Raw genomic sequence first — 121,896 nt, 5'->3', positions numbered from 1 at the left:
AACGGACTTAGACTCTGCAGGCACCAGCCGGAGTGAATTATCCCGTACGTGCTGTAGTCACACTAGCAGCACACATACCCTGGTGCTCCGGCCTAGCGCTGAGCCAAGTCGGGCGGGTTGTATCACCGACTTGCTAGGCGCTCAGCAGGCACTATGTTTTCGAATTTTTTCAAACTGTTGCATCCTTGAGCCCCCGTTTCGCAATGTATGTCTAGCGATTAGAGAGATCAAGGATCACACTTTATTAATAATTATTGTACAAAGTAATATCTCCAGTTACAGTTACATTTTCAGCCATACTTCTGTTCATATCTAATTCAGTGATGAATACTGCAACTATCAGAAGCAGCTATAGGCACTTCTTTTTTTGTAATTCCAAGTTCTGGGTGTTTCAGCATGAGTCTTCGCACCACCTCTTGTTTTGGGACTGATCTTGGTCATGGTATACAAGGTCACACAACTCCAGCTTACCCTGTGGTTCATTTTCTTCTTCTCCCTCCATTCCTGTTGTCCACAGCTCCTGGTCTACTGGCTGGCATTGTTGCGTCTGGATCATGGGTCCCACATTTGATTCCCAGCTGGGTTGGGGATTTTCTCTGCCCGGGGATTGGGTGTTTATGCTGTCCTCATCATTTCATCATCATGACATTGGCTAGATTGGACTGTGGGAAGATTGTGACTTTGTAGGGGCACTGATGACTGCGCAGTTGAGTGCCCCACAAATCAAACCATCATCCATTCTTGTTAGTCTCCTCCTCCTGTTGTTACAACTTAGTTCCTTATTCTCATAAAATGCCCTAACATCCTCTGCAGACACACTCTTCCCTGGTTCTATGGGCAACTTTTTGACGATCTTCAGATTCAGGTCCAAATGTCCTACCATCCCCAAGTATTCCTGGAATTCAATTCCCACACATCTCATCACAGAAGACTCATTTCTAGCATTATCAGGTAGATATTATAAGAGACTGTCACAGTTAACAGGATACAGCCCACATTTCTGAAAACCTTTCACAAAATTTGTAGGCATTGTGTGTTCACCTACCTGCAATGTCTTCACCAGTAAGCCACTAAACATACCCTCTGGAAGAAACTGTTTCTTCTTTCCTTTTGGAGTCATCCTCCACTGAAAAATAATCTCTCTCCAGTTTTTCTTCAGAGAAGAAAAATATGCCATATCTATAGGCTGCAGGAGATGAATAGTGTATGGTGGTATGCAAATGAACTTTATGTTGTTTTTCTCACACGGCTCCAAAGTTGTTATTGAGATGTGAAAAAAGAGTTTATCTCCATTAATTACTCTTCTTCCTTCTTTCTTTAAAGGAAAGAGGAGCAACTGAGGTTGAAACCAACTGTCAGACACATTCTGTTCTAGCCACCCAAGGAAGTGAACGGTAGATCCAGTTAGTCCATTTTTGCCTACTTTTAAAAATAAAATATGGAGGAAGGAATTCTCCTGCTGCATTTCCACAAACATGACAGTGAAGCATAATGTTGAGGTGTTCTCAGCTTTCTCAGGATGTCGACATGTCTGACGAAAGAAGAGCTTTCCTTTCACTAGTATGTTATGAAACCCTGTTTGATCAAAAGTGATAACATTTTGAGCAGGAAAACCTTCAACCTCATCTTTCTATTTCTCAAAAAAGTGTTGATTACATCCTCTCTTACAGCAGCACACTTCCTTAAAATATTGACTCTAAATTGTGAGAAATTTCAGAACTATGTCTTTCTAAAAATGTCCCTCCCTAGTTGCATCCCAGCATATTACCAGCAAAGCAGTTTACTTTTATTTTATGGGTATCAAGATATGATTTAACAATGCACCTCAGGTCAAAGAATGGTCCTGAAGACCCATGTTACTGATGGTTTTGTAGAACACCTACAAAAGATATTTCTTCAGTCTCGCTAAAAATTGGGGGGCTTCCAACTTTGCAGTTGTGCTTGTTTCTCAATTTGTTCACTGTGGTTTATCTTGGAATGTCATATTTCCTTGCAGTTTCCCTCTGGTCAATTTGTCCAGAAGTAATTTATTCTTCTATCTTCTTCAGGGTTTTATTCTTTCTGCAATCCCTTGCTCTGTAGAAGGAAAACATAGCAAGCCTACTGTACTATTTGTCTTCATGGCTAAATGGAGGCTTGTTGTTGTTGTTGTTGTTGTTGTCTTCAGTCCTGAGACTGGTTTGGTGCAGCTCTTCATGCTACTCTATCCTGTGCAAGCTTCTTCATCTCCCAGTACCTACTGCAACCTACATCCTTCTGAATCTGCTTAGTGTATTCATCTCTTGGTCTCCCTCTTCAATTTTTACCCTTCACGCTGCCCTCCAATGCTAAATTTGTGATCCCTTGATGCCTCAAAACATGTCCTACCAACCGATCCCTTCTTCTAGTCAAGTTGTGCCACAAACTTCTCTTCTCCCCAATCCTATTCAATACCTCCTCATTAGTTACGTGATCTACCCATCTAATCTTCAGCATTCTTCTGTAGCACCACATTTCGAAAGCTTCTATTCTCTTCTTGTCCAAACTAGTTATCGTCCATGTTTCACTTCCATACATGGCTACACTCCAAACAAATACTTTCAGAAACGACTTCCTGATACATAAATCTATATTCGATGTTAACAAATTTCTCTTCTTCAGAAACGCTTTCCTTGCCATTGCCAGTCTACATTTTATATCCCCTCTACTTTGACCATCATCAGTTATTTTACTTCCTAAATAGCAAAACTCCTTTACTACTTTAAGTGTCTCATTTCCTAATCTAATTCCCTCAGCATCACCCGATTTAATTTGACTACATTCCATTATCCTCGTTTTGCTTTTGTTGATGTTCATCTTATATCCTCTTTTCAAGACACTGTCCATTCCGTTCAACTGCTCTTCCAAGTCCTTTGCCGTCTCTGACAGAATTACAATGTAATCGGCGAACCTCAAAGTTTTTACTTCTTCTCCATGAATTTTAATACCTACTCCAAATTTTTCTTTTGTTTCCTTTACTGCTTGCTCAATATACAGATTAAATAACATCGGGGAGAGGCTACAACCCTGTCTCACTCCTTTCCCAACCACTGCTTCCCTTTCATGCCCCTCGACTCTAATAACTGCCATCTGGTTTCTGTACAAATTGTAAATAGCCTTTCGCTCCCTGTATTTTACCCCTGCCAACTTTAGAATTGGAAAGAGAGTATTCCAGTCAACATTCTCAAAAGCTTTCTCTAAGTCTACAAATGCTAGAAACGTAGGTTTGCCTTTTCTTAATCTTTCTTCTAAGATAAGTCGTAAGGTCAGTATTGCCTCACGTGTTCCAACATTTCAACGGAATCCAAACTGATCCTCCCCGAGGTCCACATCTACCAGTTTTTCCATTCGTCTGTAAAGAATTCGCATTAGTATTTTGCAGCTGTGACTTATTAAACTGATAGTTCGGTAATTTTCACATCTGTCAGCACCTGCTTTCTTTGGGATTGGAATTATTATATTCTTCTTTAAGTCTGAGGGTGTTTCACCTGTCTCATACATCTTGCTCTCCAGCTGGAAGAGTTTTGTCATGACTGCTTCTCCCAAGGCCGTCAGTAGTTCTAATGGAATGTTGTCCGGGGCCTTGTTTTGACTCAGGTCTTTCAGTGCTCTGTCAAACTCTTCACGCAGTATCTTACCTCCCATTTCGTCTTCATCTACATCCTCTTCCATTTCCATAATATTGTCCTCCAGTACATCGCCCTTGTATAAACCTTCTGTATACTCCTTCCACCTTTCTGCCTTCCCTTCTTTGCTTAGAACTGGGTTGCCATCTGAGCTCTTGATATTCATACATGTGGTTCTCTTCTCTCCAAAGGTCTCTTTAATTTTCCTGTAGTCAGTATCTATCTTACCCCTAGTGAGATAAGCTTCTACATCCTTACATTTGTCCTCTAGCCATCCCTGCTTAGCCATTTTGCACTTCTTGTCGATCTCATTTTTGAGACGTTGGTATTCCTTTTTGCCTGCTTCATTTACTACATTTTTATATTTTCTCCTTTCATCAATTAAATTCAATATTTCTTCTGTTACCCAAGGATTTCTAGCAGCCCTCGTCTTTTTACCCACTTTATCCTCTGCTGCTTTCACTACTTCATCCCTCAGAGCTACCCATTCTTCTTCTACTGTGTTTCTTTCCCCCATTGCTGTCAATTGTTCCCTTATGCTCTCCTTGAAACTCTGTACAACCTCTGGTTCTTTCAGCTTATCCAGATCCCATGTCCTTAAATTCCCACCTTTTTGCAGTTTCTTCAGTTTTAATCTACAGTTCATAAACAATAGATTGTGGTCAGAGTCCACATCTGCCCCTGGAAATGTTTTGCAATTTAAAACCTGGTTCCTAAATCTCTGTCTTACCATTATATAAGCTATCTGAAATCTGTCAGTATCTCCAGGCTTCTTCCATGTATACAACCTTCTTTTATGATTCTTGAACGAAGTGTTAGCTATGATTAAGTTGTGCTCTGTGCAAAATTCTACCAGGCGGTTCCTCTTTCATTTCTTACCCCCAATCCATAATCACCTACTATGTTTCCTTCTCTCCTTTTTCCTACTGATGAATTGCAGTCACCCATGACTATTAAATTTTCATCTCCCTTCACTACCTGAATGATTTCTTTCATCTCATCATACATTTCATCAATTTCTTCATCATCTGCAGAGCTAGTTGGCATATAAACTTGTACTACTGTAGTAGGCATTGGCTTTGTGTCTATCTTGGCCACAATAATGCGTTCACTATACTGTTTGTAGTAGCTTACCCGCACTCCTATTTTTTTATTCATTATTAAACCTACTCCTGCATTACCCCTATTTGATTTTGTATTTATAACCCTGTAGTCACCTGACCAAAAGTCTTGTTCCTCCTGCCACCGAACTTCACTAATTCCCACTATATCTAACTTTTACCTATCCATTTCCCTTTTTAAATTTTCTAACCTACCTGCCTGATTAAGGGATCTGACATTCCACGCTCTGATCCGTAGAACGCCAGTTTTCTTTCTCCTGATAACGACGTCCTCCTGAGTAACCTTTTTAGTATCTCTGTAATTTCTAGTTCATATTTCAAATGGTTTTCCACCCTCCTACAAGTTCTTTGGCTTGTGGTTGTTCTTTGATTATGTTAACTATGAAGAGAGATTCTGACAGTAGTGATTTCAGTTTATCACTGTAGGTATGTGATGTTTCATTTTCAAACAGTTAAATAATTTATTGCAGGAGGCTTAAAATGAATATTTGTGAGCCACTGTTTGCTAGAAGCTTCTTTGATTATTAATATATGAATAATCAAATTTGTACTCCCATAAAAGGCTCAACCACCAAAATAAGGTAATTCATGCTATAGCAAATAATTTTCTCGATTTTTAATATTACAGTATCATGATTTACTATTCTAGTTTCAATTTAGTTAACATTGTACTATGACCCTGGTAACTTTGTACTGGTACAATGCTATCCTAAAATGAGCACGTATCTGTAACTATCTATAACATAGTAGTTATGTTGATACAGTAAAGAATAATTTCAGATCAAATTACATCACTATAAATGCAATGAATTATTTAACTGTTTGAAAATGAAACATCACATACCTACAGTGATAAACTGAAATCACTACTGTCAGAATCTCTCTTCATAGTTAACATAATCAAAGAACAACCACAAGCCAAAGAACTTGTAGGAGGGTGGAAAACCATTTGAAATATGAACTAGAAATTACAGAGATACTAAAAATGTTACTCTTAGTACATAATAATACCAGTAGGTGGAATGTCAACCATCTGAAACACAAGTATTAAGTGGTGCAAAGGTGCCCTGTCCAGTAAGCAGTGACCCTGACTGACTGTACAGCAACTGTGATTATAAAAGTTAACAAATCACTTACTAACTCTTGAAGAGTGTTTCTGCTAGCAAGAGCAGAGAAGCAGCTGTTAGGATCTCACACAGACAGAGAATTGACATCACTTAGTTCCAGTAAGACATACGTAGAGGAATTATGGACGAAGTTTGAACAGATTGTAAATAGTTGTCTGGAGAAGTGTGTGCCTACTATGTGGATTAAGTACAGAAGAGACCCACTGTGGCTTCACAATGAAATTTGGAAAATGCTGAGGCAGCAGAGGCTATTGTACTCTTCATTCAGAAGAGAATTCACAAATGGACAACAGGCAAAGACTGTTACCGATTCATGTGTCTGTCAAAAGATCGATGTGTGAAGCATACAAAAACTACAACTACAACTACCACTACTGTACCTTAGAAAAATATCTGGCTGGGAACCTGAGAAAATTCTGGTCCTATGTAAAATCACTAAGTGGGTATAAGGATTCCATCCATCCAGTCCTTGACTAGACTGGTTGAGACAGCAAAATGAAAACTTAAGTTTTAAATTTCATGATTAAGAAATTGCTCACGCAAAAAAATCATACAAACACACAATTATTTGACCATTAAACAGACTTCTGTGTGGACAATATAGTAATAAGAACCCCTGGCACAGAGAAACAACTCAAAGATTGAAAGCATGTCAGTCACCAGGTCTGGATGATATCCCAATTTCGTTTTACAAAGAGTACTCTACAGCATTTGCCCCTTATTTAGCTTACATTTATTGTGAGTCTCTCACTCAGTGGAAAGTCCCAAATAACTGGAAAAAAGTTTAGGTGCCTTCTGTATAAAAGAAAGTAAAAGAAAGGGCCCACAAAATGACACCGTAACATCAGTTAACTGCACAACCTTTGAAGAAACTCTCTGTTCAAATGTAATAAATAGAGAAGACTGAGAAGCTTATGTCCACCATCATTCATATGAAACTTAGCTTGCCCATCTCTCATACAATATACTGTGAACTATGGATGAAGGGCAACAGCCATATATCTATATTTCCAAAAAGCATTTGACATGGTGCCCCACAGCAGATTGTTAACAAAGGTACAAGCACATAGAATAGATTCCCAGATATGTGACTGGCTCAAAGCTGTCTTAAGTAATAGAAACCAGTAGTTTGTCCTCAACGCCGAGTGTTCATCAGAGACAAGGGTATCATCAGGTGTGCTCCAGGGACATGTGATAGGACTGCTACTATTTTCTATACACATAAATAACCTGGCAGACAGTGTGGACAGCAATCTGTAATGATGCTGTGGTCTACAGTAAATTGTTGAAGTTGAGTGACTGTAGGATGATACAAGATGACTTAGACAAAATTTCTTGTTGGTGTGATGAATGACAGCTAGCTCTGAATGTAGAAAAATGTGGATGCGTGGGAAAAAGAAATCTGTAAAGTTAGGATACAGCATTAACAGTCTGCTTGACGCAGTCACATCATTTAAATATCCGTGTATAACATTACAGAACAACATGAAATGTAACCTGAATGTGAGTATTGTAGTAGGAAAGGTGAATGGTCGACATCAGTTTATTGGGAAAATTTTCAGAAGGTGTGGTTCATATCTGACAGATGCTGCAAATAGGATGCTAGTGTAACATATTTTTGAATACTGCTTGAGTGTTTGGGGTCTTTACCAGGTTGGATCAAAGGAAGATATCAAGCAAATAAGAGGCAGGCTTCTAGATTTGTTACCAGCAGATTCAAACAACATGCAAGTATTACAAAGATGCTTCAGGAACTCAAATGGGCATGCCTGAAGGGAAGGCAACATTCTTTTTGAGGCACACTATTTAGAAAATGTAGAGAATTGGCATTTGAAGCTGACTGTAGTGCTTCTACTTATGCCAACATACTTTTCTTGTAAGGACCGCAAACATATGATACAAAAAATTAGTGCTCATGTGGAGGCTTTATACATAGTTGTTTTTCCCCTCAATGTATTTGCGAGTTGAACATGAAAGGAAATGAATAGTGGAACAAGGTACCCTCCACCACGCACTATACAATGTTTGCAAAATACATATGTAAGCTAGATGTAACAGGTAGGGATATTTCATCTTGCTACATGTCAACAGCACCTCTGATTTATTGCCAATGCAAACAAAATACAACTCATAGGAGCAACAAATGTATTTTTAGTAATCTGCAGCAAAAACAAACTTCAAGATTCAAAAACATTCTAACAATCAAAAAATTTGGAGCAAAAAAAATCAAACTTTATACATATGACAAATGAAAGATCAGATTTCTTTGGCGATATTAAGAATTCCCATTATAATACAAAATGCTTAGTTATCATGTAGAGTTGTCCAGTGGCTCAAACACACTACAGGATTGTTTGCGCAATCTCTGCACTACTAAGTTATGTTAGCACAGTTGCCTCATTCAGTGTACTTATCATCTCTCTTTCTTATGATTTGCTTTTTTTCTGTCAACTTGTTCATGCATTTGCACAAGTGTATTTTTTTGTTTCCCCCTGAGGACTCTTTCTCATGCCTCCTGAAATTTCCATAGTTGGAAGAATTCCCCTTATTGTCGTTGCCCAGTATTTCTGCAGCATCATTTGATTCACCAATGTTCACCGTACAGGTAATTCAAGTTTATGACTAGCATGCTACTTAATAGTTGTTTAAGTCAGTGGGTGATCTTCCATTCACATAAATAATATAAACATCTAACCCTGCCCGTCAGTCCTAGACAAATTTGAATATTTGATTGTTAACTGTGATTTAGATTGTTTGCTGGCACGAATTTGGCACTTGTGCCATTGTATTACGATGTTCTGAGGAAATGTAACTAACCTTTTGTCTATCCTTCCATTTTTCCATTATTACACCTAGTGAATACAAAGTAATTGTTTTTTCTTGTAACAGTATAGCAGCTGTTTGCTGGGTACAGTGATAAAAATTAGAAACAGAATGTCACACCATGTTGCAGAGATAATAACACTGAAAGAAATCAAGGCAGAGTTGCATCCCAAAGTAGTAAACAAAAAATTTAGAGGTATGAATCCACTTGCTGTGCAGACATTTAAAGCCAGTCTTGAAGGGTTAACTTTAAAAGTCTACAATAGTGATAATTTGAAGGACAATCATAATACAAACTTTTATCACTTTCTTTAACAGCTCTCTCTCATTAAAAAAGCACAGGCCCATGCATTACTATTAAGCAAATGATTTGAATAACTAACAGTTGTAGATATAATTTAGTAAGAAATACAGGGCGATTACAAATGATTGAAGCGATTTCATAAATTCACTGTAGCTCCATTCATTGACATATGGTCACGACACACTACAGATACGTAGAAAAACTCATAAAGTTTTGTTTGGCTGCAACTGCACTTCAGGTTTCTTCCACCAGAGCGCTTGAGAGCGCAGTGAGACAAAATGGCGACAGGAGCCAAGAAAGCGTATGTCGTGCTTGAAATGCACTCACATCAGTCAGTCATAACAGTGCAACGACACTTCAGGACGAAGTTGAACAAAGATCCACCAACTGCTAACTCCATTCCACAATGGTATGTGCAGTTTAAAGCTTCTGGATGCCTCTGTAAGGGGAAATCAACGGGTCGGCCTGCAGTGAGCAAAGAAACGGTTGAACGCGTGCAAGCAAGTTTCACGCGTAGCCCGCAGAAGCTGACGAATAAAGCAAGCAGGGAGCTAAACGTACCACAGCCGCCAGTTTGGAAAATCTTTCGGAAAAGGCTAAAGCAGAGGCCTTACCGTTTACAATTGCTACAAGCCCTGACACCCGATGACAAAGTCAAACGCTTTGAATTTTCAGCGCGGTTGCAACAGCTCATGGAAGAGGATGTGTTCAGTGCGAAACTTGTTTTCAGTGATGAAGCAACATTTTTTCTTAATGGTGAAGTCAACAGACACAATGTGCAAATCTGGGCGGTAGAGAATCCTCACGCATTCGTGCAGCAAATTCGCAGTGCACCAAAAGTTAACGTGTTTTGTGCAATCTCACAGTTTAAAGTTTATGGCCCCTTTTTCTTCTGCAAAAAAAATGTTACAGGACATGTGTATCTGGACATGCTGGAAAATTGACTCATGCCACAACTGGAGACTGACAGCGCCGACTTCATCTTTCAACAAGATGGTGCTCCACCACACTTCCATCATGATGTTCGGCATTTCTTAAACAGGATATTGGAAAACCAATGAATCGGTCGTGGTGGAGATCATGATCAGCAATTCATGTCATGGCCTCCACGCTCTCCCGACTTAACCCCATGCGATTTCTTTCTGTGGGGTTATGTGAAAGATTCAGTGTTTAAACCTCCTCTACCTAGAAACGTGTCAGTACTCCAAGCTCGCATCAACGATGCTTTCGAACTCATTGATGGGGACATGCTACGCTGAGTGTGGGAGGAACTTGATTATTGGCTTGATGTCTGCCGAATTACTAAAGGGGCACATATCGAACATTTTTGAATGCCTAATAAAACTTTTTGAGTTTTTGCATGTGTGTGCAAAGCATTGTGAAAATATCTCAAATAATAAAGTTATTGTAGAGCTGTGAAATCGCTTCAATCATTTGTAATAACCCTGTAAGATGTGTGTCATCATATGAAGAGAAGAGAGTAGAAATCTCTCAGAATAGAATTAAAGCTATATGGTCATTTGTGAAAAAGGTATGAGTGCAGAATATGGCTGCTCAACATGATACACCTCTCGTGTGAGAATGAAACTGTTAGTGACCCATTTAAGTTGTGCAAAATATTTAGTAATCACGCTTTGTTAATGGTCAGCATATTAAGTCAAAATTTTATCAGTACAGGTACATATGTTGTACCCTTGAAAGCTGGTGTTCTGAAATAACTACAGCAAACAAGTATACAAAATTAAATCAGTTATTATGTCACTGAAGAGTAAAAACTCCCGTGGACTTGATGAAATTTCAAGTAGGATTATGAAGACAAGTGCACCATACATTACCAGTAGTTTCATACTTAGTCATTTGTGCAGTGAGTCTTTCATGTGTGGTTAACTTCCTGAGAGTCTGGAATCATTAGTGAGACCACTTTATAAAAACAGTGAAAGAGAGAGAACACAATTATCAGCCATCTTCATTGCTACCAGTGTTTTCAAAAGTTTTTGAGAAAGTACGATACAGAAGACTAGTAGCACATCTCAATACTTACAATTTGCTATCAAACACTCAGTTAGGAATAGAATGTCCACAGATACTCTTTTGTGTATGAAGCACTAGCAGGGCTAGATGATAAGCTGAGGACAATATGTGTCTTCTTTGATTTAACGAAAGCACTTGGTTACCGGGACCATACAATACTTTTGCATAAGTTTGAACATTAGGGGATTAGGGATATAAGTTCAACAATGATTTCCTTCATACCTGGAAAGTGGGAGTGGAAGGCTGTCATCCAGTGCTCATAAACAAGGAAGAGGTTAGAATCTGACTCACGTACGAGGGGCGCTCAAGAAGTTTCTAGCCCGAGGTAGTTACTGTAATGTCTAGCGCAAACACCACCACCCACTTTTATGGTGACCCTCTGTGGGTATGCAAGTTAAATTTTGCGGCTCCAGCTTCGTTAGTTTTGCTGCTAGGAAATGTTCTGTACCATAGTGTAAATATAAAATGGCTAATATTGAGAGAATTGAGAACCATGGTGTGACTGAATATCTTCATTTGAAGGGAATGATGCCCAAGGAAATTACAGACAGCATGCAGACTACACTTAAGGAGCATGCTCCATCTTATGCAACAGTGGAAAACTGGGTGTCAGACTTCAAATGTGGAAGAACGAGTGTGGAAGAAGCGTCAAGGGGCAGAACTGATGAAACAGTGACTGCAATATATGATACGATTTTGCAGGATAGTCAGTCAATGTTGCAGCACATTGAAACCACATTTGGAATCTCCAATGGGTGTAATCATGACATTGTTGTGGATATTTTGAGAATGCAGAAAGTTTCATCTCAGTGGCTCCCGAAAGACTTGAATACAGATCAGATTGGAGCATGTGCAGTGTTGTGAAGAAATGTTTGCCAATTTGAAGTGGGTGAGGATGTCTTTCTTGCAAGGTATGTGATAATGGACGAAACATGGGTTCAACACGTTGATCCTGAGACAAAACAACAGTCACAACAATGGAACATCCTTCATCCCCTACCCCAAAAAAGTTCCGGATGCGAAAATCAACCAGAATGGGTGTAACTATCAATGCACCATATTATTGCACCCTCCTATGCTGTTTGAGAGAAGAGAGAAAGAAAAGTTGGCGTGCGGAGTTCTTTTGCATCAGGACAACACACTGGCATACAAATCCCTCACTACACTGGAAACTGCATGTTTGAATTGTTACGTCATCAGCCATATTCTCCATATTTGGCTCAATAAGACTTTTTTTTCCCCAAACCTTAAAAAGACCTCAAAAGGAAAACCTTTTATTTAAATGGTTTGCAGAAATTTTCTGAGCGTGCCTGTGAGTGTATAAGTGTGCATGGGTATTATATTGAAAAATAAATTGGTACTATGAAATATCTGTCATTCTTTATTTGTTAGGCTAGAAACTTTTTGAACTCCCCTCCCCCATAAAGTAGGAGAATGGCACAGGGTTCTATTGTGGGTCCAGCACTTTTTCTCTTTAACCCCAGTGACATTATGAATGCTGTGGAATGTAATACTGTATAAATAATTTAGCTAATGGGATAGTCAGCACATGGCTTTCAGATAACAGATTAATGTTTTACAGTAACAAAACGCAATGCTTACAGTTTCTGAGGTGAAACCTTTGAAAAAGGGAAATTTTAGCACACAATGATGGTCAACAGTCAGTGATGTAGATCATTTTAAATTATTATGACAGGGGATAGGCAGAAAGCCTTCTAGGAATTGTCACATTCTAGATCTTGTGCAGAAACTGGATGCTGCTATCTTCTTTATAAGAAAGACCTCCACTGTTTCTGACACTGAAACACAAAAGCTTGTCTACTTAGCTTATTTCCATTCTGTCATCTCGAATGGTGTTATATTTTGGGGCAACACTCTGCATTCATGAAGAATAATATTAGCTCAGAAACAAGTCAGACTGATATGCAGTGTCAGTTAGCAAACTTCATGTAGGCCACACTTCAGATGTGTCTGGATTCTCATTCTACAGTTCCTGTATATATATATTCAATCACGCAATATGTTGTTGACAATAATGGCTGTTTCAGAAGAAACTGCGACATTCATTTAGCACACATTACGCAAAAAATGATATGCACTTGGATAACACCTCCTTAAGCATTGTACACAAGAATGTGGTCTATTGAGTGTGTTTCATTTACAATAGCTTCCTAGCAGAACAGAAAAAAATTGAGCGATAAACCCCAAGTATTCCAATACAAGTTGATAGGTTTCCTCATGGCACATACCCTTTCTTCTGTACAGGAATTCCTTGCAGTAACTGGGAACTCTGTTCTGTAATGTGTTTTTCATGTTTTATTAAACATTTAATTCTTAGTTTATAAATTTTAGAATCAGCATTCTGTAAACTATGTACTGACTCATTCTGTGGCCAAGTTGCTTAGACTTGTAGGGTCCTAAAGAACTTAATAAATAAATTAAACATGAACATTTTGATGCCACGTTTATGCCTTTTGTTTTGCATATACTGTCTAAATCACAATCTGTTCCTCCAAAGGAACGTTGATTCATCTAAAGGTAGGTCTCCTTCTTGGGCCACATTAGTGTCTTTCCTGATGCTTGCACATATTAATAACTTACGCAAACTGCCAAGTTATTAAGTTAAGTGAATGACACATCCTTTGTCAGTTGGGGCAGTGATGTGAAAACTGCTGCCAACAGTAGTGAAATTAGTTGCAATATTCTGTCAACTTACCTTACTGCAAATAAGCTACTTGTAAATAAAGAGAAGATAGTGGCACTGAAATTCCTGCTGGACACTTTCCAGTAGGGCCACAGTGACTGCTGCAGACACCAGATATTTTAAATTTTTTTGACTTTGTTATGTAGCTCCTGCTTATAAAATGCAAGAAGGAAAGCAGATTTCCACCTATTTCAGAAATACTGTCATAAATTTCAAAACCATTATCATCAATTTTGGAACCAGATTCTTCAAGCAATCACAGAATTTCTTCCTCAGTCAAAGTGTCCCCATTTTATGACAAACTTCTGCAATCAAGACAAGAATGGAACTGCACTGCAAAGATGAATGTTTAGGAACTAATCATGCCTGTAATATGTTTTTCAAATCACATAGCACTTTGTGGAAAAAGGAAGATCTACTGAGCAACTCTACAAGTACTAAACGAGTGAACAAGTGAATTCAAGCCATCACTGCTTGGGAATTATGTATTGTGAAGTAACAGCCAGGAAAGCCGCACCCAGAGACACTTAAAAGAGTACTGACTGCTGGTGAAATTAAAACATGCCTGTAATCTCTGTGGACAGCAGCCGGAATGTGTTAACTATAATCCAAACAAAAAATGTTACTCCATTTACACCTCCTTTTGCACTCAAACAAACTCAAACTTTCGGGAAGAGTTGTGGACAAACACCTGTCCTGAGAAGAGCATTGATCTAATTTGTAAGAATGTCAGTATTTACTCTTTACATTTCAAGTCAGTATTTACTGGGGTTCAGCCTTCCTGAACTATGATACCTTATGGCAAATATATTTTAGTTTGATAAGTCCACAACTGTACAATGGTATCAAGATGTAGGGTGGGACACCAGTAGTCCATACAAACAGGATTTTCAAACTGCAAAAAAGGCAGTATGAGTGGTAGCTACATGAGAAATATAAAATACTTACCATCTCCTCTATGTGCTTCTGCAGACAATTATGTTTGTGAAATTAAATACACAGCATGATGTAAAAACAGTAATGTATGTAATAAATACACACAGGGAAGAGAAAGCTTTCACATAAGCACAAGTAATAAAAAGTCTACAGACTGCAGTCTACATATAATGGGGACAATTTTCTGCAATAAACTACCATCTGATTTTAAGGTAACCAATTTAAAAACCTGAAGCTCTTACTGAAAGGGAAATACCATTACTCAATAGAAGATTCCAAATTGTAATGCCCTTTTAAAACTGTTAGTGTACTGGTACACAGCCAGAAGCTTGTTTTTGTAACAGAAAACTGATAATTGTTGATCTTCACTAATACCTATATCAATGTATGCATGTATCTTTTACTGGTATGAAAAGCTGAATTAAGACATACACCTACATACATACATACTTCACAAGACACTGCATGGTGTTTGGTGAAAGGTACCTTGCACCACTACCAGTTATTTCCTTTCCTGCTCCTGTTGCGAGCTGAGAGAGGGAGAAACTACTGTCTGTACACCTCAATAAGAGCATTAATTTCTTTGTGGTCCTTATGCGAAATGTATGTTGGCTGTAGCCAAATTGTTCTGCAGTCAGCTTCCAATGCTGGTTTTCTAAATTTTCTCAACTGTTTTCCTCAAGAACAATGTGGCCTTCTCTCCAAAAATTCCCAATTGAGCTCCCAAAATATCTCTGTAATACTTACATGTTGTCTGAACCTGCTGGTAACAAATCTAGCAGCTTGCCTCTGAATTTCTTTGATGTTTTTTTTTACTCTGACCTGGTGGGAATCCCAAACACTTGAGAAGTACTCAAGATGGGTCACACCAGTGTTCTACATGTGATCGCCTTCACAGATAATCCACACTTTCCTAAAATTCTCCCAATAAACTGAAGTGGACCATTCACCTTTTTTATGACAGTCATTACAAGCTTGTTCCAGTTCACACTACTTTGCAACAAATAAACAAACACATTCTGTTGTTAAAATAATTTAATATAGGTTAGTTTGAATAATCAATAACATAGTTTTAGGTGTCCTGGCTGTGAATTTATAGCAAAATGTAATGGGTATAAGATGATCACCTACCTGCCAATGTTCATACTTAATGCTGTTCCTCTATTTTCAAAGAGGAGATCTTCCTTCCAGCAGCCTTGTAATCAAATGTATGCTGCGCATATGTAACGAACTTTCCATGGACACAAGCAGTTATTCTACTAAAGGTTTCTGGTTACAAACACTGGTTCTTCCCTTTGTGTTTCTGATCAGAAACTAAAGCACTTTACCTAAAGAAGAAGCCTGAAGAAACACCAGTGTATTCCTAATATAATAAATATGTAAATGTTTCATCTTCATATTCTGCTATGTCACGAAACGTATTTAAAAGTTTTGCTTCAGCTATGACTGTTATATCTAAGTTTCTCCGTTCTCAAGCTTCCAGCTCTCCTCCTCCAATTCATAATCTCTTGGCTCATAATCACTACATTTTAATATGTTCAGTAATTTACCATTGAGTAGCAGTCAATATAATTTTTCATTCTTCCTGCTCCCCCCACCCCCCTCCTTTTCAAATACAAGCTAAAAAGCAAATCATCTCTACAGCACCACATGCAAGAGCAGTGATATATTTAAACAAGTGTACAACACCTGGGGACAGTGGTAGTGACACAAGTTAACCCATATAGAATAGTCAGAAGGTTGAGCATCCGACTTATTTTCTGTTCATCTCCTGAGACCATTGCTTTGTTGTCAGTAAACTGTATCCCTCCAAATTGCTGTCTAATATGAACTCTCCCAATGAGTTATTCCTGTACTTCCCCTGCTGTCTCTTCTATACAAAATTACCATTGGTAACAATAAGCAACCCTATCTTATACCTTCCCTGATTTTAGCCTCTTATATCATTTTGTCAATGCTGAGTATTAGAGTCTGTCTCTCACAAAGACCATGGATTATCTTTTCTCTCTGTAGCTGAAACCACAGTGCTTCAGAATGGAGAACATTTTATTCCATTTCACATTATAACAAGCCCTCTAAGAATCAATTGAAGTGATGTATGTTACTTATTTTTTTATTTGTGAACTATTATTAACATCAGTGCTAAAAGTAGCATTGAGCAATCCTGCTTCTCCTAATACCAAACTGGTCCTCACCTTATCTGTTTTCAATTTTCCATTCCGTTCTTCACTAGCGTATTATGAGTATTTCTGATGCGTGTGGTACTATAGTGACTGAGCTGTAATTTTCAAATCTATCTGCTGTTGCTTTCTTAGGAAGTGCAATAATTATATTATTTTTGCAATCTGATGGAACTTTTCCAGTTCCATAAAATTTCACACACAAGCTTGCATAGTCACTACTTTGTCCCTTGACTTTATGCCCTGGAAATCCATTTCTTCCAGATTCATGCGAAGCTTTTTAAAATTCAGAAGAGAGTAGAGTAACTCCCCTGTCATCATCTGGTGCTGGTCTATTTCCAATTGGTCTAACTGCTCTTGGAAAACTATAAAATTTATTTTAGTATTTTTTCCATCTCTATTTTTTTCCGTTACACCTTTCTGTTCGAATCATTGAATGCCTTATTCTGTGTTCCCCCAAGAGAGTATTAGCCCTTGTACAGTATCCAAATCACTCTCCTTTAGATTTTCTAATTTCTGGATAATTTCATTTCAGAGTGAGCTTTGTTGTTGTTCACTTTCATCATTTTACGTTTTTGTTCTTTCTCTATTAATTCTAGTATCACTCAAGTGATCCATGTCTCTCTCTGCCTTTTCATTCCTAGTACTTTTTTAACTGCACTTACAACACCTTTTAAGTCTACGAGGGGATTAAAAAACCACACACAACCAGCCACTGGAATGACATTGCCGTGGGCAGAGCTAGTGTAGTATGTATGCATTTTTGCTGCTAGGCATGTATACTGCAACTCATTGCCAGTTCGGCACCACCTATGTTGTTAACCTGGCTTGTTCTGTTCATCTGCAGTGACTTTTTGCTAGTGCTGTTTTGCCTTTTTTTTAGGCTGCTGTGAAATTTTGTTTTCTACTCAATAAAAATGATGCTGAAAACAGCTTAATAAGGTGACACTATGGGAAAAACTCTAGCATATCAGTGGTTTGCTCAATTTAAAATTAGCAACATGTCTATTGATGACAAACCTCGTGGATGTCCATCAACTGCCTGAATCGACGAAAATATTGAAAAAATTTGAGAGCTTGTGCTCACAAAACATTGACAGCCACAACTGATCAACTGCCAGAGATTAGTGAGCTATCTTGGAGCTCTGTTCAGTGAATTTTGACCGAAGATTTGGGAACGAAAATGGTTGCTGCCAAGTTTGTTCTGTGGGTTCTGACTGACAATCACAAGGAATGTCAATTTGAAACATACTGTGCTTTGAAACAATAGCTACTACTCCAAATTTTCTGGCGATGAGTCAGCTGCTATGGTTACAGGGGTGGAACAATATTCAAGCCAATGGAAGATGTCACTGTCACCCATAAAAAAAAGTGCCAAGTCAAATCAGCATAGTTTTGATTTGCTTTTTTTATACAAAGGGCGCAGTTCGCTCAGAGTTTGTTCCCCCAGGTCAGACACTCAATCAAACATTTTATTTGGAAGTTTTAAGAGTGTGCTACAGTGTTCATATGACCTAGCTCCGTGTGACTTTCATATTTGAAAGGACACGGATTTGAAAACTTTGAAGAAGTCACGAAAAAAATTAGGGAGGAGCAGTCATGCATTCTAAAGACATCTACAAAAAATTCTTACGAATAGTGGAAGCACTTGTGGGACAAATGTATTAGCTGTAATGGAGAGCATTTTGAAGGGAACAAGATTGTTTTGTAAACTGAAAATATATAGCTTTTAAAAAATAATTCATTTTTTTAGGATACCCCCTCATATTCCATCAGTTCTCCACATCAGCAAATGTCTGAAGTGTGGTGCTATTTTTTTAAAATAAAATTCTCCTAAAGTAGTCTGAAATTGTGATTATTTCAGCTTCTGTGAGTTGTAACCTTTCAAATACTTTCTCTGTAATTTCAATGATTCAGTGGTATTTTGCATGAACACTTCCTTCTCCAGAATACTCTTAAAGTGTGTGTTCTTTGACTAACTTGACCCCAGCACATTATACTACTGATCTATCTACCATCTAATTTTGCTTACCAAGACCCAAATTCTAACTTTCTGTTTCCTACCTTCACCTGCATTCTGGACTTCCACTAAGATTAAATTATTATTTTCTTACACATATTCTTTGAATTAATTAACATAATTGCAGCTGTCATCTGCACCTACAGCTGGCATTTACACTTTTATAATTACAATGGCTGTTAAACATCCATCCAATTTGACCATTATAGTGTCCCCAGTGCTATATTTAAAAAACAGTATTTATAAAGAAGAGACATTTAAAAATTGAATAATATATTTTTATCATGTAGCCGTAAAATAATAATTTCTCTATGTAAGTTTCAATTGCAAAGAAATAATTTGACAAAATGATCTAAAGAGGTGACAAGATAAGCTCTCGTGTCAATTTTTTAGTCGTATTCACTTCTTCTCTTGTCTTGATTGTATATAGACGGACACCTTTCGAGTGCTGGCAAATGTAAGCATATGTGTGTGAGTTAAGCATATAAAATACTCATTTAATATTATTGTGCACTTTTAATTTGTAAGAGGTGATCCCGATTTCATGTCCAACTTCCTTGAATTAACCTGCATTCAAGTAATTTACAGTTCAACAATCGTAGCAGCCGATGCAGCCAGCGACGCCATTACGTGGTGACATTAACTAATGAAAAATTAGCGAAAGCGAAATACTCTCCCACTATTAACATAATATTAATTTTTCTCCACAGCCGCACGAAGTTGCAGAACTACGTAGCTTTAAGATTCTTATTTTCAGTACCATAGCCGACAGCCAGAGCCAGGACTCCGACAACATGGCAATTGTTAACGGAGGTAAGAGAAAGTACTCTCGCGCGTGGGAGGGGTGACTGAGGAGGAGGGGTGACTGAGGAGGAGGGGTGACTGAGGAGGAGGGGTGACTGAGGAGGAGGGGTGACTGAGGAGGAGGGGTGACTGAGGAGGAGGGGTGACTGAGGAGGAGGGGTGACTGAGGAGGAGGGGTGACTGAGGAGGAGGGGTGACGGCAGCGGAGGGGTGACTGAGGAGGAGGGGTGGCGGCAGCGGAGGGGTGGCGGCAGCGGAGGGGTTGACGGCAGCGGAGGGGTGGCGGCAGCGGAGGGGTTGACGGCAGCGGAGGGGTTGACGGCAGCGGAGGGGTTGACGGCAGCGGAGGGGTTGACGGCAGCGGAGGGGTTGACGGCAGCGGAGGGGTTGACGGCAGCGGAGGGGTTGACGGCAGCGGAGGGGTTGACGGCAGCGGAGGGGTTGACGGCAGCGGAGGGGTTGACGGCAGCGGAGGGGTTGACGGCAGCGGAGGGGTTGACGGCAGCGGAGGGGTTGACGGCAGCGGAGGGGTTGACGGCAGCGGAGGGGTTGACGGCAGCGGAGGGGTTGACGGCAGCGGAGGGGTTGACGGCAGCGGAGGGGTTGACGGCAGCGGAGGGGTTGACGGCAGCGGAGGGGTTGACGGCAGCGGAGGGGTTGACGGCAGCGGAGGGGTTGACGGCAGCGGAGGGGTTGACGGCAGCGGAGGGGTTGACGGCAGCGGAGGGGTTGACGGCAGCGGAGGGGTTGACGGCAGCGGAGGGGTTGACGGCAGCGGAGGGGTTGACGGCAGCGGAGGGGTTGACGGCAGCGGAGGGGTTGACGGCAGCGGAGGGGTTGACGGCAGCGGAGGGGTTGACGGCAGCGGAGGGGTTGACGGCAGCGGAGGGGTTGACGGCAGCGGAGGGGTTGACGGCAGCGGAGGGGTTGACGGCAGCGGAGGGGTTGACGGCAGCGGAGGGGTTGACGGCAGCGGAGGGGTTGACGGCAGCGGAGGGGGTGACGGCAGCGGAGGGGGTGACGGCAGCGGAGGGGGTGACGGCAGCGGAGGGGGTGACGGCAGCGGAGGGGGTGACGGCAGCGGAGGGGGTGACGGCAGCGGAGGGGGTGACGGCAGCGGAGGGGGTGACGGCAGCGGAGGGGGTGACGGCAGCGGAGGGGGTGACGGCAGCGGAGGGGGTGACGGCAGCGGAGGGGGTGACGGCAGCGGAGGGGGTGACGGCAGCGGAGGGGGTGACGGCAGCGGAGGGGGTGACGGCAGCGGAGGGGGTGACGGCAGCGGAGGGGGTGACGGCAGCGGAGGGGGTGACGGCAGCGGAGGGGGTGACGGCAGCGGAGGGGGTGACGGCAGCGGAGGGGGTGACGGCAGCGGAGGGGGTGACGGCAGCGGAGGGGGTGACGGCAGCGGAGGGGGTGACGGCAGCGGAGGGGGTGACGGCAGCGGAGGGGGTGACGGCAGCGGAGGGGGTGACGGCAGCGGAGGGGGTGACGGCAGCGGAGGGGGTGACGGCAGCGGAGGGGGTGACGGCAGCGGAGGGGGTGACGGCAGCGGAGGGGGGTGACGGCAGCGGAGGGGGGTGACGGCAGCGGAGGGGGTGACGGCAGCGGAGGGGGTGACGGCAGCGGAGGGGGTGACGGCAGCGGAGGGGGTGACGGCAGCGGAGGGGGTGACGGCAGCGGAGGGGGTGACGGCAGCGGAGGGGGTGACGGCAGCGGAGGGGGTGACGGCAGCGGAGGGGGTGACGGCAGCGGAGGGGGTGACGGCAGCGGAGGGGGTGACGGCAGCGGAGGGGGTGACGGCAGCGGAGGGGGTGACGGCAGCGGAGGGGGTGACGGCAGCGGAGGGGGTGACGGCAGCGGAGGGGGTGACGGCAGCGGAGGGGGTGACGGCAGCGGAGGGGGTGACGGCAGCGGAGGGGGTGACGGCAGCGGAGGGGGTGACGGCAGCGGAGGGGGTGACGGCAGCGGAGGGGGTGACGGCAGCGGAGGGGGTGACGGCAGCGGAGGGGGTGACGGCAGCGGAGGGGGTGACGGCAGCGGAGGGGGTGACGGCAGCGGAGGGGGTGACGGCAGCGGAGGGGGTGACGGCAGCGGAGGGGGTGACGGCAGCGGAGGGGGTGACGGCAGCGGAGGGGGTGACGGCAGCGGAGGGGGTGACGGCAGCGGAGGGGGTGACGGCAGCGGAGGGGGTGACGGCAGCGGAGGGGGTGACGGCAGCGGAGGGGGTGACGGCAGCGGAGGGGGTGACGGCAGCGGAGGGGGTGACGGCAGCGGAGGGGGTGACGGCAGCGGAGGGGGTGACGGCAGCGGAGGGGGTGACGGCAGCGGAGGGGGTGACGGCAGCGGAGGGGGTGACGGCAGCGGAGGGGGTGACGGCAGCGGAGGGGGTGACGGCAGCGGAGGGGGTGACGGCAGCGGAGGGGGTGACGGCAGCGGAGGGGGTGACGGCAGCGGAGGGGGTGACGGCAGCGGAGGGGGTGACGGCAGCGGAGGGGGTGACGGCAGCGGAGGGGGTGACGGCAGCGGAGGGGGTGACGGCAGCGGAGGGGGTGACGGCAGCGGAGGGGGTGACGGCAGCGGAGGGGGTGACGGCAGCGGAGGGGGTGACGGCAGCGGAGGGGTGACGGCAGCGGAGGGGGTGACGGCAGCGGAGGGGTGACGGCAGCGGAGGGGTGACGGCAGCGGAGGGGTGACGGCAGCGAGGGGTGACGGCAGCGAGGGGTGACGGCAGCGAGGGGTGACGGCGAGGGGTGACGGCAGCGAGGGGTGACGGCAGCGAGGGGTGACGGCAGCGAGGGGTGACGGCAGCGAGGGGTTACTGAGGGGGGGGTTACTGAGGGGGGGGTGACTGAGGGGGGGGTGACTGAGGGGGGGGTGACTGAGGGGGGGGTGACTGAGGGGGGGGTGACTGAGGGGGGGGGTGACTGAGGGGGGTGTGACTGAGGGGGGGGGGTGACTGAGGGGGGGGTGACTGAGGGGGGGGGTGACTGAGGGGGGGGTGACTGAGGGGGGGGGTGACTGAGGGGGGGGGGGTGGCTGAGGGGGGGGGTGACTGAGGGGGGGTGACTGAGGGGGGGTGACTGAGGGGGGGGGTGACTGAGGGGGGGGGGGGGGGGGTGACTGAGGGGGGGGGTGACTGAGAGGGGGGGTGACTGAGAGGGGGGGTGACTGAGGGGGGGGTGACTGAGGGGGGGGTGACTGAGGGGGGGGGGTGACTGAGGGGGGGGGGGTGACTGAGGGGGGGGGGTGACTGAGGGGGGGGGGTGACTGAGGGCGGGGTGACTGAGGGCGGGGTGACTGAGGGGGGGTGACTGAGGGGGGGGTGACTGAGGGGGGGGTGACTGAGGGGGGGGTGACTGAGGGGGGGGTGACTGAGGGGGGGGTGACTGAGGGGGGGGTGACTGAGGGGGGGGTGACTGAGGGGGTGTGACTGAGGGGGGGTGACTGAGGGGGGGGTGACTGAGGGGGGGGTGACTGAGGGGGGGGGTGACAGAGGGGGGGGTGACTGAGGGGGGGGTGACTGAGGGGGGGGGTGACTGAGGGGGGGGTGACTGGGGGGGTGACTGGGGGGGGGTGACGGGTGGGGTGACTGGGGTGGGGTGACTGGGGGGGGGTGACTGGGGGGGGTGACTGAGGGGGGGTGACTGAGGGGGGGCAGCGATGGGTGACTGAGGGGGGGGGCAGCGATGGGTGACTGAGGGGGGGGCAGCGATGGGTGACTGAGGGGGGGGCAGCGATTGGTGACTGAGGGGGGGCAGCGATGGGTGACTGAGGGGGGGGGCAGCGATGGGTGACTGAGGGGGGGGCAGCGATGGGTGACTGAGGGGGGGGCAGCGATGGGTGACTGAGGGGGGGCAGCGATGGGTGACTGAGGGGGGGGCAGCGATGGGTGACTGAGGGGGGGGCAGCGAGGGGTGACTGAGGGGGGGGCAGCGAGGGGTGACTGAGGGGGGGGCAGCGATGGGTGACTGAGGTGGGGGCAGCGAGGGGTGACTGAGGGGGGGGCAGCGAGGGGTGACTGAGGGGGGGCAGCGAGGGGTGACTGAGGGGGGGCAGCGAGGGGTGACTGAGGGGGGGCAGCGAGGGGTGACTGAGGGGGGGCAGCGAGGGGTGACTGAGGGGGGGCAGCGAGGGGTGACTGAGGGGGGGCAGCGAGGGGTGACTGAGGGGGGGCAGCGAGGGGTGACTGAGGGGGGGCAGCGAGGGGTGACTGAGGGGGGGCAGCGAGGGGTGACTGAGGGGGGGCAGCGAGGGGTGACTGAGGGGGGGCAGCGAGGGGTGACTGAGGGGGGGCAGCGAGGGGTGACTGAGGGGGGGCAGCGAGGGGTGACTGAGGGGGGGCAGCGAGGGGTGACTGAGGGGGGGCAGCGAGGGGTGACTGAGGGGGGGCAGCGAGGGGTGACTGAGGGGGGGCAGCGAGGGGTGACTGAGGGGGGGCAGCGAGGGGTGACTGAGGGGGGGCAGCGAGGGGTGACTGAGGGGGGGCAGCGAGGGGTGACTGAGGGGGGGCAGCGAGGGGTGACTGAGGGGGGGCAGCGAGGGGTGACTGAGGGGGGGCAGCGAGGGGTGACTGAGGGGGGGCAGCGAGGGGTGACTGAGGGGGGGCAGCGAGGGGTGACTGAGGGGGGGCAGCGAGGGGTGACTGAGGGGGGGCAGCGAGGGGTGACTGAGGGGGGGCAGCGAGGGGTGACTGAGGGGGGGCAGCGAGGGGTGACTGAGGGGGGGCAGCGAGGGGTGACTGAGGGGGGGCAGCGAGGGGTGACTGAGGGGGGGCAGCGAGGGGTGACTGAGGGGGGGCAGCGAGGGGTGACTGAGGGGGGGCAGCGAGGGGTGACTGAGGGGGGGCAGCGAGGGGTGACTGAGGGGGGGCAGCGAGGGGTGACTGAGGGGGGGCAGCGAGGGGTGACTGAGGGGGGGCAGCGAGGGGTGACTGAGGGGGGGCAGCGAGGGGTGACTGAGGGGGGGCAGCGAGGGGTGACTGAGGGGGGGCAGCGAGGGGTGACTGAGGGGGGGCAGCGAGGGGTGACTGAGGGGGGGCAGCGAGGGGTGACTGAGGGGGGGCAGCGAGGGGTGACTGAGGGGGGGCAGCGAGGGGTGACTGAGGGGGGGCAGCGAGGGGTGACTGAGGGGGGGCAGCGAGGGGTGACTGAGGGGGGGCAGCGAGGGGTGACTGAGGGGGGGCAGCGAGGGGTGACTGAGGGGGGGCAGCGAGGGGTGACTGAGGGGGGGCAGCGAGGGGTGACTGAGGGGGGGCAGCGAGGGGTGACTGAGGGGGGGCAGCGAGGGGTGACTGAGGGGGGGCAGCGAGGGGTGACTGAGGGGGGGCAGCGAGGGGTGACTGAGGGGGGGCAGCGAGGGGTGACTGAGGGGGGGCAGCGAGGGGTGACTGAGGGGGGGCAGCGAGGGGTGTCTGAGGGGGGGCAGCGAGGGGTGCAATTGTAATTAATAACTAAAGATCTTTTGCTTTAAAGTGAGCTGACTAGCCGAGGAAATTAATATGGAAAGTTCATTACATTATTCTGCTTATATACTTGTGTTTTAAGATTCAACAAGTCTAACATTCATTAATGTAACAAATAATTTGAGATTAATATTGTTCAAAAGGAGAACTTCAGGAAAGCATTTAATCGTAAATCAAAATTAAATGAAATATTTTTATTAAGGCCCACCACGTAAGGCGGCAACAATCAAAAAATATTTATAACAATAATAATATATTAAATTATGACGGCTGACAGACGCGAGACCATCAATGTGCTTCGTTTCTTGTAGGTTATCTTAATTCTACTGCCAATTTCCTTATTAATTATTATTCCTACTCCTGTTCTACCATTATCTCACCCTATATGAATAGTTCTATGATATGCACTATAAATATTCCTCTCATTCCGGTTATCTTACCTCTCCAGTTCATAAAATATTGGCCTGAATTTTTTCCATTTTACCACAATGTCTTAGTATTTTAACATTCAACATACCTACATAAATTAGCATTTATCTTTTTTATGAATTTTCTTTTTTGCAATTACAGCATCTTTCTGACATTAGCTGAATTCGGTATGAAGATATTACCTACTGGTGACACATGAAAATTCGTGCAGGCTTGGAACTCGAACCAGTACTTCTCACATGTTGTGAGTGAACACCTTAACCTCTTCAGCTTCCCGAAGTGGTTATTTTCATTGAAGAGAGAAGATGGAAAACTAAGTAATCTGTAGATTCGGCTCAACTAAGAACATAGCATGTATATGGTAGGGAAATGGTATGAAGTTGTACAGGCATTACACATTTTTCAGTATTTACTTTTCATTTTTGTTTATTAGTATAATTTACTGCTGGCAAAAATACAAATAATCCTTTCTTCAAACCTTAAGCATTAAAAACAATTAATCATCTTGAGTTTTGGATGATAGTAAAGCTTCCCATGCACCAGATGAAGGATTTGTTGGTAATACCCAACCAATTGGAATTGCAGAAGACATTGGAGCACTTGCAGGAGCCAAACATTTATCCCAGGACCACCTAAACAAAAAACACAATTATCAAAACAGACAAAATTGGCAACAGATATGCAGAAGATTGGGTAGGTAGGTTGGTAGGGAGGGAGAACTCCCAACATATTGCAAAAGTTTATCAGGGCAACGAAAGGCATAGCTGCACATCCTCTCTTATCAAAGAGTACCTGATAGCAAGGAAATCTTCAATGTTCCTCTCTGCTGCTGCATAAAAACTTTGACTGTCAGCTTGGTTGTGTCCAAACAGTAACCTTTTCCATTGGGCTAGAACTGTCCTGTCATATCTGATCTTACGTTCATCAACTGCTTCTGTTAACATCACTCTTAGCCCTTTCTCCTCCAGAGCATATTCTTCCATTTTCTCTTCCCAAAGACTCTTAAGATTATCTGAAATGCATACAAGCATACATTAACTCAAATACAGGTCTCAGATCTAACCCACAATGAGTTTACAAATCTGGTCACATGACAAAAGTTTCATTTAAAGCCTGCAAGGGCAACCAATGACCCATGGGATGGGGGGGAGAGGGGCTCACACTGTACTTCGCACAGCACACAATTTTTGGATATTTCCGCCGACACTCGGCTCACCTAGGGTTTGCAGCTCGTCACACACTTGTGTGTAAGTTCTGCTTACTCTGCACGTGCAGAACACCATTTTGCTGCCACTGGATTTGAACAACAAGAAATGTGTCTATTCTGAGTGCTTATTTTATTAAGTATTATATGAACAACCCATGTGATAAGTCATCAAATGTAAACAGGTGTCAATAGTACATAAACGTAAACAGGCGTCATAAGGAAAGGCTTCTTTCTGCTCCCGGGATTGGAATGACTCCTTACCCTCTCCCTTAAAACCCACATCCTTTCGTCTTTCCCTCTCCTTCCCTCTTTCCTGAAGAAGCAACCGTTGGTTGCGAAAGCTTGAATTTTATGTGTATGTTTGTGTATCTATCGAACTGCCAGCGCTTTTGTTTGGTAAGACGCATCAACTTTGTTTTTCAGTTGCTACAATGGAAAAAAAAGTTAAATTGCATAGGTCAGTAAAAAAAATAGTTATCAAACTAGTAATACACATATTATGCATTGAAATACTATAAGAACACTATAGAAAAGAGTTAATATTGTCAATCTAATTTATATAATCTTATGTATTTATATTTACAAGAGAAGTACTAGATAAATTTGATAATGAGAGACTGTGCTACAAGTCAATTCATCAACTGTGTACACATTTTGAACAAATTACACCTGTAGCTAAAAGTAATATACAACAGTGAATAGCTCTGAAAATGCATTTTTCTAATAACTAGTAAGGTTTTCATTCATATTTATGTCAGTGCCTCTAATATTCTGCAGATTACCTTCATTCAAACTGTATAATTCTGCCAGAAATTTCTATTAACAAAATTATATTTGAGTGTTTAGATTTGCAATTCTTAACACTATTCACATTACTTTGCTCACCTACAACAGGTGTATGTCTTGTTCTTTATTATCTACATTAATGTACTTTTCACTACTTCATCCCATACTTTCACTCTGAAACATTAGGATTTGTTGTTTATTTCAGAGTTAGTCTTTCCACCTTTTTGGCCTGATGTATAAGAAGTGCTCTATTTCCTATCCCTCAATATTAAAATTAACAATATTTCCACAAATGAAAATTTCAGATCACATTAAAATTAGGTTAAATATCAACCAACCAATAACACGAGAGAAACAAGCATCCAATTCTGATGACACTTTCTCTCCGCGTCCTAGGGCCATTTGAATCCGGAGTTTCCTCAGTCGAGCCAATGCTGAGAGTAGTGCCAATTGTCGACGGGCTTCTGCTTTCCTCTTTGTCACATCGGACAATATACTATCTGCCTCGAACTTCAGACTTTCTTCCTACACAGACACAACCAAATGAACAAAGTTATTTTCACAAATTTGTTAAACACTGATTGTAAGACATAAAAAGAGAAGGTCAAACATATGGCACATTAGCATTGAAAACAGGGGAGGGAGGGAGGGAGGGATATTCAACTTTCCATCAGTGAAAGGTGCAGAATGTTTCAAGCGGAGAAGTGGATAACTGTATTATGGGAGATAACTGTGGTGTTATAGCTGTCTTGCTGTGTGACTACAGGAATACACGAAGGGAAACCTAGCACCGGCACAAAACTACTGTACTTAACTGACAAGATAAGGTTTGTCATCCAGATTAGTCATTCAAAAAATACAGGGTCATCTTACATTCACAAATACAGTTTTGGTTACCGAGGTCAGTGAAGGAGCGACTTTCATTTACATATTAAGTATTGGTTATCGAATTGAAGCGCACATTTAATTTGATGATTTTGGAAGGGGTCGTATGGGGTGCAGTGGCAGAAATTTGGCCAAATGAGGGTAATGTAGTGGCAAGTGGGCACCAAATTTCATTGTGGTGCCCACCACGCAAAAAAAAAAAAAAAAAAAAAACAGCAGCAGCACCTATAACACTTAAATTTCAAGTCACCTGAATTTAAACGTAGTTTGATCTGAACTGACTAATAAATGGACAAATACTTTGCAGTAGTATACATTTCTACAGGAGACTAATTCCAATATAAATATTTTAACACTGAATACACACAACCTGTCTGTATAAATTAAATACGAGTTTCAACAAAGGTGCTCAAGTATCCACTGCTCAACAGCATTGTTGATTTTCTATGTTGTCAAAAAATGATGAAGTACGTGTTATCCTGAAGTGGCCAGATTTCTCCCGATTCAGCACCAGGGATCCAAGAGCATAAAATATTCTTGTTATGCAGTTTGATTAACACTACAAGAACAGTAAATTGAAGTGAAACACATTCATAACTGTTGAAAGACATGCATTTACAAGTCTGCATTTCACACTTTGCCCACACAAACAATATGACATCAATTTCAAGTTAATGGTGATTTATGAAGCAGAGACCACAAATGACTATGCGTCAGGAAGGGCATCTGATGTCACAGAAATGCGAATGTTCTCCGGTGGTATTAGATTATGAACAAATTACACACCATCAGTCCTATATTCCAAACTCACGGGTGACCAAATGAGAGAAAGCTTCATTAACTGGAGCAGCAAATTGTTCACTACGTGTAAATGAACTCAATTTAGATTTTATAATTACTTGAAAAATGTGAATGAAGGTGCAGGAGATAAAAGGAAATTTTCGAAATGCACAAGTCGCAAAATTCAAAGGAAGTAAGAGCTAATTTGTAACAATGACGAAGAGGGTAGGACTCACATTACAATATAGAGCACTGGCTCAATTACTTCATGTGGCACTGGATGCAAAACTACTTGTGCATTAATGCTATAAAATCCATCTAACTTCTTTCGGCAAATCTTATGACACTTTCTACGAATACAACAGTTTTTATATATTTTATTAATCAGAATGTTAAGAATTTCTTTGAAGGAGGTTCATAAAGTCGGATAAATATGGCAATTCCCCTGAAATAACACCTGGCAGGCAACGAACAGCTGTATGCTTTGTTTATTACTTAAAGATCAACAATATTAGGGGCAGGATAGACTGCTATTCACACCGTAGAAATGATCCTTTGAGTTGCAGACAGGCATAATGTGAGGATTGTTACACATTACAGCAAAATCCTTATTCAGCAAAAAGCACACACACACACACACACACACACACACACACACACACACACACACACACAAAAGCAAGAACACCTCATGCACCCATGACCCTTACAATAAGCAGCTCTGGCACGTCAGAAATCAACACTTTACGGCGAGTAGCAATATATCATTTTCCTAATATTGTTGATATTCCTACCTGGAGATTCCAAAAAGATCAACAATATTGTGTGTATCACTCCTGACCACATCAAAAAGGTTTGCACACTGTACACAATGTGGTGATCGGAAATTTTATATCATCTCTCTTCTCGTTACTTACAAACAAAAATTGGTAATGAAAATTCCTTTTCCTGTGAGGATCTCACCTAGCTACCACTGCACTGAGCCACAGAGATTTGGTGAATATGGGGCAGATACGGAAAGGCTGATTTGGTTTTCTGTCAACTAGTGTGGATTACTTATGAGATGACAAGTACGGCTGAACCTCGTTAGCTGTATATACAACATAAGTTAACTTGAAAAACAACATTACAGTGCTTAATAATCAGCCAGCCATCTGGATACAGGATGAAAATGGCTTATCACATTCATCTTATTGTAGCATAAAAATTGAGATGATTCGCTGATAAACCAATTATTTATCTCTAGCCAAGATTTAAAATACACTCCTGGAAATGGAAAAAAGAACACATTGACACCGGTGTGTCAGACCCACCATACTTGCTCCGGACACTGCGAGAGGGCTGTACAAGCAATGATCACACGCACAGCACAGCGGACACACCAGGAACCGCGGTGTTGGCCGTCGAATGGCGCTAGCTGCGCAGCATTTGTGCACCGCCGCCATCAGTGTCAGCCAGTTTGCCATGGCATACGGAGCTCCATCGCAGTCTTTAACATTGGTAGCATGCCGCGACAGCGTGGACGTGAACCGTATGTGCAGTTGACGGACTTTGAGCGAGGGCGTATAGTGGGCATGCGGGAGGCCGGGTGGACGTACCGCCGAATTGCTCAACACGTAGGGTGTGAGGTCTCCACAGTACATCGATGTTGTCGCCAGTGGTCGGCGGAAGGTGCATGTGCCCGTCGACCTGGGACCGGACCGCAGCGACGCACGGATGCACGCCAAGACCGTAGGATCCTACGCAGTGCCGTAGGGGACCGCACCGCCACTTCCCAACAAATTAGGGACACTGTTGCTCCTGGGGTATCGGCGAGGACCATTCGCAACCGTCTCCATGAAGCTGGGCTACGGTCCCGCACACCGTTAGGCCGTCTTCCGCTCACGCCCCAACATCGTGCAACCCGCCTCCAGTGGTGTCGCGACAGGCGTGAATGGAGGGACGAATGGAGACGTGTAGTCTTCAGCGATGAGAGTCGCTTCTGCCTTGGTGCCAATGATGGTCGTATGCGTGTTTGGCGCCGTGCAGGCGAGCGCCACAATCAGGACTGCATACGACCGAGGCACACAGGGCCAACACCCGGCATCATGGTGTGGGGAGCGATCTCCTACACTGGCCGTACACCTCTGGTGATCATCGAGGGGACAGTGAATAGTGCACGGTACATCCAAACCGTCATCGAACCCATTCCTAGACCGGCAAGGGAACTTGCTGTTCCAACAGGACAATGCACACCACCCAACGTGCTCTAGAAGGTGTAAGTCAACTACCCTGGCCAGCAAGATCTCCGGATCTGTCCCCCATTGAGCATGTTTGGGACTGGATGAAGCGTCGTCTCACGCGGTCTGCACGTCCAGCACGAACGCTGGTCCAACTGTGGCGCCAGGTGGAAATGGCATGGCAAGCCGTTCCACAGGACTACATCCAGCATCTCTACGATCGTCTCCATGGGAGAATAGCAGCCTGCATTGCTGCGAAAGGTGGATATACACTGTACTAGTGCCGACATTGTGCATGCTCTGTTGCCTGTGTCTATGTGCCTGTGGTTCTGTCAGGGTGATCGTGTGATGTATCTGACCCCAGGAATGTGTCAATAAAGTTTCCCCTTCCTGGGACAATGAATTCACGGTGTTCTTATTTCAATTTCCAGGAGTGTGTGTGTATATATATATATATGATGAGTCATAAATGAGGAAAAATATGTCGTGCAAATTATCACACACTGGTATACAAAAATAAATTCATTTTCCGCATGTTCCTATGTCAACAAACGACAATGGAATTGAATGATAAAAATCTGGAAATATGAAGTAGACTTTTGGGTGTTACTGTGCGCGGACATTGGCCAAGGGGACAGATCTGCAACAGGGCACAACATACGAGTGTTGCAGGTAGTTTAGCCGCTCACGAGAAGGCGAGGAGTCAAGAGACGTTCTGCGTGACACTGCGAGCAATGACAGCGCCCACATCTATCTCGTACCGGTTAGGCTGGCTGGTATTATGTATCGTGGCTAGTTGGCATAGGGAAAGGAACGTGAGGAGGGGCTGCACTACTGTACATACTCGACCACACGCTCTGCATAATAATAATCTTCCTTTGTCAAAGTAGCTTATCTCAATGGGTTTCTCCTTTTGCTGGGGTGATCCCCCACCTGGGTTTTCTCCGATTACATACTTTTGTTACAGCGTTACATGCTCGCAACGCCACAAGGAGGTATTCAATGTCGCTCTTGGCAGTGGTCATATTGTGTTAGCTTATCAGTGCACCTGTTTCCGTGTGTATTCAGAGGTGTCACTAATGGCAAGAAATCCAACAAGTTGGGCTAGCATAAAAGAAACCACGTACATGTTTAAAGGTTCATTGACGTTCTTAAGGCTCTGATTAACATAATTTGTAAGGTGTAAGGAATGAAATGTGGCAATGAGTCTTATAATGTTCCCTTTTCAGATTCTTCGTAAACCACAAGCAAGAATTAGACCTTGCAGTCTGAGAGCACGGCCGCTGTAGTTGCACATGGCATCTTAGCAACGGCGATATCGGAAGCAAACTTGGAAGATTAAGTTCAAATGTCCCGTTGACAAGGAGGTCGTTAGGAAACGGGGACTGGCGGAAATCATGGAAAACCTCAATCTGTCTGCTGGGAAAGAGGAACTGATTCGCCAACATCCCGGAAGCGAGTCTAGAGTCTTGCCAGTTGCTTTCAGAAAACCGCAGCATCGATTGATCATGCTTCAAACTGAAACTTCCTGGCAGATTAAAACTATGTGCCGGACCGAGACTCGAACTCGGGACCTTTGCCTTTCGCGCGCAAGTGCTCTACCAACTGAGCTACCCAAACACGACTGATGCCCCGTCCTCACAGCTTTACTTCTGCCAGTACCTCGTCTCCTACCTTCCAAACTTTACAGAAGCTCTCCTGCAAACATTGCAGAACTAGCACTCCTGAACATCCCCCAGGCTGTGGCTAAGCCATGTCTCCGCAGTATCCTTTCTGTAAAGTTTGGAAGGTAGGAGACGAGATACTGGCAGAAGTAAAGCTGTGAGGACGGGGCGTGAGTAATGCTTGGGTAGCTCTGATGGGTAACGCAGGCAGTCCTGGGGTTGCGAACCATTAGAAATTTGAACTGCCTTTCGAAATAACTGCCTAGCCGATTAACGCCGAACTACGTGAATATGGTTCGGTAGTAAGCAACGTTGCTGAGAAATAGTCAGGTCAACATATATTCCCAGTATTACACGGTGTGCGGCAAGTGAAAATCGAGTTGCTGATGCATATTCCATCTTAAGTCATTGTATGTGGATACAGGGCCATAGTAATTTATGATGGGCAACCACGGACACGCTCAGGATGTGGATCTACAGCACATGTCCGTGCACAGTGTATTCGAAGATCCACAACACCAGATTTATAAATGTTTATGCCCCTTCTGGAACGGGAAAAAAGCGCCAGAGATCGGACTTTTTTAAAGAGGAGATAGTGCCCCTTTTTACAACCCGCACAGGCCAAGTAATATTTGTAGATGATTTCAACTGTGTACTAAAACCAAAAGACCAAACGCCAAATTTTAACACTTCCATAGAACTTCTGGACATTGTTAGAGAATTAAACCTACTCGACACGTGGGAACTTGAACACACCCGGTTTTACCCACGTCACCAGCCAACCTGCCAGCAGAATTGACAGAATTTATGCAACTTCCAATTTACGGAACAATACTTTGCAAGCGGAGAGATGGCCACTTATATTCTCTGACCATGTAGCATATATATGTACCATAAACATGGAAGAACAGGGTACATGTAGAGCAAGAGGCCCGTGGAAACTGAATGTTACCCATTTATCACATCCAGGGTGCCACGCCGTCTTCCAAAACACATGGGTAGGTTGTGAAAGGAAATTTACACTGTACAATTCGGCTTTCTGGTGGTGGATAAAATGTGCAAAGACAGCTCTAATAAAAGCGATGAAATGTTATTCTCACAAGAAATGCGCCTTGTATATTAGTCAAACATACAAACAGTGGCACAGATCACCTAACACACTGACGGCTCAGATTTTAAATGAAATAGTGCCTCCCAATATGAACCCACCTGTAGATGTAAAACACATTCTGAATTTGTTCTGTCACTTAAAGTATTTCATCCTAGAACTAAAGAAGAATTCCAGAGGCAGACCGACACAAAGTCAAAGCAATTTACGCCAAAATGACGGAAAGTAAACCAAGCAATATTGTAGAGGAGAAATATAAAGGTTATAACTGGAAACAAGTCTGGGAGAACATTCACGACCCATCTACAGTGCGCTCAACTTGGTACATGACAGTCAATAGGAAACTCCCGACCACTTCGAGGGTACACAAGATTCACCTGGCTGAAACACCGAATTGTATCAGATGGCATGACAAGCCGTTCCACAGGACTACATCCAGCATCTCTACGATCGTCTCCATGGGAGAATAGCAGCCTGCATTGCTGCGAAAGGTGGATATACACTGTACTAGTGCCGACATTGTGCATGCTCTGTTGCCTGTGTCTATGTGCCTGTGGTTCTGTCAGTGTGATCATGTGATGTATCTGACCCCAGGAATGTGTCAAAGTTTCCCCTTCCTGGGACAATGAATTCACGGTGTTCTTATTTCAATTTCCAGGAGTGTACATTGTGTTAAAATCATTTTTGATTACAAAACAAATATTAGATTTTGCTTACTGTGTTTTTTTTGGATCTATTCAGAAGTAACCTGTGTTACACACACGTTTCATGTGTATGTGTGGCAAACTGAATCTCCTGGCACATCTGCTAATCATCAGTTCTCTGTGAACTAGAGACATCCACTGGGTGGCAAAACAACTACATGCAGTACAATGCCTAGCACAAAAAGGGACCAATAACAACAAAAAGAATAATAAACTGAACATCTTCATTTGACTACTAGTATCGTGTATAATTGTGGGGTTATAATTGTCAGTAACCTTTCAGTGGTGAAGAAAGCAGTCTTTATATCTAACAGAGGACCAGAGTTCATATTTTGCAATCAACATACTAATTTATGACGACTTGATGACACTTTCCATTCATGAGACTGTGTTGTTGCAAACAACAACAATATTACAGTAGCTACATTTCTGATGGGGTATGTAAGTCATACAGTAACTTATACCTGAAAAAGGGAACAGAATTTTTGTTTTAGATGACAAAGTAGTGGATACGCATAGATTTTGTTTTCAGTTCCTTTTCAAGAGACAAATAATTGGGGATTCAATTAAGGACTTAACTCATGAAAGCAAAAATTATTCTCTCTCATCTGTCAATAAAAGAAATAGTGACAACTGCACCTAATTTTTATCATACACTTAATGGGAAGATTGGTGTTTGGATTGAAAACTCTACATGCAGTACCAACTGAGTATGACAGCAGTACTGTTGCCAGCCCAAAGCACAGATGAAGGAGCAGAGTTGGTGTCAGGAAGGACTTTTGGCAGTAAAAAAGCTCTTTAGTACTAGGAATTTCCCAGAGGCAACACACAGGAAGACTCTGTTCTCTGGGGCAAATGAGCAAAGGCTACATAGTCAAGTGAGGGCATCGCTAAATAAGCTAGCACAAATCAGGATGGGCACATTAAACACCAATCAATGATAGGAAGAGGAAGAAAAAGTGACTATGTTGACAAAGGAGGAAGATCTGCGTACTGTGCATTTGTGTGACCCTTATTTGGCACTTTCTAAATTATTTTATAATTTTTCTTGGGATGTCGTCCAGTCTGATTCCACTACATGTAAAAATGGACTGCGTGAAATTTGGGCTTACAAAGAGAGCATATAGCATTTGGATGTTGGTAATTTTTTAAAAATATTTACAGTATGTGAAGTCCAGAACTCAAATATCAATCTCCAGAAGCAGTTTGCTGATACTCTAGAAATTCTGGAGAAAATCGACTTTGAAATCTTCGGAGCATCTTTAATTCACTAACTAGGTCTACTTTCCGGTCAGAAATGTGGCTCCCTGTAGAATATATCTTCCAGATTGCTGCTGCCTACTCATATGGTAGTTGCTGCCAGAGTTGGTGTTCCTGTGTGCATGCTTGGATGTATGTATGACTGGTGTGGGTTTCTCTTCTTCTCATTAGCTGATGAAAGCTGTGTCCGAAAGCTTTGTGTAGGTGTCTTAATTGTGCCTGTCTGCAACTTAACATGTCTTCTTTACAAAAACTGGCAATCTATCTTTTCTTACATTATTCTTAGTGCTGTAGTATGAATATACCAGAAATATAACCAATAATGGCAACAGAGATGCAACTGAAAGAGCAGCTGAAGAAATGTTGGGAAAAATGTCAGGGTTTGTAGAAAAAAAAAACCAAGTGCTACATGCTGTAAAAATGAAATGAAGTGCAAAGAAGAGGTAGGAGGAAACTGGATTAGCTACAGATGAATAACTTTATAAAACTGTCAACAAAGATGTAGAAATGTCTAAGACAACTGCTTGGAATGAAACCTATGGGTAAACTAGAGGCAAAAAGAGCAAACAGTTTTTTTTTAATAGCTAAGATCAGAGACAAGGTGACCAAATATGTCACCGTACTACACATGAAAAGAATGAAGCTGTGCTCATGCTCCATGATGTAAGGTTACTGAACAATGGAAAGACTACTTTGAGAGATCAGATTACTGTATTGAATACCAACTTTTTTCCCTACACATTTCTGCTGCACTATTCATTTACTCTTAGTAAGGCAAGTTATTTGAAGAGTGTTTCGAAGTTTTGCCATTACCACGTGTTCCAGCAAAGGTATCAAAAAATAAGAAAAATGTAACTTTCCTTGACCTGATGGATGCTGCAGGTCTGGTAGAACAGAAATTTGAATAAAATTTTTTAAAAAATAAGTAAGTTTTACTAGCTGCAAAGTAAAACCAATTCATTCTAAAACAAATTACTTTGAATCACCCACACAAGAACTGAGGAATGGTTTTGGTGATAAAAATAGAGGAAAAAACTATGTAATCAACTTTGAATAGTGTGCAATAACCATCAAACTTCATTTGTCATCTGGCCAAATTAACAAAGTAGAAGTATTCATTCCCAGTCACAGCCCTACCAAAACTTAACATCTATTTATTCAAAGAAATTTGTAAAATAAATTAATACATCCAAGAACAACAAGCAGTTGTTCAGCAATTCATTTACATATTGCAGTTGTAACTGAGATGTCATGATAAACCCGGAACAATGCTTAAATGATGACAAAGAAGATGAAGTACTCCTTTTCTCATAAAGTATACTGTGTCACATAAACTGTCGTATTACATATTTTGAATAAAAGGTGGTACCATTTTACACGTTGAATAATACTGATGAAAACAAATCTTGGAACAATGATAATCAGAAAATGCTAATTCTCTACTAGGTATATAACATACACTTTGCAAGCATAGCTGATAACCACAATTAGTATAGCGTAATTTAAAAAGAATGACTTTATTTTGGACAATAATAAATACAAAAAACGGGATGTGCTAATGAGTATTGTGTTGATGGAACATGTGTGGCCTGTAGTTTCAGAGAATCGCCATTAAATGTCACTCATTAGAGGTCTTCTCAGTTTGTTATCAGTCAGAAGTAAGATGGCATCCGCTCGACAGAAGTGTTTTGTGTGGTGCAATTTATAAAGTGTGTGTCAGTGATATCAGTCCAGAGCACTTTTCGTCGGCATTTTGGCAACAATCTGCCTGCACCAGGAATATTCATCATTGGTATCGCCAATATGAAGAGAGAGGATGCTTGTGCAAAGGTAAGAGACCCAGGCTGATCTCGCAGTTCTGATGACACGGTGGAAAGAGTTTGGCCAACAGTGGAGTCCACGCAAGTCTAGTCACTGCGCATGTAAAGAACTGTCAATGCCTCATACGACCACCTGGAAAGTGTTAAAGCATCATTTGGTCTACAACCCATACAGACTACAATTGGCGAAAGTCTTTCAGGATGGCTGATTTCAGCAACGCTCTGCTAGAGGAGATGGAAGGCAATATGTTTACTATAATTAATTTTCGGTGATGAAGCAATATTTCACATTAATGATAAAGTAAACAGACAAGTTGTTCATATGAAGATTCCAAAACATTCATGACATTATCGTGCTTTAAGAAACACACTGAAAGTGAATTTTTTTGTGCCATTTCTCATGAAAAAGAGTACAATCTCTTGTTTTTGAGCAAAACCCAGTGACTGGAATAAGCTATCTTTAAATGCTGCAGAACTGGCTTTTCCCACAACTTCAGGATGACTCCAATGACTTAATTTTCTGACAGCATGGAGCTCCATCAGACTTGCACAACATATGTTAGTTTCTTAATGACACACTGCTTCAATGCCGGGTGGGGCAGACAGGACTCTGAGATGGATGAAGGGAAATGTGTTCCTCTCTCCCTTTAACTTGTGATATATATGCAGATACATTGAGTAAAATTTATGACAAATTTAGCTATCATGTAGATTATGTTCGTGCTGCTGCTGGTAGGCACAGCACTTTTAACAGCATTGCTGAAACTCAGATTTTATATTTTGCAATTTATTCCACGTTCGTAATATGTTTTTATCAATAAATAAGGAGTTTTGAAATCAGGTCATTCTTTCTGAGACACCCTGTATTTCATTGTAGCTTTCTTTGATAATAGAAGCTAGTGACACAAAGTGTAACAGGTGTATGCTGGACAGCCAAAACTTCTATGCATTTAAAAATTTCAGATATTCAAAATTGTACTATAAATGTTCTTCAATTTAGGAGTAGGATATTTTTCAAGAACATTCTCTTGTCTGCTATTTACAATGAGTTTCAGTACTACTAAGCAAGGTATGTAAAGTTTCTGACACACAATAAGTGAAGCAGCCACCGCTTTCTGCATAAGCACCCATCCTATTAGAGCTTTTTCATTTGTTTGACCTGTAGAATATATTCTGCTCTCAGGAGAGGTTAGGGAAACAAGATAGGGCAATCTTACTCCCCATTACTTTCAGGTGAGTCACCCTGCCATGTGTTTACACGCACTGTGACAGAAGTCATGGGATACTTCCTAATATCTTGTCGGACCTTCTTTTGGCTGGCGTAGTGCAGCAACTTGACTTGGCATGGACTCAACAAGTTGTTGGCAGGCCCCTGCAGGAATACTGAGCAATGCTGCCCCTTTAGCCATCCATAATTGCATAAGGGTTACCAGTGCCGAATTTTGTGAACGAAATGACCTCTCGATTATGTCCCGTAGATGTTGGACAGGATTCATGCCGGCAATGGGGATGGCCAAATCATTCTCTCGAATCGCCCAGAATGTTCTTCAAACCAATTGCAAACAATTGTGGCATGGCGGATTGTCATCCGCAAAAATTCCATTGTTGTTTGGCTGCAAATGGTCTAAGTAGCTGAACTTAACCATTTCCAGTCAAAGATCGGTTTAGCTGGATCAAAGGACCCAGTCCATTCTATGTAAACAAAAGCTAACACCATCATGGAGCCACTACCAGCTTGCACACTGCCTTGTTGACAACTTGAGCCCACATCTTCGTCGTGTCTGTGCCACAGTTGCACCTATCATCAGCTCTTACCAACTGAAACTGGCATTCGTCTACCCTTGCCACAGTTTTCCAGTTGTCTAGGGTCCAACCAATATGGTCACGAGCCCTGGAGATACACCGCAGGTGATGACTTGCTGTTAGCAAAGGCTCTTGTGTGTGTCGTCTGTGCCCTATCCTAGTAATGCCAAATTTCGCCACACTGTCCGAACGGATATCTTCACTGTATGTCCCACATTCAATTTCGCAATTGTTTTACAGAGTGCTACTTGTTTATTAGCAGTGACAACTATAAGCAAATACTGCTGTTCTCCACTGTTTAGTAAGGTCGTCGGGCAATGAACTGATCGTGATGAAAGGTAGTAACTGAAATTTGGTATTCTCGGCACACTGTGATTCTTGTAATATTGATTTCCCTAATGATGTCTAAAATGGAATGTCCCATGCGTCTAGCTCCAACAACCCCACTTTCAGAATCTATTAATTCCCATCGTGTGGCCATAATCACATCGGAAAACATTTCACATGAATCAGCAAAGTACAAATAACAGCTGCACCTGCAATGCCCACTGCCCTTTTCCACCTCGGGTACATCATACTACTGCCATCTATATATGTGCATATCGCTATCACTAGACTTCTGTCACCTCGGCGTAATTTGTGGAAGGCCACTTATCATATTTATGCTGCTTCACGATACTAAGAATGAGGGCAGACTGTTATATACGTTTAATTAAACAAAGGAAGTAAATGAAATATTCTCCCACTGCAGCATATGGAGTCCCAGAGGAGGGCGGTGCATGTTGCATACTTACCATTTTTGCCTTTTCCACCGATTCCTGCATATTTTCTATCCATGTATCTATTTCTTTGTGAAGTTTCTGCCTCTCTGCCTGTTTTTCGGCCTTAATTAAATGCAAGTTTTCTCTCTGCCGTTTTTGATATTTTCTTTTTTTCTTGCGTTTCGCAAGTGACACCTGTAACATCTTCAGAATGGCTGGATCACTCAACTGTTTTAACTTTTCTTGCACATCAACCTACAACATATAAATCAATGCATTTCAATCCTGGCAAATTAAGTGGCATAAAAACAAGTACATTGTACAGTACGTATTCTATACTAAAAGCATGCTTCCAAACATGATAACTAATTATACATAATGAGTGATACTTGTATTCTACGTTGTAATGAAACATGACCCAAAGCAAAATGTTTGGATAAAGTAATAAATAAATAATAATTATAATTTTTATTGATTTACCACTTTCATTGTGCACACAGAAACATTGGTCGATAAATTTTAGTTATTGTCTTCCCCAAATTGCTTCATCCTGCCCTATGTATGACACCTTTCTTGATATCCATGCATTTTTGAGTCTCAGACTCTTCCCTGTTAATTGTTTTGACTTTTACTTGTGAGAACTTATCTGTATGTCTATATGTATGCAGGTAATGTCCATATAGTTGTCAATGGGTCTACAGTGACTTTGTCGATTTTCTTGGTGCCAGTCAACTACCATACTTTGGATTTTGGATCCTGTTTATAAGTATAGAAAATGTTTCTTGGTTCGTAGTGAGCCTCTCATTTGTGCTAAAAACAATGAACAGAACTGAATTGTTCCATCAGGAAACACAGTTGTTCTGACCTATCGTCCACTGGACATCTTTAATCTTGGGTCTTAACATTTTCCACAATATCTGTTCTATTTTTCTCAATGACACTGATGGTTAAAGTCTCAACTGCATGGAGTGAAAGCTACCTAAAAAATAAAAAAGTAAAAGAAAATGATGATGATGATGATTGTGAGAGTAATACATAAGGAATACGTGGCAGTTTGATAAAGTATTAGGTATTATATTGCAATGTGGAACTTTCCATGTTTGCAATATCAAACATCTTATAAGAGTTTAGGCCTTAATTTGTTTCTGAGGAAAAAAATACACACAAAAAGTTTTGCATCACCTTGGTTCCGAGAGTTCCAGAACCCATACAGAAAATTGGAAGAGAGATCAATATAAACATAATTTCCACCCTTTTTATTGCTCATGAAAACAACACATTGCATGTTTTACCACCACACAGCGAGACCTTCAGAGGCGGTGGTCCAGATTGCTGTACACTCCAATACCTCTAATACCCAGTAGCACGTCCTCTTGTGCTGATGCATGCCTGTATTCGTCGTAGCATACTACCACAAGTTCATCAAGACACTGTTGGTCCAGATTGTCCCACTCCTCAACGGCGATTCTGCTTAGATCCCTCAGAGTGGTTGGCGAGTCACGTCGTCCATAAACAGCCCTTTTCAATCTACCCCATAGGGTTCGTATCTGAAGAACATGCTGACCACTCTACTCAATCGATGTCGTTATCCTGAAGGAAGTCATTTACAATATGTGGACGATGGCGGTGCGAATTACCATCCATGAAGATGAATGCCTCGCCAATATGCTGCTGGGTTGCACCATCAGTCCGAGGATGGCATTCACGTGTCATACAGCCATTAGGGCACCTTCCATGACCACCTGTGGCATATGTCAGCCTCACATAATGCCACCCCAAAACAGCAGGGAACCTCCACCTTGCTGGATAGTGTGTCTAAGGTGTTTCAGCCTGACCGGGCTGCCTCCAAACATGTCTCCGACGATTGTCTGGTTGAAGGCATATGTGACACTCATTGGTGAATGGAATGTGATGCCAATACTGAGCGGTCCATTTGGCATGTTGTTGGGCCCATCTGTACCACACTGCATGGTGCAGTGGTTGCGAAGTGAACCTAGTCATGGATGTTGGAGTGAAGTTATGCATTGCGCAACCTACAGCGCAGAGTTTGAGTTGTAACATGGCGTCCTGTGAGTGCACAAAAAGCATTATTCAACATGGTGGCATTGCTGTCAGGGCTCCTCCGAGCCATAATCTGTAGGTAGCGGTCATCCACTGCAGTAGTAGCCATGGGTGGCGTGAGCAAGGAATGTCATCGACAGTTCCTGTCTTTCTGTATCTCCTCCATGTCCGAACAACATCGCTTTGGTTCACTCTGAGACGCGTGGACACTTCCCTTGCTGAAGATCCCTTCCTGCCACGAAGTAACAATGCAGACGCGATCGAACCATGGTATTGACCATCTAGGCATGATTGAACTAAATACAACAAGTGTTGTGTACCTACTTCCTGGTGGAATGACTGGAACTGATCGGCTGTTGGACCCCCTGTGTAATTGGCACTGCTCATGCATGGTTGTCTACACCTTTGGGCGGGTTTAGTGACATCTCTTAACAGGTGAAGGACTGTATCTGTGATACAATATCCACGGTCAACGTCTACCTCCAGGAGTTCTGAGAACTGGGGTGATGCAAAAGTTTTTTTGATGTGTGTATATAATAGGTGATTTTTCATTTAGCAGCAAAATATTGGACCAGTGGCACAAGTGAGGCCAATACAAAAGTTGACAGGACACGGCAGATAGTATTTTGTGTGTCAGATAATCTTTAAAATAATCAGTATCCTGTTGAATACTGTTATTCACATAGCACAATTAAAAATCTATCAACTTGCATATAGTTAACTTTAAAAATGGGGGTACAAATCAAAGTTTTTCCCCCGAATGAAGTGCTGGACCATGGCGGCTTCTGGAATTATAATATGGTATTATAATTCAGATTTTATTAAGCTGAATATTTCATATTTCTGAATTTTTGTTGCAAATCTGCGTGGCGAATTTAAATTATCAGAACTATAAGTTTAGTATATGATATTTTGGCTGAACAACACTCTGCTATACAATGTGTAAACCCAATAAATAATAGCAAAAAGAGCTTGTCTACTTCCAAAAATATACCAGTTTCTCATAATATGAGCTAACTTAGGAAGCAAAAAATCTGCTTAATTAAGAATTTTGCTCCCACACAGTAACTAAGCAGATAATATGTACAGAAAAATTTGCTCGTTTGTCACATCTAAAGAAAAAAAAGTCAAGATATAACAGTTTAGACAGCTTTCACTTTAAATAGTGCACGTACTACGAGATTTTAGAAAACTCGAATTTTACATTACACATTAGCAGAGCAATGTCTGTCAATGTCTTACTCTACACTACACACATGCCACTTGGCTTTTTCACTCACTCTCTTCTTACTGATGTCCTCGAATTCCATTTGCCACTCTGAACAATTTACTGTATCACGTTTTGAAGACAGTTTAGCATGCAAAAATTGGAGTTCCTCCAGAGTAGTTAAACACTGTTTTAGCATTTTCTTTGCTTCAAATATCTGTAAAAAAAAATTGAAGATACAGTACATCAATCTAATTCCACAGAGTAACTTTTCATCAATAGACTAATCTGAATGTACTTTCTATACTCTGAATCATTTGTCTATTCCATAAGGAATCAATAACTGATGTGCAGTTGATATAAAATTTGTGCCAGACTAGACTAACATGGATTTTACTGTGTACCATGAGCAGTACATTCATTACATTACATTATCGATTCTTTGATCAATTCACTGAAGTGGACTTAATTCTTATCAAATACATTTCTGATAGGGGTACTATCTAAGAAATTGTGGTACCACAGTATAGTTTAAACTGCATATCAGGACTAGGGTTGAAAACTAATCATTGTATATGATTTGTAATTATCACTGTGCCAGGAGTCAAATTCACAACACAATTATAAGAAGTTGTCCATCACTCCATGAGCGAGTTGCAGTTTTTAACCCATTTTTGTCTTGATTCACACTATTTTCCAAAGACACCCATTCCTGCATATAGTCTCCTATTTCATACACTGAACCACCAAAGAAACTGGTGTAAGCTTATGTACTCAAAATACAGACACACATAAACAGACATAGTATAGCACTGTTAACAGCAACACCTATACCAGGTGAGTCACATAACATTACCACTGGAAACACCTCCTTAACAGCAAAAAAACACTGAATAATCAATTCTGCGGACTGAAAGTGAGAGGTGTAACTGGTTAATACAAACTGTTGAGAAATGCATGGCAGTATGATTTTCAACACTTTTTTTGTTTAACAGAAACCTATTATTTTAAGCACAACTGAAAATAGAAAAAATACTTAATCAATGACATTTGCTACATTGTAAAATGTTATTTATATCCACAGTAACTTGTAACAAAGTTGACACTTAAGTAACTCCTCAGCAGTTCAATCATGTGTTTTGGAGAGAACCGAATTAATCAGGGATACAAAAAGAACAGTGATGTAAGGTAGCTACAGAAGAGACATGACCAGCTTGTTACGTCCACATGCTAACATTTTTAGTAGTCTTCTTGTCTGAAGAATACTGTACTGCACTGATTTGTCAGAAGAAAATGTACATGAACATGAGAATGTAGTTGAACTTACAAATTGTTTTTTGTTTTGTTTTTGATGACAGAATGCGAAAGTGTGTGTCTTGACATTTAAGGCTAATAAATGTTCAAAGTGGTGCCCATCATTTGCTGCACACATCTGTAATCTACCGTGTAATAAATGTCTTACACCACGCAGTACATCTGGTGTAATTTACCACAGGCTGCCTCAATAAAATGTTCATATCTTCTGGGGTTGTAGGCACATCATGGTACATGTTCTCCTTTACCGTACCCCACAGAAAAAAGTCTGAAAGTGTAAGATCAGGAGAACGGGTGCCCGATTTATGCGTCTGCCACATTCTACGGAACACCTGTCGAACATTCTGTCAGGGGTCAGCCTTGTGTTCATTGCAGAATGTGCAGCAGCACCATTATGTTGATACCACATACATCTACATGTTTCCAGCGGGACATTTTCTTACAATGTTGGCAGCTCATTTTGTAGAAACTATGTATTTTGCAGCTGTTTTGGTGCATTCAATGAAGTGAGGACCAAAGAGATGGTTACCAATTACTCCACACCATACGATTACATTTCACGGTCGCTGTTGCTCTACCTGTTGAAGCCAGTGAGGATTGTCCATGGACCAGTAATGCGTGTTTCGTAAATGCACTGCAGAGTGGTTTGTGAAACCTGCTTTTCACTGACAGAAATTTACTCGATTATTAAACTCATCTCCATGTAATTGCTGATGCAGCGACAAATGATACTGGTGAAGTTTGTGACAAAGTATGCGCATTACACTACTTTGACTCATTGCACCGCCACTAGCAATGTCATGTGAACTCATGTGGGCTCACGGCAACAGCAGCCAACACACCAACTACACCTGTTTCTCCTGTGATGGGTTTGTTAAGGACCCGTTTGCAAGTTATGCTCATACCTGTTGCATACAATTGTTTGTAGATGTTTCCTAACGTGCTACGCATTGGATGATCTCTGTCCGGGTACCTTTTTGCATACAACCAAGCTGCATTTTGTCTACACTTGCCATAAATGAGTATCATCTCTGCCTTTTCAGAGTTAGCATAAAGCATTTTCACAGTTCATACAACACTGTACACACTATTGTACTTGTGACCTTCTCACGTTCCTACTGTGTGTACTTCTGTTCTTACTTGTGTACAGTATACTATCACCTATGTCCGGTAACACCATGTACTACAGTTATTCTCAGTAAAAGGATTAATTTGGCAAGCGCTACATGCAGACACTGAGACAGCCGAACTCATAAATATTTTCTTAAGTATCTTCGTAAACATACCTCTACAGATTGTTTGTTACAATACGCGACTGAACATCCGAGGCTTCCAGTGTCAACTTTACGTTACAAATTACTCTGGATGTACTTAATATTTTACAATGTAACAAATAGCATTAAGTATTTGTTTCTTAAAAAAAGTGTGTGTTGAAAATCATACTTCCATGCATTTCTCAGTGGTTTGTATTAACCGATTCCATCAGCCCCACTCCTCCCCACGGTCTGTGGAATTGGTTATTCAGTATTTTTTTTGGTTTGTTTTGGTTTTAGGGCGCAAAACTGCTATGGTCATTAGCACCCAGTCTGTGACTTAGGAACAGGTAAAAAACCAAACTGGAAACCAGCAGCAATGAGTGCGAAACTCAAAAAAGTGGGGAAACTAAAACCAGAAGGAAAGCTTAAAAAACCACTATAGAAGGGAGGTTATTTGTCCCCAAAAGGAGCTTCAAATGACTGACGTCCTCTCACTGGCACTAATAAACTCGAGAACGCAATTGGCTGAGCGCGTGTCATCAGCTAAAATGGAAGATATATCAGGTGACAGCTGTAGACGGGCGCGTAACGGAGTAAAATAGGGGCACTCAAGTAAAAGGTGTTTCACTGTCCACAGTTGAGAGCAGTGGGGACAAATTGGGGGAGGATCGTCAGTTAAAAGATGTTGATGGCTAAAAAGACTGTGCCCTTTCCGGAGTCTAGTTAAAATTACCTCCTCCCGAGGATGAGTTCGGGAGGAAGAGGTCCAAGCGCAGGGAAGAGCTTTCACGTCCCACAATTTATTATTGGGAAGTGTTGACCAATGTGTGTGCCGTAAAAGAGCAACACAACGACATAAAACACTCCGTAGATCGGCAAAGGGAATCATGTGAATAGCAGTCTGAAGAAGAGAGACTGCAGCCTTGGCCGCTATATCAGCCGCCTCATTTCCATAGATACCAACATGTCCTGGGATCCACAGGAACGCTCCAGAGACGAGCCCCAAATGGAGCAAGTGGAGGCAGTCCAGAGGGTGGAAAAGGTAGAGAGCTTGGAGACTGAGAAGAGAGCTGAGTGAATCTGAGCAGATAACATACTGTATCCACTGATGGCGACAGATGTATTGGACAGCCTGGTGAACAGCTAAAGCTTCACAGTAAAAACTGAACACTGGTCAGGAAGCCGAAATCGATTAGGGGTGTCGCCAACAATACAGGCAATCCGAACACAAAACAATGTTTTTGTGCCATCACTGTAAATAAATGTGGCATCCTTCATTTGTGCGCATAGAGTAGCAAATGCCCGACGATAAACAAGAGAAGGGGTACCAGCCTTGGGAAACTGACAAAGGTCACGGAGCAGGCAGGTCTGGGGCCGGAGTCAAGGCGGTGCTGTACCCCAAGTTGTCAAGAAAGTTTTAGGAAAGTGGAAGGAAAGAGAATGTAGCAGTTGACGAAAGTGGACTCCCGGTGGTTGTAGAGAGGAAGGGCGGCCTGCATACCCTAAATCGAAGGAGGCGTCGAAAAAAATGTCATGGGCCGGATTAGCAGGCATAGAAGACAGATGGCTAGCATAACGACTCAGGACAGCTCGCCAATTGGACAGCGGAGGTTCAGCAGTCTCAGCATAAAGGCTTTCTAGGGCTGGTGTAAAAAGCTCCAAACGCTGAACGTAATCCACGTTGGCGGACAGAGTCGAGACGCTGAAGAATAGACAGCTGCGCAGAGGAGTAAACTATACTTCCAAGTCCAATTTCGAGCACACTAAGGCGCAATAGAGGTGGAGATGGACCACTCTGTCTGATTCCCAGGAGGTACGATTCAGAACACTGAGGGTGTTGAGGGATCGCAGACAGCGAGCCAAAAGATAGGAAATGTGGGAGGACCAGCACAGTTTTCTGTCAAACATAAGACCCAAGAATTTAGCGACGACTGCGAACAAAAGGTTGACCAGACCTAGATGTAAGGAAGGCGGAAGAAACTCCGTACAACGCCAAACGGTCTTCCTGGGAGAAAAGTCGAAGCCGGTTTCGATGCTCCAAGAGTGGAGGCCATCGAGACATCCTTGAAGAGGTCGTTCAAGAAGGCTGGTCCGTTGAGAGCTGTAGTAGATTGTAAAATCGTCCACAAAGAGGGAGCCCGAGACATCAGGAAGGAGACAATCCATAATTGGATTTATGGCAATGGCAAACAGTACAACACTTAGCACGGAGCCCTGGGGTACACAGTTTTCTTGGGAGAAAGTACGGGAGAAGGTAGTGTTTACCTGCACTTTAAATGTGCATTCTGCCATAAATTCACGAAGAAAAAGGGGCAGCCGACCTTGGAAGTCCCAAGAGAACAGTGTGCGGAGGATGCCGGTCCTCCAACAGGTATTGTATGCTCTCTTCAGATCAAATAATATTGCTACTGTTTGGCATTTCCTGAGAAAACTGTTCATGATATAAGTGGAGAGAGCAACAAGATGGTCAACTGCAGAACGACGCTTTCGGAAACCGCATTGGGCTGGTGTTAAAAAGACTTCAGACTCCAGCCACCAGACTGAACGGCAATTCATCATATGCTCCAAAACCTTACATACACTACTCGTGAGAGGAATGGGGCGACAGCTAGAGGGGAGATGTTCGTCCTTTCCTGGTTTCGGAACAGGAACGACGATAGCTTCCCGCCATCTTCTGGGAAAAGTACTTTCGGTCTAAATTCGATTATAAAGGCAAAGGAGGTAACGCAGACTATGATATGATAAATGCAGCAACATTTGGATGTGGATACCATCCGGTCCTGGGGCGGAAGAGCGAGAAGAAGAGAGTGCATGTTGGAGTTCCCGCATGGAGAAAATAGTATTATAGCTTTCACGATTTTGAGAGGAGAAAGCAAGAGGTCGCACCTCCGCTACACGTTTCTTTGGAAGAAAAGCTGGCGGGTAATTTGAAGAGCTTGAAATACCAGGAAAGTGTTGACCCAATGTCCACTAATGTATCATGCGCGACAGTGAGCCCAGAGACCGGGGAGAAACTAGGCGCACCAGATAATCGTCGAATCCTGCTCCAAACTTCGAGGAGGGAGTGAAGGTGTTAAATGAGCTAGTAAAAAAGTCCCAGCTTGCCTTCTTGCTATCACGGATGACGCAACGGCATCGCACAAGGAACTGCTTGTAGCGGATACAGTTGGCCAAGGTAGGATGGTACCGGAAAATGCGAAGAGCATGTTGCAGCTCATGTATTGCATTGTGGCATGCCTCGTTCCACCAAGGAATTGGGGGGCGCTTGGGCAAATCGGAGGTGCGAGGTATTGAACGTTCCGCAGCTGTAAGAATAACTTCTGTAATATGAGTGACCTCATCGTCAATGCTAGGAAAGTTACGGTCATCAAATGTTGCAAGAGACTAAAAAAGTGTCCAATCAGCTTGAGCAAACTTCCAGCGTCTCAGGCGCATATACGGCTGTTGTGGCTGCAATCTAAGGACACATGGAAAGTGGTCACTCGAGTGTGTATCAGCAAGAGCGAACCATTCGAAGTGCCGAGCTAGCGGAACAGTACCGACCAAAAGGTCCAAATGAGAGAAATTTGTCATGGAGGCACACAACAATGTAGAGTCCCCAGTGTTGATGCAAACAAGATCCGCTTGGTGGAAGACGTCTATCTGCAGTGAGCCGCACGGACAAGGACGCAAAGATCCCCAAAGCGGGTGGTGGTCATTGAAGTCCCCAACCAGCAAATAGGGGGGCGGAAGCTGACAAAGAAGATGAAGGAGATAAGCTCTTGCCATTTTTGTGGACGATTGAATGTATGCAGTACAAAGAGAGAAGGTGTATCCAGAAAGGGAAAGACGGACAGCGACAGATTGGACGGAACTGTTTAAGGGGATTGGGTGATAATGGAGAGTATCATGGAGAAGAATCATGAGTCCTCCATGTGCTCGAGTCCCTTCAACAGAGGAGAGATCAAAACGGACTGACTGAAAATAGGGGAAAACAAAGCGATCGTGGGGACACAGGTTTGTTTCCTGAAGACCGAAGATGACCGGCAAGTAGGATCTTAAGAGGATCGACAATTCATCCCGATTGGCTCGAATGCCGTGGATATTCCAATGGATAATGGACATAGGGTGGACAGAAAAAGGAAGAATGCAACCAAGGTTGCCCTCAACTCAACGACTGCTCAGAGCCGGCAGCCGACAGTGTGGAATGGCATTCAGCTGAAGGCAGAAGACCCTGATCCATAGGTTGTTCGGGAGCAGCTCCTGCGCCACCAGTGATCTGCCGGTTGATCGGCCGCCTGCAGTGCGCCTTGGCGACACAGAAGACGGCCGAGGGTGGTTACCACCAGGTTGTGCTGTAGATGAGACACGCCATGGTGGAAGAGAGGAACGGTGTTTCTTATTAGCCTTCTTGGCTAATGCTGTATTTACCTGCATGAGGCACAGTGGGCTTTCGACTGGCAAATAACTTTCGAGCAGCAAAGGTCGACACCTTTTCTTTAACTCCGATTTCCTGAATGAGCCATTCGTCTTTAAAAATGGGGCAACCTCTAGAGGAAGCAGCGTGGTCATCCGTACAGTGATGCAACATGGGGATGGAGGTGGACAAGCACCCTCATGGGCATCCTTGCCATGGGTAACGCATTTGGCCGGATTGGAACATGACTGGCTGGTATGACTGAACCGCCGACAACAATAGCAACACGTAGGGTTTGGGGCGTAATGGCAAATGGAAATTATCTCGAACTTCCTGGCAGATTAAAACTGTGTGCCCGACCGAGACTCGAACTCGGGACCTTTGCCTTTCGCGGGCAAGTGCTCTACCATCTGAGCTACCGAAGCACGACTCACGCCCGGTCCTCACAGCTTTACTTCTGCCAGTGAGGACCAGGCGTGAGTCGTGCTTCGGTAGCTCAGATGGTAGAGCACTTACCCGCGAAAGGCAAAGGTCCCGAGTTCGAGACTCGGTCGGGCACACAGTTTTAATCTGCCAGGAAGTTTCATATCAGCGCACACTCCGCGGCAGAGTGAAAATCTCATTCAGGAAATTATCTTTTAGCCCGCTTTTTTGTTCGATGGAAGTTGAACTCTGTCAAATGTCAAGAAGACAGTACGGGTTGGAACCAAGTCGTTGTCAACACTTTTCATGACTTGATGAACAGCCGTTACGCCCTGGTCAGACAGGTAATTTTGAATTTCCTCATCGGACAATCCGTCGAGGGAGCATGTATAGACAACCCCACGTGATGAATTTTAAGTATGGTGCGCTTCCACCCGGACAGGAAAGGTGTGTAGCAGTGAAGTACGCAGCAATTTTTGTGCATGGAGAGCAATGACTGTGTCTAACAACAAGGTGCAATTTCATAATCGGGAACTCACACCTCCCGAGAAAAGGACGGAGGGACCAATCAGCACTTTCAGAAGGTATCAGCTCGTGTAATCACCCCTCCCTTGGCCTGGCCGTTACCAGAGGGTACGTATGTGTCCTACCTGTCTACCCGGGGTGGGGAATTATGCGTTACCCTGTCACCAGCTATGCGTGGGAATGCATGGGTCAGCCTTCAGACACACACAGGGAGGAAAACAGAGAAAAGGAGGAACAAGGTAAAGGAAAGGAAATGCCACAGCGGAGAAAATGGTAAGGAGAAAAGGTAAGGAAAAGAGAAGGACAAAGACTTGCCAGCAGAGAAAGAGGAGAAGGAGAGAGACTGTTTTACAATTTCGAGCGTCCATCTCTGGACGTAAGCACTAAACATACTCCCAGAGGGGGAGAAAGGGAAGGGAAGAGGCGGAGGTGAGGGGTAAGATGGGGGGTTGGGGAAGGATGTTGGAAAGGAAGGTGGGCCACACTAGCTCGGGGTCCTGTGCTTGCTACGCACATATCCATAAAAGAGTTGTGGATCCCCCAGGGGGATGGGGGTGGGGGTGGTTATTTAGTGTTTGTTGTGGTTTGGGAGGGGTTTCCATTGGTAATGTTTGGTGACTCACCGTCTATAAGACAGCAAGAGGCAATCACAGTTGTTAGATTAGTTACTGCTGCTACAATAGCAGGTTATCAAGATTTAAGGCAGATTGAATGTGGTGTTATAGTTGGTGCATGAGTGATGGGACACACCATCTCCGAGGTAGCAATGCAGTGGGGATTTTTCCATACGACCATTTCATGAGTGTATCGTGAATATCAGTAATTCAGTAAAACATCGAATCTCAGATATTGCTGCGACCGGAAAAAGATCCAACAAGAATGGGACCAACAATGACTGAAGAGAATTGTTCAACATAAGAGAAGTGCAACTCTTCCGCAAATTGCTGCAGATTTCAATGACGGGCCATCAACAAGTGTCAGCATGCAAACCATTCGATGAAACTTCATTGATATGGGCCCTCAGAGCTGATGGCCCACTCACATACCCTCGATGACTGCAGACAAACTTAATGCCTTGCCTGGGCCCATCAACACTGACATTGGACTGTTTATGACGAACTGTGTTCCCAGGTCAGATGAGTCTCATTTCAAATCTTATTGAGCGGATGGATGTGTACAGGTACGGAGACAACCTCATGAATCCACGGACCCGGCATCTCAGCAGGGACTGTTCGAGCCGGTGGCAGCTCTTTAATGGTGCACTGTGTGCAGCTGGAGTGATATGGGACCCCTGATACTTCTAGATATGACTGACAGGTGACATGTACGTAATCATCCTGCCTGATCATCTGCATCCATTGGTGTCTATTGTGCATTCCAATGGACTTGGGCAATTCCAGCTGGACATTATGACACCTGATGGGTCTAGAACTGCTACAGAGTGACTCCAGGAACACTCTTCTGAGTTTAAACAGCTGTGGTGACCAACAAACTCCTCAGACATGAACATTAATGAGCATATCTGGGATGCCTTGCAATATGCTGTTCAGAAGAGATCTCCACCTTCTAATAATCTTACAGATTTATGGACAGCCCTACAGGATTCATGGTCTCAGTTCCCTCCAGAACTACTTCAGACATTAGTCAAGTCCATGCCACATTGTGTTGTGGCACTTCTGCATGCTTCTGGGGGCCCTACAAGATGTAGGATGGGTGTAACAGTTTCTTCGACTCATCTTTGACTCCTAATCCCAATTGTCCTCCTTCCAAGGCCATCAACAACTTTATCAATGCCGAACTAACTAAAAAAACAGTGCAAGGTTTTGCCTTAGCATATTCACAAGCAAATGTGTGAGCCCTTCAAGAAATTTTTTTAGTGACTGCAGTCCTGCAATAAATTATGTTAACCTAGGTTACCAGGATCAAATTACTGAGATCCACTTCTCCAGGTCAAATTCAAACAAGACACAGTGGCAGATTTACAAATAGGTCCACTAGGCATGGGCCTAGGGGCGGCAAGTTAAGGGGGGCGGCATTTTTTGATCTGTGCTCATTTTAACCATTTATGTTTTAAAGTAACTGTGCTTACAAACAACAAAAATTTTTAATATTGTTAAACAACTTGCTAGTTCAAGTAAGCCTTAAGAACGAAATTCGACAATACATGCTTGGAAATTATATATATTTTACTTGGTGACTAAATGGGAATTTAACACTGGGTTTCTGTCTGGTATCATTTTCATGGCAGTTAAAAATATTTTGAAGTAAGCTGTCGGGACAGCAATCTGCAACACAATGTTTCAAACATTATTCTGAGAACGTTGTGGGCACCTACTTAACCCTACCATATTTTCCCCATGAAAACACCGGGACCCCTCAAAAGCTGTGATAAACTAATCAGCAGTTTCTTAAAACATGTGCGGGCCTCACTATGTAAAACCCAACTCTACTTAAATTTCTTGTAGAAATTACAGGGAAGTATCAAGTCAACCCTCCATTACTGTAATTAATGTGAAAGCTCTGCGGTCTTCAATATCTGAGCTTTGATTTAGTGACACCTGTTTGACAAACCATGTTGTTACTGCGAAACATTTTTAAATATATGGTTATACGAAAAGAACATAAGCAGAATATCTAACAATGTGTGACATACACTTCGTAACAGTTTAAAACTTTTATTTATTTACTTACTTTCTTTTTTGGCAAAAAATGAAAAAGAAACAAACTTTCATTTTTCTCATTTATTGTGCTGCAGCCTGTGCGATATTAAAAGTCCCCCACTCTGTACAATTGAACAGAACGTGGCATTGCAAATTTTATACTAAACTTCTTAACTAAGCTTTTTTTCCTTCGAGGAAAGGATATTTTTATTTTATGTTGGAACAAAAGGTGCATTTCCATGCAAACATAACAGCAGTATTCACACGAACAACAACACATTATCAACTGCCAACAATACTACTTAAACTTTGTGGTCTGTCTTCTCTGCCCACAGAAACCACTAAAATGTTATAAGTTGGATAGGAGTCGATCCAAACTGCAAAAAATTGCTTTTTAAATTATAAAGACAGTGTCAAGAGTACGCAGAACATATTTGTGCCCCGGCTAAAATTCTGGTGACGTGGGAAACAGAAGCAAAAAGGGACTATCCCGTTTCCTGTACGAGACAAATTCCAGCTGGCAGGTGTGCTTCTACTGTTCACTGACAACAGAGGCCCAGGCGATAATGAAATTAAATTATTCTGCATTGTCGTTCTATCATAGCACAGTTACGCTGAGTAATTTGAGTTGGTCACTTCATCGCTCCGTGTTTAAACAAAAATTTTTGTGCATGTGTGCAGTGTAGTACGAACGGAAGTAGATACAGTCTTTCTTTCTTCCCTTTTACAAATTTTCTTCTTTTATTTTGACTGTTGGTTGACAATTTTGTAAGTGCCTTAACATTAATGACAGTGAGAAAAGCAAACTTATAAAAGTAAGTGGGGCAGCATTTCAGAAATTATCGAAGGAAAGGCGAGAATGAGAAGACAATGTTCTAAAAACGCTAGGCAGAGTAGATAAATTTTTTGCAAAGAATGTTGCTGGTTAGACTTCAGAAAGTACAGATTATATTTATGGCTCTGCACCTGTCGTAAAAGAAGTAAACACAGACAAAAAAAAAGTTAAAAATGAAGAAAAGCAAATTGTTCCTGATTTTGAGTTTCACGAAAAACTAAGTGTCGAGTCAGATATTACAAAAAGAAATAACTTCGTTAGTGATGCTACTTCAGAATGGTGTGTCAATGAATCAACAATCGACATTCTCTTACAACGTGGCGGTAATCAAAATTGTAATGGTGATTTTTCTAATCCATAAAGATCAACAGATGATAGAACCAGATATCTGAACAAAACTGTATTTTACCATAAACTATTAAATAAATGGTTCAGAGGTAAGGCCGCGATTGGTATTAATGGTATTGCACATTGGAAAAATATTTCTAATATTTTATCTCACCATGAGAATCCACTTGAACACAAAAATTCTGAGTTATCACTCTTAGCAAGAAAAAAAGTTACTGGAACAATAGGTAACAGTATCGAGTCATATTTTGAGACAGAAAAAAATGTACTGGCACAGTTTGTTGAAAAGGGTGTTTGCACTAGTGAAGAAGCCAACAAGTTGTGGACTTCCCTACGTGGACATGTTGAAAGAATCCATCCACTGCTTAATGATCAATTTATGACGTCTCTTGAACTTATAGCTGCATTTGATCCTTTTCTTGCAGAGCACATTGAACGATATGGGCAGGGACGCACAAGATATCTGTCTTCAACAATCTGTGATTAAATGATAGAGCTTCTGTTTTGAATAAATAAAAAGAATTATTATAAGTGAAATAAAACAGGCCAAATATTTCTCTATAATAGTAGATTCTACGGTGGACATTTCACATAGTGATCAATTACATTAAGATATGTGAATGAGAATGGTGAACCTGCTGAACGTTCTCTTCTGTTTTCACCAAACCCAGAACAAGTCTGAAAACTTAGCTCCTGTCTACAAATTCCACTGATATTACTGACTGTAGAGGCCTGTCATATGACAATGCAAGCAATGTCGGGAACCTACACTGGCTTGCAGACATGCATTAACGAACGATATCCGAAAGCACATTATGTGCCTTCCACAGCACATTCCTTGAATTTAGTCGGCTCTGGTGCTGCAAGCTGTTGTCTGAAAGCATGTTTATTTTTCAATGTAGTGCAAAGCCTTTATTTTTTCTCTGCTTCTACAAAACGCTGGGATAAACTTATTTCATGAAACCAGGAAGCAAAACAGTAAAAAGTTTATCAAAATCACATTGGTCAGCAAGAGGGGAAGTGTGTGTAAGTCTATATGAAAACTGGGAGAGTGTTATCAATGCCAACAATACGTTTGAAAAACCACTTGCGCAAAATGAGGCTTCAATTTTACTGAATCAAATCAGCAGACTAGAACAGTCTTCACGACTACAGTTTGGAAAGACATACTCCAGAGATTTTAATAGCGTAAATCTGAAATTGCAAAGTGTAAATATTGATACCATTTTAGTGCATGAGTAATATGAATCACTTGTACAATTTATTGCATCTATTCATGGTATGTTCGACTATTATGAAAATAAATCCATGGAGACTGACTGATATAGACTATGAATGTACCTATAAAGGATCACAAAAACACTAACTTCATGATGACGAAGAAGCAGACTCTGAAGAAGTTTTCCCGACTCGAACGGAGAAATTTAGTGTCGAAACATTTCTTCCAGCACTCGACAACTTGCACGCGAAATTAGTGACGAGGAAGGAAAGCTAGAGAACACTTTTGGACCCCTTCACAGTTTTCACTAATTATAAGAACAGTTCACCTGATGATATTGCTGAACGTGCAGCATAATTCCAGGCATCATATGACACAGATTTAGAGCCTTCCCTATCTATCAAGTGAATGTGTACATTTCGCAGTGTGTGAATGGATACATTTTTTGAGATTACTGATATACCAGCCGAAATGAGTAAATTTTTACAAAAAAGAGAGGTTACGGCCCTAGAATAGTTCTACGTACGGCACTTACAAATTTTTCAGTAAGACAATCGTTTACAGCTATTAAAAGACTGAAATCATACCTACCACGTGGTCTGGAGGAGAGATTGAGTGCCTTGTCCATTCTTCACATCGAAGCCGACCTCCTAACTGATAACTTCCTGAACTACGAAGTTATGATCAATGAGTTTTCTGCCGTCAAAGCCATATGCAAACTCTGCTAACTGGTAAGTTTGTTTATTTAGTCATATAAATTTTAAAAATTTAAGATTGTAATGTGGTTTATGACTTCAAGCACATTTATTGGATTTACAAACTACGTATTACCTGTTGATTTTACAATTGCCGATGGCAGAACTAAACCTCATTTACATGCAGACATGACCGAAGGTGCCCGACAATACTAAACAATACTCTAATGACCCAGGCCGCTCGGCGCTGTACAGTCGAGTCATACTGATATTGCAGTATATTAAAACTGATGCATATTCTTGGCATCTGCTGAAATATTTAGTTATCGCAGAAATATACGTTATTGGAGAGTAAACCCAGATGAAAAAATGTTAATCAGTAACGTAGTTCCGCGGCCCATGGAAGAGCGATGTAGTCTGCAGCCTGGGGTGGGGGGCGACTTTTCAATGCTTTTCTTTTAGAATATTCCTCATGAAAACCAAGAGGAAAAACTAATCTTGCATTGTTACACAACAGCACACACAAAATGTGCTTCGGCGTATTTCTGAATGGGCAATCTATTTACAATGAATAGTTTTTAGATGGCACCTATCATACCGTGTACCAAGCAAAAAGATCACTTGAATAAATTGGATGAAGTCAGTTATGAAAAACAGTTCTAGTATGTAATGGGGAGGGAGGGAGAGAAAATTACTGCCTAGTAACTTGACAATAATTTGGATGCTCTGGGATCAACTCTTGTTTTTTTAGGTATGAAACTCTATTCAGAGTACACCCAGTCTTGAGTGCACATGAGAATTTTTTTTTTTTTTAAGAAGTAACTATAACTGACATGCTGCTGAACTGACATCAATTTTACTGGCTTGTGCTATGAGGAGAGCTGTAATATTCACTTATTTTTACTGAGTGCAGAGCTTTCAGTGGATATTGTCAACTCACAAACGTCAGTCAAGTTCATCTGAAAATTTCACAAATGTCTCAGGAAATAAACTGCAATGTTGCAAACTGAATAATTTCTCTTGATGTTGCAGATGAGTTACAAATGCAAATGACAATTTTCATTGCTTTCATTAAAAGCTGCAGTTGTAAGGTGAACTACATACTGCTGATATTAATGTAAATAAAAACAAGATACACACAGGTTATTCAAAGAGAAGGGTGACACGAACTTTATTCAATCGGAGGTGTTTTACACGGCTTTTGTTTTGCAGTATCGTATGAATTAAGATTTCTTCTATTGCCTAATTTAAGCAGATGCTCTGCATTTATCAAACCAAATAAACAGAAACTGCAATTTTATGTATATAGACTGAAGTGACAAGCGAAAATTTGTACCAAGGCAAGAATTCAACCCTGGATCTCCTGCATACTAAGCAAGTGCGTCAGCTACTAGGCCACTTTGGCACAGCAGTTCAACTGCACAGATTACCCTGGCACACCTCCCTCCTCGATCCAAATTGTCACTGCTGCTCACACTTGGTGGCAAATGCGCCTGCTTAGTAATCAGGAGACTCAGGTTCAATTCCCAGCCTCAGTACAAATTTTCATTTGCTGCTTTAGTCTATGCACATAAATTCATATCTTTACGACACCAGTAAAATCTCAAATTGTGTAATTTCATTTTCAGAAAATGCAATGTTTACAGTGATGTTACTGGCATCCCTTGAGTGTTTGTTTTCAGTATGACTAGTTTGGTGTTGATTTCCACACACAATAAAAAAAGTGCAGCTCCATTCACTCACAATGGTTCTGGAGGTATTTCGACTATTTGTTGATGACTCACGTGCGAGAAATTAAAATTAGTACGCATGTCCGCGTTCCTCCATCCCAAGTTGTCATTTCTCTACTGCAGCCGTTATTATCCACCCAAAGCACCTCAGAATTTGTTTTTATCTTTCACAGCTCTTTTAAAAGCTGCTTCTGCTGTGTTAAGCACCTGACCAGAAGTGGGAAATATGATTGCATAATCAAGCATGTTCGTTCATCACTGAATTGTCAATAAATAGCAGTACAATTATCAGCAGTTTCTTAATATATTTTCCAAACACGAAGTTTGGATTCTTTTCTCGGTAGTTAAACAATTTGCCCACAATATAGTGACCAACTGTCACTTTTATGGAGGTAACACACAAACTTGCATTTGGATTCCAGAAGGACAGTGTTCCATGAAGAAATTACTGCTAGCCTATACTGATACAAAATCAGTTCATGTAATTCAAATTTCATTGAGGACTAAATTCTTAGTTAACCTTCAATAAACACATCACATCATTTACCAGTTTTGACAGATGGATCAAAATGTTGGACCTAGACAAAGAAGGACTCGAGTAAAATACAACAGAGAACTATTATCTATTAGAGGTTATGGATACAATTGGAAGGGACATGATAACCACCGAAACAATATGAAATTCATTTTACATCAAGGAACTATAGAGAGAAATAGTCTGAAATGGTGGGGCTGCATTAAAAGAATGAGAAAGAAAGTGATGTACCTTCACTCATGACACACGCCATTTCAGAGATTGGACATCCATACAATTAACAGGCCCACTTATAGATGCCTTCTGGGTCGACCCCCCGGTATGTCCCGGTGAGTCGCCAAAGAAACAGTATTATTTAAGCGACTACAAATGAATGCTCAGCCTATTCTGTAACCTGTTATTACTGTTGTCCAGCAATGTGTTTACTGCTATACACAACCCTTTACTTCATTGTATCTTACTTCTTGCTCTATAAAGTACATGTTCCATAAATAGTGTTTGTGCTTGCTATAGCAGAAAGACTACCAAAAAGAGCTACGTAATGGACAGAATCTGGGAGACCAATTCGAAGACCACGAACAACATCAAGAGGCTGAAGTGCATGATGACGTGAATCAAAGGACTGCAATGGGAGGAAATGCTGAACAAAAGACCTTGGGACAATAGAAAAGACTGAAAGAGGCTTTGAGAATGACCTGTGTAAGCAGAAATGTTTCAGGATGAAGAATAATTTAAAGCAGCTGCACTAGTACATGTATTGCCAGTATTAACTTTATTAGTCCTTCGCATTATTTACTCAAATGGCAGACACTCAAATCATTTATACCAATTTACTAAAACTTATTTCTTAGTTAACTACAATGTAAAAAATGTACTGTTGTGTGAAATCATGGTTTGATGTAAAAGAGGACCCAATGGCCCTAATCTGATCAGGTTACATAAATAAGTAAATAAATAAATAAATATTTCTGTTTACCAGCAAAGTGTCAAATGAAGGCATTGTGTAGAATGCCTAGAATTTTTTGGCATGGCGTTTAATACTTTTCCTGGGAAAAGTATTCCCCTCCATGAACCTTCAACCTTGCCATTGGTGGGGGAGGTGCAACCACAACGGAGGGGTATCTGTTGAGAGCCTAGACAAACGCGTGGTTCCTGAAGATGGGCAGCAGCCCTTTCAGTAGTTGCAGAGCAACAGTCTGGATGATTGACTGATATGGCCTTGTAACACTAACCAAAATGGCCTTGCTGTGCTGGTACTGCAAACAGCTGAAAGCAATGCTAAACTACAGCCATAATTTTTCCCAAGGGCATGCAGCTTTACTGTATGGTTACATGACGACAACGTCCCCTTGTGTAAAATATTTTGGAGGTAAATTAGTCCCCATTCGAATCTCTGGGCGGCGACTATTCAGGAGGACATCATTACCAGGAGAAAGAAAACTGGCATTACAGCAGGTAGATTAGAAAATTTAAAAAGAGAAATGGATAGGTTAAAGTTAGATTTAGTGGGAATTAGTGAAGTTCAGTAGCAGGATGAACAGGACTTCTGGTCAGGTGAATACAGGGTTATAAATACAAAATCAAATAGGAGTGCAGGTAAGCTACTACAAACAGCATAGTGAATGCATTATTGTGGCCAAGATAGACACCAAGACCACACTTATCACAGTAATACAAGTTCATATGCCAACTAGCTACACAGATGACAAAGAGATTGATGAAATGTACGATGAGATAAAAGAAATTATTCAGATAGTGAAGGGAGACGAAAATTTAAAAGACATGGGTGACTGGAATGCGACAGTAGGAAAAGCAATAGAAGGACACTTAGTAGATGAAATGGAATGGGGGTAAGGAATGAAAGAGGAAGTCTCCTGATAGAATTCTGCACACAGCATAACTTAAGCATAGCTAAAACTTAGATTAAGAACCATGAAAGAAGGTTGTGTACATGGGATAGTCCTGGAGATACTTGAAGGTTTCACAGATTATATAATGGTAAGACAGAGATTTATGAACCAGGTTTTAAATTGTAAGACATTTCCAGGGGCAGATGTGGACTCTGACCACAATCTATTGGTTATGAACTGTAGATTAAAACTGAAGAAACTGCAAAAAGGTGGGAATTTAAGGACATGGGATCTGGATAAGCTGAAAGAACCAGAGGTTGTGGAGAGTTTCAAGGAGAGCATTAGGGAATGATTGACAAGAATGGGGGAAAGAAATACAATCGGTGAAGAATGGGTAGCTTTGAGAGATGAAATCACAGAGGGCTAGTAGAAAACCTTCGGTAACTAAAGAAACTGACTAATTGATGAAAGGAGAAAACATAAAAATGCAGAAAATGAAGCAATCCAAAAGGACTACAATGCCTCAAAAATTGAGATCGACAGAAAGTGCAAAGTGGCTACGCAGGGATGGCTAGGGTACAAATATAAGGATGTAGAGGCATATATCCCTATGGGTAAGATAGATACTGCCTACAGGAAAATTAGAGAAATCTTTGGATAAAAGAGAACCACTTGCATGAATATCAAGAGCTCAGATGGAAACCCAGTTCTGAGCAAAGAAGGGAAATCAGAAAGGTGGGAGGAGTATATAGAGGGTCTACACAAGGGTGATGTACTTTAGGACAATATTATGGAAACTGAAGAGCATGTAGATGAAGATGAAATGGGAGACATGATACTGTGTGAAGAGTTTGATAGAGTACTGAAAGACGAAGCCGAAACAAGGCCCTGGACAACATTCCATTAGAACTACTGATAGCCTTGGGAGAACAAGCCCTGACAAAACCCTACCATCTGGTGAGCAAGATGTATGAGACAGGTGAAATACCCTCAGACTTCAAAAGGATATAATAATTCCAATCTCAAAGAAAGCAGGTGTTGACAGATGGGAAAATTAAGGAACTAACAGTTTAATGAGGCATGACTGCAAAATACTAACACTAATTCTTTACAAATGAATAGAAAAACTGGTGAAAGCCAACCTTGGGGAAGATCATTTTGGATTCCGTAGAAATGTTGGAACACGGGAGGCAATACTGACCCTACGACTTATCTTAGAAAATAGATTAAGGAAAGGCAAACCTAAGTTTCTAGCATTTGTAGACTAAGAGAAAGCTTTTGACAACGTTGACTGGAACACACTCTTTCAAATTCTGAAGCTGGCAGGGGTAAAGTACAGGGAGCGAAAGGCTATTTACATTTTGTACAGAAACCAGATGGCAGTTATAAGAGTCGAGGGGCATGAAAGGGAAACAGTGGTTGGGAAGGGAGTGAGACAGGGTTGTAGCCTATCCCCAATGTTATTCAATCTTTATGTTGAGCAAGCAGTAAAGGGGAAAAAATTCAGAGTAGTAATTAAAATCTATGGAGAAGAAATAAAAACTTTGAGGTTCGCTGATGACATTGTAATTCTGTCAGAGACAGCGAAGGACCTGGAAGAGCAGTTGAATGGAATGGGCAATGTCTTGAGAGGAGGATGTAAGATAACATCAACAAAAGCAAAATGAGGATAACGGAATGTAGTCTAATTAAGTCAGATGATGCCGAGGGGATTAGATTAGGAAATAAGACATTGAAAGTAGTAGACGAGTTTTGCTTTTTGGGGAGCAAAATAACTGATGGTCGAAGTAGAGAGGATATAAAATGTAGACTGGCAATGGCAAGGAAAGAGTTTCTGAAGAAGAGAAATTTGTTAACATCGAGTATAGATTTAAGTGTCAGGCAGTCATTTCTGAAAGTATGTGTGTGGAGTGTAGCCATGTAAGGAAGTGAAACAAGGACGATGAATAGTTTAGACAAGAAGAGAATAGAAGCTTTCGAAATGTGCTGCTACAGAAGAACGCTGAAGATTAGATGGGTAGACCACCTAACTAATGAGGAGGTACTGAATAGAATTACTTGTACTTGTGGTACAACTTTACTAGAAGAAGGGATTAGTTGGCAGGACATGTTCCGAGGCATCAAGGGATCACTAATTTAGTATTGGACGGCAGCGTGGATGTTAAAAATCATAGGGGAAGACCAAGAAATGGATACACTAAGCAGATACAGAAGGATGATGCAGGTTGCAGTAGGTACTGGGAGATGAAGAGGCTTGCGCAAGATAGAGTGGCTTGGAGAGCTGTATCAAACCAGTCTCTGGCCTGAAGACGACGACGATGCCTCTGCCATATAAAACATCCAAGCATTTTACAGATATGTCAAAGTTCAAGATAAAATTACAATGAAATAACATGTTCAAACTCTAAAGTTAAATATTTGATCATAGGTAAATTAAACCACGAAAACTGTAACAATTGTGAGTGTCTGAAAACTAGCATATCCTGAAATAGATGTGTTTTAATAGCTTTTTAAGAATTACTGTTATTACAATTGAAAAGTGATAAACAATAACTGACACTAAGCCTTCAGCTTTTTTATACTTCGAAGCTGTACTTTCATGCAATAAGTGGAACTAAAATGACATTTTGTATTGCAAATAACTTTTTCTTTTGCACACAATCATAGGTACTAGCATACATTTTTACACATGCACTTCACAAATCCTTGTCCAGTCTCGATAGATTGCCGAGTTGCAACTGACCTGGCAGCGACTTCTTTTGCCATCGAAAGATCTTTGGAATTTGGGAGAAATTTCTTGCATGCTGTGAACTCTGACCTTGTGTACAACTGCTTTTGAATATTTTCTCTGGTATCTGATTTATAAAAATCGGCTTTTGTCACATCAACCACAACAGCCAAAATGTTGCAACCATCAGCACATCCTTTATCGGTTTCAGCAACAGGAACTGTAGATCGACTAATGGGAGCATTTTGTCAGAGAGCACTTTTATTTTATTTGCCTGAGGCTCTAGATTTCTTTTTGTTATGTCTTACTGGCCAATAATGGCTTTTTATTATTTAGGCAAAGGGTGCATGTAATACGCACATCAAATTACTTCTTCACTCATTGGAGCTTAATTCCCTTAGATGACATTAATGTGGCATTCATGAACACTGACTGGTATGTTTCACTTGTAGGTTCTGTAGGGACACAGCAAATGAACCTTTGTATTTCAGATGCTTGAGTCAATGTTGAAGTCACAGCTGTAAAGAACTTAAGGTGGGCTTCTGCCAGATTTTCACAGACAACTTCATATTGGCCAGCTTTACTAATATTTCAGCAATCTCCTCCAATTCTTCATTTAAAATCTCTTGTAGCAGGGTTGATGTGTTAAGTCAAACCTTTATTTTGCAGCCAGAGCCTCATATGGAGACTACTGATATTGAAATAATATGCTCCACTTTTCCACTAACTGGAAGAACCTTAAATCCACACTCTAATGATTATTTTGTTCACTCTGCATACATGTTAACATATACGCCACATCCTGGTTTGATCTTTCAACAATTCCTTGATTTTGGCTTGACGAGGTTTTGTATGTAAAATTTTAAATTGGGACCAGTACTATTACGTACATTTGAAACAATTTTGTTGGCAAACTCCTTCACATTGTCTGTCTGGAGGATTTATGGAGCTCCATGAAGAGTAGAAGCGGTATGCTACTTCCTTTGCCATCTGTTTTGAGGGCTTTACTAACAACAAAACTAGTCAGGTTATATTTATGTACTAGAATGAACTGAATTCAGTATTGGGATGAATTTGAAAATCTCATTAGATCAACCTGGCATCACAATCTGACTTCAAGAGAAGTAAGTGGTTTTACTACTGTACCTTTTCTACAGCTCTTATTTCTACTGGAAGAGTTCACGTATTTGTATGAAAAGCTCTGTATATTCCACCATGGCCAATAGAAGAAATGGTCTCAAGGTCTGTTAAAACTCACCATGTGGTATGTAAAATTTGATTGCACCAGTGGTAGGAAGAGTTTTTATGTTTGCTGGATGTTCATTACACTGTACTTCCACATTAAGCAATAACAAGAAGGTTGCTTCTTTTCCATTGTCTTAGCTGTATTTATATCCCTTAGTATTTCCTTATAGCAATCATCTGCCAGAAAAACACTTTCTTGAAGAATTACTCCTGATTATCTGTAACACTATAAAATCTTTTTTTCGTTGCAACTACACAATCATCAACCACAACAATCTCACAATCATGGCAAGCAGCTTCTATTTTAGTTAATGACAAACTGACATCTGAACTTCAACCGAACTGGACTGAAACTGTTACAACCAGTATGTCTATGAATCACTGAACTATCAAAACATTTAAATTATATTTTTCACATACTTTGCTTTAAACATAATGGACATTCTATTAAATGCCCAGGCAAAACGTTATACATTTCATACCCTACTTAATAATTTTTTGAATTCTACGTACTATCCTTGCATTCTATAAAATTTCACAGTTTTCTGTCAACATATCAACTAATATTATTTATTCCAAAGTCTGTGTCATGTTTATACATGGATTTCACCGACACTGTGCTATGTCTATTGCTTTTAAAGCAAGGTAACAGGCAATGGAATGTTCTGATTTATTAACAAATTTGCTTGCAATCCAAATTGTAATGGAGGCAATTATGTAAACAAAAGTAAGATCTGTCAATGCATGGACCACATTGTCTTTAAGAGGTATTTGTTTGTAACCCTATTATACTGAATACTAATTCACAGTACTTTCAGAACCCTTTCCATTAATTAACTTTTGATATTGCACAACATTTAAAAAATGAGGCAAAACTAAGCATTTGATTTTTCAAAGAGCACCACTCCATTAGCAGTTGGTCCACACTTTTGTTGTTTCCTTGAAAAAACTCTGCACTTCCTTCAAACTGTGTTGGCACTAGCTTATATTGCTAGATAAAAATCACATCAGATGTTTTTCATGTACAGTTACAGATACTGCACAGCCTGAGTGCACTGTTCTCTTTTTTCCTGGATTCATCACCACCCATCACAAGATTATTAGCTTATACAGAAATTTGGGTCAACTGAACTTGCAAAAGCAGGATGGTGACTGCCTGGAGATGTAATAATGTGGCACATGATGTATGTAAACACAGAGAAAACTGAACTCTTGTTTTTAATTTAGGTTGTGGGGAAATACTTGTCTGTTGTGTAGCCTGCAATCCAGGAGAGATTGAACATGACAGTTGGCTTGCAAGTTCTCATGATAACCATTAATTCTTTTTGTGGCCTGTTTTTTATGTATATTGGATTCTGATGAATTTTATCTGCCTGCCATTTTGATGACAACGTAAGTCAAAGTAGCAGATGGTATCTGCAGTTTCATTATTTCCAAGAATCCTGTCTCAAAAACTCTGAAACAGTAATGGTGTAGTCAATAAAAAGGGGGGGGGGGGGGAGACAGTACACACTATTTTACAACAATGTGTTTAAATCACCTGACATATAGATGTAATGTTGTCATTCATTCGTCCATCCATCAGTCAATGGCAGTGAACAGAAACTCTTATTATGAACCAAACAAGTTACCAGCAAAACATTCATCAAATAGAATTGTGGTCAACATCTGCAAGCATTTTTATTATGTTTTAATTCTTAACACTATATCTATGATTCAAAAGAAAGGGGATCAAGAGGTTAAGAGAAAGAGAACCAGGTAGGAGGGGGGGGGAGGGAGAGAGAGAGAGAGAGAGAGAGAGAGAGAGAGAGAGAGAGAGAGAGAGAAGAGTGGGGTGGTGGGTGGTTTGAGGGTTGGGTGGGAGACAGACAGATCCTTCTGCATATAGCTGTGCCTGTAACTGTTTCTACAAGCAACACAGGAGTATGGGAAATGAGAAATATGGTTAATAGCGCTTACCATTCAGCATTATTGTACTTATGCCAAGAGACGAGAGGAGACTAAATCTCACTGGCTATTCACAGTTGGTTCAACTCGACATAAAGAACGATTCAAAACTATGCTGCTTTCCAACATTATTAGCTTACCAACTGCCCTTTGTTGGAAAGGTTAGTCCTTTAACTCCTGCCCCAAACCCTGTCCATTTCTGAAAATGGAAACACCCTGACTCAGGCTAGCTCACTTGAAATCTTTACCATATATTTCACAATGGCTTGGAGAGTATGTCTCTGGGTGTGGATATCTCTGAACAACCTTCATTTACACTTGATCAAACACTAATGAGCATCAGGAATCTAGCAGTTCAAACTTTGTGTGAATTCCTAAGGGACCAAAATGCTGAGGTCATCAGTCCCAAGACTTACGCACAACTTAAACTAACTTATGCTAAGAACAACACACACCCATGCCCGAGGCAGGACTCAAACCTCAGGCGGGAGGGGTCACGCAGAACAGAGCAATATTTCAGTGTAAACAGTTGGCAAGCATGAGCTTACAAGTCCGTTTGAGTTCAAAGGGAGTTCTTGCATTCACCATTTTGTGTGATAGAGTAGGAATGGAGGGCAAGGCAGGAAAAAAGTTATATACTGTGTCTCTGCAATGTAAAAACCAATATACTGAATTTGCTGGTAACACCTGTCTGCACTAACTCAATGTAATCAGAATAACTGACAGACCACTCATCAAATTCCAAGTGCACAATAACATGAATAACAAAACAGAATCCCACACCTCTCACCTGGTTCTAATTTAATGATGACTTTTGTGACCTGGACTACGTGTGAAAACACCGTATCCACATTCCTCAAAAATCTCGATACCTTCTTCCCGATTCGCTTCACCTCAAGGATGGCTACATCTGAACATCTGTCCACATAAAACTGACACCTGCCACCCATTACGTACAAAGAAGTCTTACATCATAGCCACCCCCCAATGGCCAACACATCTGTAGTGACAAGCAGACCCTCTCCAAATATGGCAAGGGTCTTACCAAGGCCTTCACTGACCAAAATTAACCTCCAAACCCGACCCAGAATCATTATTTCCCATGCTTTGTCTCTCCAGTTCGCCTACCACCTCCCACATACCCATTGTTGAGCCACAAAGGAATACCCCTCTCTGACTCTGTACACCCAGGACTGGGGCAACTGAATCACATTGTCCTCTCGGGTTTTGACTAACTCTTGCCATATATTGAAATGAGGAGTATATTCCCCATCCCTCCCACAGTGGTATTCCACCACCCATCAAACCTACACAATATACTTGTCAATCCCTAATCCACCACTGCTCCCAAACCCTTGCCTCATATCCTTGCAACAGACGTAGATGCATGACCTGTCCCATTATGTCCTCCCCTACAACCTACTCCAGTCCTGTCCACCGGCATCTCTGACCCATCAAGGGCATAGCTACCTGTGAAATAAGTCATGTGATCCACAAACTAAGCTGCAATAATAGTGTCAGTTTCTACGTGGGCATGACAATCTGTCCAAGTGAATGGCTACTGCCAAACTGTGGCCGAGAGACAGCTGGACTACCCAGTTGCTGAACAAGATGCTCAGTATGGTGTGCTTCACTTGGCCTTTGTCCCACCTGGTCTCTCCTTCACTAGCCCCTGCCCTCCACCTACCAATCCCCTTTCCTGCTCCCACTCCAGCACTACACACACTCCTCCTATTTGACCAATGCACCTACTATTCCTTCCTTCCCCTGCAGCACATCCTCCCATCTCCCCTCACCTTGCTATCCCTCCCCTCCCCAAATTGCCACCTCCCCCCCCCCCCCCCCCCCCCCCCCCACACACACACACACCAGCACACTGCTGTTCACATCAAATGCAGTCGGGACCCTGCACCCTGAGTGCATGTGTGTTTTTTTTTCTTTCAATTTTGGAAGAAGGGTTTTGTCCAAAAGCTTAATTATATCACTGTGGCTATCTGCGACTCGGCACCTCTCTGTGTGGTGATGAACAATCTACCTTTTCCATGGTTTTATGCCACCAAGTTTGATAACATTAACTATAGTTATTCTCATGATATTAAATTTTTGAACAACTCACAACCTATCTTCTCCCATCTTTACATAGAACTTCATCTCAACTACAAATCAAGCCATCACTACAAACTACACTCCTGGAAATGGAAAAAAGAACACATTGACACCGGTGTGTCAGACCCACCATACTTGCTCCGGACACTGCGAGAGGGCTGTACAAGCAATGATCACACGCACGGAACAGCGGACACACCAGGAACAGCGGTGTTGGCCGTCGAATGGCGCTAGCTGCGCAGCATTTGTGCACCGCCGCCGTCAGTGTCAGCCAGTTTGCCATGGCATACGGAGCTCCACCACAGTCTTTAACACTGGTAGCATGCCGTGACAGCGTGGACGTGAACCGTATGTGCAGTTGACGGACTTTGAGCGAGGGCGTATAGTGGGCATGCGGGAGGCCGGGTGGACATACCGCCGAATTGCTCAACACGTGGGGCGTGAGGTCTCCACAGTACATCGATGTGGTCGCCAGTGGTCGGCGGAAGGTGCATGTGCCCGTCGACTTGGGACCGGACCGCAGCGACGCACGGATGCACGCCAAGACCGTAGGATCCTACGAAGTGCCGTAGGGGACCGCACTGCCACTTCCCAGCAAATTAGGGACACTGTTGCTCCTGGGGTATCGGTGAGGACCATTCGCAACCGTCTCCATGAAGCTGGGCTACGGTCCCGCTCACCGTTAGGCCGTCTTCCGCTCACGCCCCAACATCGTGCAGCCCGCCTCCAGTGGTGTCGCGACAGGCGTGAATGGAGGGACGAATGGAGACGTGTCGTCTTCAGCGATGAGAGTCGCTTCTGCCTTGGTGCCAATGATGGTCGTATGCGTGTTTGGCGCCGTGCAGGTGAGCGCCACAATCAGGACTGCATACGACCGAGGCACACAGGGCCAACACCCGGCATCATGGTGTGGGGAGCGATCTCCTACACTGGCCGTACACCTCTGGTGATCGTCGAGGGGACACTGAATAGTGCACGGTACATCCAAACCGTCATCGAACCCATTCCTAGACCGGCAAGGGAACTTGCTGTTCCAACAGGACAATGCACGTCCGCATGTATCCCGTGCCACCCAATGTGCTCTAGAAGGTGTAAGTCAACTACCCTGGCCAGCAAGATCTCCGGATCTGTCCCCCATTGAGCATGTTTGGGACTGGATGAAGCGTCGTCTCACGCGGTCTGCACGTCCAGCACGAACGCTGGTCCAACTGAGGCGCCAGGTGGAAATGGCATGGCAAGCCGTTCCACAGGACTACATCCAGCATCTCTATGATAGTCTCCATGGGAGAATAGCAGCCTGCATTGCTGCGAAAGGTGGATATACACTGTACTAGTGCCGACATTGTGCATGCTCTGTTGCCTGTGTCTATGTGCCTGTGGTTCTGTCAGTGTGATCATGTAATGTATCTGACCCCAGGAATGTGTCAATAAAGTTTCCCCTTCCTGGGACAATGAATTCACGGTGTTCTTATTTCAATTTCCAGGAGTGTGTGTGTGTGTGTGTGTATATATATATATTTTTTTAAAGCAGCCTCGAAGCAACAATTTTTTTTTTTTTTTTTTTTTTTTAGTATTCTATCAATGCACGTATGAGGTCATACACCACAACATAATATCTCAGGTCAAAGTCAACATCTACTATTGCTAGGTTCAGTCCACTCAAAAGAAACTTAAAGTGATATAGGTAACCTATGAGAGCAACTTCCACTACAATCTCTGTACTACTGGAGAACGGTTGTCAATATCAAAATCTTCTGCCTTTTTTAAGTACAAAAGTTATCAAAATACGAAATTTAAGTAGGCATTCTTATTTTGTTACTGACCTTCAGTTTTCTTGGAGCTGGTCTTTGCTGAAGAGGCTGTCTTCTCTGAAACAGGAACTGTCTCACCCACTTTTCATCTTGACTTTCATCATCAAACTGCACACCTAAATTATCCTGAGAAGAAATCCAAGATGAAGTTTGAACTTGGAAACACGAACTCTGCTGAGTATCCTGGACTGTGTGGATGTGAGCAGTGTTGTTTCCATTATTTGGCAAGTTGAAAATTTGCTGTGCAGGAGCAACAAAAGGGGGATATGTGCAGAATTGAAGAGGAGGAGGAGGAATAGCAGGTGGGGGAGGGGGTGGAGGAGGAGGAGGAGGTGGTGGTGGTGGTAGCCTGTGTATGGATGTTGGAGGAGGCTGTGAAAAAGGGGGAGGTGGTACATTGAAGCAGGATGGCACTGAAGCTGGAGGAGTTACTCCATGTGGGGGAGGATGCCACAACGCAAATTTGTCACTATCTGTAATGCACTGTGACGGAGATGCTAGGTTGTTTGCCATTTTTTGCACTGTCAGTCTTGATACCTATACCTTTTCCTTTTAGTCCTTCAAAGTACACAAAATATTAAACTTATGTTAAATGCAAATTATTAGTGCTGTCACTTTTAATATGAAGCACGGAATGTCATTAAAACTGTCTTTTAGAATACAATTAGTTCAATAAAGTTTTAAGACATGTTTGCCATTATTGTTGGTAGCTGAGGTTTCGCATCTTCCAAAGCCTTAACAGCTGCCATATAATCTTCATTTTCAGCCATGTCTGATTCATTGTCAATTATTCCCTTGAGTTCCTCATAAGCCTTCCATAAGCGTCGCTGGCAATCTGGAACCATCATCATAGACTCCTGCAATACTTCTTCTTGTTTCCGTATAATATGTTCATCTTTTTCTGTAAAGAAATAATTTATGCCGAAGTAAGTACACATTTAATTAAACGGATTTTGGGGGGGAAACACACACACACACACACACACACACACACACACACACACACACTTATACTGATGAAATTTCAGAATGTAATAGGGAAAAGGGTTATAGACTTGTATACAGATTCCTTCATTCTGAGATTATAAACACAAGCAAGATAAAGTTGAATTGAGTGTGGTGAAAGAACATTAAATTCCCTCAGAGCAATGAGTCAATAGATGCTACTCCGAATAATGTAATGACACACGCACACACTAAGTATCAAACCTAAAAGAGATTTCCACAACAAAACATAATAAAAACTGTCTAACCGAGATACCTCCTTCAGGCGTCCGTTGCATTACTTACAATCCAATTTCACTCACTGTTTTAGAAGACTGGTCAATAAAGTACAAAATGTATTAAATCTGAATAGCATTTTACCAGTTACACTTATGGAATAATCAGATAAAAGAAAAATAAATTATTATGTAAGTCCAAAAAATGCGAGGGTTCACAATAGCTTAAAATTCTATGTTCACTTCCATAGCATTTCATCTACTGTACAGTTACAAATTGAGCAATTACAATCTCTCAGCTTAGTGCTAGTTTATAAATAACACCTGGAGTACAGCCGAGGAACAGATCTTACTTAGAAAATCAGATGTATTCAATAATGTACCCCTTTTTTAGTAGTTACATAAAGAAACACAAGGAGAACCCAAAGGAACACCCAATAATTATAATTGTTCCAGTCAAATAGCCTAGACCCATTCCAGTGTCTCAAATGCGGCGTGATCTACAGAGACAACAGCAATAGACAGTTCGGAGACCTAGCTCACGTTACAATAATGTCAGCACACTTCAGTGATGGCAGCTTCTTCAAATTCTGCATCATGTCAACTGGCAACATGTGAAGTGTTGCACCAATACCTTTGTCATCAACTGACACGATTTAGCATTTGAAGATGATGCCTTAAGACTATGTAAACTGCATATTAGAGTAATGATAATGAAACCTGAAGTGGTGTTCTTAATTCTTCCTCATTTTAATGGTATTATAACTGTGAGAATTAGACACACTTAGATATGGACTAGAAGCCAAAATAAGGCAAACAAACACTGTAAAACTTAGAAGCTAAAGCAGAAAGAAACCTGCGAACACGACTGATTGTGAAGTGACACCTACAGCTTAATTAATCAAACAAACAGTGATAACAGTATCTTCAAACAACTGCTGCCTATTATGTATTATTACTAATTAAACTAATTTTCTGCATCATAGAAGAATATAAGCTAGATCATCCTCACTCGTCAAAGGTTTTTGCATTATGTAATACAGCTTCAGGCTATGTTCCAGATCAATCTGTCTGAAAGACTGTATCTCAACATGTTTGCAGATGAAAAAGATGCATGCAAACTTTTGCTTCTGAAGTTACATCTGAAAGGAGTCATTGCGAACATATGTACATTGCTAACATTAATGAAATTCTAGGCCCTCACTTCAAGCCCCAGTGGACACAGTGGAGTGATAGTTCTTGTTTAGCAGCCACACCAGATGTGTTAAAAGATTAATTCTAAATGAGAAACTTTTGGCAGTTGTCATATGGAACGGATATGGTTGGGGTCATTCCATGTTAAATCATCCAGAAGTTTCAGAAAATAACACCCACCTTCAAACAAATCCTTGAAATTTTAGGAAGTGGAAGTTTACCTAGATATATTCACACTTCCAAAATGTGAATGTTGCAGGTCAATTACTTTTTCACTTATGATAAAATGAAGTTGTATAGATTCAGGATTTCATAGACGAGCTCCTTTATAATTTTAAAATGCAATTGTACCAATAGTTTTTGCAATGGAAGCTTGAATTTTTTTTTTAGTTAAAGAGGAAGGTTTATATTTTTGTAGTCATGCTTCTTGTAGTGCATATCCATCTAAAACCCATAAAAAAATTGTAAATAATTTCTTTTAAACAAAATCCATGCATGGACATTATATTTTTTAAGGTATCGCCCCTCACAGGTAGCTTTGAAAGAATTATAAATATTCCATTATGTCTCAAAAATAATCGTGTTTGTAGAAATAATGGGAAGTGTGAAAAACAATGATATCGTAAAAGAAATATTAAAGTTGATAATTCATGACTACCATGTCACCACTAAATTGCTGAAGTTGAAGTTGGCTACACTCGGTTTCCCTAGGAACAAATCATTTATGAGAACTTTGTTTTATTGCCACTATATGTACTGCATCACCCTTTGGTTTGAGTCGTGTTCACTGAGCATGCAGTTCCGAGTTGTACCCAGAGTCAATCATTGGTTGAAAATTCGACTGTTGTAGTTTTTAACTATTCATTCCAAAACAAAAGTAAATCCCCTAATGTTACAATAATAATGTGAAATACCTTTCTAATGAAACAATGGGATAGAATGATTTTTCATTATTTAATTACTTTTTAGGTTACACTAACCATCTTTAGAGTTATTTATGACAAATATTGGTTTTACGACTGAAGCAGTATTCTCTTGGACAGTATCTGCAAGATATATGTGATAATGCCCTGGCTTGTGAGAATGAACTGACCTGTGAAGAACAAGAACTTTTATTATGGCAAAATCAACAGTCATTCATACTGTGATTTAAGTGTTTCGTCGTGTGTGTGTGTGTGTGTGTGTGTGTGTGTGTGTGTGTGTGTGTGTGTGTGTCAAACACAAACCTGAGCAGGTTCTCTATATATAAGAAAATTTGCTGTGATCCCTTGAAGTGTCATAAAAGATCCGTTTCATCTGGATTATGTGAAATTAGTTTGTATACACCTGAAAAATCTGTGCTCAATACTAGCTGCATTCAGTTGTTCCGCATGGTCCATATGCAGCAGCCAAGCTGTAATCAGCTGTAATCAGCAGCTGGGGCTCTGAAAACTAAAAATTTCACATACATATCAAGTTGAGCTGGCTGCTGATCAAGCACTATCTCCAACAGTGATTTAACAGAATTGGAAGAAAAGGGAAATTATCGTGATGATCCCACTGACAAAATCTAACAGAAAACTGAATATGTAAATAATCATGAAAAATTTCAATACTTACTCTTGTGCTGCTAACTTGGTCTTGACAGAAAGTCAGATCCAAATTTCACGTTTTTGAATATTTGGTATGACAGGAAAGGGCTCTTTTAATGGAGAAGAGTATTTTATCAATGGCTGAGCAGAAAAAGAGGAAAGATGATAGGGTGCAAAAAAGTAAAGCGTTTTTATTTGGATGACAAAAATACAAGAATTATGCCCAAGAAAAAAGAAAGTGAGCACCAGCGAAAATAGCTATGAATAAAAGCATCTTGTGTTAAGTAATTTAACCAAATGTATTCTTTCTATAAAAAAAGTATCCTGAAGACAAAGTGGGATTCTCAAAACCTGCTTCTCTTCAACCAAAACAGCATATACTTGCACGATCATTAGGAACGCACACCGTATGTGTATGCGTGTACCACCAGAACGTTAAATTGTTTCTAAATTCATTCTGTGTCTATTAAAGAAACATACAAAGATCTAATCAACACAATAACACGTGATATAAATAACCAAGCCTATATGCTTAATCTGTGTGAAAAATGTCCCACCAGTTCATTGCTTCAATTCTACCTAGAAAATTAAATCTAAGACTATGATCCTGATGAGGTGATTCAGTACAGTCTATGGGTATCAACTGACAGAATGACTAAGTGTTCAAATCACTTCTCGATCAGAATTCTGTGACACATTAATTAAGAAAACTGAAAAAACTTCCTCTACACTTACTTCTCAATCACAATCTGATTGTCTAAAAATGAAGAATGAAACACTTTATACAGAATCAGTGTTAATTTTTATGGATTTCAGTGAAAATCTCAATTTTGTTGTTCAAGATGAAGTACAGTGGAAGCATTGGAACAATGGCAGCTGCACTCTTCACATTGTCCATATCTATTACGAAAAAGACAAATAGCTGCATGCAAAAAGTATTTGTATTGTTTCTGATGATCTAGGACAAGATGTTGCCTTGGCGTACCAGACTCTGAAGACTGTACTGAATTTTTTTTTTTGAAGTATGGATTTCCAAAAATTCACCGTGCATATGTTGAAATTTTGTGCTGCACAATATAAAAATTGTAAGAATTTCAGAAATATCTGTTACCATGAACACAATTTCAACAAAGTGCAGGTGGCATGGGTCAACGGAAGCGTCCGATTCCACCCGTCGACTTTGACCTGTGGTGTGCTGTTGTGTGTGAGGTCACGATGGTGTGGAACTTAGTTTGTGAGAGTGGCTTGTTTGTAGACGTTTTGATGTGATCGGTGATGCTATCTGGTGGTGTGTTCATGTGTTGTGGGTTAGGTGATTTTTTGTTTAGTTTGCATGTGTGGCTTGTTTATAGGTGGTGTATTGTTGCAGTTGGTGGTTCTTTCTGGTGGTGTGTTTATGGGTAGCGTGTTATGTGGCGTATGGGGGTTTACTTGCGTGGTAGCATTGCACGTGTGGTATTCGTAGTGACTGTGCTTTCAGCGGAATATTTTTCAGCGAGTTAACGATTTTGGTTTTGTTATGTTGACGTTATTGCAGTTTTTTCTGATTGTTGTGTGTGAATTTTGGTAAATTGCTTTGTTTATGTCTTTGGTAGGTACGGATATGACTGACAAGGCCAACAGTTTTCGGGTGTCGGCGATGACTGGGGGCCATGCATTATCTCTTAATAAAATTTCTCCAACTATTTGGATTCGTGGATGAAGTCGTGTTCAGTGTGTAGTGAAGAAGTGAGGCTTACTGAAGTTCCAGAGTCTTGGACCAGGGACAACTATATGTTGAGATGGAGGATAACAGGTCAAGGGAAGTGTTAAGATTCCAATTTTGATTTTCTAGGTGTTTTTGTAATGGTGGTATTTAGTGTGGTGGTGGTGAAAGTTCTGAGATTTATAGCTTGGTATCGGTAGCATCTGTTGACCTATATAGGTCAAGGGAAGTGTTCGATTCCAGTGACTATTGCTTTTAGTTGTTTTTGGGAAGGTTGTGGTCATTTTATTTTATCGTTTTTGTCATTTGGTTTAGTGGCGTGACTGTATTTTTAGTTTGTGCCAACCCAAAAACTGTCAATTCCCCCCGCTTGTCCCGTTAGTTTCATTATATTTTTGTAGGAATAAATGTTTGATGGTTTTTTGAAATATTTTTGTGTTTGTCATGTTTACATAATAACGTCATAGTCGCGGTATGGGAGCAGTTGTGAATGGTCGTTTCCACCATATCGGTGACGTCATTGGTCAAAGTAGATGGGTGGAATCCGGCGTTTCTGTTAATCCCTCTTTTTCTACCAGCCATGGCAAATCTCCCTGTGATGGTATTGGTGGCACTGTTAAAAAGACTTGCCACAAAAACAAGTTTGCAAAGAGTTTATAAGGATCAAATACTTATAGCTTCACAGGTATTTGAATTCTGTCACATAAGGTAGAGACACTAGGAGTAAGGGGAGTGGTTCTCAAATGGTTTCGTTCATATCTAGGAAACAGTACAGTCAGTAGAGATTACACATCTCCAATGGATTGAAGTACATTGAGAAACATATATCTGATCCAAAATATATCAATATAGGGGTCCTTCGAGGGAGTGTACTGGGCCCAGTATTGTTTCTGGTGTAGGCTATATAAATTATTTCCCACAACATATGAGCCATGGAGAGAAGATATTGTTTGCTGATGACAGCAACATAGTAATCACCAGTAAGACACCAGCACAAATGCTGGAAAATTCTACTGAAGTGCTGAAGGATGTTCACAAGTGGTCTCATGAAAACAAAGTAACTGTCAACATAAAGAAAACAAATACAATATGCTTTAGAATGAACAGAAAACAGGGTCCCTTCAATTTAAAACTAGATAACATCTCCATAGATGAAATTCATAGGGTTGCACATTGACAGCCAAATGAAGTGGAATGAACATCCTATGAAGCTCTTGAAAAACGTCTCCACAATATTTTATGCACTTGACGAGTCCTTGCATCCGGATGCAGTAATGAATGTTTGAGAACTGTACACTTTAGTTATGTTCATTCAGTAATCAGTTATGGTATTATTTTTAGGGAAACAGTGCTCAGAATTTACAAACAGTATTTAAAATGCAAAAGAGAGCAGTAAGTAAGTGGGCCCACTGCAGAGAACTTGTCAAAATCTTAGAAATTCTAACTGTTCCTTGTGAATTTATATTCCAAACCACAGTGTACATTAAGAAAAATATAGAAAATTATAGCACAAATGGCAGCGTTCATAACTATAGTATAAGAACAAGTCACTGTCTTCACCTAGACAGGAATAATAAATATACAACTCAAAATGGCTCCTTGTATGAAGGTGCAAAACTGTATAATAAACTGCAACAGAAAATGAAAGAAACAGACAACATGTACAGTTTTAGGAAAAATCTTAAATTGTTTTTGCAGGAACACTGCTTTTACACTATAAGTGAATTCCTTAGTACAAAATGATTGTAAATAACTTTTGTTTCACAATACCATATGTAACGTTTTGATAAGGAGCTCAAATGGCTCTAAGCACTATGGGGCTTAACATCTGAGGTCATCAGTCCTCTCGACATAGAACTACTTCAACCTAACCAACCTAAGGACATCACACATATCCATGCCTGAGACAGGATTTGAACCTGCGACCGTAGCAGCCGCGTGGTTCTGGACTGAAGTGCCTTGAACCGCTCGCCCACTGCGGCCAGCCTAATAAGGAGCAAAAAATGATTGTAAATAACTTGTATGTCACAATGTTTAACTACATGTAACAACAAACTGTATAAATATATGAATGTACACAACCTGACAACATCCATACATCATAAAATTTCCGCAGATCGCTAAATAAATAAATAACCTGCAAGGCATTTCATTTCTCTCTGTTTCAAAAAATGAAATGAAGTAGGACATTATCTTTCTCAGCACTTCACAAGTGCAAAAACCAACTTCTGGAACACTATCTATACATCACATTGTACAAATGTCACCAACCAACACTGGAGCAAAAAGGCTGAGCTGCGATATGGATTTTAGTATCATGCATGATTTCTCAAAAGCACTTCCGTCAGTAATGCCAGAATGCACTGTGCACCCCATCTGCTATGTTGCATGTGCATATGACTCTTCCTGGTATTTGGGAATTGTGAAGGAGATTTTACAGTATGGTTCATGCATCTTCGTGGACCATCCACATCCTTCTATTGGCCTGATAATGATGTTTGTTTCTCTCACATTCTGTGTGAAGTTGATATCACCACAGCAACAGGCCTTACTTATTCTCGGAGCAAAGAGTCCTCAAAGTTGGAAGAAAAGTGGTTCTCATAAAATAAAAAAATAAATAATAATGATCTAAGTATCAGTGTCATCATGTGTAGTTCCAAATCAATTTGAATGTAGAGTGCAGCACCAGTATTTTGTGCAGCGCTGACAATATTGGCTTTTGACAAAATGCTATGAACTTTAACATTGAGTTAATTTGGTTATGGCAGAAGTAAGAAAGTGTTCATATGCAACGTAATGTACAAGTTGCCCTCTATTTTATAATTTGTAATTTTGTTTCATATACCGCAATTTTTGATCAATTTGGATACTGTCTTGTGTACTTATGTTGACGTCTCTTGGGTAGTAATTTTATTTCTCTCCAGGACATATTGGACAAATCCACCATGTTTTCAAAAACCACATGTCGGAAAGGATATTCAGGGGAAATAACTCAGCATACCATTTTTTGTTTAAATACTGCAACCAATTTTCAAATATTTACAGTTTTCCTTGAAGTAACACATTGAATCACACTTTCAGTAATTGCTACCAACACAATGTATATCTACATCTATACTCCCCAAGCCACCTGACGGTGTGTGGCGGAGGGTACTCTCAGTACTTCTATCGGTTCTCCCTTCTATTCTTATCTCGTATTGTTTGTGGAAAGAAAGATTGTCGGTATGCCTGTGTGGGCTCTAATCTCTCCGGTTTTATCCTCATGGTCCCCTCGCGAGATATACGTAGGAAGGAGCTTGACTCCTCGGTGAAGGTATGTTCTCGAAACTTCAACAAAAGCCCAGACTGAGTTACTAAGCTTCTCTCCTGCAAAGTCTTCCATTGGAGTTCATCTATCATCTCTGTAACGCTTTCGCGATTACTAAATGATACTGTAACTAAGCGCACTGCAGTCCGTTGGATCTTCTCTATCTCTTCTATCAACCCTATCTGGCACGGATTCCACACTGGTGAGCAATATTCAAACAGTGGGCGAACAAGTGTACTGTAACCTACTTCCTTTGTCTTCGGATTGCATTTCCTTAGGACTCTTCCAATGAATCTCAGTCTGGCATCTGCTTTACCGACGATCAACTTTATATGATCATTCCATTTTAAATCACTGCTAATGCCTACTCCCAGATAATTTATGGAATTAACTGCTTCCAGTTGCTGACCTATATTGTAACTAAATGATAAAGGATCTTTCTTTCTATGTATTCGCAGCACATTACACTTGACTACATTGAGATTCAATTGCCATTCCCTGCACCATGTGTCAATTCGTTGCAGATCCTCCTGCATTTCAGTACAATTTTCCATTGTTACAACCTCTCGATATACTACAGCATCATCCACAAAAAGCCTCAGTGAACTTCTGATGTCATCCACAAAGTCATTTATGTATATTGTGAATAGCAATGGTCCTACGACACTGCCCTACAGCACACCTGAAATCACTCTTACTTTGGAAGACTTCTCTCCATTCAGAATGACATGCTGCGTTCTGTTATCTAGGAACTCTTCAATCCAATCATACAATTGGTCTGATAGACCATATGCTCTTACTTTGTTCATTAAAGGATAGGGGGAACTGTATCAAACGTCTTGCAGAAGTCAAGAAACACAGCATCTACCTGGGAACCCGTGTCTATGGCCCTCTGAGTCTCGTGGACGAATAGCGCGATCTGGGTTTCACACGACAGTCTTTTTCGAAACCCATATTGATTCCTACAGAGTAGATTTATAGTCTCCAGAAAAGTCATTATACTCTAACACAATACAGGTTCCTAAATTCTACAACTGACTGACGTTAGAGATATAGGTCTATAGTTCTGCACATATGTTCGATGTCCCTTCTTGAAAACGGGGATGACCTGTGCCCTTTTCCAATCCTTTCTAATGCTACGCTCTTCTAGAGACCTACGGTACACTGCTGCAAGAAGGGGGGCCAGTTCCTTGGCGTACTCTGTGTAAAATCGAACTGGTATCCCATCAGTTCCAGCAGCCTTTCCTATTTTGAGTGATTTTTAATTGTTTCTCTAACCCTCTGCCGTCTATTTCGATATCTACCATTTTGTCATCTGTGTGACAATCTAGAGAAGGAACTACAGTGCAGTCTTCTTCTGTGAAACAGCTTTGGAAAAAGACATTTAGTATTTAGGCCTTTAGTCTGTCATCCTCTGTTGCAGTACCATTTTGGTCACAGAGTGTCTGGACATTTTGTTTTGATCCACCTACCGCTTTGATGTAAGACCAAAATTTCTTAGGATTTTCTGTCCAGTTAGTAGATAGAACTTATACTTTCGAATTCTCTGAACGCCTCTCGCATAGCCCTCCTCACACTACATTTCACTTCGCGTAATTTTTGTTTGTCTGCAAGGCTTTGGCTATGTTTATGTTTGCTGTGAAGTTCCCTTTGTTTCTGCAGCAGTGTTCTAACTCAGTTGTAGTACCACGGTGGCTCTTTTCCACCTATTACAATCTTGCTTGACACCTACTCATCTAATGTGTATTGTACGATGATTTTGAACTTTGTCCACTGATCCTCAACACTATCTGTACTCGAGACAAAACTTTTGTGTAGAGCTGTCAAGTACTCTGAAATCTTGCTTTTTGTCACTTTTGCTGAAGCACAAAAAATTTGCAAAAGTTCGATATTAGACACAAAATCTCGGTTCACTGCTAGATAATGGGTGTCATTGCCTCTAGATGACTTGACATTGAGTGACCCGTTGATACTTTCTTCCTTAAAGAGCAACTGCAAAAATCTATACAATTAACACACTAGACTATGTCGTAATGACTTCTTTCATATTGTGTTCCTGCATGCTAGAGCACATACTCCTGAAACGCAAGTTTTACTGGAAAAGCTCCGAAAATGTATTCTACAATCTGACAGTTACTTACTACAGGACCTTAATACTTTAGTTAAAATTACTTTCCATGTTTTTACAATCTACATGTTAAAGATATGTGAAGGATGCACATAAACATTAATTTATTGGTATGATAAGACAAACTGATTGTGTAAAATTTGAATATAGGGTAAGCAATTTTGAACTAAGAGTCTTGCACAATTTTGACAGTTGTTATTAATAAATTAGTATTTCTAAACTGCCTGTTACATTGCCCACAAGGGAACAGAACAACACATTAGTAACAAGAGGACTGTTAGAAACGGCAAAATGTCAATACAACTAGTGAGACTTTAAAATGTCTTGGAAGTCCGTAACAATATTGTAAGCTAGTATACATTATGAATTTCCGTGAAGAACAGGGGGCAATACAGTAGTAGAGAAAAAAAATCATTAAAATGAAGGTTGGTGTAGGGAACAATATTTAATACATTTAGTTCTCTTGGGGAGTGTATATCCTCCTCTTGAACCAATCTATGAACAGAAATGATGCATCATTGAGGAGGGACTGAGAACGTGGCAAAAATTTGACACAGTTAAACACAGCAACACTGCACATTTTTTCGAACACGCGTAAGAGCAAGAAGTACCAGTGTCTGCAAACATACTGCAGCTCATCAAGAATATTGGCGCATCTCTCAGCTGAATATGAGAAGCCGTTAGTGTAAATTCGAATGTGGGGCACTTTCTCATAAGCAACTTAATGGTATACAAAAGGTTGACATTTTCTATTTGAGTCATCACCAAACGAAACAGTTAAAAAAAGTGGTCTTGCTTTCGAAAACTTTCGCAATTGTGCACTAGTGATATCCGTAGAAATAATTCCTACGTATTAGATTACGCTCTTTTTCAGTGAATTGGCTAATGATTTCACTATTGTTACCTAATACATGCGATAAATTTTATGAAGCGCCTAAGGGGCACTAAGCAATTCAAATTTTGTGCAATATATGACAATGCATTTATTTATACATTTTGTTACAGTAATGAACTTCTCCTTCACAAATCAAAATTTTCCCAATAGAACCCAATAACGAGAAAAAGCAGTTACTGTACCAATTAGTAACAAACTGGATATTTAATGGCAGAAGAACAATACATTCCGACAAACACCGATATTTCTTGAGATAAGGACTAGGTTACCTCATACGTCAAAGTATCATGTGAGACTCGATTCCGTAAAGATGCTGCGCACAACCCAGCTGACATTAGCTGTAAATGGAGTCATTTGAAATAAAATGTTTAAATACAAACATGCTTTACCTTCTTCTTTCAGTTTCTGGACTCTCTCTTTTTGTTTCTCTGCTTCTTGTTCATATACCACCTTTTCCTTCGTCAGACGTTTCACGACACCTGTCTTGATTTTAATAACTTTTACTCTAGGATCCGCCATATTTCAACGAATTATGCAATGGAATTAAATGATTACAAATTTCCACGTTATCGACGAAATAACAAACCTGATACAACGTTTAACCAATTGCTTTGCAACAACACCTACCTTCCGACTTGGTTTTGACCTACCCTACAGAATTCAGAGACATACCAACTCACCGAGCAATGAAGATAAAGAACACAGAGTTCCGAGGATCTGCTACCGCCTTCGCAGCAGATTGGCCTCTGAAGGCGGTAAAACAGAATCTGGATTACGAAAAATTTCATTTTACTTAAAACATGAAAAGCTGGAGGAAGAAAGCTTAGTCATCGTAAACATACAACAGTTGTTCCCTAATGGCAAACATTAGTTCTCGTGATATTTTTAAAATGATCACAAAGTTCTCCTTCCCTCGAAGATCAATCAATTAAAGTACAATCTAGATGAATCTGAACCTAAACTTTGCAAAACACAAAGCTCAAGTGTGTCTTGCCATTTAATATCTGTGCCATATAGACAACAAAACTGCCAACGGAAAACTAGAGTAGGTTCATCACTGAAGCATAGGTATTATTGTTCGCATCATGTAAGAAGGCAGCCCAATTTTCAGCCGTTGTGCGCATCCCCCTCCACTAACCACCAGCGGCCAGTAATGGCAGAACTGAAGCTGCGGGGAAGGATCGTCAGTGGTGCTTGGGTAGCTCAGTTGGTAGAGCACTTGCCCGAGAAAGGCAAAGGTGACGAGTTAGAGTCTCGGCCCGGCACACAGTTTTAATCTGTCAGGAAATTTCATATCAGCGCACACTCCGCTGAAGAGTGAAAATCTCATTCTTGAAACATTCATTCTCTTTCCGAGCGGCTAGCAGAGAGTTACATCTAGAGGGCGAAAATCTCTGTTCCTCATGTTGCACTGTTGCCGAACTTTACGACAGCCAAATTATTCATTCATCTACCAAATTTTTTGTTTCCCTTTTTTTTTTCTTTCTTGCAGCAGTATAGCTGTGAATGTGTATCTTGTAATTGTTTAAGTGCGATTGAAAAAGAGACAGGTGATGGCAATAAACGTGAGGTGCTTCACAAGCAGGTGAGGAGGATTATTAACCGCACTTATAACATTTTCAAACGGAAATTTAAAAGGAGGTCTCCTACTATTGACATTGGAAACACACAAGAACCGACTCCAGAACCATGTGGTTTCGATCAAGAGAACTGTAAAGGAAAGTGTGAGAGCTGTAGGAACTGTAGAAATAGTTGGTTTCGTGTCGCCTGGTAAGCAGCAGAGTCGCAGGGAACCTGTAACACAAACTGATAGTTTTAACAACGATGTTTTAAAGTGCTCCATGTGAATGATGAATGCCCGACATAACAAAAGCGTGTTACAGTTATGCAGGCTTCAATGGTGAGTGCTTCTCCAAGGTAAAGAAGTTTAAAAGTCTTTGGTTCCAGATATGTTAAGAAGACAGTTTTTAGTCAAAGAAGTGACCAATGTGCAGTATGAACTATATCCCATATAAAGATTCACGATGCAAGAGAAGGGGTAATTTTTCAGTGTATTACCTTGATGAAATATTTCCAAGAATAGCTGCTGGAAAATGAGTGATAGTACTGGCTGTTTTAAAGTTCTCATAGGGATAGGTTCTTGGATAATTATTCTGTGTGCTGACCCTTCTGGTATAATTCTGAGAATAACCTCGTATTAATGTGCAAGAAAAAGAGCAGTGATTACCATTCGGCAATGAATGCTGTCAGTCTCGTGACATAATTCACAATTCTTGTCATACCTTGCTTCAAAATCATTCGTTGCCTGTTACAATACAACACTTATAGAAAAAAAATCAAGTACAAACACCAGAAAAGCGGATATTTGTCCCCAGCTTAAAAATAAAAATAGTAAGCACCATATAAAACAAATCTTGCCGATCTCCTGCAGCTCGTTAATTTATACTATACAAGTCAGGCGACAGAATGTACAAACTTGACTTCTCTGCATGTGAATTGGAGCACACAGTTTTGCGTTTACCCAAGGGTCACTGTCATTGTAGCCCCATAGAATAGGGTTTTAAGGGTATGTGTGAGGAAAAAAAAACATTCAAGATAACATACAGTGAATTACCTGCACATGAGGTAATAGACAATGAGTCTTTTACATTAGTCTTTTCTACCACTAATTTTTTTACATGCAGTAATTATACTTAATTATAGTCAAAACACACACACACACACACACACACACACACACACACACACACACACACATCAACCACTCCTTACACATTTTTTCAAAATACTGTTGAGCAGAAGCAGTTGTCAAGCAATATAATGATTTCAGCTTGTGTTTGAAGTTAATTTTTCCATCTATTAAATTTTTACTTGTAATGCAGTTCACCATCGCAATAAATGGTAATTGTTGCGAGCAGTTTCAATGTCGTTTTGAGAAAAATCGTACTTCATGTCTTCACAAAGCTGTTCTAGCCTCCCAACATTACACAGAGTAAATATGTGCAGTAGTGGACATGAATTAATATTTCTCTCATGACGATTGATCGAAATCGGATTTAATATTTATTATTCCCCTCACAGAATTGAACATATAATACAATGTACCATATGCAAATGAGCCTGACTGTTATCCGCAGCAATGCAGTTTGACAACATGGACTTTATTTGCCCTTTCCCTCCTGCTCCAGATGTGCACTTCTCATCCCCCCCGCCCCGCCCCACGATTCCTTACCACTCCTCCTCTATGCGTGAAAGTTCCATCCTTGGTGACGCACGCTTTAGTTCTCAAAGTTTACATTAGATTAAATGTGATATATTTTTTGTCCCAATTTAAGTATATTGAGGAAATCCTCTGGGATGTGGAACATGTCCGAAAAGAAGAATGTCAATAAATATTTACAAAATACGAACAGGTATACTAATTTATCTCCCCCAGATTACATGAAATTGCATTTGTGGATGTGGAATATATAAAAAAATCCTCAAGCATATTTACGTTTCAAAAGATATAAAACTTGTCACCAAATATTAAATGTTCAGTACAGTTAGGTGCACATAATAATTCTTAGGCCATTGCAGGCAAGCATTATCTCACGAAAAAATTGAATAAAAAGCATTTTACAGCACTTCTTTACAATTAACATATTACTGCGCAAAATCCTTACACAAGTCAGACTGTAATCACTGTTCACATTATGTCATATTATTAGAGTCAATAATGGTAGCTTTTTACCAGTCACAGTATCTTTTTACCACTTACCAATTTTTTTTTCAAATGGCTTCTGCTTCGCCTATTGCATTATTTTGTACTAAAAATAACAATTTCGTAATGTCTGTGATTTCTAGATAGTGTTTCAGCTATCTTAACTTACTGCAATCTCTTAGGACAGTGATGAACCTTTAATTACATTGGCCTTGAAGACAGCTTCTGGTGGCAGCGATTTAAGTTGAGCAATGCCAGGTCGACACAAATATCTTGATATCTGAAAGTAAACTTGCAATATTGAATTAACACTGTTTGTTTTTACTTCTAATTAACAACTGCTGTACTTCTGGCATGATCTAAATTTACTCAGAGCATTGGATATAGACAAAATTTTATGTTTTTAAGATGATCTGAAGTTACCCTGAAAGATAATGTAACTCTTTACCAGTATTCAAGTTAAAACTTTACTATAATAGGGCGTAATAGTATATATTTCTATTTTCCCAAGCCCTCAGTAGCTATAGACGTAAAATGTACAATATCTGTGGCGATGTGTAATTTATTTTGTGTCTAGTATTTTCAGAAAATGGTATAAAGTGGTACAAAGTTGTCCCAAATGACTGTAATAGCATACACTGAGCAACTGGTTCTGCTAAGAAATTCATCAGCGGAGTAAAAAGAGTTTTCCACCAATAAATCCTTTAGACTTTTTTCAAACTAAACTATATTATTAGCTAAATATTTTGTAGCTGCTGTCTTGTTATTGAAAATACATATTGCTGAATAGTGGACACCTTTCTGAATGAAAAGAAGTGACTTTAAATCTTTGTAAGGCTTTTTTTATGCAAGCATAAAGAACAGATACTGCTCCAGTCTACATATAATATTGAATTCTATCGAACTGCCCAAACACTATGCTAAAACAAGTTTGTAAAGTATCAGGGAATCTTCTTTTTTTGTTTTTTTTTACATTCTGTTAGTTGTATTCCATGGAGCACATAAAGAGTGGTCTCTGGGAAGTGGACAGAAGTCAAGTGACATTATTGTTTACAGTGCTAATTATAATTATACATTAACCCAAAACATTAAATTTAAGACTTTCTTTGAAGAGAGTTATCAATAGAGCAGAAGTAGTTTGCTCAATAAAAATTTATTTAATTCTATCTTAAGCTCCAAAAAATTACCTACATGACACTTAATGTACTCATGTAGTTTGTTGAATATACATGTATATGTTACATTTGTTTGCATGAATACATGCATGAGTAATATATTTATCTGACTACTTTCTGTAATAATGTTAGCCCTCTGAGGTCTTCATAGAAGTTATTTTTGTTCCTGGTGTTATATTCATACTTTTCACTACTTTTGTGAAAAGAGAAATATTGGCTATGATAAGGAACATTAATCAATATATGTATTATGAAGTAATTGTAAAAAAACCATTTCTATGGAGAAGTCTCTGCAGTAAGTTCTTGAATAAACAACAGATATATAATTCTTATAACACATTTCCATATCCTGAAAATACTGTTCTTGTAACATGAATTTTCCTTAAATTGATTCCATAACTCATTAATGAATGGAATTATCTAGAATAAGCTAGTTCCTTCATTTTCTAAATACCCTTCAGTAGCAACGTTTACTGCAAACACAGCTAAACCAAGGTGCTCCATTAGTTCTAGGTAGCAGAGTTTCCAATTCAGGCCTGTGAGTCATTGGTGGTCCCAAAAACCTATCACTTTCTGTTTTCTGTGTTTTGTTGTTTGACAAATATTTTATATTGCCTGTGGAGTTCTGTGAGAAGAACAGAACTGTATGTAGTAAGTCTTGACAAAAATCAATGATAAACCATTTGCCTCAAATCATCTGTTAATGTCTCCAGATATTTTATTAGCCACCTTTTCAGTAAGAGGACTGATATTTTTTATTTCTTATCTTGTATCATTTGCAAAACTTTACAAGTTTTGAAACTGCAACTACGAGATCATTTCTGTATGAGTAACACAACACGTTATTTTTCTCAGCCAGTTCCGATTGAAAAAATTCGAAATTTCTTGTGTAACATCATGTATTCTTGAATGGAACAGGCTTAATTGTACGCAACATTACTGTTGAATTGACGCTGTAGTGAGTCATAAGACACTGCATTTCTTTGTTACTGGATTTATTAACTGGTCTGGAAAAGGTCTGTAAAGTTTTAACCTGTTCCTTATTCATAAATACCAACAGACTGGAGGTTGTGACTGATTGTTGGTCGGTAGAGTGCTCACGGAAAGGTGACTAGCTGAAGCTATGAATCGTATGTTGTGTAGAACAGAACAGAATCTTTATTTGCCTTTCAGTATGTTTTCCATACAATTGGCATCGTCAGTGTGTTCAATACATTTTTTTAAAAATTACAATAATTATTATTCTACAGAATTCTGCCTGTGCAGGGCAAGCAGTTATGCATGCTAAAGTAATATTGATAATACATCAATTATTCATTCACAATAGTAATAATAATCATAATAAGAATAATTATAATAAATCATAACAGTTAAATATACAATAGTATCAAGATATATTTATGGAACGTCTTACATATCCATGTAAAAAGTCTTTGTTGGTACATTATTGTCACAAACATATAGGTATAATTCACATGACAGTTGTTTGTTTCATGTAGCATATCTCTTTTGTGTCACTGTTTAGAAACTAATCAAGTGAGTAATATGGCGTACATTTGAGCCACACTTCTATTGTTTGCTTAAAGTCATTCATCGGCAGTTCACTCACAGTCTTTGGGAGTTTGTTATAAAATTTTAAGCTAAGGTGTTTATGGTTCTTTTGTGTTAATGTCAGCATTGTGTATGGTAGGTCTATGTTACTACTATTTCGAATATTATGAACATGACTTCAGTTCTTTACGTTCTCTTTAGCATATATTAAACAATTATAAATGTATATACTATGTAGTGTCATTATCTTTAGTTCTTTGAAATGATTTTTGCAACTTTGTCTTGGTGCTAGTCTTAAAATGCACCTGACTGCTTTCTTTTGCCACTTGAGGATGGTACTTGAACCCACTGAGTTACCCCAAAGAGGAACCCCATATTGCAACTGTGAATGGAAAAAAGCAAAGTATGTGGAAATTAGCAGATTTTTACTGATAACGTGTCTGAGCTTATGTAATAGAAAGGGAGTTTGAGCAAGTTTGCCACTTAGATAATTTGTGTGTCTGTGCCATGTAAGGTTTTGATCTATATGTAAACCTAGTAACTTGACATTGTTTGTATTCTGTTTAATTGGTTTCAGGATGAAGTAAATTTCTTCAGTTTTCAATTTCTTTATTGATAAGAGATTGGCTCTGCACCAGCCACTGCTCATTTCAGTTACTACTTTGTTGTATTCTATGACATCTTGGATATTTTCTCCATCTGTTATCAGTGTCACATCATCAGCATACAGTACATTGTTGCAAGACATATAATTTGGGAAGTCATTGATGTAAACAATGAACAGGAAAGGGCCAAGCACTGAGCCTTGCGGAATTCCTCTATTGACTTCCATGGGTGTTGACTTTTGATAGTTAGTTTTTACTAATTGTTCCATATTGCTTAAGTATCATCGAAAAAAAATTGTAATGGTTTATCTACAATACCATAATGTTCTAGTTTTTTATCATTATTTCATGTGTGACTGAGTCGAATGCCTTTGTTAAATCTAACAGTGTAGCACAAGTGAGTTTCTTGTTTTCATATCCTTTGTATATATTAGTAAGGAGACATTCAACTGCTTTGGTTGTCGATAGTTCAGATCAAAGCCAAACTGGTTCTTACTTAATAATTTATTACTTTCAAAATACTTGTAAATTTGCATATGTATGTAGTTTTCTATTACTTTCGATATAATGGGCACTATTGATATAGGTCTGTAATTGTTTGACGTTTATCTGTCACCTTTCTTATAGATTGGGAGTGTCACTGTCAATTTCAGACATCCAAGGAATATTCCTTCTTCAAGTATGCGATTCGTCAGATATGTTAGTGGCATTAAGAATGCAGTGGCTATGTTTTTAACAATACTGTTACTAAGCCTGTAATAGTCCTCTGTTTTTGAGTTTTTAAGTTTGTTTATAGATTTGATAATGTGGCCAGAGGTGATTTTTGACCAACAGAATTTCTTGGTTACTGATACTTGTTGTTTAAGAAGGGTTACAGAAGCTGAAATATTATCAGAATTATTTTTACCCAAAGAAGAAGAAGAAGAAGAAGGAGAAGAATGAGAGCTGGCACAATTTATAAAATATTTGTTAAGGATGTTGCAATCTATAGGAACTATGTCTCCCAGTTTGCTCATATTGATTTCACTTTTTATTGTATTCCATGCTGCTTGTTAGGCATTTTTTGAGTGTACAATATATTCATCATTTACTTTACATTTAGGTGATTTTATTTTATATTTGTACAACTTCTTAAGGGTCATGTAGTGTTTCCTGGCTTCCTCCTTTTTATCACTATTATTTTTTAGTATAAATAACAGTCTCCTCATTTGCTTGAGCTCTGCAGTGTACCACTTAGACTGCTGAGGATTTTTTCCCTTGTTAGGGGTGCAGCTTTTTGTGATAAGTGGACAGTGAATATCTACTGCATTTTGAATGACATGTAAAAACATAGAGAAACATTCATCAAGATTTTTTTATATTGTGTAGTTTATTTGGCCAATCTGCCACCTTCAGTTCACGTTTCAACTGTACAATATTGTTCTCTTTTAGCATTCTGAAAGTGACTAACTGTTTAGTTCTCTCTGGGTTCATACTGCCTATTCTAATCCATACCCCATCATGATCAGATAACTATAACTTAATTAGATCATGCTTTAATTGAACTTGATTTACATTATTAATTACATGCATGCATCTAGTCTAGTAGGTTTGTCATTCATACAGTAGCGGTTTAGTGCCTTTGGGCTGTTAACCACGTCATTTACATTTTTTCTACTTTCCCTTATATCGACACTGAAGTAGCCTGCAATAAAAATTTTGTGATTTTTGTGTTTACTGAATAATTTGATTAGTGAATTTAGTTTACCTATAAGAACTTCCTCATCAGAGGCTGGCGTACGGTACCCAGAAGCAATGATATTTTTTGGGGTACGCACTACTATGACTGCTACTTCAAATACACCTTCAATGCAATGTTTGTGTTGGTCTATCACTGAATGCTGCAGAGTTAAGTTTTCTTTGATATAGATTGCAACTCCACCATGTGCAATATTTGTTCTACAATATTTTGTGGCTAATATGTAACCATAAGGTACACACAAATCTATTTCTGAGTCATGCTACCAATGCTCATTAATGCACAGTATGCTACAGTTAATTTTGTGTGCTAAGTACTGTAACACATTAAGCTTATGTCTTAGGGATTGTACATTAACATGAAATAACATTAAATCATTGTTGTTACTGGGAGGAACACTTGTTACTTTTTCTGTTGCATTATCTTTACTGTCCCTTGTAAACTGTTGTGACCAAATCCAACTTGTCTTAGAATTGATCACTACTGGGAGTTTCCCTACACCATGTCTTTGAATGTTGTTGTGGTCTTCAGTCCTGAGACTGGTTTCATTCAGCTCTCCATGCTACCCTATCCTCTGCAAGCTTCTTCATCTCCCAGTACTTACTGCAACCCACATCCATCTGAATCTGCGAAGTATGTTCATTTCTTGGTCTCCCTCTACGATTTTTACCTTCCACACTGCCCTCCAATACTAAATTGGTGATAGCTTGATGCCTCAGAACATGTCCTATCAACCGATCCCTTCTTCTAGTCAAGTTGTGCCACAACCTCCTCTTCTCCCCAATTCTATTCAATACTTCCTCATTAGTTATGTGATCTACCCATCCAATCTTCATCATTCTTCTGTAGCACCACATTTCGAAAGCTTCTATTCTCTTCTTGTCCAAACTATTTATCGTCCATGTTTCACTTCCATACATGGCTACACTCCATACAAATACTTTCAGAAACGACTTCCTGACACTTAAATCTATACTCGATGTTAACAAATTTCTCTTATTCAGAAACGCTTTCCTTGCAAATCGCCAATCTACATTTTATATCCTCTCTACTTCGACCATCATCAGTTATTTTGCTCCCCAAATAGCAAAACTCCTTTACTACTTTAAGTGTCTCGTTTCCTAATCTAATTCCCTCAGCATCAACCGATTTAATTTGACTACATTCCATTATCCTCGCTTTGCTTTTGTTGATGTTCATCTTATATCCTCCTTTCAAGACACTGTCCATTCCGTTCAACTGCTCTTCCTAGTCCTTTGCTGTCTCTTAGAGAATTACAATGTCATCGGCGAACCTCAACGTTTTGATTTCTTCTCCATGGACTTTAATACCTACTCCGAATTTTTCTTTTGTTTCATTTACTGCTTGCTCAATACACAGATTGAATAACATTGGGGAGAGGCTACAACTCTGTCTCGCTCCCTTCCTAACCACTGCTTCCCTTTCATGTCCCTCTTTTAACTGCCATCTGGTTTCTGTACAAATTGTAAATAGCCTTTCACTCCCTGTCTTTTACCCCTGCCACCTTTAGAATTTGAAAGAGAGTATTCCAGTCAACATTGTAAAAAACTTTATCTAAGTCTACAAATGCTAGAAATATAGGTTTGCCTTTCCTTATTCCTTCTTCTAAGATAAGTCATAAGGTCAGTATTGCCTCACGCGTTCCAGTATTTCTACAGAATCCAAACTGATCTTCCCCAAGGTAGGATTCTACTAGTTTTTCCATTCGCCTGTAAAGAATTCGCGTTAGTATTTTGCAGCTGTGGCTTATTAATCTGTAATCGGTAATTTTCACATCTGTCAGTACCTGCTTTCTTTGGGATTGCAATTATTATATTCTTCTTGAAGTCTGAGGGTATTTCGCCTGTTTCATACATCTTGCTCACCAGATGGTAGAGTTTTGTCAGGACTGGCTCTCCCAAGGCAGTTCCAATGGAATGTTGTCTACTCCGGGGGCCTTGTTTCGACTCAGGTCTTTCAGTGCTCTGTCAAACTTTTCACACAGTATCGTATCTCCCATTTCATCTTCATCTACATCTCCTTCCATTTCCATAATATTGTTCTCAAGTACATCGCCCTTGTATAGACCCTCTATATACTCCTTCCACCTTTCTGCTTTCCCTTCTTTGCTTAGAACTGGGTTTCCATCTGAGCTCTTGATATTCATACTAGTGGCTCTCTTTTCTCCAAAGGTCTCTTTAATTTTAGTGTAGGCAGTATCTATCTTAGCCCTAGTGAGATAAGCCTTTACATCCTTACATTTGTCCTCTAGCCATCCCTGCTTAGCCATTTTGCACTTCCTGTCGATCTCATTTTTGAGATGTTTGTATTCCTTTTTGCCTGCTTCATTTACTGCATTTTTATATTTTCTCCTTTCATCAATTAAATTCAATATTTCTTCTGTTACCCAAGGATTTCTACTAGCCCTCGTCTTTTTACCTACTTGATTCTCTGCTGCCTTCACTACTTCATCCCTCAAAGCTACCCATTCTGCTTCTACTGTATTTCTTTCCCCCATTTCTCTCAATTTTTCCCTTATGCTCTCCCTGAATTTCTGTACAACCTCTTGTTTAGTCAGTTTATCCAGGTCCCTGTACAACCTCTGGTTCTTTCAGTTTATCCAGGTCCCATCTCCTTAAATCCCCACCTTTTTGCAGTTTCTTCAATTTTATTCTACAGGTCATAACCCCTGGAAATGTCTTACAATTTAAAACCTGGTTCCTAAATCTCTGTCTTACCATTATATAATCTATCTGATACCTTTTAGTATCTCCAGGGTTCTCCATGTATACACCCTTCTTTTATGTCTTTGAATGGAAGGCTATAAATTGTTTTATTATCAGAGCTTAATTTTTTTCTTACAATCCCAAGTATTCATCAGTAAACACTTCTAGGCTAAATTGCCGTGGTCGATCTGTAGAACTTCTTCTCCCTGACGTTTCGTTCTCGTCGACTCACCTCGGAAGATGTTCTCTGTAGTTGAGAACGAAACGTCAGTCTTTATTTCGGTTGTTTTTCTGGCAACATGACACACCAAGCACATATTATTAAGGTAAACACTGAATTGTTTGCACTTTTCACACATTTTCTCGCAATTTGTTTGTTTACTAACAGGAATATCACATTCGCGATTTACTTCGGCTGCCATCTTGTATAATTTTGTATGTATGTACTACGCGGTTAGTGTCGTTTTAAGGTGGTTTTTTCGTTGAGAAGAAGTCTCAATTAATAGCTGACCAGTTAAAAGACACAGAGACACAAGAAAACGAGCCTACTGTGTCACACTGCGCACTCTAACTTAGGATCTGATAGACATAATGCCATAGCCAACACCAGAAGAGGCAGAATTTTAGTCTAGAATCATTCTAATTTAAGGGACACAAGTGGTAGTGGTGCTCACGCTTTTTGTTTGAATTTTGTTGGTGCGTTACATATCGATTCGTTTGGAAGTTAGCTCTTGCTGTCACTCATACATGATAACACCTTGTAAATGTAACTGAAGAACTTTGAGGATAATAACAAGTAAAGTGCTAGTAAGTTAAAATTAGTTCTGAATCACATAAGTTTTATTTTCCCCTTTGCGTATTTATTCCCTCATAGAAAATAAAATAGAAAGGATAAAATAAATAAAAAGTATGGCTGATAATATCAGTTTTAAGCTGGTATCCAAACAGTGGTGGAGACACAATTGATTCAGAGAATATCCTAATACAACAGAAGAAATTTAAATCAGTTTATTAACAATTTCACTGACATATTAAAAGAGAATAAGAGCGAGGACCCCGTTGGGGGTGTTCTAAAATGTTTTACAATAGCAGTTCACCAGATTTTGATAAAGAAAAACGAGAAAAATAAAGGTGTTATATAGATAAAAGGAATTCATATTTACATACCTAACTGAATCATTACACTGACATTGGCTCAGATTGTCAGTGTAGAAGGAAATCGTTTATTGAATACATCAATGTTTTAACTAATTTTGAATGCATACTGAGCATAATTAATGATGAGTGTATTATTAAGTAGTCCTATTCCATTTAACGTCCCAGTCCAAAGAAATGGACGCGAATTTTAAGTGCTGTAGTGTGCCAGTATTCTGGCTGACTGTATGTATGACTCAGTTAAACATTTTAATGAGTGTAATCTCCATACTTAGTCATGATAAATTAAACTGTTAGTTTAATCCTGAATAGATACTGTATCCTAAATACATGGGAGTACAAGCAGTACAGTGTCGAGCGATAGCGAGCTAATGATATACAAAGTATCACCATAACAATGGATGTGTTTTGTACGCTCATTACTTTACACGACTGGGTGTGCAAAGTGTTATTGATTAAAGACAGAGATTTTCTATGTAGCATTAAGTTTTATCACTGTGAGTATATTATTTGTTATCATATTAATATTATATGTTAATTATAACAGTAATTGTTTAGAATGTTTAAACTTACTCTTACAATACTTGGGACAGCTTTTGAGGAGTACAGATAGATGGTTGTTGAATTCAGTTGCAAGCATGTAGCAATTTTAATTTTTTTGGTTCTCTCTCATCCTGGCATGATAGACTATAGACTAAACATTCAGACAGTACTGGTGTCGTGTTGGTTAGAATTATGACACAGTACAACACTGCCCATTTGATTTATGATGAACAAATTGAAGGCTGCAGGCAGGCTGTGACAACGCCACACAAGTAGAGTTGGAGGGAGAAGTGCTAACTATAGAGGAATGCCTCACCAGTCATGCTTCATCTGGTGTAAAAAATTTGGAATCGTTTCTGCTTGGCTGTTTTTCAACTCTATAAATGTCTGAATAATTATAATATATACATGCTTTATTACCATTGATTTTATTGTTGATTAAGATTTGAACAAAAACTATTACATAATTGACCATTGGTTAAGCATTTTTTCTTCTTACTTGTGAAACTTATTTGTAAACATACTGACATATTCCAATTCAGACTGAGTTAACTTTCATATGCTCTGCAGAGCATCCAAAAAACTAAATTTGCATTTGCTTGTGTCTAGGGATCTCTCCAATAACAGGTGACCAAATGTTGCAATGTCATGCAAATACTTCGACATGACTTCATATGTGTTACTTGGAATGCTGAGTAACCAGTACTATCTGATTGAATCATAACTCATTTCATACAGTGATCCATCAGTAAAACAGTATTCTCCTTTGCTGGAATCTACTCTCTAGGGTTTTTCTGATTTTCACCAATACTAGGACCTTCCTTTGTTCAGAATGGCAGTGATGACAGATGGGGGTGATCCTTTAGGAACTTCCTCAAAAGGCAGTCAGCATTCTTGTGCTAATGTTGGGGACTGAAGTTCACTGTGACACTGCTTCTGAAGGATCAGTGCCATTCTTCCCAGGTATGATAATAAATCTTTCAAGTTTTACAAAAATAGGGAATTAGCAACCAAGAAATACAGTCAAAACTCACTCAGCTCCTTAGCACTCTTTGTGGGGAAAAAGTAACTCTTCCCACACTTGGAGTGTGCAATTAAGACATAAGGAATCAGTTCTGTGGCACCTTCTTGTGTATGAAATATCCAATATGCATTACTGTCAGTAGGCACGTCCATCACAGTATTCTCGGTGTATAGTGCTAGAACTGGAAAAGATGTCAGCACCTCCTTAAAGTCACAGAAATGTTGTTCATTTTACTAATTCCACAGAAAATATAATAGCATCTCATTTCAGAACCTCTTGTGGGGTCTAATATTGATATCACAAAGGCACATATCTCATTTTTATTATATCATAGTACCTGTGATGACATCAATGTCTATTTGGCATTTACATAAAATACTTATAACTATTCCTACAGAATATCAAAAGTTCCTCACAATTAGGTTCAAAAATGTTCAAATGTGTGTGAAATATTATGGGACTTAACTGCAAAGGTCATCAGTCCCTAAGTTTACACACTACTGAACCTAAATTATCCTAAGGACAAACACACACCTATGCCCTAGGGAGGATTCGAACCTCCACCGGGAACAGCCACACAGTCCAGGACTTCTCAGCTAATCCTGCACAGCCACAATTAGGTGTGTGACACCACAGTTCCTCCAGTACAAGTATAGCTGCCAAACTATTTTATTTCTGTAGTATGTGAAAGCAACATCTTGAACCCTTTCTTCGCCAAATGTGAGGGAAACTCTGTTTAGGTCGGTAGAAAAGTGCCGATTTTCTGAAGCGACAGCTTTTCGTTTTGATGAAGAAATGCCATTATGTTTAAAAGTGAAGTACCAGTACACTGATTTTGAAGAATTCAGAACAGTAAATACCACTAGGAAAGGAGGAGCACATCAGGAGCTTAAGGATACGGGGTACTTATAAGTAGTGGAAAATCAAATTTTTTAATTACTTTATTAAATTCTATAGTCTTTCCTGATTACATTGATATGTACATTATAGGGTTTCAAATGAAAAAGACTTATATACACCAAATTTTAAAGTGATGGTCATATATACCATCACACCCACTTTATTTCTGTTACATAAACTAGTATTATTTCGAACAGAACAGCGAACTTTCTGTTTCCAGTGATTATACGTATGATACATTGTATATGCTGGTAACAGTGCAGGTTTATAGTACCTGTAAATCATTATCTTTGCTATTATTTACTTTTGTTTCACTGAAGCAGCTTGTTCACATGTTACTGAATGTTTGTTCCCCAAGTGATACATATATTTGTGGAAGTACATGTACTTGAGTGTGCAATAAATATGAACTATGCCATACATCAAGAAATTCAATAAAAGGAAATTCCGTGGTAAACAGTTAACAAACAAAGCAAGTCAAACAGTTGAAAGTAACCTATATATCAGCTTTTTAGGGAAAAATCTCCCACATGGCACACCTCCTGGTGATACAACTTTTTGTGTTAACAGTGACAATGTTTGTAGTGAATTTATTGTTGTTGTTGATGTGGGCGTCTTACCTTCTTTGATAAAGGAAGTGGCGAAATGTAAACAATGTGATGGTGTAGGCTGTCTGTAAATAACTGAACAACAAAGTAGCAGGAATGGTTTAGCATCAAAATAAGTTGTTCTGTGTAGATCCTGCAATAAATCTACCTCATAAATGATGTTGAACACTGTGCATAATTCGTATGCTATGAATTTAAAGTTAGTGTATGCAATGTGCGCAGTAGGAAAAGGAAGAAATGCTGCTCAAACGTTTAATGGTTTGATGGACCTTCCTCTTCTTCCCAGTAGGTTCAGCAAGTACATAAAAATACTTCTAGGTTCCTTGACGGTTGTCTCTAAAGCATCTATGAAACATGCAATAGAAGAAACTGTAAATATTAGTTGAACCAGGGACATTGCTGTTGCACTTGATGGGGCTTGGCAACCTTGAGGATATCATTCCTTGAATGGTTTTGTAAGTGCTACTTCCCTGGAGAATGGAAAAATTGTTGATGTTGAGTGGTTATCTAAGTACTGCCACACCTGCCATGGTAACACTGAAGGACATATTGAACATCAGTGGTCTAAGAATTATCCTGGTTACAATGGAGGTATAGAGTGTGATGGAGCTCTAAAAAAATTTCGGAAGTCGGTGTCCATCTATAACTTTAGATATACGAAGTATCAAGGTGATCGGGAATCTATAGCTTTCAATATAATTAATGAGTTCAATGTTCATGGTGATACTTAGTAACAAAACTGGAGTGTTTGGACTTGTGAAAAAGAGGATGGGTGCTAGTTTGAGGAAGCTATGAAGAGAAATGAAAGGCAAGTTTCTATCTGATGGAAAATCTGTCTGGCTGAGGCAGAGTGACAGAAACTGAAACAGACCTTCTTCAGAGTTATTATGGACTGGCTATTAGACAAACTCAAAAGAGGATTTCACTAAGGAAATGAATAATTCTGACACTTGTGAAATGTAAAGTTGTCGTCAGCCCAAAAGCATGTTGTGAACACCGTAGTGCTTTACCAGAGGTTGCCCTTTGGCAGATTGGTGTGCATCAGCCACCTAGTTTCATAAGTTGTCCATAGATGACCACCCTGTTCACAGACTTTGCCCTAAAGGAGCACATTCTTGTTGTGGTTACCAAAACCCTAATGGAAATGGTCAAATATACCATTATAAGCATGATCTTCCTGAGCCTATTGTGGTGACCAATGCATGGGGGCTTAATTAAAATGCAATAATTTTAGTAGCTGTGTGTCCAGTTACGAAGTCTCGTAACCGGTTGGCCCTGAGTAGCATTAGTACGCAATCTGACTGCATAAAATAACAATAAAGAATGACAAGAAGTTTCCGTTAACACAATTGATTAATTAAGTCCCCTGCAACTATAAAAGCTACGAAACAACAAAGCACAAGTGTAACTGTTCTGTGTGTGGTAGTGTGACTTAACGTACATGTATCTGGCACGGTTCTTCATCAATATGACAAGATATTTTAAATACCATTTACAATGAACGAATTAAAAAAACCAGAAATACTATAATTGCACATAGAAACCAGAATTACAAGTCTAATACATGAACACGAGCCAGATGCTTTGTTGACTGAACCTGTGACCAAAAGGCATTGTCATTAAAGAAATCTGAAATAATTTCTTTTACCTCAATATATATTGACGAAAAATACACTGTGATCATTGCAACATCTTCCATCTATACATTACACCAACCGAACAGCATCTACTCTCTCGCCCAACAGAACAACAACTGCTCTCGACATCCTCTCAACATCTACTGCCCATGGCAACCTCTGAACTACTACTGCTAGTGGAGGGGGCGGAATAATAATCTTTGGCGCAATCTCAGGCGCTGTGACTCAGTGTAGCCACCTTTCGTATGCCCCTCCTCCATGGACTAGAATTTGGTGGTATTTTTGAAAATACCACCATATTCGTCCAAAAAACACAGACAAAAATAAAAAGATGATATTGCTATGTAAATATTACATAACTAAATAAATTTTGACTTTGCACAGACCCTTCAATAACCTTATATATAATAATACAGTAAGGAATACAAAGGCTTGCATACATGTGATTTTACATAATAGTTTACGCAAGTATCATTTCTCAGAGTAGTTAAACAGTCTCAATAAATGGCACCAGCAAAGAAGAATAGGTGCAGGTAAGCGTCTCATAACATTTCATAAACAGTCTATGCACAATAAATCAGTTTATACAAATATTGACTTAAAATCTTTTCAATAGTTCAATAAACAAGTAACACTCCTCAGAGTAGTTGACAGTTCGAACAGTAGCACCCAGCAATGGTCAAGAGGTGCAAATAGCAGTCCCATAACATTTCATAAACAGTAAATACACAATAAATCAGTTTACACAAATATTCACATAAAATCTTTTCAGTAGTTCAATAAACAATTCGCACTCCTCAGAGGAGTTGACTATTCCAACAGTAGCACCTAGCAATCGTCAACAGGTGCAAATAGCAGTCCCATAACATTTCATCAGCAGTATTTGAACAGCTCCAACAGTGGTACCCAGCAGTGGTCAACAGGTGCAGACAGCACCAAGTGACATCTCATCTCAGTAGCAGCAGTTCCATCAGTGGCACCAAGTAATGTTGAATAGGTGCAGACAGCAACAAATGACATCATTTCAGTAGAAGCAGTTCCATCAGTGGCACCCAGTAATGTTGAACACGTGCAGACAGCAACAAGTGACCTTATCCCAGTAGCAGCAGTTTCATCAGTGGCATCCAGTAATGTTGAACAGGCACAGACAGCAACAAGTGACATCATTTCAGTAGAAGCAGTTCCATCAGTGACACCCAGTAATGTTGAACAGGTGCAGACAGCAACAAGTGACATCATTTCAGTAGAAGCAGTTCCATCAGTGGCACCCAGCAATGGCGAGCAGGTGCCGGTAATAGTCCACAATATTCACCAGCAATAATTACACAGTTCATCAGAGTTCCTCAGCAGAAATTAAACATTTCCAAGTGGCACCCACCAATGTTGAACAGGTGCAGGTAACAGTCCATAATATTCACCAGCAATAATTAGACAGTTCATCAGAGTTCCTCAGCAGAGACTAAACACTTCCAAGTGGCACCCACCAATGTTAATAGGTGTAAGCACAACAGTTTGAATGCACACACAATTGCTTTTACAGAATTATTATCAATAGTCTTACACTAAACATAAAAATTATATTAAACACACAAATGATATCAGATAATTGTTATATTAACTATTTCAAATAGATAAATATCAGTAAACCTATTATATTTATGGGTGTCAGTGCAAGCCATAACAAACAAGTAAAATAATATTTAGGAGGTAGGTCGGTACCAATTAATTGGGATTAGGAAAGGAAAACACACAAAACACACTCACTCATCGTTCATCCACGTATTAAGTACTATTGCGTAATTGAATAGTGTTAACTGTGTAAATGCAATTCTGTCAAAATTTGATGTTCAACATGTGTATCAAGTAGTAGTGGCAACAGTGTATAATAGTCAATAATAGTTAGTCAACATCATAGTCATCATGTCAAAACCAATGTTTGCCAAGCCAAATCAAAATGTACCGTTGCTGAACAACTGTCAGTGTGCGAAGATATGCAAATACTTCCTCTCTCGAAAAAAAAATATACTGCTTATTGATTTAACAAGGTGTGTGTGTAGACAATCTTCCTTCCACTGGAGTGTTCTAGTCTGCCATCTTCATCCTTCTTGTTCTATATAAACCAACAAAAAAATATGCTCCTCACTTACTTTGCCTCTTATCCACCAAAACTCCAATAATAATCAGCATAACATAATTTCAATACTTCAATAATACCTCTTCAATACGTCGATACACATAAACCTTATCACCAATATCATTTACCTTACCTCCTATCCACCAAAACTCCAATAATCATCATCACACAATCTCAATACTTCAATAATACCTCTTCAATATGTCGATACATATAAACCATATCACCAATATCATTTCACTTCCATAACAACTCTTTCCTCTAGTCAGTCTCCTCGAACAAGTACAGATAAAATCCTAGTGTAAACTTCAGTTCATCATCCCATACAATCCGAAGACACACTGACAACACACAACCTCTGTGTAAGCCACCTGAGCCAAATATTCTACTCAAAATATGAATTATAAAATACATTTTGGTTACCTTGTCCATCATAAAATAAAAGAAATGCGTACATGACCTCTAACAGCCTTCAGTTTGAATAACTTTCAGTAAGTAGGTGCGAGTACGTAGTATGAATGATCACATAAGACTCTGAATGAATAAATCGTAATATTTCACAGTGTGTACGCCACTTCATAAATCATGGCAAAAAAAAGCAAACATGTGGAGTATTTCTTTGTGTCAAGTGTCACTTGCTATTTCAATTGCTCACGAAGAATGCAGTATAATAACTGTAAATGGTCTAAAGCTAATGTTTGTATTTCGTGTCGTTAGCTTCATTTCTATTAGCATAAATTTATACAGCTTCCATAAAACCTGCAGCTCATTTGACTTCAATGAAGTTTCTTGTACCAATGTAGTTCGTAGAATTATCGCAGTTCATTTTCTCATCTTAAAATATAAAGCACTGAGCATAAGCAAAACATGCAATAGCGAGTAAATATACCAGTAGAGACAGAATGTCAACAAGTGTATACAGCACAATCCCTACAACGAGGCTCTGCCAAGCGAACAATCTGTAATTAATACCATAGTGTGACCTAAACTCCATGTTCGTACACAGTATATAAGAATTTCTATATACCAAATTAAAGAGTAGTTATGACAACAAAACAGAAATGTGTAAATATGCAATCCACACACAAAGCAGCAAATATATATCTTACATAATAAATAGGTTATTAGCATCATATCAGCATAAGCAAATAAATGTTCATAAGTAATCTCAAAAAGTAAACATGAAGGTGCAAGCAGATAAATCACGAAGTATAACTTACATACATAACCATATCAGCACAACTAATCAGGTGACAATTATAATTTAAATAAATAGGCACAGCAGGAAAACAATAAAAAATATGACATTAGTGATAAAGCAGAGCAGCAAAGCGATGCATAATATACGCAAGTAACAACCCTGTTCATTAATAAAACATTGTCAAAATCAGTTAACACAAAGTATAAATCACGTAATCGTGAGCAGCAAATTATGTATAAAGTACATACCTAAGTAGAAATATGTTACCAGAAAAATATATTCAATTAATAGTTACCTTTTTAGTTTATTACTTTCTTCTTTGAAATTACATTCTTCCTGAAATTTTCTCGATGGCAATTCCTCTTAACGTCGGACGCACACAGAATTTATCTGAAGTTCTTAAATATTTTATACAACTGTATCCTAAAAAAACTGAACGTTAATAACATAATTTATCAAGTCACTATAGCTTTATACTGAATTTTATTGGAGAAATTAGACTGTGTATTTGTCTACGGCTGTCAGTGCATTCGCACTGAGCCCTCGATCAGCCGTAGGTAAGCGTGACGTAGGAAGTAATTATCTGCGGTCAACGGCTACCTTGTGCGGCGCACAGGCTGACTGTCGCTTTGTGTATGGGCCGCCGCGAAAACACGGCGCGGTATCCCTGTATTCTCTGCGTGTTTACGTGTAACTGTTAATTTCTCAAAAGTATGTCATTCCACACAAATTTTAACGTTCGGTATATGATGTATTCCCTTAGAACGCCGTGATGTAAGAGTTTCTACTTTGACAGTGTTACCATGAATAATTTTGCGAACTCTATATGGACCGTTATAAAGCACAAAAATTTGCGACACAAGCCTTTTCCTTTGTGAGACAAACGATGAGACTTAATTAACACCTTTTGACCAACTGACAAAGTTTTTAAATGACCAGGACATTTAGCTGATTTCTCTCTTCTAGCAGCCGCAGATGCAATATTTTGCAAAGCCAGGTTCACAACTTCAGAATGCCGCTGTTTCCGTGTAGGCGGAAAAGGAACTATTTCAGAAATGCGATTTGTTGGTGCTTTATTTTTTAATATCAATACAGGAGGTAAAGAAGTTCAATCATTAGGGAGTTCATTCAGAATGTTTTGACAAGTATGAAGATACTGATTCCACGTTCTATGATGACAATAAAGACGACACAATTTATTGATTTCCTTCATCCATCTCTCTGAGGCGTTAGACTGAGGGTGAAAAAGTGAAATGAAAATTTGTTTAATCTTACGACGCCGTAGAGTATGAAGCCAAATTTCAGAGCGAAACTGTGATCCATCATCTGATATAACTTTATCAATATGACCCAATTCTTTAAGAAAATGTTTGATGAAAGAATTAGATACTGAAGGAGCTGTTGCTTTACGTAAAGGTGTAAAACCCACATATTTTGATGTCAATTCCACCACCACCACCACCACCACCCACTGCTACCAAAATGTATGCAGAACAATTAGTAGGACGAAGTCAAAATTTGGTGCAATTCTTCTCTTGCAACGTCAGCTGTCACTTCAGAATTACAAATCTAATGCATGAACACGGGCCAGATGCTTTGTTGACTGAACCTGTGACCAAAAGGCATTGTCATTAAAGAAATCTGAAATTTTTTTTTACCTCAATATATATTGACGAAAAATACACTGCGATCATTGCAACATCTTCCATCTATACATTACACCAACCGAACGGCATCTACTCTCTAGCCCAACAGAATAACAACTGCACTCAACATCCTCTGAAGTAGTACTGCTCTCGACATCCTCTCAACAACTACTGCCCACAGCAACCTCTGAACTACCACTGCTAGTGGAGGCGGCGGAATGATAATCTTTGGTGCAATCTCTGGTGCTGTGACTCAGTGTAGCCACCTTTCAAATTGCAAGTATCAAGTGACATCAAGAATGTTTGCAATTAATGCTAAAAATTTGGTGGCTTGGGCGAACGAAACCGTGATCTGAGTGGACATCAGATTGTCTGATTGCCTTTTAACCCTTTCAAAGGTTACCACTGTGCTTCAGAAACATACATAGAGTACTGTTTACTGAAATTCATTTAGTTTCATTTTAAAATCTTAATTTTTAACAACTCGTAGAAACATAACTGTGTCTCTTCTAACAGTCGTCAGGCACATCTTCTCTGGTGCTTCCACAAAAATTTTCAATTTCAATTTTGCAGTGAGTAGCTGGAGTCGGCCCAAACAAGTACTGCTCATCACACCTTTCATATGACACCCAGTATAAACAGATAATGTTGTATACTTTCCCATACAAACAAAACGTATTTTAAAGCAGGCTGTTACTTGTTCATTCAGTAGAGTGGTCCCAAATTAATTTTGCGTGATATTGGCTTTATCGATCTGTGTTAATAGGAAGAGTAAGTCAGGAAGAATTGCATGCTATCTTGCCCTTTGTTGTCTGTTACCGCCATGCAGCAGCGCTATTCAGTCACTACTGGCGTACTGATTGTTCATGTTTTTCTGCTCCTCTTAATACATATTGCTAAACAGAATATCATGCTATACTATTCTGGAACAGCTCTGTCGAATGGACACATAAAACAGTTTTAAAAATAATTTATTACGTTTTCATGTATACAAACTTTTAATGTATGTTCAATTTTTCCCTTTTATCAGGACCGTTTTCCATATGACAGTATATGTCAAATAATTCTTTTTTTATCACATGAAATTCAGCATGTGTGTAATATTGCCACTGTGCATCTCTGTGCTAGTTTAACTCAGAGTAACCCACAGCTGTTGTTGAATTATGCTTCTCACAAAGTCACTGAATAAATTTTCACATTTCCAGTTACTTGATATATTTGGTCAACTGCAAAACACATCATATCATATTACTTCTGGACGTTTGTCACACTTTGATTTTTAACAATACAATTCTTGTCAACACTCAACTCAATGGCTTAAGTGCTATGCCGCCAAACATGACTGATGCTGCTGTTGCTGGTGTCATCATTGTTGCTGCTGTTTGAAAAAAAAACATAGATGTTGATTTGGTTCAGCTTGAATGCAATGGTTAATTTGTTTTTGATGTATGATAGTTTATCAAACAGGTATCTCCACAATATTTGAGTGAGCCAAACCCTTTTACACTGCAAGATATTCTCATTCTCAGTTACCATCTCAAACTTAATGTTCGATGAAATACCTACATTGACACCTTGTGACCCACAACTGAGCAAATAAGACATACTTGTCAACAGAAACATGGCTTTGATAGCTGTATGAACTGGTGGAATAGTAGTCACAAAGCCCTGAGAAACTGTGTGAAGCTGAATTCTTTTAAATTAGTAACAGATCAGGCAATGTGCTTCCATTGTGGTGAAGGTTTGAAAGGTTGGGAAAAAATGCACAATTTGTGGTTTGACCTTGCTGTGTGGTTTTCCAAGTCTGTGTATGATTCTTGCTAAGAGTAAAGATTTTGTAGATAATGTTTGTCAGAACAAACATGCAATAATTGCTGCAGAGGATGCAGCTAATATTTAACTTCTATCAAATCTTCTAAAAACTGACAGAGCTGTTATCCTGAAAGTGAAATCAAAAGAGCATGTGACAGAGCTTTCAAGAAGGATGGCCTGTGTAAAATTTGCTTCCAGGAAGAGGTGGGATTGCCATTCTTTCCATGCCGTAATATTGCTGCTTGCATTAAATGTGCATCTTCCTTTTCCTCATGTGTTGTTTGCAGGAAACGTGTTTCAGCCATTGTAAGAGAATTCTTGACGAAACTGGCAGTTTTGTAAGAAATATTATTACTTTAATATATACATTACTACATTGATAATATACATTGTGGAAAATAAAACACTATTGTTACAATACAATCACTCGTTTATTTTCCTACATCAACACTTTGGCTAACTCTTGATGTCATAGTTGCGATTAAATTGTGTTCTTAACACATCCTTCGAAACATATGCCCAGCATTCAAAAATAATGATTTTAATGCCAAATCCTAGAACTGACAGACAGTGCCACTGTCAATGTGTACAGTCTCCCATAGGCTTAAGTACATTATTTAATTCCCCACTGAGTACTACTGTTAAGACAAATAGGCCTGTACCTCTCGGCCCATTATAATCCATTAATGAGTGCTTTGCGACGTGAGAATAGTACAATGTTTAGATTTGTTTCAACCCAATAGCCCTCCCAACAACTCTAGATGGACATGACAGCAGTTGGGTTATATGACAGATGGACTGTGTGTCTATTACCCCACCAATTCACATAGCTATCAAAGCTATATATCCGTTTACAAGTACATTTTATTCGGGTTGTCGTGGGTCGCAATGTGACAATGCTGGCATTTCATCAAACATTGAGTTTGAGGTGATAATTGAGAATGAGAATGTACTGGAGTATAAAAGGGTTCAGCGGTCTCAAATATAGTGGAGATGCCTGTTTGATAGACTACCATCAAGATCAATTAAGCATTGCATATAAGCTGTACCAATCAATATATATGTTTTTACAGCAGCAGCAACATCGACACCAGCAACAGCAGCATCATTGGTCATCTTATCACCTCAATAGAAACCATATTTGGTGGCATAGCATTTGAACTAGTGGATTGGGAGATGACACAGTGTATTTAAAAAACAAAGTGTCACAAATAGGCACAAGTTATACAATCTAGAACATGAACTTGGACTTCAGTAATCTAAGAGTGTCACATGTGGAATGACTGTGCAAAACCCCGTGTGACATAAAATTAAAACAGTGCACTTATGAAGATAGTTTTCTTTCTTGTAGTGCCAGTTTTATTTCAGTGGACATTAAGGATTTGCGTCTCAGGCTTGAGAATTTTAGGATCATCCTACATGGGTCAGGCGTGCACACCACATCAGAGGCTGCTACTTAGATAGCTGAATGTGTGGGTGAACACAAGGTTTACTTGCCAAAGCATTCACAACAAACTTCCATAGTTTGTAGTGTTAATGAAAAAGTAGTAAAGCTCGCATAACACTGGGTACAGAAACCTAGTTGAAACCTGAAATGGTTAGGAGTGAGATTTTTGAGGAAAATTTAAATGTATATCGAAAGCATAGGTCGATGGGAAATGGAGAGTAGAAAAGAAACTTAAATCCACGGAGATAAAAATTGAAGCTCCATGTGAAGTTGCTTGGGTGAGGCTCAGTTTCAGGGGTGTGCATAAAATGCTAATTCGATCCATCTATCTGCCACCAGATTCCTCTCCTGATGAAACTGAAAACTTAAGAGAAAACCTCAGTTTGCTTGTATGTAAGTTCCGCAATCACACTGTCATCATCGATGGAGACTTTAACCATCCAAACATCAACTGGCAAAATTACAACTTTCTTAGTGGTGGGCATGGAAAGACATCCGGTGAAACATTGCTAAATGCTTCTCTGAAAACTGAGAACAGGTAGTTCAGCACCCCATTCATGATGGAAATATATTGAATCTAATGAAAACAAATAGGCATCACCTCCTTGAGGATGTCCACATCGAAACTGGTATTAGTGACCATGATGCGGTTGTGGCAATAATGAGTTTCAAAATTCAAAGATGAACTAAAACTAATAGAAAGACTTATATGTTCAGTAAACTAAATAAAAAATCTGTAAGGTCACAGCTTAATCAGGATCTTGAAAGTTTCGATACAGAGCAGGGCTATTTAGAGGAACTATGGCTCAAATTAGAAAGAATAGCTGACCATGCACTGGACAGATATCTACCCAGTAGAACAGCTCACAATGGCAAAGACCTGCCATAGCATTTGGTCACTGTAAAGAAACTTCTAAAGGAAAAGAGACTACTGCTAATAGATAGGAAACAAAGCTAGGACTATTGACAGAGATGCTAAATGGAACATGTTTGGCTGTCAAGAGAATAATACATGAAGCCTTCAATGAGTACGTTTTAAGAACACTGTCAAATTTTTCGCAGAATCCAAAGAAATTCTGATCATATGGCGAGACAGGATCTGTATTGAGGGTAGCAAAGGGAAAGATGAAATACTTAACTCCATTTACAAAAGCACCTGCACAAAAGAAAATGTTGGAGAACTGCCCCAATTATATCCTTGTACTACAGAAAACATGAGTGAAGTAAGTATTAGTATCAGCATTGTTGAGCAGCAGCTGAAATCGTTAAAACTGAATAAATCTCCAGGGCCCGATGGAATCTGTATCACATTCTATACTGAATTTGTGGCTGAGTTAGCCCCTCTTCTAACTAATCTATCTTAGATCACTTGGAAAAAAGGAAACTGTGCACAATGTTTGGAAGAGAGCAGAGGTCACATCCATATAGGAGAACGGTAATAGACGTCATCCACGAAACTACTGTCCACAATCCATAAAACCGATTTCTTGTAGGATCTTAGGACATATTCTGAGCTCAAATATAATGAGGTATCTTCAACAGAATGTCGTCCAACCAGCATGGATTCCGAAAATATGGAGCATATGAAACTAAACTCACTTTTCTCGTGTGACATATTAGAAGCTTTGGATCAAGGCATGCAGGTAGATGCAACATTACTTGATTTTCGAAATGCATTTGACTCAGTACTACCCCTGCACCTATTGTCAAAAGTTCTATCAGATGAAGTATCAAGTGAATTTTGTGATTGGGTTGAGGAATTTGGTAGGGAGCACGTAGAATGTTATCTTGATGGATACTCATGGTGAGATATGGAAGTAACTTTGGGTGTTCCACAGGAAAGTATTTTAAGACTCTTTGTATTCAAGTTGTATATTAAGGCACTTGTGGACAATATTAATAGCAACCTCAAACTTATTGCAGATTATGTAGTTATCTATAATGAAGTACTGGCTGAAAGATGATGAGTAAATAATTAATCAGTTCTTGGTAAGATTTCAAAGTGGTGCAAAGACCGGCAGCTTTCTTTAAATTTTCAGAGATGTAAAACTGTACACTACACAAAACGAAGACCCTAATATCCTTTGACAATAATATCAATGAATCACCGCTGGAATTGGCCAACTTGTACAAATATCTGGGCTAACACTTTGTAAGGGCATGAAATGGAATGATCACATAGGTTCAGTCGTGGGTAAGGCCGTTGGTAGACTTCAGTTTATTGATAGAATACTAGGGAAGTGCAATCAGTCTACAAAGGAGATTGCTTACAAATCGCTCATGTGACTCATTCTAGAATATGGCATGAGTATGCCAGGTAGGACTAATTGGTGATACTGAATGTATACAGAGAAGTGTAGAACGAATGTTAACAGGTTTGTATGACCTGGGGGAGAGTGTCACAGAGATACTGAAGAAATTGAACTGGCAGACTCTTGAAGAGAGAAGTAAACTATCCTGAGAAAGTCTGCTTTAAATGATGACTCTAGGAACATATTACAACGCCCTATGTATCGATGTGATAGGAATCTTGAGGACAATGTTAGGATAATTACAGCACATGTAGAGGCATTCAAACAATCATTCTTCCCACACTCATTAAGCGAATGGAATGGGAAGAAACCCTGATAACTGGTACAATGGGGTGTACTCCTCCATGCATTTCGTGGTGGATTGCAGAGTACAGATGCAGGTGTATATTTTAGATGATTTATTTTACTTTTTGTATGACCAGTGTTGACTGTAAGGTATTGGTGTAGGTGTGCAAAGAAAATTTAAGCAAAATGTTTGGAAACAGCTTGTAGATTTAAGATGCTATGATAAATCATTAGCTTATTTTTAGGGAATTATCAGTTACTCATAGGCAGAAACAAATGTGTTCAGCGTTTTTCACCTTAAGTGAAGGACATTTAATTCATATTAGTTATTTAGATCAAAACTATTGATCATCGTTTGCAATGGGCAACTTTTATAAGGCAAAAATTAAAACTTACAATAAACTGTATTTCTTGTGTGACATCAGTAACTGCAGAGGTAAAGTTACAAATCATTTCATAAAAATTTTGTACTTTGACATTTTTATTAACCATTTTTGTTGATGCTCAAAAAATTAATTACTTAAATATTAATAAGTACAACAATATAGTAATGTAAAGGGGACGACACTTTCTCGTTATATTAAGTAAGGTATTTAGATAGTGACTTATGCATGTTTAGTCTGTGGACTGAAAATTTAAACCAATTATGTGTTCCTTAGTCTATAGAGGGTGTGTGTTATGTGGGCCATTCAACAAGAAAAGCACCACGGTTTTTTTCTCAGAACATATTTACTGTTAATAGTCAGAATCAACATGTTTGTCCAAATCCTATTTTTCTACGAAGGCTGTATCACGCTCTATGGCCGTACGCCAACGTTGTGAAAGAGCATGTATTCACTGCACGTAAAAGCTCTTGTCCTGTAGGTGTAGTCATGTTTCCACTGCATGACTGACACCTAGTTTTCGTCCGTCATAACGATCCATGACAAAGACCTCTCCGTCAGTCTCAAAACGCTCCAACAATTCAGATGAAATGGTCTTTCTTCGAATCTTGATCTCCTCTGCAGACGCAGACTGACAACTGTAGAGCCAATTGTCGAGTTGTGATGTGCCAGTCGGCACGAATAATGGCATATGCACGATTCAGCATATTTGGAACAGTGGCTGTGAAAGGATGTCCCAAGTGTGGCTGATCATGGAGCTCTGCTACAACAGTTCTTGAGGCTGTAATTTTCTTTACCCATGGCCCAACTACACTCTTATCAACCACAGCATTACCCTATACTGCACAGAAACGTTTATTAATGTTCACCACAATATCTTTTTATGCATACAAGAATTCAGTAAGAGCAGGCTGCTTATAATGTGAATTGTATGTAGACGCCATTTTGACGCTGTACTACAGCTCTGCCATCTGCCAGAAGGGTTCGAAACTTCACCGTCACTCAGAAGAAGCGACAAAAGTGAAGCACCAGCAAGGACGTTCGTCTACATATACTGTATTAATGGCTTAAAAAATGCGGGACGTTACTTATTGAACGATCCTCGTATTTCTGTGGTGCAAAATAGCATTTTTGGGGTACCGAATGGATCTGGATGCAACTTTTGTAAGATTAACAGAGTGAATCAAAGTAATCTAGAGTCATCGTGAGTTGAGAGGGACTGAATGATGAAATCGAACATTGATATCCTACTTTTGTACTATCAAGAAGGATGAGTGCAGTTGCTGGAGGGAATATCCACACTGTTAATATAAACGGGAATGAATGAGGTTCAAAAGCTAGAATCTACATTGCTACTTAATACACTGTGTTGCGACTCTCAGTATTGAGTGTGAATGTGATAGTAGCTCTACTTGAATAATGTTTAAGTGTAGGCGAGACCAAAATACCTTTTATTTCTATATCCATCATCCCTCTTACTTTTTTCCTTCAGAACAAGTAATTCAGGTAGAGATCAATTGAAAAAGCTACAACCTGTTTCTTAGTGTAAGTTTCGGTCCTAGTTGTGGATGTGATGTGAGGCATTGGCATAGTATGAGCCTTTTACTCCCATTTTAATTCAATATTTATACAAAGTAAATTCGAGTTAGGCAATTACATTTTTTCTTTAGCGTAATATATTTTTTTCTTTATATGTCAATGAGTGATTACTAGGTGTGGATGAAGCAATTTCTTTAGTTATTTCGTTTCATAGTTTCTCTTGCACCCAGATTTACAATAGTGACTGATACTTTGGACAGTAGGTTCTTGGCAGAAGTTTGATTCTCTCACTAGTGAAGCGCGAAAAAAAAAAAAATAATTGAGTTGCTGTCTGGGCACTCGCCCTGAGCATGGACTTAGCAAACAGGCTACTTGGTGCCGAGAGAGGAGCTTCAGGGAAGCGTGCGCGGTCAGTATCTCTCTGACAATGTCCAGCTGAGTTGGCAGAGCAGCTTTCGCTTTAGAAACAGAGAAAGGACAGCGCAGAGAGAGGTGCCAGGTTATAAAACTGGGCCTTCAGATATGGGGAGCTAGGCGACTGGATGCAGAATAACACTGTTTGTGAGAAAGGCATGAGACTAAGGAGTGTGTACGGCAGTGCTTTCAGACTAGCCTGGAGATTTTCTCTGCTCAGGGACTGGGTGTTGTGTAGTCCTAATCATCATCATTTCATCCCCATCGACGAGCAAGTCACTGAAGTGGGGTCAAATCTAAAGACTTGCACCAGGTGAGCGGTCTTTCCGACGGGACGCCCTTGTCACACGACATTTTTGTTTACCAGGGCCTTGAATTCAGAGGAGCACTAAAAGCTACACGTTTGATGTTCAGTTGAATTTTTGTGGTAGAGCATTGTGATGCTGGTGAATGGAGCCGAAAGGGTGATATTAGGCTTGCAGTCTGCTTTGGGCAGATGTGAATTTGAGTAGCTCCTCTATGCTGGACACACTATACTGAATTCTTATGCTGCATCTTCCGTCCACCTCATGTGTTGTCATTGGGTCAAAAAGAGTGCACAGCTCTGAGGTCAGATGGCGAGCCATGGGGAGTGAAACTTGTCATTGTGATGTCAGATTCTGAGCTCTGCAATTTTCATTCTAGTTGGTCATCCTGATTGGGATTTCAGGGTCTGGACTTCTGAGGGCGAAGAAATGGTGTATTCGGCTTTCGAAGAATAACTCCTAATTCTGCTAAGTCAGAAAATTTTTGGTAAGCTATAGCTTGCCTCAATTACAGTCACAAGTTTGCCGTTGTGCACTGAGCGATATCATTGACTTCATCCATTGAGTCTGATGGAGTGTGGAGGCAGCACTCTATTTGCATGAGCTTCTGGCAAACGAGGCGAGAGCGAGACTTGCAGTAACATTACACCGTCTGCTATCATAACTACCAAATCAGCCATGGTAAGAATATTGCAGACATGCGAAGCATTGAGGTCACATCTAAGAAAAGAGATCTATTACTCGAGTTCGATATGTGGGGCTAAATAAGCAGTGATATATGTAGAGTGGAGAAGAGATGATCTTACACCTTTCTTTTGTTGTCATATTACACCAAAGTGATCAATCATTCTATCATTTAAATTAGGAAGAACATGTATCATGATGTTAGAAGAAAAGTAACTGCACTATTTTCCTTCCTTAATTCAACACCGATCTTTCCGCCACTAATCTACGCGAATAAAAATTTAAATGTACATTTGTACAAAAATGAAAATCTCTGAAAGTCTTTCACCGATTGCTTCAAACTTTTTACACAACATTACATTTGAATATCCGCACATCAATTTTTAATGTATATAATATATAAATATGTAATATACAAAGGGGAAAGTTATTACTAAAAATAGTGGAAAGTTCTTGGCAAGTTTACCTTAAATTTTTCCGTAATACCCTAATGTATATTAGGACAGATGTAGACTATAGATATATAGTAGTGAAATGTTGTTATCAAATAGGGAAGTGGTATTTATGGCTCATTGGCTTATAATTTGAATATTAGTACAGAGTCTGAATATGTCATACCAATAAACAAGACAAGGTCAGAGTGGGGGAGGAAGAGGGAATGGGCAGAGGGATGGGAGTAAATGGAGATAGAAAGTGCAAAGGAGGAGATAGACAGAGAGAGGGAGCATGAGGAGATGGAGAGAGAAGGGTAGGAGAAGATGGACATAGAAAGTGGGGACAAAGTAGGGGACAGAGAGAACGAGAGGTAGCGGAGGCAGGAGGAGATGGAGAGAGGAGGGAGGATAAGATGGGCAGAGTAAGGGAAAGGAGCTGGTAAACAGAGAGAGGAGAAAAGAGGAAGAGAAGGACAAGGAGAGGTGGAGGAGACGATGGACAGACTGGGAAGGGGAAGGACATTAGAAGTTATATTTAGTTTCCATACATGTTAGAAGCATGTGCTCCCCGTTTTTTTCTATTCCATTTAACGCAACTGACCTAAGGGAATGCATGACCAGGACCGCAGTTGTGATTATATGTCAGCTACAATTTGATTATTAAACTTATATTTTCTTGTACTAAAACTTTCGAGACATCTTTCCTTTCAGGTGTATGTGATCCTAGTGGCGACCCTAATCATTTTATAAATAAATAAATGTTTCTGAACCATAGGTTTCCATATAATAATTTGTGGGATCACTTAGATTCCTGTAGTTATATTACTACCCACTATAACTTAGTAGTTGCCAGTGTTTCCTTATGCGTAGTAGTTTTGTGACCGCTAAGTTAAGGATGGCTACTGTATCAAGGGGCCCAGAGAGTCAGGGATTAATATGAACATGTGTATGTCAAACCCAAGAGGGTAAATGTCCAGCAGTGTTACTTCTACTGCACAACCAATTGTACTGCACATTACATCCAGGGTTACAGATGTCCATCCTGGAACTTAATGATACCTGCACCCTGTGCTCTATTATACAACTGTACTTATTGATGCTATCACTATATAATAGATACCTACCATTTACAATGCACTTAAAAAGATAACATTTTTTATAGGATCTGTATATATTATTATGCTGTTTAGGAAGTTAATGGTCAGCTACATTTTAATACTTTCTATGTTCAAACGTTTAGTAGACTCACTTTGCCTGGCAGCACTACAAAAAACCGTTAATCGGAGATATAGAATATGTGGAATTTTTTTGGTTCCAGAAAAATTTTACATTTTCAGTTAAACTGGTGAACAACCAATAGTTTTGAGTTTTTTCGACAAACAGGTATGGGAAGAAAACATCCATTACATTGTTAGGATTCAGGAATGTTATGAACACAACCTCTTTTTCAGAAGGTGCTTCATGGGTATGCAGATAAGACTGATACTGAATCTATCACCCCAGATCATATAAAATGATAAATTACCCCAATGAAGCTACGTGCTACTTGAAGAATCAACTGCCAGACATATTGGAAAACGTTATTGAACACGTCAGGGGCCTCACCTATTGATTGTGGTTGGAGGAACTGGCCATTTCAGTTGAATAATTTACTTCACTGGATGCTGAATGATTGAGTTGGTTCAGTAATATTTATTCCAACTGTGTAAAAAATTACTCAGTAAATATAAACATTGAGGTTATAAAATAATTTGAGAATGAATTCACATAATTAAAATAGAATGATAAGTAAATGAATGATTGTTAGGGTCGCCACCAGTGTGACGCTGGACAATTATGACTGAGATGATGCCCAGACGCTTAAAGGTCACAAATTATGTTTTCAATGGTGACTGCAGAACAGTGTAATTATTCAAAAAAGACATTAATTCCAACAGAACACTCAACAGATCAATGAATAAAGGAAGATATCAGAAAGAAACATCACTAGATGGATGAGCTCCAGTGGGTAAACTAGAGTAGTAAACAACACATGAGTGGCAATGAAAGAAAAAATTTGATTGCAAAAAAACTTGCAAACCAGCGCTTGAAAAGTCTAGATCAAGTTAGGAAGACTAAAAAGTAGGAACCATGAATGATCTCTTCCCTCAATATATTCCAATTTCCGAAGTCTGGAGTGTGCACTGCAAATACGATCTCACTGGGAGCACCATTGAGGTGGTCGTCGACAAGTCGCGCTGCGCCGAGCTGTGCCATTCCTGACTGTTGCTGGGCTGAACCGATGTGATGTAGCTCCTAATCGAGGATATCATCATTCTGATTACTGTAAGGATAAAAATATGTATATCCAGCCGCTAAATGATTGCGCAAAGATTTATTAAAGTGCCAGAACTTAATATCATCAACAACAGAACATATATACATAAAACTTCACAGATCTCACAGACAAAGAACAAACACATCACACATTAACTTTGCATCAAAGATACTTGCACACATATAATGGAAACAAATATGTACTTGTAATATTGTTTACAATCCTTTAACACTGTCCCGCAAGTTCATATTTCATCACCAAATCAATAATTTAACTGATTCTTTATTTTCATTAGTTGCTTCCATCCCAGTCAAAGTTTTCATTGTTGATAGCTTCTTTGCTGATAAGCCCTTAATAAGAATGTCAACTGCTTGATCTTGTGTTCAAACATAATCGACATTGATCTTATTCTCATTGACTAACTACCGTACATACTGATAGAATGTTTCAATATGCTTAGAACGTTCATAGAATCCTGCACATTTGATATATTAAGTAGCACTTTGATTGTCAATGCATAAAGTAGGAACTGAACTCTTTCCAACAATGTCAGTTTCTTTCAGTAAAAGATCAATCCATTCCTAAGTTTTACTTGCCTCACTGGCAGCAACAGATTCAGCTTCCATTGATATTTGTGCGACACGTTTCTGTAATTTTCTTTTCCACATTACTGGTACACCACAAAACTTCTTTAAAACTCCACTTGTTAAATGTCTAGTCAATTTTTCACCTGCATAATCAACATCCTATAACCTTCTATAGAAGAATTGTTCGTTTTCCTGAACTGAATTCCGTCACTTATTGTATCATTCAAATAGCGAAGAATTGGTTTAATTAATTTTAGGTGTGCTTCGGTACTCGAATCTTGTGCTCTTGAAGCAACATTTACAGCATAAGCTAGATCTGGACGTGTCCCCAATGTTAAATATGTGAGACTGCCTGTAATATCTCAGTAAGTGTCGGTATCAGTATCTAGTGATGAATTACCAGGTATCCATCCAGGCTCAATTGGCAATGATAATGGCTTTGTATCAGTCATATGTCAGTTGGCTAACACTCTTCACATATGCAGTCTGATTGATCTTAATACAATCATTAAATCCTTGGACTTGGAAGTCAAGATAATAATCCATGTCACCTACTACCATATCAAACTATTCATGTAATTATTTTGTGTAATTATGAACTGTTTCACCAGGTCCCATTACCAATCCATCATCCACATGAAATAAAACGATGAAATTTTCATTAAAATACATACAAGGATCAGCACTACTCTCCTGCAAATTTGATTTCTTAAGGTATAACTTTAAACACTCATACCAACATTTTGCTGCTTGCTTCAGTCCATCAAGCTTCGAAGCAATCTGCAAACACAGCTCGTGCCATCATCATAACCTTGTGGTTGTTGCGTGTTAGTGGTTGGATATATATATTTTTTATCGTAACATGGTAGCAGAGAACTGTGGTTGTGATTAGCATCGATTTGATGTATAATTGAGACGTGTTTAATAGTGTCAGAATCAACTAATTCAAACAGATGGCTTGTGACTCGATCACCATTTTTGCAGACAGTCTACGAAGTTATTCGACGTGTTTGTAAGAATAAACAGAAAATAAGGGTAAAACATCATGACTGAAGAAAAACATCAGGTTGAAAAATTAAATGGTGAAGAAAATGGGGCTACCTGCCGTAGTCTCATGAAGGCTGTCTTGGAATGTGATGCTGTTTACGATGTTGTATGCGGATCTTTTGTGAAACTGGAAACAAATATTGAAAAGTGTGTAACGAAATTAAGTGGTTGGATGAAAACGAATTCAAAAGCGAAGATATGTCTTATTTTGTCACTATAAACAAGACCGCTACTTCGAGTGAAACTGGAGAAGATGTTTGGGATAAATTACACCAGATTTATAATATTCAATCCGCCGAAAATATCGACTTGTTGTGACATAAGGCCATTTAGGAAAATTGGACAAAGTACAAATAAAGATGTTTATGCTAAATAAACCAATAGAGGAAGTTGATTTGTGTGCACGTTTGCTTCAGACACTTCCAAGAGAATTTGATCACATTTATGTAACTTGGCATGATCTACCACAAGCTGACAAAACATGACATAAACTACAGAAAAGTTGTTTGAATTATGAGCTGTGAATTCAAGACAGAGAAGAAACAAATGTAGGTGCTGCAATGTTTTCAAGAACCAAGTGAAGTGTATCTACACAGCAACGAAGCAAAATGTGATCTGAAAAAGGTGGAAAATTCAAGCAACCACGAGGTGAAGAAATGTTTTTCATGTGGACACATTTCGAAAGAGTGTAAAATGGGTATAGTGTGTTTTAAATGCAAAAGCAAAGGTCATATCTCTAGGAACTGTCCTAGTGGTGGTGGTGGTGGTGGTTCTGCAATGTTATCAGCTGTGAAAACATTGCCGTGAGAAGTTCCAGAAGAAACTTTGTTTAAAGTATGTGTATTACCTACAAATGTAGATGTATCAGAATGTGACAAGTGGTATATTGATAGTGGCGCGACACATCACGTTACAAATCGTCAAGTCTGGTATGTTTCATACACTCCTTTTGATGTACCACAGAAAATGGACAGTGCTTAAAATAATGAGTGTGTCGAAGCATTTGAAAGTAGTCGTATTGACGTTGAAACTTTTAATGGAAGAGAGTGGACCAGACGATATTTTGAACATGTATGGTATTGTCCAGATGGTGCTTGTAATTTATTTTCTGTTAAAAAGGCCCTAGAAAAAGGTATTGATCAAAGTATCAAAAATGATGGTAAAATGTGGTCATTTTATAGAGACAATACTCCAATTGCTATTGCTCTACCTAAAAGCAAGAATGAACTTTATCGTTTGGCAGTGAAAGTGATTAAACAAGGAAAGTCCTGTGTAGTAAAGGAAGCTGCTGAAACTCTTCAATTGTGGCATGAATGATTTAGGCACTAGTACAAACAAAATGTACAATCATTTTTGACTGTTCATGAAATCAATGTATTGTCAGACAATGAATTATGTGAAGGTTGTGTGCTAGATACCTAGTTTTTGGGTCTCTAGTTGACAAGTCAACTAGCCCAGGTGAATTAATCTTCGCTGATGTCTGTGGTCCAATGGAAGAAAGCGATTTAGCTGGACATCAATATTTTCTTGTTTATAAAGATGACTTCACAAGCTTCAGAGTGACATATCTTTTATGGAAAAGGATGGGGTACAGGAGAAGTTGCCAATATTTATTGAGATGCTGAAAACGCAATCTCAATGTACTGCAGACTGATGATAGCAAAGAGTTTGACAGTAATGATGTGAGAAGATGTGCTGAGTCAATTGGATTGAAACATTCTTTGACTGTGCCATACACACCACAGCAAAATGGAGTTGATGAGCGCGAAAAGGTACATTCATGGATTCAGTCAGCAAAGCATATTCCAAAAGCTTTATGGGGAGAAACTGTACTTGCAGCTACTCATACTCTGAACTGTACTGGTTCAACGAAGGTTGAATGAAAGACACCAGTAGAATTAGAGTCAGTTTAATCATCTGAACGTATTCAGGACAGAAAGTTTTGTCTGGATTCCAGCACAGAAACAAAGAAAGTTTGATGCCAAATCTTTGAAAGGTTTTATAGTTGTTTATGATGTCTGTGGCTATTGTGTATACCTTCCAGATAGGTATTCAGTTATTGTTAATTGAGATGTAAAATTCAGGGATGAAATATTGAAGCAATAATTGAAAAATGATGTTACCAAATTTGTTTACATATCGAATATCAATGTTACAGAAACATCTGATTCTAATGATGACGAAATATCAAAAGAAAACATTACAAGACTGGATCATCAAGATCACGTAGAAGTGACTGAACACGCAGATGGTCATCGAGTTTTGAGGGACAGACATATAATTAAAAGACTGATACGTTACCTAGATGAACCTGAGCGAACCAAGATGATGATACTGAGAGAAGTTTCGAGGAACTATGATGAAGCAGTGAAATCCTCAGGTGTAGAAAATTAGAAAGCTGCAATGGATGAAGTAATGGACTCACATCAAATGGTTGATTCTTGGAAGTTATCTGATTTACCAGCTGGAAGGAAGACTATTGGAAATCGATG

At 40.4% G+C, this 121,896-nt stretch overlaps 4 protein-coding genes across 5 annotated transcripts; 1 reads left to right on the top strand and 3 right to left on the bottom strand.

Moving 5' to 3' along the window:
- The first annotated feature begins 11,578 nt into the window (after positions 1 to 11,578).
- LOC126282427 (PE-PGRS family protein PE_PGRS16-like) lies at positions 11,579 to 21,256 on the top strand. The gene is made up of 2 exons (XM_049982085.1): positions 11,579 to 11,722; positions 19,967 to 21,256. The coding sequence occupies exons 1-2, from the start codon at positions 11,579 to 11,581 to the stop codon at positions 21,254 to 21,256; spliced, it is 1,434 nt and encodes a 477-aa protein (XP_049838042.1).
- Positions 21,257 to 21,275: 19 nt separating this feature from the next.
- On the bottom strand, positions 21,276 to 23,012 carry LOC126282426 (uncharacterized; the record flags this gene model as incomplete). The annotated part of the gene is made up of 2 exons (XM_049982084.1): positions 21,276 to 22,305; positions 22,966 to 23,012. Coding segments are annotated over 2 exons (1,077 nt in total), but the record flags the coding sequence as incomplete, so codon positions are not given.
- Positions 23,013 to 25,992: 2,980 nt separating this feature from the next.
- On the bottom strand, positions 25,993 to 71,985 carry LOC126281362 (programmed cell death protein 7-like). Of its 2 annotated transcripts, XM_049980275.1 has the most exons (6): positions 71,485 to 71,985; positions 43,923 to 44,066; positions 40,615 to 40,836; positions 27,916 to 28,102; positions 26,377 to 26,596; positions 25,993 to 26,216 (listed from the first exon to the last, which is right to left on the bottom strand). In XM_049980275.1, exons 1-6 carry the CDS (start codon positions 71,983 to 71,985, stop codon positions 26,081 to 26,083), a joined length of 1,410 nt encoding a protein of 469 aa, XP_049836232.1. In that variant the 3' UTR covers positions 25,993 to 26,080. The 2 variants fall into 2 exon arrangements, with proteins under 2 accessions (XP_049836232.1, XP_049836233.1); XM_049980276.1 differs by lacking the exon at positions 43,923 to 44,066.
- On the bottom strand, positions 71,568 to 84,176 carry LOC126281363 (tubulin-specific chaperone A). Its single transcript, XM_049980277.1, has 2 exons — positions 83,882 to 84,176; positions 71,568 to 72,373 (listed from the first exon to the last, which is right to left on the bottom strand). Exons 1-2 carry the CDS (start codon positions 84,009 to 84,011, stop codon positions 72,153 to 72,155), a joined length of 351 nt encoding a protein of 116 aa, XP_049836234.1. The 5' UTR covers positions 84,012 to 84,176; the 3' UTR covers positions 71,568 to 72,152.
- Between the last annotated feature and the right edge of the window lie 37,720 nt (positions 84,177 to 121,896).

This window comes from Schistocerca gregaria, chromosome 7, assembly GCF_023897955.1.
Source record: "Schistocerca gregaria isolate iqSchGreg1 chromosome 7, iqSchGreg1.2, whole genome shotgun sequence".
NCBI lineage: Eukaryota > Metazoa > Arthropoda > Insecta > Orthoptera > Acrididae > Schistocerca > Schistocerca gregaria.
Note: the sequence above shows the minus strand (reverse complement) of the source record. Positions and strands in the feature narration are given on the sequence as shown.

Excerpts from the sequence above, each read along its gene's own strand:
- LOC126281362 (XM_049980275.1), bottom strand. The coding sequence starts at position 71,985 with ATGGCAAACAACCTAGCATCTCCGTCACAGTGCATTACAGATAGTGAC. Across the intron at positions 26,597-27,915 it reads TTGTTTCTCTCGTGTTATTG|ATAATCTTAAGAGTCTTTGG; the intron begins GTTGGTTGATAT and ends TATGCATTTCAG. Across the intron at positions 26,217-26,376 it reads GAAGATTTCCTTGCTATCAG|GTGGTCCTGGGATAAATGTT; the intron begins GTACTCTTTGAT and ends TTTTTTGTTTAG.
- LOC126281363 (XM_049980277.1), bottom strand. The coding sequence starts at position 84,011 with ATGGCGGATCCTAGAGTAAAAGTTATTAAAATCAAGACAGGTGTCGTG. Across the intron at positions 72,374-83,881 it reads CCAGAAACTGAAAGAAGAAG|AAAAAGATGAACATATTATA; the intron begins GTAAAGCATGTT and ends ATTTCTTTACAG.
- LOC126282427 (XM_049982085.1), top strand. The coding sequence starts at position 11,579 with ATGCCCAAGGAAATTACAGACAGCATGCAGACTACACTTAAGGAGCAT. Across the intron at positions 11,723-19,966 it reads GGGGCAGAACTGATGAAACA|CGGAGGGGTGGCGGCAGCGG; the intron begins GTGACTGCAATA and ends GGTTGACGGCAG.